This window comes from Poeciliopsis prolifica, unplaced genomic scaffold (genome assembly GCF_027474105.1).
Source record: "Poeciliopsis prolifica strain line A6 unplaced genomic scaffold, Auburn_PproV2 SCAFFOLD002, whole genome shotgun sequence".
Classification (NCBI taxonomy): domain Eukaryota; kingdom Metazoa; phylum Chordata; class Actinopteri; order Cyprinodontiformes; family Poeciliidae; genus Poeciliopsis; species Poeciliopsis prolifica.
Genome location: NW_026562377.1, coordinates 12,063,516 through 12,207,694, shown reverse-complemented (window position 1 = coordinate 12,207,694; position 144,179 = coordinate 12,063,516). Strand labels below are relative to the sequence as shown.

Genomic DNA, 144,179 nt, shown 5'->3' with positions numbered 1-144,179 from the left:
CATAATACAAGGAACCCATTGAGAGGGATTTAACACTCTGTCGGTCCATCACTTATCCTGAGGAATATACACCAATACGTACTTAAATCAATCAACACAACATCTGCCATCTAATCTGTAAAGCCCCTCAGTTCTGAGGAAAGCCTACATTAGCACACTTTTGACAGAGTGCTGATGCACATATGTTTATTCTCATGTACACGTTAAAGCTTGCACAGGAGTTGCTTTTATCAGCACTTAACTAATTTAATTACTGAAAGCTGTTGGTCAAAGCTTACATCAGAATATGAAACATAAGAATGTCTTCATTGGGTAGAAGGATTAAGAAAACCCAAAATGGAACAACATATTTCTCCTGTGTTATATCAGAAAATGGGTGGGCTCTCTGTGCCCAGTGCAAGAAATATTTACATTGAAGCCAAAACAACATTCATCCATGACAGTTTTCAAACAAATCACTTTAAAAACTGAGCTGCATCTTAGGAAATTCATGACTCTCCAACACAATTTGCATAAATTAAGCATTACATTATGACGACCAAAAGGTGATGTGAATAGCACTTGATTATTGCTTTTATTATGTGTATGGCCATTCCTGGAAGAGATACATAAGGAAGCAAATGCTCAAAGAAGATGTGAAGCAAGAAAAAAACTAAGCATTTAATTTACTGTGACTCATATTGCCAAAAACGGTTAATAAGTGTGAGAATATACAGAACATTACAAATGCTTTCTATTGCTTCATTTATTGATGCCATTCTACATATTTCTTAATCTGAATATAGAAATTAATCAGACTGCAATCAATGAATTGTATTATTTATTTCTTTTTTTTTTTGCAGTTATTCAGAACGGCATTTGTTGGGAATTGCCACTATGTGCATACATTGAATTGAATTAAATAAAAAACAACCCAAGTCCTCATAATGTTACGGTTAATCAGTGTGAAACCATATCAGTCAAAAATTCAAAAGGCACGAATTTAAAGGCACTGAACAGTAAGGTGATTTGTTGCTATCTGACCTTGCAGATATTCATCAAGCATCATGAACTGCTTTCCTTGTCCTGAATAGAAAATTCTTGTACAGAAAGGTCACCTTTTGATTTTCATGCTTAAGTGTTTCTATAACTTCTAGGAATAACCAAACATTTTTTCATTCTGTAGAAGTTACGGATCTTCCAAGAACCACTAGCCTGTTAGTGGTTCTTGGAAGAACCTTGTTCTACCACTCAGGTAGAACAAGGTTATTTTCTGGAAACAAAATCGACCTGAAACTTATGTAAGAGAAAGAAGTCGGTACTTGTGTTGTTATTTAATTCTCACCCTCATGATCTCTTTCAGGATGTTGCTCTGAGTCATTGCAACCTTAAATGTAATCTGAGCAGATGAGGGCAACACTAATTGTTTTATCCATAACAGACACGTTAAAACTTTAAATATAGGAAGAAAATTCTTACCTGAAAAAAAGAAAAAACATGGAGGATAAATGCATCTGTGTGACCAGGGGTCTTCTGTGTATATTATGCATGTGGTGCAGAAATATGTCTGCAGAGTTAAGTGCCAGATTTAGCAGATTCCTGTTATTGTTTGTGTCTATCGGGAGATTAAAAGTGATTGAATGAGGTGTGTTAAAAAGCCGGCCCTCTGTGACGCTCCAGCAGAGTCCTTTGTAAGTCTGAGAGGAGCTGCAGGAGGAAGTGGGTTTCATCTCTATTGTTTAAAGACATTGGGGAAGGGGTGGTGGGTTACCACTACTCAGTAATTCATTGGACCCAGCATAATTTAGTAAGATTTCCTAAGGGCACCTGATTAACACAGGGCAGCTACCATTTCTATTTATTGTCTCTGCAGCCTGTTGTTAGCAATCTAATGAGTCTGAATGAACACAGGACTAAATTAAATAGCTCTCACAGTAATAAACAGAGGGGAAATAAAGTTTAGACAAAAAAACAAACAGTTGGCAGGGAAGGGTAACCTCCAGCTTGGCGTGATGAATCTGCTCCATTCAGTGGTGATGGTGCTTATCCTAACCATTTGTTTAAAGGAGAATAAAAGCAGCACTGAAAAGGGTTGAGGTCAGGATTTTTCCAGAAGGTCAATGTTGCTTTGCTTTATCCACATTAACCCCAGTTTTAATGTGTGTTTTAGGGAAAATTCAATGATAGTTTCTACCATCTAGCAGTTGATCTAGCAGTTGAAGGATTTGGAGGAAGTTCTCCATGTTTAATATTCCATCTATTTTTAATTTTTTTTTAATAGTGCATTGGTACCACTTGGTCCAAAAGGGACCATCAGCATGTTGCTGCCACCACCGTGCTGGACAGTCGGGTCCCAGTACTTTTAGGCCTGAAGCCTTCAAATGTTATAACTCATCAATGTACCTTTATATTTTAATCTTCGTCTTGTCCGACCATGACATTTTTCTCCAAAGGTCCTTTGGTTGGTTGACGCTGCAGATTTTAGCTGATTTAAAAGGTTTGTGTTTTGGACCAAACCCAACACAAGCATCCACAGTCAGGTGGTTTGGTCAAACATGCCATCTCTGTTGTTTTGTGATCTTATTTAAAGTTCAGACAACCTTAAGATTAATACCTGCTGTGAGATCGTCTGCACAGGCAACTGTAGGGTTTACTGGGATTAAAATAATTTACTGTTATTTACACTGAAAAACTTGAACAAAAAGAAAATCATCTCCAGGAGACCTGGATAGAAAAAGGCTTTTTGATTGTTGAGAATTGTAATATATGTCCAATTAAAGTTTCTCATTGTTTTATATTAAGTTAATTAAATCTGACTTCCTTTTGCTAAACCATAATAAAATCAGAGATGCCATGGGATTTCTTTTTAAAACCTTTGTTTGAATAAAAAGGTTTACAAGAATTTCAGAAATCTTATTCACAAATAATACTATAGAAAAATGTATTAAATAATGTTCCCCTTACCCTGTATGTTATAGTACTTTAGCAAATTTATGCAAACTGGGATATTTATACCTCCTCTCTCTACAAGTTAGTAACTAGGGCCTTTCCTGTTTTAAACTCTCACAAGTATCTGTTGTTAACCTACATAAATCATGATTGGAAAACACTTTTAGGTGAATGGGGTTAAAAAAAAGTTCAGTGATTCAAAGGACTTCAGAATCAGTCGAGCTTATTATCCCAGCTGGTGGTGCTGGATGTGCAGCTGAACAGATAATGAAGTGCAACAATAAAAATATATCAGAAGCTCCTCTTCTGCAGCCATCAGAACATTTATTGTGCTTGCTGGTGTTCATTTTCTCCAACAATGCAAACAGTGTTCTAACAGTAGCAGCTGTAACTGCATTGTAAGTCTGCTGTGGATACATGGCTCACATGTAAAGAAAGGTCTGGAAAGTTGGACAGTGTGAAATTTTGAGTGAGTGTGCCATGTGGTCATTGATGTTGACTGCAGTGGGGCCCAGATGACGTCACATTTTTGTTCGGGAAGCTTTTATCAGTGAGGTCAGAGCAGAATATCATGTGTTGTTCTCCGTTGCAGCTCACGGTTTTGACTCACACTCGTTTGAGAAAGAAAACAATCTGTTACACTGGATTTTTTCTAAGTCAGGCAGAGAGAAACAGGCTGTAAAGAACATGTTACAGTTGATTTTGTGTTTGTTACACATTTTCAAATCCATGCATAATTTTCCTTCCAATTTATAACTTTTGTGCTACTTCTTCCTGGTCAACCATGTAAAAGTAATTGAATATTATGGTTTTCCCCGAGATGTTAAAAAAAAGTTCAAGGGATATAAAGTCTTTTCAAAGGCTTCATTAAAGTCTCTCAGCTCTGATCAGTCCTACAATGGGAAACTAATTTGTTCCATAAACTTTAAGGAGCCACTGTAAAGCTGCAAAACTAGAAAAAAAAAAGCTGATGTAAGAGAACTAAGTGGTGGTTTTGAAGTTTTCACAAACTTTTCACACTTCACTCTAAACTTCTAGAAGAAGAAACCTTCTCACTAGGCACTCTACTTTACTGAGCTTCTCATCCTCACAGAGTTTATCTGCATCTCACAGCAAAGGACATTGGATCCGATTGGAGGCTCTGGCCTGAACCTGAACTACTAGTGTGTGAAATAATTAGTTCTTAGTGTGATCCAGCAGGGTTCTTCCTGCCCCAGCCAAACCAATCCTCTGTATCACAGTTCCTCAAGCAGTCCACTCAACTTTCTTCCAGCTTAATGAGTCTCATCTTTTTGATGGTTGGTCTGGCACACACAGATATAACATCTTAAGGTAAAAATGTGAATATATATATATATATATATATATATATATATATATATATATATATATATATATATATATATATATATATATATATATATATATATATATATATTCACATTCACATCAGATCAAAGAATTCAATGTCTCAGTGTAATTTTTAGCAGTCATTACCATCTGAACAGAACAACTTATAAAAGTTTGGAGACTTTAGAATATGTATTTATCTTTGTATCTTATAGGAGAAAAAAAGTGGGCATTTAAAGATGTCACTTCAGAGCACTGCCAGGCCAATCATAACTTAAAACAAACAAATCGTCTGATTGATTTTGCTGAAAATAATCATGAGTTACATGTATGTTATTGTACGTAATTAAATGCTGTTTAACATTTTTTTAATCTAAATTTGAAAAGTATGACATACATTTGTATTTATCTAGACTTTCCTTTTGTTAGTTCTTCCATCTCCCCATTGATTCAGATGTTGGGAATAAGACATGCTGCCAGGATTACCTTTAAAGCTGCTCATGATGTCTTCAGGATGTTGTGAATTGATAGCCTAATTTTTGGCCCTGTTTCACTAGAGCCCCTTCTTTCACATGATAACTTTGTCTTCAGGATGGCTTTGAACTGCAAGCAGGACTTCTCATGTGTTTAATTTTCAATTTTCTCCTTTAAATAGTTTTCCTCTAAATATTTATGCTCTACTTTGTTTTAGTTTGTCACACAAACCCTCCAGAAATTAATTTAAGTTTGTGATTTTGATTCAAAAAATGTGGAAAGGTTAAAGGCGTATGAATACTTTTAGAAAGAACTGTAGCATAACGATTCATGTATGTTTACAGAGCAAAGCAGATGTCACCAGGGTTTCTGCCTGTATAATCTACTTGCAGAGGTTTGTCTTCATTAACTCCTGAAATGTCCTGCCACGTGAAAATACCATCAGTGACACAAAAAGCAGGCGCTCGCTGCAACGTGCAGCCGCTGAGAGTCTGCTAATACGGCTTCCTGCTGCTGTGGATCATCAGGCGTAAAGATTTGATCCTCCACTTTATTAGAGAAATGGACTGAGGTGGAGTGTTAATATCTCTCAGAGACATGACATAACCCGTGACAAAAAACCTGAGATGGGAACATTAATAGAGGTGCATCAATTGAATGCGACCAGTTTGGGTCTCCTGATTATAGCCAACCTCTCCATGGTTATGGAGAAGAGCTAACGAATTGCTAATGTTTGAAATTAACTGTTCACAATTTGCTGACTGCTTCTAAATTTTACTCTCTACAACAAAACATGTCCTCTATGAGTATGAACTACATGTCCTCTGTTGCCCTAAGATCTTAGTCAAAATCTGTCAAATCAAAACACTGAAAAGATAAATGAAAAATGAAAAAAAAAACAAAAAAAAAAACTTTTTTCCAGCTTATTTGTAAAGACTGTCTTTTTAATTATTTCATGGGCAAGGTGACCTTGTCCACCCATGCCGTCCTGCAGTAGCTGATCACTGTCTTTCCTATTTAGATCTGAGTGTTCGGTCAATATGAGCCTTTGGAAACAGGATTTTGACCCAAGTTAACGTTGTTTTTCCAAACACATTTCTCCCTTTGAGATTTAATTTAGAAAAAGGCCAATGGCATCTTGTGCTGGTGCTTTTAAACCAAACTGATGTCTTTTCAACTAAATGCAATCTCTGCACTGAACAGCGAAAGGCTAAATTTATTCACTTTTTAAATTTTTATCATAATACACTTTATTTATAGAGACATTCCTGACCCGTCAGCAACACTATTAAAATACAATTTGAAATGTTCATAAGGATGATAATTTAAAACAAGAAATTTAACAATTATGCTTTAATTATTTACCAGAGCTTCAACTTTTTAAAGAATGTGTTTGAATATCTGGTTTCAAGTGTATACTGTTGTCTTTGCACAGTGGTGCAGTTGGTAGCACTGTTGCCTTGCAGCAAGAAGGTCCTGGGTTTGATTCCCGGCCCCGGGGTCTTTCTGCACAGAGTTTGCATGTTCTCGTGCGTGGGTTCTCTCTGGGTACTCCGGCTTCCTCCCACAGTCCTAAAGGTTAATTGGTCTCTCTAAATTCTCCCCAGGCGTTAGTGTGTTTGTGCATGGTTGTTTGTCCTGTCTGTCTCTGTGTTGCCCTGCGACAGACTGGCGACCTGTCCAGGGTGACCTCGCCTCTCACTCGGAACGCTAGCTGGAGATTGGAACCAGCAACTCCGGACCCCATCAGGGACAAGGGTGTTAGAAAATGGATGGATGTTATTGAGTAAGAGCAACCAAAGTAATCAATCCACCCGTCAAACAATACAATCTTGCTTCCTCTATCAGATAAATGTTTTATTTGATAAATGTTTTATTCTGCTGCTCTCTGCTTTTCATGCTCTGCTAATTCCTGCAGACCCTACACCACTGCAGCAACCCACTTGTGCTTTGAGGTCAGAGACCCACTCTTTATGAAAAATGTGTGGAGAAGGTAGAAATGGTCTCATAATCAGCAGCATTACGAGACCTTTTAAAAACTCAGCCTTGAGACACAATTAAATTTCATCCACTTCATGTGGATAAATTCTTCATTATAATAAAGTTAAAGTTATACCTCCATTCATCCAGAGCATGTGATTCTACCCAGATCTGCTCAAAAGGATTAAAGTCTTTTGGGGGTAAGGAGGTTCAGAATGGTGAAGTTTTATTTGCTTCAGCATAAAACTAAAATTTGTATAGGAATTTTTTTCATGGGATTTTCTGCTGCAGTTTTATTTGAAGGTCCAGCATATTTTAACGTGACTCTTATTTTTTAAAAAGGAGAAGTTAGGAGGACTGAACTTAATTTCACAGCCTGTCGGCTCGAAATGAGGCTGAACTCATGTGTTATTGTCATCCTCTGAATAGGAAAGAAATGTGGGTCACAGAAGGCAGAGAGCGTGGGAACAGTTGTGAATGAATGGGATGTGTTGCTCCATGAATACCTCTGTTCAAATCCAGTATATAAAACATTAGAAACAAGCAAAAATGAGGAAAATAAATGTTTTTTCTTTAATTATGAGTTTGTTTGTTTTTTGACAGTTCAGGTCAGCTGTGTCATGCAGTATAATTATTTGTGCCAGCATTCATCCACCATGACTACAGTTTACCCACAAGAACACGCAACATGTTGCATGAACCACTCACCAGCAACATCATAAATCAGCATTTGCAATTTATTATTTTTTCCCCAATATTTTATCTTAATAAGACTTAATTATAAAAGTAAAACTTAAAGATTTTTTCAAGATACTGCATTTATTTTGCACTCAGAATTCCTTATTTTCATCACATTTTAAATAAACCTTTGCATTAAATATTACTTGAATGAGCCTTAAGCGACCATTATGTCTGACGCTGTGGCATAATCATGTCATAATCATAATTTCCAGCCCAGCCAATCTCACAAATTTTTTTTTTCAAACTCTTTCATGGTAGGAGTACTGTAACTTTGAAATGCAACATTTTGCTGAATATGCGCCACTGCTATGGGATTTATGCAAGTTCTACTAAAATAGTTTGCAGCCACAACCCAGAATTTACATTACTGTTATGTTTTTACTTATATATAATTTTAAGTTCACCAGCAGAGGATAATGTAAATGTAGCAGGAGTTATTCTAGAGGGATCATCTTGACTTATTTTATTGTCATTTTATTGTCATTACCTTTAGACTCTGTAGGAAAACAGATTTTTCCAACATCTTACTCTGTAAGACAAGCAGCAGATTATTATTATTATTACTTTTTATTGTTGTTGCAGTTATTGTTTGCAGAATATGGTATGTACTTTACTCTTGAGTCAGTTTTGTCTATTTAGTGTGTGCTTTTTTAACTGTATTTATTTATTAATTTATTTATTTGCTTGCTCCTTCCACTAGGTCTGAATTATTCCTTTTTATTTTTTACACAAAACAAAATACATTTTTTTATTTTGTTTTGTGTAAAATAATAATAAAAAATGTTGTTGGGGGTGGGAAAAGGTGTAGTATAAGCATGTACAGTTCTGCTATGTTTGCTTATGTAAGCGAGGTGTGCTACTGTTGCCGATTTCTAAAAGCGACATTTTTATTGTTGTTTTGAAACACAGGAGGGTTTCCTAAGTGTCTGGTTCTAGGAAAGCATTATTTAAGCTCTGTAGCATGGGATTTCTTTGGATTGGGCTTTTTGTTCCATGCAGGCAAAATTAGATCAGATTGGTGTTCAGTGACCTTGGAGGAAGGAAGAACACATCAGATGCTCCTTTGTGTTATTTGCTGAAGCAATGTCTGTTAGGCCCCATACATGTATAAGTGTTTTGATCATGTAATTATTCAATCACTAGTTAATAAATATGTTTAGTCATTATAGTTACATATAACTATGAGTAGTTTTGCAATATATTTCATCTCAATAATGTCCGAGGAATGACAGATTTCAGGTTATGTCAGTGGAACATTGAACTGTAAGTGGATGAACATTTTTTAACTCCAGTAACTACAGTTGTTGATCAGAGCAACTGAACTTCAAAACTGGTGAATTATTAAATTATTAATCTAAAAAAATATATGGTTCTTGTTTTATACACACATATTGCATTACAGTATTACCCATCCAGTTTTAAATGAGATTTTATATTCCAGTTCGTTCTATCAAAGCAAAGATGCTTGATGTTTTCAGCTCTTGATGATTCTTTTGGTGCTTTGTGTGCCATAAATTTAATAACATTTAACCTCAGACGCGCTGTTTATCCCCTCGGCACATTGAGCCCAAACTAATGTTAGTAAATGGTCGGTGCTCCTGAAGTGGGTCAGCCTGATATTAGCTGAGCAGACGGAGTGACTGACCCAAGAGTGACCGATTTGGTGACGTCTGTCTGGTTTCGCTCAGGCTGGAGATCTGTGTCCATGTTGAAGATGAAGACAAACCTTGTTACATTTGCTATAGAAATAAAATCTACTTGAATAATTTTAGGCTGGCTAGCACTGGTTTTTGGCTTTAATCTACTGTGGTCAACATAAAAAATGAAAATAATCACTGCTTTCATTTTTAAACCTGAATGTCATCAAATTTAAAATCCTGTTAAATGTTTGATTTCTTTTCCCCTCTAAATGTATCCTCAAAATGAAACATCGGTGTGCAAAAAGTTGCTGTTTTGTCAGACTTTATTTCTATCAATAAATGTTTAAAGAGCCTACATTATGATTAGATTTTCTGACAAGGACGGAAAACAAAAGCACAAGTCGTTCTCCATGTGCAGAAATTCAGCTTTGTTCAGCTGACCCCCTCTGCAGATGTTTCCTCTCTCTGTTGTTGTTGTTCTCCCTCAGCACTCAGACGTCCCCACACTGCAGCAGCTCTGGCCAAGCTACCATCTTTTTGAGGGAACACAGGTGATTATGACAAATAAACATATAGTGGTTCCCTGATGCCTTATTAAATAATCTGCTTCTGCAGGACAGGAAGTTACAACCTCCAAGCTACTCAGTTTTTCATAAAATCTATAAAACTTTTCCTGCTCCAGGAAGTTGGATTTTGCCCTTGGTGACAATAACTCTGGTTAAGTCTGTGATAACTAATAGTGAGTTTTTTCAATGTTTCACCTCACCCTTAAGAAAATTTAGTCCACACTTCATTGCAAAGTTATTTTAAATTCATTCAGTTCAAATTACATTTAGTTCAGTTATTATTATTTAATGCCAATTCATATGCCATCTGATGACAAAACAAGTCATTTAAATTCAGTCATGCATTTATTCTAATTGATCTTGGTTATCAAGCAGTGCATTAAGTTTAGTTCATTACTCAAATTAGCCACATTGAGAGTTTGAGCATATAAATCAGATTTCAGTCAAGATTTTGATAAGGACACTGCAGGATTTTGTTTTTGGGAGTTTATTTAACCTTCCACAGGTGGACAGGCAAATATACTTCAGGTATTTGTCCTGGTGCATTAATAACTTTGTACATTTTCAAATTCAGTTCCAGATAGCTTTTAAAGTTAAAGTTTTAATACCTGATTGTGATCCCGTGTTCTTTACTTCATCTTGCATCTGTAAGGATTTATCTCCAGGAATGGTTTTGTGATGTTAAAAGTCCACACATGTGGGTGCACATGTCCTGCTCAGTCTACAAATGTGAGTGTTTTTTTATGTTTTAAATTTCAGTAAAGAGGACATGTTGCCCTTTTCCTCCCTCACTTTTCTCAATTTCGCCAAATCACTTGGATGGAGCATCTAGTGGGAGGGTGATCTTAAGGCAAACTAGGCTACAGCAACACCCAGAGTCAGTTTTTATTCTAAGAATCCACATCTGCCTCTGTGGAGGTAAATATAAACCTTCTTTAAGTATTTATAGAAGCCATGAAGGCTTTTCTTCTGCATCAGTCGGGGTGCATCAGGACTAAGTGCTTCTATAGATAGGCTTCACCAGCTGTGTGTTACAAGGTGCCCTGATTTTCTCCCACATTAGAAATGGGGACACTCTAGGTGAGGCCACACTGTAAAAAAAAAAAAGACTCTAATTTTTGGTAAAATACTGGCATCTGTGGTTGCCAGAACTTTACCGTCTTTATATGGTAAAATAGTGGCAACCAAAAATGCCAGTGTTTTACTGTATTTGCTAAAATACGGTAAATATCTGGCAACCGGAGCTGCCGGTATTTTAAGCTCATTAAAATCATAATACAGTTGAAACCACAAGTTTACATACACTGAATTAAAAGACATGCAACTTTTTTTTCTCAATGTCTGAAATTAAACCAGCTCAAGCTTCACTTCTTTTAGGTCAGGAAGAATTATGGCACTATTATGAGAGAGAGAATGTGTCAAAGATATATTTAGCAATCAATTCTGTACAAAAAAGAGTAAAGTTGAAGTGCAACTGGATCAAAGCTCAGGTGATGATCTGAGATGCTGTGGTGAAAGTGAGCAGTGAGGTAAACCGTCCTCAGACTGATGTCAGAAACTGGTAGATGGCTGCAAGAAGCATCTCACTGAAGTTATTTTATAACTGAAGACAAGCAAGTTCTACCTTTTTCATTTGCTAGAAAATGCATTTTATTTTGTATCATATGTGTCACGAATAACAGAAGTGTAATTTTTATTTCTTGTCCTCTTTCTTTTCTGTGTTTCATGTTTGGCTTCCATGCGGTGGATGTGTACATTTGTGCGAATGAATTTGTATATCAGTTGCACACTTATGACGTCTGAGTTTCCAAGGTTCTGTGTAAGTGCAGATTATGTAACTGTGGTATTTAGCAGAACATGGCCTGAGGTCTCTTTGGTAAATCTACAGCGTAGACCAACCAGCTCAGTGTGCGACTCTTTGTGTTCTCTCAGTGGACGCCTGTGACAGTTGGCATTAGACAGAGTCATGCTCATAGAGCTGGACTTCCTCTGTCCTGAATATAACCTGCAACCGGCAGAGAGGCGGAAGCAGCTGTAAGTTTAGAGAGATGAATTATTACCACAGGAACTACTGTTAAAAGTATCCCACTGCTACAACGTGTGCAAAGTTTACCCAATAAATTATTCTTATTATGCAATAATAATGTATCCTTTCGGTAAGGATGTTCAGACGTCGTGTTCTTTTCTTACCTTTGCCCAGACAACAAATGTCAGGAAGCTTGAAGCATTTTACCTCATAGCAGCTGGTTACAGGCTTAGTTTAATGTCAAATGGATATTAATTATTCAAAACAAATGTAGTGAATGGAAGAATAACTCCTGAATAGTTGCCTCTGGAGATTCAAGAAATCCTCAGACGTGCATGAAAACAATCTATGCAACTCCATTATAGCATAATGTTAAGCTTGGAAAAGTCAATTTTACTTTATACTAGCCCTTCAATTTGTAACAATTAATTCCTTAAAGATTCTTTTACAATTATGTAGCTGTGATATCATGGTTACTCGTAGCTGATAACTTTGAATTTTGGGGTCTATTCTCTACATGTCCCACTAATAACTGAGTTAAGCCAACAATCCAGCCCACAGCAGCTATAATAGTTATTCATTTTTCCATTTAGGAAAATTAATTTGTGGTATACTGTGATTGATCACTTTAACAAATCTACCTGAAGATAAAAAAAAGTATTTAAAAGATATCCTCTGCAAAATTGCACCTTTGTGACAGAAACTGAAGAAAAAAAAGCAACTTTTGAACAAATAGTGATTTTTCTATTATTATTATTATTTTGCTAAATATACAACTTCAAGTCAAACATCCACTCCATGCTTTAAATAGGAGTTTCTGAGATTTTAAAGTGTTAAACTTTGTACAGGTGTTTTCTACTTGTCAATTCGTCACATGAACAAAAAAGAACATTTGTTCATCTTGACTCTCATCATGCTAATTTTTTGTGTGGTGGATGGGTTGAAAAAAAGATTAGCATTTCCTCTTCCAGAAATCATAATAGTGGACACCATTTCACTCTGAGGTCTGTCAGGATATCACAGAAAGTCTTGTTTCTCAGTGTGTTTCCATGTTTTTTCTATGGCTCTGGATGCAGATCTGTGTTTGGAGGTCAACTCAGACCAGTGAAGTGGCCACATTTATCACAAAAGGACACAAAGACATATTTGTTGCTCATTTTACCTCTTTATCAGCGACTATTTTTCTTTTTCTGTGTCCGCTTTAGCTTAAAACCTGATTTAACGCCAATACGGCTATTTAGAGAAACCAGTTAGCCAAACTTGCTTGTTTTAGAAAGCAGACTCATGCATCTGAAGATAAAGCAAATTATTGTTACTCAAACCGCAGGCCCTCCTCCTGTGAAGAAACAAGAGGAACATCCACCCCACTGGGCTTATAATCATTTCGGCTCTCATAGCTGCTCAACTGCAGTGCAGTCTGAGTATTACTGAAGTGACTGTGTGTATCAGGAAGTTATGAGTATTACATATAAATATCTTACTTGCTTTTATTCAACAGAGCCATTTTGGTTTTGCAATGTATCGTTTCTTGAGTATGCTGCTCTGAGACGGATAAGCTGTGACTTTTTCGAAGTTCTGCATTCAGAGTCTCCCAGCAGAACAGAACTATCCAAATAATTTTGTTTTGCTGAAAAAATTAAACATGTAAGAGAAAATCTTCTTTGAAAATGTGAATACTCCTGCCTTTTTTCTTACATCTCGACCTGCTGCACAACCCTGGGTGAGGGTGGCTTATTTCAGCAGATTACATCAGATCCTGACAGAATGAGTGGGTGTAGATTTGTGTGTGCAGCATCCTATAAGGAACGCAGGTAAATCCCCACCGGGGTTTTAGGTCTGGTGGAGAAGCTACAGTTTGATGGAAGAGAAATCCTTGACCTTTCTCACATTTTGTCCTCACATTTTTTATAATTAAAAATATGAAAAATGTGGCTTTCAGTAGCATTTAGCTCTCTTACACTCCTAGATGATTTATTTATTAAAATTCAATGCAACCAGCTGTAACACAGCCTTTTTGAAAGAATGACAAATAGAAAGCTATTGTTTAATGAGCGATAAGAAGTCCAGTTTCCACTACATTTCCACTACATTTTCAAGAGCTACAATGTAATGGCTACGATCAAAGAATAATCGTGTTTTATTATTCAAAGTCAAGAGCTGGTATCGATTAAGAATCTGTGACAATAAAGGTAAACTATTCAGTGAGTATGTGAAAAGCAGATGGAGACACACCCATTAAGACTGGTTGCTGTTTTCATATCAAAATTTTGCTCAACAAATCAGTGAGTCAAATGAGGTGAGCAAAATGCATGACACAGGGTGTAGATGTTTGGAAATCACTGATGAGTCCAGAATTTATGCTAACAATACATTCATGTATGGGTCTATTTTTACTGAATGAATATCTAAAGATACTTTAGCCTTAAGGGTACGAATGTGCTATAGTAGTTTTCTGCAGTTTGAACAAAAATAGAACATCTAGCCCTTTCTTTCCTGCTTTCTTATTACCTGCCAAGATCATTCTCACACTTGCTGCCACAGCTTTGTATTTTTGATGAGATTTGAGCATCTGTTAGATACTCAAGTTTATTTCTGCCTGAGGAGTTTTCACCAGTGCAAAGCTGGTCACATCACACATACGTATGAGTCATCATAATAAATGGTGAACTCCCCAATAGTTTTTACAACTGCAAAAACAATCTAAAATGCATGATGGCAGCCATATAAACAAAAAGAGATACTCTTATGAATGGTATATGAAGAAGTTAAATCTTTGAACCAGCCTAAAGATTTTCCTCTTGATTGAATTAACTTTTATTTTGCAAAAGGCATTAACACAAATTAGATTTTAAAAGTTGAGTCTGAGCTTCTGGTTTTTTAAACAGATGTTCAATATGAACTCTTGTGGCGACTGTGATGTGTGTTGTGTGTTTCTTGTGCCATTGCCAAAGATAAATTTCCATTTTATGTAAGTTTAATGGACAATAAAGGAGTCTAAAGTCTAAAGTCTAAAAGTTGTTTTGCTGTTATGCTCAAAATGATTGTTATGGTGGCCTCTTGTTGCAGCCTTCCTCTATGGCTGACCTTGCTATTTTGAGATTTGGGTGTGATTTATAGAAAACAAGATGTATTATTCAAAACTAAATCAAAAACTAACTTTGAACCAGACAGTGATGGCAGCAGCTGAAAATGAAGTTGAGAAAATATTGTCTAAGAGTTTTTCTTTCTCCATCATTTGCACAAAAAAATAAAAAGAATAAAATAAAATACTTGGACTGTGATCCTCATCTCTCTGCCTCTGTTTGTTTTCTTGATTAAAGCTGGATGAGATGTGGAGATTTCAGGCTGCTAAACAGAGTGTTCCTGTCCACATCCTTCTTGGTAGCCAATCCAAATTGTCTTTGTTTTTCTCTTCAGTGAGCCTGGCTTTGCAACATGCTCAGACTCTAGCTCTAACTTCCTCTTTTGTCTGCTCGGCCATGAAATTCTTTGCAATTTTTGTCTGGCAAGATGTTCCCACACGTCCATGCTGACAGCTGCAAACATCAGGCAAAAAACACTGCAGAAAAGTTTACAGAAGCTGGACTGAGTGAAAACATGGTCACTTCCTGTTTGTGTCTTAGCTGTCCAGTTGCCGCTCTGGTATTGTCCACTGATCATAAAGAAACAGGAAACGGATGCAGCCTTCAAGACTGTTTTTTTTTTTTATTGTGACTATTGGGGTGATCACAGTCTGCAGGTAAGAAGGTGAGAGGAGAAACTATCCATAAGAAAACCTTAGAAGTGTCTTTGTAAACCTTTCCAGACTGACAGATGTTAACCTAATCTGTTTGTGAATTTCTTTCGTTCAGGGCATATGTTGCTCTTTGGCTTCCTCTATTTTCTAAGATGTTCTAATTCAGTAAAATCTTCATTGTGTAGGCTTAGTATAATAGTATCTGTGTGAGACCACTGTCACTGAACAGAATGTATAAAAATTTTCTTCATTACCTCACAAAGAGCAGGTGGGTTTGCAAACTGTTTTCTCTTATTGAATGACAGCTATTTCTGTTATTACAGGTTATCTTCAGTTCAATTCGATATCCAGTGATTGAAATAGTATTTAACTGAACTCTGTTTTTTTTATCAAAACATCTTGAAAATAATCACTTTTCTTTTGTTCATGTTCAAGACAAGATTTTTTTTAATGAAGGAGTACAGGATGATAAACCCTTATTGAGACAGAATATAGTTTAAAATAAATGAAGATATTGCTGCTGCAAAAATATCCCTGTCTTCAAAAATCAACATATGCACTAAGACATCAGAGGAAATGAAGGCTTTATCATGAATGGAGTTGCCTTTTATTATTATGAATCAGCTCTGTGATTATTTATTGTAAAGTAAAAGAGCTGGAAACAGGAGGAAATTTACCAGTAAAGATGTTGAAACATCCTACTGGATTACTGGAAAGTTAAAAACAGGACACTCCAGTCACAAAGATTACATATCACTTTCAACAGAAAATTGTCGACTCTGACAGAAAACAAGGTGGAATCTGGGAAAAACAACCCTTATATTTGTGACAAAAAGTGGATTCAGAACTGTCCAATTGCTAAATATATGAGCTGATTACTGTAAAGTTATTTTCTAGATTTACTTCCAGTAGCCACTTCAGCCACTTGTGAGAAAAGAAAGCGTTGCCTGTCACTCTGCTTTCGCCAGTAGGTGTTACAGCTCAGCAGACTTGCAGCAACATGTGAGTCAGCTGGCGCCGAATCAAGGCGGCAACAGTGATTACAGAAGTTTTCTTACAGTCAGCAGATTGTTCAGGCAGCCTGGGGCAGTTAAACACTAAAAACTCTCATACAGGTTGATGAGGGAAATCTGTTCATTGGAAGGAAAAACCACAATCTGGCATTGAAGCTATTCTCCAGAAGTAGCACAAAATCTAAGAAGGGTCAGACATAAGGGTTTTGTTTCTTTGACATTTTAATCTTTTTCAAAATTTTTTTTTTTCTTTCTTTCAGAAGGAATAGTGCCTATAAACAATACTCATCCTCTTGGATGTTTTACCATTTAATTGATTTTACAAATCAATCATGATCAACAATAAATTGCTTTTTTGAGATTTTTTTTTTTAAACAATACCTTTAATGTCACCAAACCTATTTTACAAAACGTGATAAAATTCAAGGGTGTGAAAACTTCTTTGAGCACTATGATCTTTGAGCACTATAACTAAACTGCAGCTAGTTGAAGGAAAATGAGGAATTTTTTTCTTTTTGTTTTGTCTTTTCATCGGTTTTCCCTTGTTGAGTCACGGTCCTTCCCAGAAATAGCTGCAAAAAAAGAAAACAACTTGAGCGAGAACTGGACAATAGAGCAATGAAAGAAGGAAGCCCGAAGTGGAAGTTTGGTTTTACAGCTTCTCAAATCCAAAATCAAATCAAGTTCAGGTCAGATGAACCGCAATATGTCAAATTTAATAGACATTATCTTTTGCAATCACCTTTTCTCCACTTCCCAGTTGTCCCTTCAGTATATTCTGTGGAGTATATTACTTTGCATTTTGACAGAATGAGATCTTGAACCTTATTATGTATCTCTGTAAATGATATAAATGATAACAACTGTTGTTTGTGAGTAAAAAATATTTAGACTGAAAATCAGATTGATAAACTAATCTGACTCTTCACTCAGTCTGTCAATGACATTCAACTACAAACAAAAACAAATTCAGAAGGTATTTTTAAAGCCATTCTCAGCTATGTGTTGTAACTGAATACATTGAAGAGTTTTACACACCCAGTCAATTCATCTGGGACTTTTTATTGATCAGCTGGTCTTTATTTATAGGACATTTTTCATACAGTGAAGACAACACAAAGTGAGCTGAAACAGGAAACCAAAAGATCAATGACAAACAAAAGAAACAATGAGATAAACGAGGACAAACATTTTTAAAAGAGTAGCTAAAATTCACTTAGCTACTCATTATAATGATAATTAATTAATATTATAAAAATAATGAAAAATGCAGTGAAGAGACATAAAAGGTAGGCAAAATTTTATAATCCTATTAAGACAATTTATAATTTACTGTTAAAGTGTTTAGAAAGTGTGATGGTCAAACTATAATAAATTAATTTTTGGCAGAAATTGTTGATTCTGGCTCTGGATGGCTGCTGCCTTCATTTATTTTAGATGTGTCCCTCCTGCAACCCGGTTTCCGTCAACTGAATAACACGCTCAGCATGGCTGCAAGTTATTGCAGGAACTTGCTAATAAACTATTCAATAAACTTGGATGTGTTCAAGCAGGAAAGAATCCATGTCATGCAAAATACCAATCGTTAAGGACTGGGATTTTCCATCTGTGATCTATTATTAATAACAATTATCATACCACAGTAAGTGCATCATATTTGTCATACATAAGCAATAGATTCTTCAAACCATGAGCAATGTTCCTAAGAAGTGAAAGGGAGGTAATTCTGACCTTTTGCCAAGATTTCCCAAGGATCTCTCACCACCACCTGCTCTACTGCTTTCTGTGAAACTGATACACATCTACTAGTTTGTGAAAATACCCGAGACAGAGTGAAAATAATCTGTTACTCACAGGATGCAGTCAATTTTCCAAATAGAAAATTGGAAAATTGTAAAACTGACAAAACTGTAAAACTGATCAACTTTTCCTAAATGTTTCTTCATTGGATTAAGATTTATAGCAGGAGAAGTCAGGCCTCTTGTGCTTATCCCTGACTCTTGGTCTTCTTCTTAACCCGAGCTGCTGCTAAGAATCCTATATTTAGACTACGCAAGCTTTACCTAGGACACACCCTCAGAACTGTGACACACAAACACACACATTTCCTTGGATTAATAAGACCTTCTTGTGAAATGGTTGGTTACTGAAAGCAAAGCCACAAACAGCAGAAATGGAAAAATATTTAAATACCACAAACGGGATGCAGTATCCTGGATTAAGATGATGACAGAGCCAAGTTCTTCAAAGTAAATATGGGTTTTTACTTTAAAACACAAATCACTGAGGAAGACACCTGCAGAAACAAACTACTAGAAACTGGAAAACTGAGACAAGTAATTATATTATTTACATTTAAAAACTGACTACTTTTAAAAAATATTTGATTGCTGTTGTATATTTAATTTATAAAAAATTAGCAGAAATAGGTAATAATCAGATAGATTTTACAAAAATAAAATCATCTTGAAATGTTCAGTTTTGGATTTTAGGGCTCTTTTAATAAGACTGTGAAAATATACTTAATTCATTTTGAAGTTGTTCAGTCAGCAGTACGAGTTATACTTAAATTCTTGAATAAAAGCGTTTCACACGTCTGTCCAAATGCAACATGCTGTGCAGCATTTTAGCCTACATTTGTCAGAATGATTCAACTTACTTTGAAAGTTATTACTATTGTGTACTGTTGTATTACTAAGCATTAAAAGAAGGAAATTAATGTAATTATCCAATCAGTTTAGGCTCAAGGGGTTAGTAATATTTCCTCAACATCAAAACTGCAGTTCAACAAAAAAAAGCTCTGAATCAGCTAAACTGAAAAACATCACCTTGCAAAAACATCCTGCAACATGAATGGACCTTTGTGTAAAATTTGATCAAAAAGAGCAATCCATTACTGTCCCCTTTCAAACAAGTTTCTGGAGTTCACCACCAGGTTGTTGACTTCAACTTTAAACACCAGCGGGGTCTTTTCCGGAGTCAGTGAGGACACGAGTCAAAGCCTGTAGGCAGAATAAGAGTTAGAATCTACTGCGCTCTCTTTTCTGATTCTCTGGGCTGCAGCCCCACGCCGCGCAGGCGGGAGGCTGGAAATAGCCCAGACACACAGGCCAAGTTGGTACTCAGCGCCTGTGCAGCCATCTCCTGCAAGACTTCCTCAGCTGTGCTGCTAATCAGCAGAGACAAAGGAGGATGCAGAAGCCAGACACAGATCAAGCTCCACAGGGCGGGGCAGGCAACAGGCGTGTGTGGGTGTGTGTGTGCAAGTATGTAGCTTTAGTTATCTCCATGTCTCTGCTCGTCTTCTTCATGTTTGTGCTCATGAAAAACAGAAACAGGTGTGGCGTTGTTCAGCTTTCATCTTGTCGTTCTCAACATGCCTTATTAAACAGATGGAAAATAATTCACTCTGACTAACCTGCATAACTATTCATTTTCTCTTGATATTGTCAAAAAATGAAATATTCCATTTTACTCTCGAAGACACTTTTAGTCATATTGTCAGAGTAAAAGTGATCTGCACACGCAACTACACCTACAGTTTTGCTGAAAAGTCAATTTTCTACAAATTGTGTCACCAGCAGGTCCTGAAAGAGTGTTGATAAGATATATGAAGCTTCCAGCTGGGATTAATGAACGAAATTAGCTTTGATGTTGAGGTGCAAACGGATTACTGCATCTTATGGCACTAAATGAAGGTATCTAAAATGTGGGACACTGCGTAGGACACAGGAATGTGTAGATAATGTACAGAAAAAATCCTCCATTTGTGCAAGGCAACACAGGAGTGGTGGTACTTTGGTTAGAACCAGCACAAGAAACAACTAAAAAGTAAATTTCTCCTGCCTACCCTAAACAAACAAAGTAAAAAAAAAAAAAAGTGTGAACTTGGGAAAGCTCTTTTTTTTGTGACTTCCCCTCACTTCTAGTGGTATCTAGGTCACTAGTTCAAATGGAAAGACGGTTCTCAGTTATATAAGTTAACCTGCTGAGACCAGAAACATCTGGTGAGTCCGTCATGCTGGGTCAGAAGCAGGTCACGAGGCTTTTTCTTTCCATTCCCCCAAAGGTCATTACGCCTTCCTCGAAACAGACAAGAACTACCAGCATGAGCCAGCAATTTGTGTTGTGTTTGCACATAAACAGGTAGCTTTATAAAAAACACAAAATTGCTTTTTTGGGCACCTTGTTACATGCCACTTGTTCCATAACACACATCTTAGATCTTACCAACTTTCTCAAGTTGGTACGGCCTGTAAAACCTGAGAAGTTACAGAAATAAAGAACTGGGTGAAAAAAGGGAGATGTGCTCTCTGAGCATCCTTGTTATGTGATCAGATGTTTGAATTTGTTTCAAACTGGTTCCTCTGAAGAGAGAGGAACAGTGGAGAAACTCTACAAACATTTAAATGTTAGAGGCTTCAGACACGCTTCATAAGGTGATTTTTAGTATAATTGTGAAATCTGGAAAACCAGGAAAATCTTGTCCTGAGTATAAGACACAGTGGTGTTGAATTGATGGTGCCAGAATTTGAATAGCAATATGTGAACAAAAAACCTTGCAGGTGTTAAAAGACATCTTGAGATCATTGGCATAGTTATTGGCATACATATTCTTATAGTCTCTGTTTCAAATTATTTATCTATTTGTTTGTGCAACAAATATGTATTCATATCTAATTTTCCCCACAAAATGCAGAGAAATAAAATGCAACATGCTAGGTGTGATTTCTGATTGGGTCATAACTCCTTTCTGAAATTTCCTGATTGCCTGTGGACAACTCGGCTGACAGCTGTCTGCTGCTGAGGCTGCTGCCAGTCAGAGTTTCACTGGGCTGTCACACCGAATGTGGGAATGAAATATTAGCTGCTCATAAAAACCAAGCTACAACATGAAACCGCCACTTAAGTCACTGACAGTTTCCTGTTGCAAAGTTTAAATCAGGTGTGATGTTTTATAGTGTTAAATGTCAAATTTATTTTGTGATTATTTGAGACAGTAACAAAAACCTCTGGAGAAAAACTGTTTACAGGGAATATTTTTTGCATTTTCCAGTATTTACATATAAATGTTTAGTCATCTATTAACAGTTTGTATACACTGTGCACTTCTTGTTTATCGGAATATATGATGCCTGCGTTTCTGTTTTCTTATTTTTCATCTTCAATACCTGGTAATAAGGTTCTGTTTGCAGCTGTGTTGTTTTTGTCTAGGTAACGATATGTGTTTGCATCTTTTAGCCTCTTTTGTTTTTCATTTTTCTTCTGAACTCGAAAGGGGATGTTCAAGCTCAGCTTAAAGCCTCGCAGGCATGAATGACACTTTCACACATCGGTGAATTATCTGCTGGGAACAGCTGAGGCTGTGTGTGTTCACTCCTCTTGTTTTTAAAGCATCTGTTCAGTTTGAATTTAGCAAAACATAATATCTATTTGTATTAATATATTTTGATTTTAATATTCAAGTGTTACATGGGTTATCTGGGTTACTTTCTTTTTGTTTGTTTGCTCTTTCTTTTTTACTTCTTTTCCTTCCTTCCTTCAGATTTTTCCTTCATAAAATCAAACTTATTTTACTGATTTTGTCATAAGAAAAGGTTTCCAGGTGCTATTTTAGTGAGCCAAAAAAGACATAAATATGCCTTTCTTTCCCTGATATTTCATGTGAATGACATAAACTAAATTAGTCAGTCCCAGGCCATATGTGTTCCTAAATCTGATTGATTCATCACAGTTTTAGCCCAACTGTTAACACTTGAATCTCATGATTAAAATCATAAAAAGGTTAGTTTTAGGAAGTGTTATAAAGTATATTTGATTGAATTATTTGTTTTTCCATTTTATCCACCGTATTCTTGATCATTGTATTTATTTATTTTTTTGTTCCTCAGTGCTCGATCTCTAAAATAGTTCTTTTTACCTGTGCATGCAGCACATAGTACACTTGTATGAAAATAGATTTATTGATTGATGCTGTGTCTCCTTGTGCATTTGAAAAAGCGGCAGCGTTAACAAACAAGAACGAGGACAAAGACTGAGCAATGCGGACACAAACCCATTAACACTTGAACACATGCTAAAAGACGCGCGATTTGGCTGACAAGGACAGGAAGCGTGATGAATAAGCAGGCGTCGTGGCGGATGGCAGTGGGGCCACAGCAGACCGCTGCACAGAGATGTTTCCCTTTATTTGGTGACCTGTGTTCTTCAAACTGTGGCGTGATGACTGACCTTCCACTAAATATAGAGAGAGGACATTTTTCTTTCTTCTGTTTTCAAAACTCATCTGAAAAAGGGCAAGAAGGAAACACTGACCCTCTGTCTAATTTCCTGAGCTGCTGCTGTAAAGTCAACATTCTTCATAAAACTGAACCATGTGGAGTAACGAACAGATTTCTCTGTGAGAACAATGGAACTTGGAGATAATAATGAAAACAATAAAATATCCAAAGACAGCAAGAACATGCACGCCAATGTTTCAAGAAATGGATAAATGTGAAGCGTGTTGTTCGTATTTGCTGGCAGAGCGGAACCAGAGAAAGGAAAAACCAACATGAATGACTAGCTTGAGTGCTACCACTGCTCTATTGTTAAAGTTGAAGTCCTCCCTTCAAGCATCTTGCAGACAGAAATAGCAAACGGGACACCGTAAACAGGAAACAGGACAGAGGTTTTCAGTATGCCATGTGTTTTAAGTGAATGTGTTTGTGTGTTACTTCAGCTTCCTGCCATCTTTCATTCACCGATCCTCTCACATTACCGTTTTCACTTTTTTATAACTGCATTTCCGAATCTTCATGTAGCTGTGATGCAGTCAAAGGAAGTCAGGAGAGCTCTTATTTACCACGGTGAAAAGTTGTTTGCCCGCAAACTTTATTGACAGATGACATTTTTAATATAATGTAGCAAAGATGACCCAACATAATGCAACAAGCAGTCTGCAATTTATTATTTGAATTTCAAAGCAAAAATATTAATAGAAATAATGATCTGAAAAAGGAAACAGGACCTGAAAAACCATTGCATTACATTTCAATTTACACAAATTTAATAAAAAAATAAAACAGATGAGAAAAAATTTAATTGAAAAAAACAAAAACACTTAATAAAAATGGAGCTGAAGCAGAACTAAAACCAAAACCAATATCGAGCCAACAGACACATACCTACTGAAATATCTCAAAAACTTTTACAAAATACTCTTTAGATTGGCAAGTCAAAACTAAGATGTTTTGGAAGGTGTTCCCTCATTTTTTGTACTGTAAAATTAACAGAGGAAGATGGTAGAAGCAGCTGTCACACCTGGATGTGAGGGAAAATTTCCAATTTTTGGCCTTAAGCTGAGATGTGCCTGTAAGTTTTGGAGCGGCCTACTTAACGTCAAGATTTAAGTCAGATTGAAAAAACACACCACTGTGTTTTGATAAAACAATTTATCAAAGAAGATGGGGTCAAAATCCTCCAAAGTGATGCCAAAGATTTATAATCAGCTACTGATTGATTCTAGTTGTTGCTGCCAAGGGAAGGCACAACCAGTTAATAGTTTTTAGGAATTTCAATTTTTAACAATTTTGATTTGAAAGCCTCTTTTTGTATTTACTCACAACATCCTTAAGGTCTCAAACACTTAAGTGTGTCTAAAAATATAATTAAAAAAAGCACAAAGCAAACAGTCAGACTCTGGGAAGATGATTAACGTATATCTCAGAAATATTTGCCCAAATGCTAAAAAGTTAATCATCTTGGAGAACAACAGGGAGGGAAGTGCAAAGGAGATCTTCAAACGTTTTATCTCTGTTTTCTTGGACTAGCATTTAGTTGGCAGTGTTATTTATCAGAGTGCAGCAGTGGAATAAACACCTCTGTGATTATGCGTCTGAGAAGCAAACAAACAAATCAATAAATGATGAAATGCATCCTCCAAAGATTAAAGTAATCCAGGTTACGTGCAGGGACTGCTCTGTTCGATGCTGCTGTCCCAGGGTGAATTCCTAGGCCTGGGCCATTCACTGCATGTCCCTGTCCTTCTTCCTCTACAGATAATAATTACTAAGGACACTAATGTCCCACTAGCTGCCAGTACAGTGTAATATGATCTCAAATTTACATGCAACAAAGGAGCAAAAACTGTAAAAATCTTCAAGGGACCAAATACTTTTTCCCAACCCACTATTTATTTCTTACTTTTCATTTATTGTTCCATTTTTCATCCCCTAAAATTATTTAATTTGGTTTTAAATGTGCTGTCAAAGCCTGCATTACATCACTTTGGATAAGCTCATCCCAATTAAATTTATGTGCAGAAGCACACAAAATGACACAAAAGACACACTCTGTTGTGGGCAAATCATCTCTTTATCAAGTCTTCACACCCTATTGCACTTATTAAGGGAGTGATGCATAACAGCAGACTGGTGACAGCAGCTAAAGTATTAATGTAAAGGGTGGGACTTCCTCATGAGCTGAGCAGCAGACTCCTGTCTTCTGGTTTTTGTCTTCTGCACTTTGAATTTGTGTCTGCATGTTCAACACATGGAAAAAAGGTTTCTGACCTACTTTCACCCTGTTTGTAATCTTGTTCATCTGCGACTTCCTTTTATTTTTATTTTTATTTTTTTATTAAACGGAAGAAGGAAGCAGGGGAGGAAAGTGGGTGGTTTGCTAAATATGCTAAACCATAAATGAAACTTAAAAGGCCTACTCAAAGCTCAAATGGGACTTGCCCCGACAACCGGTGAACAAATGTGTCGAGCGACTTCTTCAAATTTATGCGAAAGAGAGATTAAAGTTATTTCCATAATATAATTACACCAAATAAAATGTCATGCCTGATACTGTTTGATATGCCCTTTTTAATTGAAGTGTCATGCATATTTTGTAGAGATCCAGTTGATTCAGGTTTTGTGAAAGTGGACCGATATCTGACCAGTGTTTCTGGTATTATAATTTGCCAGAAACAACTACTTGATTTATTGAGATGGCTAATTGCTTCTAATTAGAGACTCTCTGAGGTAAAAGAAGATTTCATTGCTACTTTACAAGCAGTGGGTGCTTCCATCAGTTTTTACCAAAGCAGCAGACCAGTGAGGAGCAGGAGATGTTTACAACCCAAGTCCAAATAGAAAATCAATTGTTCATGTGCAAAGATGCCGCCAAGCTGACTGTGCTGTTTTTCTTCATATAAAATAAACAACTGCATGAAAATACGACATTGGGTTTTATCTTTTAAATCATGTCTGGGCTTTTTAGTTGCAAATGTTTTAGTATTTCTTTCTGTTATGTGGTTGTGTGTCATGTTTCTGTGTAGTGTTTTTTTGGTGAAAAATCCCAGGTCAGAATGCAGGTGCACAAATACCTTGCTCACCTTGCTTTGCTACATATTTCCATTTTTACTGAGTTCTTGACCCTCTCATGAAATCGTCTTTTTTACGTCAACTATTGCAATTTTACAAATTATGCAAGTGGCAGGACGTCCACTAGCTACTTTTTCTGCTGAGCCACATACAACAGTGAGTGACTAAGAGGTTAATTATCTGAGCACAAGTTGCCTAAATTTAAAAGTTCAAAGTTCAAATTGAATCACTAACTCTATTGTCAAAGCTGCTGTATCAGCTAAACTTCAGCTGCAACTTTAAAACATTCAGTTATATAACCACATTCTGCTGATTTTGGACAGATGTGGATATTAAAAACAGGTAGATTGTTGGTTCTCAATCAACATCTATTTTTGGGAGTTTTTTATAAAATGAAAATATGAATGTTTGGGTTATGCAAGACGTCCCAGTTCCGTTTAATGTTTTTACATTGCACAGTTTAACATTCCCTGAAACTATTTAGAAAATAAAGCCAGAGCCGATTAGTTTCAAATGTACGTTCTGAACCATTTCCAGTTCTCTACATTTAGTAGAGTCACCAGTTAAGAAGAAATTCACTTTCCACTCTATAAGCTCTTCTTTTTCTGGTCTGCTCCTATTTTTCTTTTTTTTTCATCTCTCTTCTTTTCAAGTTATAGAGGAATGTAAAAGTCCTCTGAAAAGCTGCAGGCAGCTTTGCATTCCAGCCTGTATGTCTGTGTCAGTAGGTTAGACAGGCTGGTGGAGGCTCGTGACTTCTCCAGCGACAGATGGGAACTGGACCCAGAGCAATGACCCTTTGCTTTGTCTCCACAACCTCTAAACCTCTGATCAGCTCAGTCCAACATGAGAAACACTTGCAAAGAAAAATGTATTCCATTTTTCAGTCTTGGCTTGAAAAAGATCTTGCTGTGAACGTTTACATATAAAACTATTAATGATAAAATTGAGGAAAAAGTAGGTAATAAATGAAATTAGGTTTGTAATTACATCTCTGTTGATGTTTTTTTTTTATCTAATTGCTGCCTGAATGTGACTTTTTTTGGCACAGTAAGAGCAGCAATCAACAACCACCCCAGATTTGAAGGTAAATCATTTTCAGTTGTACATCTGGAAACTTTTAAGATTCTTATTTTGAAGAAGATAAAAGGGCTATTTGTCCTTGGGATTTATGTGGTCTTTTTAAACGTGTTTTATTGTCTTTTGAGAGATGCTCTTCTCATTTTCTTTCAGAAACAAACTCTTTGGATGATGGAAATTGTATATAATTATTAATCAAGCAGGGATCTGAATGATTAAAGACTTGATATTTTTTGACAGTCTCAGTTATTAGGAAGAGAAGAAGATGTGGCTCTTGAGGTCTCCTGTTTTGATGGCGGCATCAGCTTTTCGGGTTTGCCTGGTAACATCGAAGTAGAGAACAACTGGAGAACCTCCATCAGTCTTAAACTGCTTATGAGGTAATATTTTGGTTATTCAGTAGAAAACTGCAGACAGTATGAGTGATCTGTATGAATGTTTTCACTGGCGTCATGAAAAATCCTGAATGCACACCCCCACAAGATAGTTACAATAGCTTTTAAAGCAATATCAGGCTAACAGCTGATATTTTTTTGGTTATTTTAACATTTATTGTTTTTTTGTAAAATAGAAAAATCAGACTGAAAAAATGTATTGAGGGAGTTTTAAAAAGATCTGGTGGTATGTAGAATGAGATAGAATCAGCAGTGGTTCAGCATGTGGTTTCCCCTGACGTTACATCTCCCACTTTTAACTAGCTTGTTTTTTCTCATTTACTACACCTCAGAGCACCGTAGACTTTTTAAAGATTCTGAAACCCACTAAAATTAAAGCTCAGACATACAGAGCAAAAAGATGTTTATTGTGCTTGACAATAAAGTAGAGCTTTGACCACGATTTCCTATTTCAATTTGATGACAGCTATGCAAGGCATTCACAAAATGTGGGAATCTTAAGAGCAGATACAACAAAAGAAAACAAACAGGAGTTGCTTTGACCTGTACATTAGTCACGCTGAGATTAAGTTTTTTTTAATCTGTTGAGGGGTGTGTGTTTCTTCAAAACACATTTCAAACATGTTCAAGCGCATAAGGCAACTTCAGTATGTCGACACATTCTGCAAATCCAGGCAGCAGGAGCTGAACTCTTGATTAAGCAGGAGAGAAGTGGCTCAGTGATTTCTAGATTCAATCTGAAACAAAATCGCACAGACTGACACACAGAGCAACAGTCTCCTTCAATAACAGGAATCCTGACTGGGAGCATTCCTGTCACCCAGTGTTAGTACCATTTGCTTAATAGAGCAAACAATAGTTTCTGTCAATTTCATTTTCGTAAGCTGAATGATTATAGAGCTTATCCTCTGCATTAAGTCCAACATGCTGCTTTCCCACATCCAGCAGGCATGAGTGATTCATTAGACTTTATCAAAGGAGCTGCCTGATTCTTTTAAACTCTGCTTCAGATGCTTTATGGACTTTTAACACAAACTCTTTAGTACTGCAGTGACAAATGAATTAATGTAATGCAAACACAGTGGAGTTTGCGTGTTATTGCCTCTGTTCACACGACGAACCACCCTTGCAGGTTTTGTTGCAGCATTACAGCTGATGAACCTCAGTTCAGACCTGCTCTGATTACTCGCTGCACCAGAAAATCTTCTCTGCTGTGTCATTTTTACATGATTGCTGATTCTTTGTTATGAACTCAGTGACTCCAGCTAAACAAAGACAATGCACATGGTGCCTAATATAAGGGCTGAACAAGTCAATATTTTTCATTTTAATTATCTCAAATGAAGTCACTGATATGAGATTCACAACAACCTAACAAGTCTACACATACAAAAATTTAAATAAAAGGAAATTAAATTTTATTAGAGGAAAATAACATTTAAAATGTGGAAGTGAAATTTAGAAAGTTTTCCTAATACTGCTTTCGAATCAATGTATTGTTTAATACTATCTGAAAGCCCATAAAAAGGTTTCTCTTTACGAAAGCATGTTATACAGTGGACCTTCATAAAATCTCCCGCCATTGCAAAACTTGGTATGGCAACGGTGGTAGCTGCAATGTTCAGGTAAGTGCCAGTGGAGCCATAATAATCCTGAACTGAAGAGAATATAATTTCACCGTAAAGCAGCTGCAAACAGGTGCTCCTCTCAAGAGTTTTGATGGAGAAGTTAAAAAAAAATAATCAAAAGTTATTTTTCCCAGAGCCAAGAAGCACTTGCAGCTTCAGCAAGACCTTGAAAGTCAGATATAGTTTCTGCCACGAAGATATCGAGCAATACACTCAACCACAATGGCCTTGTTCTCAACAAGATTTTGTTGAAACTTTTCGAAATCGATCCCAGGAACATAATATACACCAATATCACAACATAGCCAAAAACATGACCCTAAAAGTACATTTTTATCTTGCTCCCAAAGATTTTTTAAAAAAACAACTTAAGCTTAAGTCTGAAAAATAAATCATTAAATTATAACATCAGTATCTTTCTTAACATTTGAGTCAAGACTGGTGCTGCATTGTTGTAACACTGTTGTTTTGTTTTGATTTTTTGGTAAAAGGTGTTCTGCAGCTGAAACTGCATTGTGTTAGATTGTTTTCGTCTGTGTCTGTGTTCAGAAGTATTTTCCTATGTCAGACGGGGACTATGCAAGGTTGTTTGTGTGTCGTCTGATGTTGTGTGTCTGTGTTTGTGTGCTTGCAGGAGGAGGAAAGAGGGGGCAGTTTGCAGCAGGAGGTCGTCGAATGAAATGAAGGAAACGGGAAGGAAATGACAAATGTTTGCTCCATGAAACTGCAAACTGCCGTTCTCTCTTCACCGTCCTGTGTGGAAACTTAAGCTCACAAATACATAGTTCCACACTCTATTGTCAACGTAAAAATATATATATATATATCAACACAGTCTGTGGCAATGATTGAATGATATTAAAATGTTGATCTTGGGGGGAAAAAGACAGTAGCGATATGCTAAGAGGAAGTGGAAATAAAAGAGACTGAAGAAATGTCAGCAGATAAAGACGGAAGAAAGATGACATAGAAAATGATAAATGTGGTTTGTTTTTTGTCACCAATGGTATGCTACATTATAAGTCTTGAATAAAGTTTGTCTTTCATTCAGCAATCATTTAGTTACTGACAATCACATAAACATCCATCAAAGCTGCTTTGAACTTTTGTTCCTGAAGACAAATCTCAACCCAACCGGTTTGGTGAAACAATCAGAGCATATTTAGCTGCTTAACTGAGGCCAAATAAACAACTTCTCCTCAAACCTCAGAGCAAGTCAGTGTAGGAAGTGACTTATTGGACTCTGATAACCCAGAGATCAGCAAAAACATACTGACAGCAAAAAACACTGGCGCTCTGGATCAGATAAAACCTTGGCATGTCTACTATTGTTTGCCTTAACCAGCCAGTAACACCCGATCAGCTGTGCCGGCGATTTAAATCACAAAAAGACCGGCCTGATTCAACAGGACTTCTCTTTGACAAAGCATAATTCATCCCAAAAAAATGCAGCCGAAAACAAGAAAGGAATGTCAAGGGAAGGTGAAAGGTCACTGGAAGAATGTCATCAGTACTGTTGTTATTGCAAATGGATGTGCATAGCTATGTGTGTGTGTGAGCATGCAATGTTTTCCTCATTCCTACATAAAGGAAAATAAGCAGATGATCCATCAGTTTGATTCGGGTGCAATGCTTCTCATGTGCCTCATTCAGGTAACGTTTTTATTTTGGGTGTCTGAAAACAAGTTGCACATTTCCTGCAACAATCACAGTATGATTTGCGACAGGATATTGGCTTCAAATTAAGCTTATTATTGGCAAACTTAAACACTCAAGGTTTTTGTAAAATTATTTGACACCAATGAAGATTTATTTACTTTCAAACACAGGTTTGTAAATGGATTAATTACTGAACTTTGACTAGACCACTTTAACTCATGAATATGCTTTAACATAAGCCATTTGATAAGTTAAAGGTTAGTTCACCATTTTTATGAACTGCATTTGATCCACTGGAGTTCAAAACCTTCAATATTTGAACCTGAACTAGTTGATCTTCTACACTAAGTAGAGATTCTTGATTCGCAGCTTGAGATTTACAAAGCCATTATCCTGTTATTGAAAACACCAAAAAATATCATCTTAAGTGTTTAAGACTCCTACAGCATGGAAACCACAATGCATATGCAATAAGCCTGGCCTGTATTTATCTACACTGATTCTTTAAGGTTGTTTTGTACACCTTACAGTAAAGGTGGGTACAGTACAGTCCAGGACTGTACTGGGTTTACAGTACAGTCCAGTACTATACTGGGTTTACAGTCCAGTAGAACTCGAATCAGTAAACCCTGGTCCGAGTTTGCTTTAATAATACCAGCAGTGGTACTAAACTTTCATCTGACCACATTTCTTTACTCACATTTAATTCACACTTCCTTCACATATGATCATTTCCCTTGTCAGTCTTACTTCATGTGTATTTGCATTGTGTTGTAGTCCACTTCCTGTATTAGAATCTGTGTAACAAGACCAAGTCCTACCTTTTAGGCAAACCAGATTTTACTTATTTCAACCAAACAGACCAGATTTTCCCAGAAAATGAAGCAGAGAGTGAGTCAATAGGGCTAAATCAAAGCATAGTCTTTGACTTTCTATGTAAAAATAAAAGTGGAGGCGTAGCAGGAGCTTTGCAGGGGCATTATTCATTTAAGAATCACAATTGTCTCCATACATCATGTTTTGTCTGTAGACCAAACATCTTAGTTTGACCAAAGAAAATTAACTTTTTTACGTTTGCCCTATTTGGCACCAAAATGTTGTTGAATATTTTTATGTGCTTAATGAACTTGCAGATGTAGTTTTTCCCAATTCCAAAGTTACCTGACAAAGGTATATTTATTTCCTTGTTTCTTTTTTATTTTGTTTTTCCATTTTTAAAAAAAATGTTCACCAAAAATGCCTTTTGGCAAACCATATAAGCAATAAAAATTTTGCAAGATATTAAATTTTACATAATTTAAGTTTAAAGATTAGATCAAGTGGAATGAAAACTGAAAAAAAAAATTCATTTGTAAAATGTACATTAAGCAAATCAGAGACAATCTGATGCATTGGCATAGCATTTTCGTTGGTAAATCTTGTCTCATACATCCAACTGGTTTATATGACAAATAGAAACTTTGCAACCTCAGTTAATAAGTAAGCAAAGTCCGCCTAAATTATTAAAACTTGCTGCTCTAAGCACATTATGTAAGATAGTTGTTTGCAGAAAAAAAAGTCCTGGTAAAGAGAAAGTGAGCAGATTTTATGCTTTTAGGATCTGCAGCATGGAACAAAATTAATGTCTTTGTAGATGGAAAAACAAATAGAAAAAATAAAAACCCTGGAGGAAAAGCAAATGTCTCTGAGAATGTAGGAAAACTGCTGCATAAATCAGCTGCAATAAAGCCTGTGTTCAGCACCATTAAACACTCATTAAATCATGCACTGCCACTTTAAGGCTTACCTCCAGGTAAGGTAGCAGATAATGTGGGATAGTAGCCAAGAACAATGTGTACTTAGTTAACTGTGAGTGTCTCCTGAGACCAGATGATGTGTTAACTCCTTGGAGGTAACGTTGCATGTGGGGTTGGGCGGTCACGGTGAGATTACAGTCTGGACATGGAAGTCCAGCAAGGTTGCTCTCTTGTCTGCTGCGGCTCATGGTCTGTGTCTTAAGAGGCTTTAACAGGCTTGGAAGGGATGAGCTGCCATCTGGCTAAATCCTGAACAGCCAGTCACATATGGTTGGTGGAAATATGTTGACATCGCTTATGTGATGCCTCCTGAAGCTCTTTCATCTTCTGTCTATATGAAGATGACTTTTCTTTTTTATAGTATCTATACCTGTCAAAAAGCTGTACCCAATCTGCCACTCATTCAATGAGTCAATCATCCGTTTTCTTTTTCCACCCTCGAAGAAGATCAGTGTTTCATCTGATTTGAGCTTAAAATCAACACTGCAAGGAGGCATACTAAGCTTTGTTCCTTATATCTGCAGCAAAGTTTCACACTGGTTTTATTTTCATTGTGCCATTATTTTTGACAAAGGAACAGAACAGAAATATCTCTATAGTTTTGCAGGTAGATGGATGTTTTAAACTGACTTCCAGCAAACAATGCTAAAGGCGGAAGATACTGGAAACATGGTGTTTGGATCAGAGAAAGCCATTGCCTGACAAGAACACGACTGCATGACAGTGCAATCTCTTTTGACATCACAGGAAGAAGCTTTGGGAACTCTTAGGATTTGTAAAACCCACCATATTTGTGAGTGTTCTAAGTTTAAAAGTGTAAAAATTGTTGCAAAAGATTCTAATTTGGAGGCAGAAACCAGGAAATGAGCTTGAACAGGGAAAGTGGTTTCCTGATGGGAAGACAACAAAGAACTAAACACAAGAACTTCTAGAAATGTAGGTAGAGACAAGAAATGCCTCTAATTATCAGTCAATCTAAACTATCTGTCATCTCCCTCAGGGAACTGCTCCTCTCTAAGCACCTCCTCCTGATGAACCTTAACAACTCCAGCTGCATTTGCTTGTCACACCCTGTAATGAGAAGAAGAAACACACAAATACCAATCTGCATACAACCCTTTAGACATAACCATATTGCCTTGTATAAAATCTATTATTCTTCTCAGCATGTTGCTGCTCTGCTTCAGAATACATTTAATGTTTTCAGAGTGACATGCAGTGTTAGTTATCCGATTGCTTGTAAAGTTCGTGAATGCATCATGAAATTCCTTTTCATATCCAACATTATAGATATTTAGATTAAGCAAAATATGTTCAGATGTTGTTGTGAAGATCCACCAAAGGGTCTTGCTCAGGTCTCTGCAAATGTTAGTTGGATCCCGGTGACACACAGTCATGCACAGAATTGATCAATACATAAAGGTTGGGCTGTAACTCTTTTGTCCTGTTACAGGTCACAAATCCAATGGAAAATTCAAGCTGGATTTGCATAATCAATGACCAGTAGCTCCCTAAATCTGCCTTGCAAAATATGTCAAGCTGTAGTAAAATCAAAGGGGATGCACGAGCTAATGGTTTTCCAGTGTAATCTCATAGATTGATCTTTGGGGTATGATAATAAAATGTTTACTGAGATAACAAGCCATTTTCAACTAGAATATATTTACAGCAGTTTAAATGAAAACATTCAACATGCCTGGAAAACGAGATGAAGTCTTCATCTGTCAAAAATAGAAAATTTGCACATGTGCCCTTATTTCTTCACATTAGTGAAAGTTTGAAAAAGTTCAGCCTCTCTTCAATTAAAGGCCTTTGCAAGTTGAGTTCAGGCCTCTGCTTAGACTGTCAGGACTGGGGGCTCGCGTCATGATTTTCTCTCGCTCTTCTGTTATTATTCTGTTTCCTCTGTGTGAACGGAAAGACCAAAATAACCCTGCTGAAATCTACAGCTCTCCAGGGGCAAAGCTTTTGTGTCAGAGCAAGTAAAAAAAAAAACAAGAGCAGAGCCAACTGAATGGGACACTACGAGTGCAACAGTTTCAAGGCCTCATGCGGCTCGGTCCATAGATACAGACACGGCTCATTAAATGGTCAGGCTGTGTGGAGTCCCACTGGGAAGTGTCAGATGAGACAATGAGCTGTTATTTTACAGATGAAACTGGGAGTTGCAGTCTGGCCTGAAGTTTAGTGACGAAATGGTTCTGCAAAGAGTGTGTGGGATGTGAGGATGGAGAGATTAACTGGAAAATTAATGGATGCTCTAAAACATTTTTGTAGCTTTGCCAGCTAACAGTTCATGCTAAAAGATTGACTGAAATGCATTAATAGGAGATAAGAAGGTCAATTTATAATCTGGTTTAACAAAGAATCCAGTTCCCAGTGTAGGATTTATTATCATTTATTAGGAGCAGTATGTTTTAGGAAGAATAACTGTAAATAAACCCTCATTTTTTTATTCATAATGCACATTTCAAAGTCTAGTGCTCTGACCGCAGAGCAAATCAGCAGTCCTACTGTTGAACTTGGTTCATTTTTGTGAATTAATAGTTTTTATTTTGTAGCAAGTGCATTGCTTGATTTATGGTAATGTTTTCAACATTTTATTACCTATTTGCATACAGGCATCTGCTGACACAGTTAATGAGATACAATTATTCTGTTTTCCACTAGGAGGAAAACATTCCTTCATGTCCAGATTAGCACCTGTTCAAACCATTAAGTTGTTGAGTTATCTTAAATAAAAGTTTTGTTGACTCCCGTGTGTTATTTCTACATTTTAATATTAGGATGCCATGAGTAATCAACCAAAAATTGGAATAGGGTGATTTTTCCCTGATTGGCTTAGATGTCATCAGGTTACATTCTCAACAATCAGTTTACTAAATGCATCAAAACAAATAACTTTTTAGTTTATAAAGAAACTGATCAACAACATGTACTTTAATTCAGTTTTAATAACAAATTAATGTTTGGAAGAAATAGTTTGATGCATCAATGAAAATACTTGGATAATGGTACATCTATGAAATAATCTATCAAAGAAGACCTGAATGGGGCTGACAGGCCTCATAATTTTAAATTTAGCTTACCCTGTGACACTTATTACTGTTTCATAACCAGGCGTTAAAAATTATCTCCTTTCTGCTTCAAATTCACACCTGTCTGTCTGAACCAAGAGGCTATTTTTTGTTTTTCAATACTGTCCTTAGTTATGGAGTAAATCATAAAGCAAACAGATCTCACATATAATTGAACTTAATTGAACTCTGTTTCCATTCATCTAACTTATTGTGATTGTAGTGCTGATCAGTTAAATCTTAGAAAATATGACAGATTATGACCTCTGATTGACCCATGTTAACTCCAACCAACCTCCTGCTGGAATATTTTACTTTTTGTACCATTTCCTCTGAAAAGGAAGTGGTATATATTGTCACTTATTGTCCATAGGTAGTCAATAAAAAATTACATTCACTTGATTTTTGTTTGAAGCTGATCATGAGACGTTTTCCTGATGAGTACGAATTGATGCACACTTGTTATAAGATGTCCTGCTTTAGATGGCTCCCTGTCATATTCTTTATCATAGCCCTGATGTTTTTTGAGTCAAATTCAAATTATAGTGGTTTTTTTTTTTTTATTAATCTGGACAATTCTTTAAGTTTTATGAACTGTCATATTTACACATGCCCAACATACTGGGGACAGCTGTCACATTCAACCTTACTCAGAATTTCTCTTCCTGCTTGTCGTTTTTACTCCCTTGCAGTCATTCTGGCAGTGTCACGAAATGACTAACACAGCCACACTGTGGCATGTTTTTCTCACGGCAGAGCACATCTTCCACATGAAGTTCATTCCCGATTTGGCCACCTAATGGTATGATTACACTAAAAATCACCTTCAGCAGCGGTTTCCATCATGGAGGATAGTGCTGATTACAAACTTTTGAACCACAAATTGTAGAGTTGTGCATCCAAATCCTCTTCATCTGCATTTATTTCTGAGGTAAATTCTATATACAGAATCTAATTATGAATCTACAAACCAAGGGCATGCTGGGACATGTTGCTCTGTGCAAGGCTTACATGAGATGCATCTATCTCTTTCCATCACCAAGGAAAGGTCACCACACCTCCATGCTGTGACTCAACCCCTCTGACGTCTCTCGCGCTTCGGGTGAAATCGGAGCTGGGAACACTCACAGACAGCCCTTGTGCCTTCCCAGGTCCTCTCATGTATTATGGACAACAAGATTTAACGGTTTAAAATTAAACAGTGTGGCTGCCTGGCAGTAGCGCTGATCTAGAACAGTGAACGCCTGTGGCTTTGTTCAGTGAGCGGTTAATTAGAAAGCTCAACTCTTGTGCCTCTGTCAGGTCAGAGTCTGACTGTCAGGCCTATTTGCCGTTTGTCTGTGGGAAAACTGAGTGTACTTAAACTGTAGTCAGAGCCACTTCCTCTGAAAATCATAGTGTTGTTACCTTTGATAAACGGTTTCCATGTGTTGACACAGGTGTTAGCAGGAACACAGATATAACTGTAGATATGACCCTTCACGTGTGATCATTTATCTTTATGCACATGCCCTTTCTTCTCTCTTTTTTATGAGCATGGTAGTGTGATTTAATGTTGATTTCTATGAGACGTCTATAACACACAGCAGGTCTATTTTTTAAAGAATATTTCCACATTCAAGATTCAACATGCCCACATATGTTTAAAACTAATTAATGGGTTATTGACAGACTTGTCAATAAAATGAGATTTTGCTGCTCGTCAATCATTATTTCCTCCTTCTCCAAACTTGTGAACTTTTAATATTAGTTCCTCTGTGCCCTGAACACCATGTTTTATATTCTGCTGTAAAGCACACACACCAAAACACATGTGTACAACTGTGACAGGAGTTGCCTCAGTGGATCACGTAGACGGTGAGAGTTTGATTTTGGTCTGACCATGCCGGGCTCTTGACAGCTTCCTGTCCTTCCCCACACTTCTCCTTCATCGTAACAAGAGTCAGATTTTCTTTTTCCAGATTAGATGCTGTAAACCTTTAAGAATTTGTTTCACTTAAGATTCTGTCCTGAATGTACATATAGTAATGTCCAGTGCATGTAGTGTGAATCAATCTTGTTGTCTGTAACAGGAGCTCGTTTTATTTGTTTCTACTTTCCATCAACTAAACCCATCCTCGTTTTGAGGATTAGATGTAAAAATAGTTCAATATGTTGGTTAATCCTTTGTTGGTAAAAATAGTTTCATTTGTCTTGATGCTTTCCAGAACATACAAACCAAAATCATTTAAAGTGATTGACTCATTTCTTTTTTTCTGAATGACAGATGACAAACTATTAAATTGTAATGCTCCAGTTCACCCTGGAGCATTACAAAGATTAAATATTATAGTTTTGCAATCATGTTGTTTGGGAACAAAATAATAACATGTACTCAAAAATAATAAAAAAAATAATGAGAACTAGAGCATAACAAAAGAAAACATAAATATTTGACCCTTCATGTTGCTTTAGTTTACATTAATATAGAGTTTTTAAAATATTGATACCCCTAATTACTACCAATATTGCTTTTATACATTTTTTAAAGGTACAATGACAAATTTTATTGAGATTTTATATGGAAGACACAAAGTAGTGCATATTTGTGAGAAAAATTATACATGCTGTTCAAATGTATATGCAAAAAGGAAACAGACCTGATGGAGGCACAATCAGGCTGTGGTGAAGTTTTTCTTCAGCAGACAGAGAAAAACATGTCAGAGTTGATATAAAGATGGATGGACAGGACTGGACTGTGTGATCCTGGGAGAAAAGCTAAAAAGGGTTTACAAACCACTTGAGGATGCTACAGAGGTTCACCTTCCATCAGTGCAACAACCTTAAGAAACAGCCAGAGTTGGAATGGTTTAGATCAAAGCATACTCATGTGTTAAAGTGACCCAGCTAAAGTCTCAGCCTAAGTCCAGTTCAGAGTCTGTGGTAAAAGTAGAAAATGACTGAATGAGTTATTTACTTTTTAAAAAATCAACCATAATAAACTATTCACTGAGTTGTGTTGGTCTATCATATAAAATTCCAAGAAAATGCATTGTTATAACATTACAAAAGGTGACAAAGTTCAAAGCATGGCATTATTTTTGCAGGACAATGTAGTTTAACTTTTGAACAAATTATTTCTTTGAGACGTAGGATCTCTTTACCTAAGGCTCACCCATTCAGTAGGCTGAAAACACACCTGAGTGTTTGTTTAGTCTCAAACTGGATGTGAAAAGTTAAAGTCAAAAACTCTATTTAGTCAATCCCTTCAGATCAGCAGGGAAACTGTGATTCACCTTGACAGCCTGAAACGTGTTGTGCAAACACTTTGAGACATTTAGTTGTGCGAATGGGCCGGCTGCATGAGTGGCTGATAGCCAGTTAACTTCTGACGCTGCAGAGACGGGACCCAACAAATCCTTTGTAAGAATGTAGGTCAGGAGAAAAACGGACCTATAAAAGCAGCGAGCGGCTGTAAGAGGCATGAATAGCACACACACACGGGGCCACTGGCTCCGGCTTTCTTTTCTCTCTCTGCTAATCACATTAAAATGGGCTTGTGCTGATGATGTCATACAGTTACTGTGGTTTGAGGTTTTGGGAACTTCAAGAAGCTGCAGCTGGTGTAGACAAGAAAATCCACCGCAGGAGGAAGAGAAAATAAGCGTGGGTGTCTGTGTTCAACATGCTGAAACAAACCCACGCTTGTTTCAGAGTGTTGGTGACTTCAATGGCATCCAGTGGAACCGTTTTAGCCAATCAATACACATGATCATAGCTGTCTACCTTGACAAACAGGCCATGAAGGGAATTTGTCAGAATAGCAGCCAAGAGGGCCATGATAACTCTGGAGGAACTGCAGAGACCCACAGTTTGAGTTAGCTATTACTCACACAGTCCACAAATCAGGACTTTATGGAGACTGACATAAAGAAAAATGATGGTAGCAATATCATTAGTGGGAACAACTTTTTTTCCACAAGAACAGGGAAGTGGTTCAGAGTTTTTGGGAAGCGGGATGGAGCTAAATATGGGGCATTGGAAGAAGAACACGTGTTAGAAGCAGCAAAATGCTTGAGACTGGGATGGAGGTTCACCCTCCAGTAGGTCAATGACTCTAAACAGAAAGCCAGTGCTACAATGGAATGGTTTCGATCATCTCTGCCATCATGCTAGTTTGTATGTTTTGAGGCAGTAGTATGAACTGGTGGCTCCCAGTTCCAGTAGCAGCCTTTTCCAGGGATGATCAGGCAGGTACATATGAATGCCTACATTTAATTATGAATCTGTGGTAAGATTTGAAAACTCTTGCCAGTTTGCATATGCCAGAAGGAATTAAAAGAAATATTCCCCAAAAGAATGTGGGTGGTATTTTCAGTGAAAGGAGGTTCCACAAAGTATTGACTCAGGGAGACTGAATACAAATGAAACAGATGTGTCACAATTGTATTTATCACAATTCTGTGAATCACTTAGTTATGAAATAGTTTGTGTTGATCTATCTCATAAAACCCATAATAAAATGAATGGAAGTGGCTTATTCTACTGTGACAAATGATGAAAAGGCACAAGAGGTGTGAATACAGAAATGTTGCCACTTAATTTGGTCAGAAGAGCTGTCATGTCATTCACAGAGTTGCAACACTGATGTGAACAGAGCGTCAGCAGATAAAGATTCAGTTTGAAGAACTCCGGAACAGCTGTTTCCATTTGGTGTTCACTGTTAAAAGGGAAGTGGCGGCTCGTCCACATTTAGAGCCGCAGCAGAAGTCTCAGAGTCATGCCCTCCTCTGACCAAAGGTCTGATGAGGTGGCGTGAGATGCAACTCTGTGGTTACATCACACATCAACGTAGTGTTGTCACATCCCATAAAGGGAACTGAGCTCATATTTTATGGTCGGCATTTTCAGTGGTGATTTCTCATGTAGTCTTAGCAACAGACAACACATCGACAACCACAGACTTACGAATGAAAGGTGAATTATTCAATGCAATCCGCCTTTTAGACGTGGGTTTAATCTGCTAAAGACAACCTGGGATTTCACACCTGGTTTGATATTAGCAGATCCTTGTGATGCTCTGGCAATCTGAGCTCATGCTGATGTCCTTGTGTGTGGCCTGCTTGCTCTGAGGCTGGTTGAATGACCGGATGGTTATTAAGCCAGAAGCTTAGCTAAATGTTATCCAGTCTCCTCCCTGGATGGCAATTGCCTAGAAATGATAAAAATGCACTGAAGCCTTTTAACTGAACTGCACATTTGCAATCCTGACAAATACCAGGGAGAAATGGCATTTTGCTCTTTATATAATTATTCCTCAGGGGAAACCTGATCTCTTGCAGGTCCTCATTCTTTTTTATACAAATATGACAAAAAGAACGGATCCAGAAGGTTTATGTTTTCTTTTTTATTGAGAATTCCATGAGGTTCACATATCAAACCACATTTCATATATTTTTTTTAAAAAATACATTTTTTTTAATAGCTAAAACATAATTTACAACTTAGTACATAAATGTTTCTTTCCTCTTTTGCACAGCAAAGATATGACATTTATGCCAGAGACAACATACCGGCACACATTATGTACATGTACAACAGTGCAAAAATAAAGCAGGATGTCACAGAAGAGCCCTGACAGGAAAACGAGGGGGGACTTATTCAGACTCACAGTAGCACTGAAAATGGAAAAAATGGAATGCAGAATTTTTGGATCACAATGTTTCAAGTGAGAAATAAATCTTAAGTGAACCAAAGCCCCCTGCAACAAGAAATCCTCTTAAACAAGACGATGATTTAGTGCAGACATCCTCAGACACACTCGGGTCATCTCTCAGGTGTGCATGCATTTTTCCACTGTTTCTGTGTTTATAACATCTTAAAGTGTCACTCAGTAGTTTGATTTGGAGTTTGTGTGTGGCAGTAGTTCCAAAACCTACAGTGAGCTTCTCTCCTTTGGTTGTAGAGGCACATATCAGACAAAAGCTCCCCAACAAAGAGCACAAATGTTTAGAGATGCACCAATCCACCTTTGATTGGAATCATAAATTATATGCAGGCAAACACCAGCTTAAAACCATAAACTACCACTCCCTATGAAGGCATCAAGCAACATCATACTTTAATTAACATGAGTGAGAGAGTAACATAAAAATGCAAATGATTCTTTAATTTCCATTATTATCTGTTAGAACCTGCAGCACTTTTTTCTCAAAAAAAAAATTGAACTGGTCAAAACTGGAATCTGGTAGAGGCCTGATTGGTGCATCTCTACAAATGTTGCTCAAGGAGAAAATGTGGCTCAGAAATACAAAGCCACAGGGAGGCACAGACATTAGTCATTCAGGCTACTTCCAGCACCTTGACCTCCGCCAGCCCATTGCTGAGCCCGGTCAGCTCCTGGTTGCTTTCTATAGAGGACTCGCTCCCTGTGCTCTCCCCAGAGAGAAGTCTGGTGACCCTGAGGTCAGCCTTTAGAGTCTGCACGTCGTTCCCTATGCTCATCTCCCCCAAGTCATTAATGATCTGAGTTAACTCGTGTTTTTCGTTGACACAGTCCGAGTCTAAAATGTCTTCACACTCGAAGTGCATCGCTTTCTCTTCCTCTTCCTCTCCCACCAGATCCTCGGTAATGGAGCCCAGCTTGGGCGCACTCCGGCTGCGCTCCACCGGGGGCTTGTAGTAACACTGTCCGTTGAGCAGCTTCCTGAGCGGGACCAGCGGGATGGTCTGGTCCCCGATGAGCTGCTGCTGCTGGTGTCGGGCGTCATCCCTTCGCTTCAGTCTCTTGAACTCCGCTAGAGCCGTGGCAGAGGTCTGGTACAGCAGCAGCGCCATGGCCTTGGCTTTCTCCGGCTTGGACACCAGCACGGCGTGGCAGCGCAGCATCACCGCTTTGTGCTTCATCTCGTGCCTGTAAATCCACGCGAAGATTTTGGGGAGCCGCGGGTCCGCCACGCAGTAGGTGATGCGGTGCAGCAGGTACAAGTGTCCCGGCCTCTTGGCCTTATCGTCCACATGCACCATCCGGATCCCCTGCGAGCTGACGGTCAGACGCATCTTGGTGCCGTTCTTGCCCATCTCGCTCTTGCCCCAGATCTTGCTCACCGCCATGTCCGTGCAGCCGTCCCCCTTCGACTGGATGGTGGTGGCGTTGCCCAGATACAGCACCGTGTACGTGGGGTCCTCGCTGGTGATCTTCACCTTTTTCCGCTTGGACTTGAACATACTGCCCACCCGGTTGAGAGCGCTCTCGGGGCAGGACTTGGCGAAGGAGGTGAGCGCGGAGTAGTTGAGGCTCACCGCATAGCCCTTCTGCTTGGACTGCTTGTCTTCCTCGATCAGATCGAACTTGTTCTTCTTCCACGGCAGCATTTTACCGCTGTTCCCGTTCAACAGCAACACTGAGGGAGAAAGAAAAAAAAACTTGAAGTTACTGCTAAGATCCTAGAAGCGATTGGGGAGCCTGTCAGGGCATGTATGAGCAACTTTGGGAGTGCTGAGCGCAAAGACAACGTACTTTATCTGACCATCACCCGAAGAGCTCCTGTCCATTATCTGCGTAAAGATGCAAATGCGCACAGCAGAGGATGTATGCTGAGCAGAGAGCAGGTTCTCCTGTTATATACAGGGACAGACCATTACAGCATGAGGATGGGGGGGGGACTGGACCATTTTAATGATGCGCATTCCCAGAGCGTCTGTATAATGTGTATGAAAACTGAGAATTTAAAAAGTCTCGACAAGAATATGTAGGCCATAGTTCAACAAATATTTATATTGAGGTAGGAAGAAAACAAGATTTCTTCCTTTTCTTCTTAAAACACTTAGGATTAATTTAGTGTTGATAATTGTGAAAACAGAAAACACAGCTTCTATAAAAACAATTAAAATTCCATTAAATTATTTTAAGTAGTTTTGATGATCTTCTCATTTACTGTGTTCAGAAATGTGAATACAGTAAAGAACCCAAATCTGGTTCGGTAAAATATTAATAATTCTATTTTCATACTGATTGTGCAGTATTCAGAGATTTAACAAAAGGCATAGTGATAAAACTTAATGTAGTTTTATGAAGAAAATGTTTACGTTAGAGGTTGAAGATAAGCATTGACTTCCCTCATTTTATACTACAAAGTAAATGTTCTGTCAATACATAATATACAGCATATCTGCAGAGCCAGACTCTTGTTTTCCTAAATAAAAATAGACTTTGAAGACTTAAATATATATTTATGGGACGTGCCTGAGGGACTAAGTAGGAAACAAATATGAACAATAAATTAAAGAAAGCCAATTACCATTTTTAAGTACAAGCTTATCAGGTACATTCTGAAAACAATTCTCGACAAAGAGGCCTACTGTGCTGGTTTATGCTTCCATCTAGTGGTTCTACCTGGAACTACGAGATGGTTCAAGGTTCATACACCAGATCAGTGTTTGCTGATCTTGTGTATGAGTGTTTTTACGGAAAATAATTTACGACACTTTTTAAGATAAAGTAATTATTCAAAGGCTAATATGCCAAAAATGATTGTATATCTATATGATCAACATTAGATCCTTTTTATATTGCTTTTCCCCCGCTTTTTTTGCCTGATGTACAGTTGGAACTATAATCATTTTGGTTCCCGTTTCTTCAGAGCACATTTAAGAGCTGGACACGTCATCGGAAAGAACCACTTTATTAAGTATTCCAATGTAAAAATTATTTATTAAATCGTATTAAAATATTTTAAAATGTGTATAATTTCTAATAAAATTATTTGTTTAAACAAAATTTACTGGGATATATTTTCCGTTGCTTGGAAATAAATACCGGAAGTGTAACTCAGTTGGTTTGTTCCACTTCCACAGCTCAGGACAACAAGGCAGTCCACATGTGTCGCAGCAATTACTGACGGAGACAGCTTATTTCCCCCCGACTTAGGTTTTGTATTTCTACGGTGTTTTGCGGTGTGGACGTTTCCAGACATTGTTATGGGGAAGAAGAAAGCGGGAGGAGGAGCTGCACTCGGCCGAGCTCTGATGAAGGAGAGACTCCAAGCGAGCAGGGGAAACAAGAGGGGCGACTCATGGGTAAGACATGAGCGCAGTTAGCAGCATATACTGGTGGAAATAGATGTAAGGCAGTTTGCCATGGCTTAAAGAAAAAGTATACGACAGTAAATTAGTGAGATTAACTGGGGTTGGACAGTATGTAAGCTGTGTCAGGTTTGGAATTAAAGTTTTGTCCCACATTTCCAGCTACACACCAGTGAACTGAATGATGGCTACGACTGGGGTCGTTTGAACCTGCAGTCAGTGACAGAGCAGAGCTCTATGGATGACTTCCTCGCCACAGCTGAACTGGCAGGAACAGAGTTTGTTGCAGGTATAACACGACTCAGTTCACACACACAGTTCCTGTCAGAGAACTGTATGTCTGACTCTTACTTATGCCTTCAGTGCAACGAATAACATTCTATTGAGAAACAAGAATTTGCTGCAAACAAGATGGAAAAAGATAAGCTTCTCTCTTTTAATTTCTCTGTTTCTGCTTTCTCAGAAAAACTCAACATTAAGTTTGTTCCAGCTGAGGCCAGAGCAGGCCTGCTGACAGCTGAGGAGAAAAGCAGGTTAAAGATTCTGCATGAAGAAAACAAACATTTCCTCAGGATTCCTCGGCGGTAAGCTGAACATACCTGGTCCAATCTGAATATTTGACCACATTTTGCTTTCAACAGTGTTTTGCTCTGTGTGTCTCCAGCCCTCACTGGGATGAAAGCACCACCCCAGATTTACTCCAGCAGGCAGAGAAAGACAGCTTCTTGCAGTGGAGACGAGAACTTGCTCAGTATGCAGTAATTTGTCTCTAAGGGAATTGTCTTGACACTAAACTCTTTCAGTAAAGCAATATGTTAAACAACTGAAAATTACAGAACTCAAAGGTTTTGTTATGCTTATGTCAGACTTCCCTGGTTGTAATCTAACCCTGTGATATTTTCCAAAGACTGGAGGAAGAACAGAAGTTAATTCTTACCCCGTTTGAGAGGAACCTTGAATTCTGGCGACAGCTGTGGAGAGTCATTGAGAGAAGGTAAAATTAAGTTCATATGTGTTCAACAAGTAGCATTTGGTCCCTGGGTGAAATTAATCCTATGTGAATTGGGCTTATGCTGATCTAACCCAGTTCACTGCAGCTATAGCTGTATGTTGTCCTGCAGGAAGGGAAATTTCTGATCCAGGATTGGCCCCTGTTGAAGTCGAAGTTTCATTCAACTTCCCATTACACTGTTCTGCTTAACTGTTGCTGCTGGACAAAACAGCTTCACAGACATGTAGAGAATGGTGTCTTCTGGGTAGAGTGCATAGGAAGCTTTGTGCTTCACAGTGTTTTGCATGTAACCAAAATAGCAAACTTTGGTCTTATCTGACCTTCTGACACATGTTGGCCCTGTTGGATTCACTGGATTCTAGATAGAGATATCATATGTACACCAGACCTTTTAGATTTTTATGTAATGTCACAGTTTCTTTTTAACTTTTCAATCAAGCAGTAATTTGTGGCAATCTGTTCGCACTAAAATCCCCCAAAAATACATTATAGTTTGTGGTTGTAGCTGATTCATATTAAGAGGTATGGATACTTTTAAAAGCATTTTTGCCCTTTATGAAGTTGCGTTCATGGTTATGTTTTTCTTCAGTGACATCGTCGTTCAGATTGTTGATGCCAGGAATCCTCTGCTGTTCAGATGTCCTGACCTGGTGAGGCCCCACTTAATCCCAAGAGATTCAGTTAGAAAGGAAATTAAAACAACAAAAAAATAATAATAATTTGTTGAGTGTAAAAATTGCGTGTAAGATCAACTCTGACATCAATATTAGATATGATGTTTGGGATTAAATACTCATCTTCTTCCCCAACAGGAAGTATATGTGAAAGAAGTGTCACAAAATAAGGTGAACATGCTTCTGGTGAACAAGGCAGACCTTTTAACCCGGGAGCAGAGGAAAGTCTGGGCCAAGTATTTTGAGAAGGAAGGTGTTAGGGCTGTTTTTTGGTCTGCTCTGGCTGAGAGTAACAGGCTGGATGCAGAAGAAAAGGTGAAGAACAATAATTGAATACATTTAGTATGTTGAAACACAAATATATCAGATAAACTGGTGGATTCATATTCCTGCTTCCTGTAAACGCTGCAGCCTTGTGTGTCTTTCTCTCAGGGAATGGAAGTTGATGATCCAGAAAGTGTAGAAAGTGACCCAGAAGCAGATGGATCGTCACACAGTTTGGACTTATGCAAAAGAGCGTCGAAGGAAGAGGAAAAAGCGCTGGAAGGAGACACTAGTGGTGTTGAAGAAGAGCAGCAAGACAATGTAAACGTCGATGAAGAGGACTGGCAGACCTGCTCGGAGGAGGAGGAAGAGGACGAAGCTGAAGGAGAGAATGCCAGTTTTTCGGGTGAATCCTTCCATAACTCCAGCCGACTGCTGCACAAAGATGAGCTGTTAGGGATGTTTAAAGCGTCACATAATGGACCCAGGTGTAAAGAAGATCAACTGACTATAGGACTGGTTAGTGAAACGCTGAATTTCTATCTAGACATATTCTTCATTTTATCTCATTAAGGAACTCTGCAGCTTATACTATAACGAGTTTTTGAAATAGATTAATATTTTTGATTCAACAGGTCGGGTATCCTAATGTGGGAAAGAGCTCCACCATCAACACTATTTTACGAAACAAGAAGGTGTCTGTTTCAGCAACACCAGGACACACTAAGCACTTTCAGGTATAAATCCAATCATGGCATTACATTTAGTTCATGTGCTGTAAAGAGCTTAAAGTGGGTCTACTTGTACCTCTCAGACTCTGTATGTGGAGCCAGGTCTGTGTCTCTGTGACTGTCCCGGTCTGGTGATGCCCTCGTTTGTTTCTACCAAAGCGGAGATGATCTGCTCTGGTATTTTACCCATCGACCAGATGAGGGATCATGTACCTGCAGCCTCCCTCATATCCTTTCCAGAACGTTATAGAAAATGTTCTAGCATTGCCATATGTGTCTTTAGTCCTTAATGGATTTGTCACATATGTCAGACAATCCCTCGACATGTCTTAGAAGGAACGTACGGCATCAACATCATCAGACCGCGGGAAGATGAAGACCCTGACAGGCCCCCCACTTCAGAGGAGCTGCTATCGGCGTATGGATGTGAGACCACAACACATTCTTTCTGTTCTTTTCCCTGTTCTGACCTTTTTTAAAGGAATTTTACAAAGTTGTATCTTTCTCGGCGCTACAGATATGAGAGGTTTTATGACGTCGCATGGCCAGCCAGATCAGCCCAGATCAGCTCGGTACATCCTCAAGGATTATGTCAATGTAAGTTTTACTAACTGGTGGATTTTAGGGACTTTTATTAAAAGCAGTAAAAGTAAACGAATACATTCACACATTTACCCGTGCAAGTTGCAATATTGAGAAGTTTTTCTGCTACTTGTGAAATTAAAGAAATGTGGTTTAATTTTCTAAACTTGTCAATGTAAGTTACTAAAACTTACATTGACATTGTGAAAGAGTTTAGGCAGCAATTCTCTGTGTAAAAGTATTTTCTTAACTTTTAGACTCTAAAGTTGATCAAACCTCCCCTTACTGACTTTGTTTACTCCTCAGGGTAAGCTCCTGTTCTGCCATCCTCCGCCGCACATTAATCCTGAAGACTTTCAGTCTCAACACAGCAAATTCCAGAAGAGGGAGTTGGACAGCTTGGACGTCTCTGCCGTAACAAACAGACCACAGAAAATCAAAAGGATTGAAAATGTTGTTGACAAAAACTTCTTCCATCAGGTAAAATGAGTGTAACAACTATTTGTACTCTTCATTGGTTCTCTGAAAAACAACATGAGATAAAGCTCTTTGCTTTTGGTGAACTTTTCCTTTTAGGATAATGTCCGAGCACTCACCAAAGGAGTTAAGTCCATCATGGGCTACAAACCAGGCAGCGGACCAGTCGGCCCAGGGAGCTCAGAGTCGGAGGGAACGGAGGGCAAGCCCTGGAAAAAACATGGAAACAGAAACAAGAAGGAGAAACTGCGACGGGTCACAAAGCATCTGGATGGTTGATGATGATTGTCTAAACTCTTTTAAACCCACATGATTTCAGATTGAATGAAATGTCTTGAAGAGCAGCTCGTATGTCATCCTAAAGGACAGACAGACAGACAGACAGACAGATAGATGGATGCATCTGTTGCTGTGGAGAGGGTTTTGATCTAAGCAGTTAAGTGCTCTGAACTGAAGATTGTAAAAGCTGAATTTACAATCTGAATAATGATGACTAAAGGAGCTGAAGCACCAATTATTCAGAAAAAAATGATTTGCGAACCATATACGTCTTTGTGAACCAGTTGAATTGCTCTGGATAGGAGCCGTTTTTACTTAGAGTGGTAGTTATTATTCCCAGATTGAACCCCACAAATTGGTATTCAATAACTTAACGTTTTTCTATGAAGAGAAGCTCTCATTAAAATATTGTGAAAAGATGTTTGTCCTTTCTGAAAGACTTAAATCTAAACGTTGATTTGAAATAAATAAGTTGCATCAACCTTGGCCAGAACTCTTCATTTGATTTCTTTCTTCTTATTTTAATGTATATTGCTTGTTGAATTAGAAAGCTAGACACATTTGGAAGACTTTAATTAAGCTGGGTATGTGAAATAACATACAACTGTGTTTGTAAAACAAACTTAATTTACAACTTTCTTTGCAAAACCAAGCAGCAATGTGTCCAAAATGCTGATAAAGTGCAATATCATTTGCATACGTCAATATAAGTCGGGATAAATTCATCTACCGTCAATTGCTTTATGGTAATTGGCTGAAAACCTGAACGTGCAGCTGCGTCCCAGGTGACCAAGCCCCTCCTCAGACTAGTGCTGGTCCTTCCTGTTCGCTGTGTGGAGCGTCTCAATTGCGTGGATTAGTTAGTTCGTGGAATGAGCAGAAGTTTGCCGGTAAAATGGACGGAGGTATCTCGACCGCTGAGGATGAGCTCAGAGGAAGCTCTGATCATTTCCTCACCAGCCTCGGTGCCTTCTGGCTTCACTCGGTCGCCAGCTGCGGGTCCCCAGACGCGGCCCATCTGTGCGTCCCCGCTGGTCTCACGTTGCTTTCTGCTGTCCTGTTGATGCTTTCCTCCCTCTTGTAAGTACAGCGAGATCCCTGCCTGTCCCATCCGGAGATTTAAAGAAGCAGAAATGGCAATAAAAATGTTACTGTTTCAGGATCGTGTGTCGGAAGTTTAAATCAAGAGGAGAATATTCAAAAGAAACCATGATAGTTTTCTACAGTTTTCTGGGGAACCTGTGCAGCAGTGTGGGAGCAGTTCTGGCCAGGCAGTTTCACCTGCAGGTAACATAGTTTTATTTAAAAATGTATTTTAAAATCTATAATTTTAAAATATATTTGATGTAAATTATATCTGTCTGTAGATTTCTATGGCTGCTTTTGCTGCTTTAATGGATGGTGTGCACTGTATCTTGTGTTGCCTTCCGGTGTTCCTGTGTTGGAACTCCAAAGCTCGTAAGTTAAAACAAAGCTCCATCTTTTCCAAACAATATGACCTGCTCACAGTATGCAAAAAAAAAAAAAAAAAAAAAGATAAAGAAAAGTGCAGCATAGTGGCTCAGATGTGTAAAATGTTCGCCTCCCGCAGGTCAAACCATGTAGGCAAACCTAAAAGGGAACTTATCAGTTCACCTCCTGATAAACGCACAAATGAATAAATGGAGAATTTGTTTCCAGTTTCTCTTTACTGAAAGAACAATTGTCTTGTGTTCTTCTGCAGAGCGGAGGCTGAGGGTGGTGAAGAGGCGCAGGAGGCAGCATTTTCTGGCTGTGGGTGTGTTGATGGTGGTTGCAGGAGGGTTCCTGAAGTCCAGAGTTGATGAACCTATAACAATTAGGTCCATCAGCGGAAGGAAGCTGCTGCACAGCTCAGTTCAAATCTCCAGCTGGAGCCTGATGATGGTGAGGTTGGTGTACAGGTTGAATACAAAAGCATGACTAATTCTACGTAATTTCATTTGTTGAACATGTTGGAAAACCACTCATTGTTTTTCTTCTATTATGGGCTTTTATTTATGTTGGTCTGCTCCATAAAATTCTAACTAAACACATAAAAGTTTGTGGTTGAGAAATGTCAATGAAAAACTCCAGTAACAAACTGACAGATTGGAGAGAAGTGTAATCCTTTCTTTATTTTTTCCAAGAAAACTTCTTAGGGAAACACAGTCTTGGTGCACAAATGGTGTTTTTATTGAATTATGTTTGGTAAAGCAATGGGGGAACAAATTATGTATTTATTTTTTGCAAGTCAAAATCTAAATTAATAAATTCAAAACACTGTTTTATCCTTGGAGTTGAGGAGCCTTTTACGTGAAGCTCAAATGCTCATAATTCTTTTCATAATTCCAAAGGACAGCAAAGAAATCCTCGGTTACATCCTGGGCCTGTTGGCCTCTGTCATTGCCTGGACCTCCAGGTTCCCTGCACTCTGCAGAGCAGTAAGAGACAGCATCAGAACGTCACAGAACCATCGTCCTAAAGCTCAGCTGCTTTTATAAACTGTTTTTGTTTCTGTCAGAGGAGAGGACAGAACCTGACCCAGACGTTTATTGTCTCTGGATTGTTGTGCTCTGTATCTGGTGCCCTCTACACTGCAGCCATCCTCTTACATGACGTCCGGTTCGGATTTCTTATCAGAGTTATGCCTTGGCTGCTGTCATCGAGTGGCTGTGTCATCCTGGACCTGCTTGTATCCTTTTGCGCAAGCACCTAGATTCAGTTTGTAATTTGTAATTCTGTAATTTTCCATTTACAGAAATTACAATTATAATTGCTCCTTGTGTTAGAATTTGCATGTTTGTTTTAAATGTTGACTTTTAACTCAGATATGACAGATTTCAGTGATCCACTGGTGCAAGATAGGAACTACGCAGAAGACAATGAAACTATCATCAGATATGGAGGGCCTTTTAGGCATGAACACTGAACATACTGCTGTCATGAAGGAGCAGAAAAAGCAGCAAAAACCTCAATCAGCACAAACAAAAGTAAGTTAATTATTTTACATTAATTAGTCTTTTTTCTTGCTGTCAGAGTTTCTAATTGATTTTGGTGTAAAGGTTATTTACGTGAGAATAAATGAACCTCATGATGAATGCAGTCTTAAAGAGTTACCATATTTAACTGAAAAATATACATATTTTGTCTAAAAAGTAGGTTTACTTTTAACGATTTAGATCTTTGTAATGACTCATGAGATTAAGGACTAAACTGTCATCTTCAGTATTTTGTTGTCACTCATTTACTAATTTCTTGACCAACATGGCAGTGCTTTTTCTTTCAGATGTTTTGTTGTTAGAATAATGAATGTTTTGTCATGTGTCACTAATTAGTTTTTTTTTTTTACACATTTTGTGTTAAATATTAAAGTTTTCAGGCTTTTCCTCAAAGACAAAGAATGTACAGAAGATGATTGAGATGGGCCAATATATGGACGTCAGTGGTCAACAGACATCGAAAGTATGTAAATAATGTATTGATCAAAACCACAGCAACACAGATTTAGTTAATCTGATTTAGTGTTGATTTAGCTTAAAAACTAAATCAACACTCCTTCTTTACTGCGGGATTTTTATTTTATTTTCTCAGCTACTGTCCCTTAAAGAAGTGGCACTGTCTAAAGATGGATTAGACGTCGGATCTCCTCACAGGATGGTGCGAGTTGTGACATTTGATGGTCTTTGTTCCTCTGAAACATCCTGTAGCTCTTCATCAGACAGCACTGATCTGGAGGTGGGTGGAAATTTGGATCAAAGATAACTTGCCTGAACTAACCAATCAAACCAGCCAATTATGACATGGTTCAGGTCAGATATTTTCCTCTTATTTGCTCTCATTGTGCATTGTTGATTCAGTAACGTGCCCTGCCAAAATTAAACAGGCACCTTTAACTTTTCCATATTTCATGTTGCAACCACAAACTGTATTTTGTCTGAGTTTCCCCCAAATTCCATGAATGATCCTGTATTGAACTTCAGCAATCTCACCCACAAAAGTTTGACTGAACCCACAGCATAATGCTTTCACCACCATGTGTCCGCCATTCGGTAGTGTGTGTCGGGTGATATTTCGTTTTATTTCCAAACATAATATAATCTTTTGCATGAAATGTAGACCAAAAGCTTCAATTTTGGTCTCATCTGGCCAGAGCATCTTCTTCCAGGTGTTCCCCGCTAGCCTTGTAGCAAACAGGACTTCTACTGCAATGACTTTCTTCTTGACACTATTCCTCGACTATCTTTCAATTTTATGGAAAAATATAAATATAGCTTTTGAAAGCTGTGGACCTCTTTTCTGTCTGCTTCACAGTTTAACACTATCTTAAGTTTGTCTGTCACATTAAATAAAAAAATAAAAAAAAACATTGAACTTTTCTTTTATGTGGTAAATGTGAAATGTTTAAGGGACATAAATATCTGCAAGTCAGCATCTAAAAAAATAAAACAACCATTAACACATTTGGCAATATAATGCACTTTTTACAATTTGCCAGTAGGTGGCGACAGCTTGTGGATATTGTAAACGTCTGCTGAATTTGGATGAAAGTAATAGTTGTCAGAGTGCTCATGATCCTTTGTCACCTCATTGAAACTTTAGTATTGACTCAGTTCTGAGTAAAACTGTACAGTGAGTAATAGTTCAAACTTTAATTTTATTTATTTTTTGACTAATGACTCATGTTACCGTCAGTGCTGCTAGATTTCTTCTGCGTCATCTTTACAGTATTTTTGGTCACTTATTTTATGAGAAAGAGATTAGTTTAAGGATTTCATGAGACTATGAGATGGTGTGTATCAGTCATGCTTTGTTTCTTTGACATGTGACTTTAGGGGAAGTAAGTCAGATGGTGATTAAAGTTTCTTGTAAGCAGACATTGGTCAGCATGTTTAAACATGGAACTCCATGGATGTGGTGAAAAGAGCAGTGCAGGGTTTGGATTTTAACTGTGCTCTGCAGAGTACCATAATGCCAAAGGGTCAACTATTGGCAACATGGAAGAAACCAGAATTGTGTCAGATAGCTGACTTTTATAGAATTTACCATGTCTCTCTTTAAATTGCATAGAGTCTGCAAAGGAAGTGAAATTTAAAGTTGTTCATATCAGCTAGATCCCCACAAACAGTGACTCCTTTTTTTTTTTTTTGTTCTGCTGCAGGAATATGTAGGAGGCAGTTTATTCGGAAACAAAGGCAAACTGGGCAAGCACAAACAATTGAGGGTTGATGCTTTTTTCCAAACAGGAAAAACCCAAATAACTTGAATGTTTTTGACTTATGTCTTACTTTCAGAAATGGAGGGAGACTTAACAGTGTCCATTATATATTTTTAAGTGGCCTTAATGCATTTCTATATGCACATAGATTATTTTTCCAATGAAGAATACTAGTGGCTACTGCTGTAGAATCCAAGTAAATATACTTGTTTTTAAGACAAGACACGTAGAAGAGAATACACAATTGCGTCTTGAAAAGAATCTTGACTGATCAGTGCTTAAAATATGTGTGTGTGGGTGTGTGTATTTATATATAATCTCTTAGCTTTCTGAATTAAAAGTACTGGAAGTGCAGTCAGAGAGTACGGCCCTGTTCTTTAAAACTTCCAGCTCCTGTTTAAACTTAACAGAGGCGGTTTACTTGGTGACATAATGTAGAAGAGGTTTCCATTCAGTTTGACTTAGTGTCTAATGTTTAATCCTCATGCAAATAAAGTAGAGAGGGAGCTTGTTTAATTTCAATACAATGCTTTAACATTAAGACCTATTCAAAAAAGAAAAGTGGCGACAACATTTTTTATCGCTTTATAAACTGGTCTTTCGCTGCTGCCAGCAGCTCGGTATTTCTATTGTCTTGAATGTTTCGTACACATTTCTGCTGAGTGCTGCGTCTTGGCGGGAGTGAGGCTGGGGGCTTCAATGATGGGTGGAATTGTTTGAGATCTACCATGTGGTCCAATTGTTCTGCTGTAATGAATCTTTGATTAAAGACCACCACTGGGCTGGGTCTGTCTGCTTAGGAAGTGGTGCAGAATGGTTGGCTTGTCTATAGGGGGCCAGTTCTACCCCCTGCTATTTTGGGAGATGTTTATGGTCTCTTGTCTGATGCCTACTGGCTGGGAATTTAGCGGTGGGAACAATACTTGACCTCTCATGTTGTAGGTGTTCACCTGATACTTTTTTTTTTATGAAATATGATAAAGACCCTATTTAAAGCTTGACAGAAGCAGTTGAGGTTTCATCTCATTTTCAGAGATTAACTGAAATATATTTAACCTGGAATTATGTGACCACTTTTACACAATGAGATTACATGTTATTTCCCAAATCTTCAAACATAAAAGGAGCAGGATATTGTAAAAATAGTCGTCCAACAAGCGTTCTCATTAAACCATCGAGCCTAGTTGGATACAAGTCTTTAACTGCTTCTTTTTTGTGGAAAGCAAAGACAGACCTGATATTTTTTAGAGTTTAGAAAACAACCAAGCCATGTTAGATATCAGGCAGCTGGTTAATCCTAAATGAAAGTTTATGAAGAAATTTCTGATAGCGTGTTGGACAAAAAACATCTCCCTTTGGGTAAATGTAAAGTGCTTTCTCAAGACCTTTGTAACCTTATTTCTGCAAAACATACTGACAGCAGTAGCTACAGATGTACTTCTGTATTCTAATGTTTTAGTGAGCTCGCTAAGAGCCATCGAGCAGCTTTGTTCCAGTCTTACCTCAGCGATTGTAAAGCATTGGATTCCAAGAGTAATGAGTCATGCCTTATTCTTTGGCAACCAAATGAATAAGTCTGGCTGTTGACTGTACTCAGGAGACCATCACTTGTTGGACCGTATTGTGTTGAGTGCAAATTTAGGTGAATAGGGGATTATGGTGGTCTGTTTTGCAGAAGGTTGACTCAGCCTGAGTTCAGGTGAAAAAAATGTTTAATGCTTCTACATCCTAAAACATTTTTCATCCTCCCAGCTTTGTGGGAAAAGTTTTGGCTTGGTTGATTCAATTCTAGAATGACTGCATGCCTGTGCACAAAGCAATGTCTGCTTTGACTTCAATGAGCAATTTTTCCCTGACCCAAACCTCATAAACTTCTTTAGGGTGAATTGGAGCAGAGACTGCATTCTAAGCCTCCTCGTTGCATGGCGGTACCTGACCTCATATGTGCAAATCTGAAAATAAGGGTTAAAAATTGTCATAAACACATTCCTAAACCTTTTAGAAAACCTATTCAGAAAAAGGTTGACCCTATTCATATTAAACTCTGTTTGAAAAATGGAATGTTCCTTAATTTTATATTCCTATGAAAGCAAACCAGTGAATACTTTTGGCAATGTAGGGTGATGACTTTATTGTTTATTTTCCTTAATATACATAATACTTTTATTGTCTCTTAGAAATAACCATTATGACCAACAACATGGATATGTGATGTCTTTTTGAGAATTATATTTTTTTAAATGTATTTATTTCTGATATGGCTAACGAAAACATCTACTAAAATACTAAAAAAAATTCAGGCTATGGTTTTTATAAGGTTATAATTCATTTTCAAAAAGGGAAATATTGGAATAAAAATGGATATCTTAAAAGCTCTGCATGTAGACACAACTCAGGGTTGCCTATTTGGGTTGAGTCATATTATTCCTGAATGAAATTCAAACATATTACTCTGAAAATAGGTAGATATTAGACTGGAAAAAGCAGTAAAAAATGCACAGACTTTCAGTGAGCTTGAATAAGTATTTCACAAGACCAGTATAAAAGATTACAAGAATGCCTGAAAGTCTGAAAAAAGCCCTGACAAAGGGAAACGACATGGTTCAAAATTATTCTGTTACTTATTATGCATAAGAAGATATTCTACACTCTGTAATGGCGTGTCACGATTGCCAAAAGGTTCAACCAAAGAACTGCAGTTACTTATTACGCTGCATTTTAACTTGGAGGAACATTACATAATGCAATCCTTCTCCTGTAATTCTTTGTTTTCCAGTGGGACTTTGAAGCTGCAATTGCACAGTGGAGTAAACCAGCAGCAGAACCACAGGAGGGGGACAAGTTCCCGCTCCAAGACTGGCCAACAAACCCCAAACCCTTCAGTGTCTGCATTTGCTCGATGGCTGGACTCCCACAGAAGAGTCAGTGTTCTGCAAATAAGAGCAGCTCTGCAGTGAGCTGAACTTCAGTGCAAGCACATCTGACATTACTGTTTTAGAATTATTAAAAACAAAAGCAACCGTTGACAGTTCTATGATTCGGTACAAATTGGAAAGCAACTTCACATGACCTGTTCTGACATGTGACACAAATAAGTTCTATCACTTCATAAACCTTACTGTGTTTGTTCTTGAGCCCATTCACAAACACGCAGGTTCATTTTAATACATGAAAATATTCTGGAAAGGAGAACTTCAGCATTTTGATTGAAGTATCAAAATTAGAAGTGTTACAAATGGAGGGATGTATTTCAACGTTCTATTTCCCTTATTTTTAATTGTGGTTTAGCGACACATTTGTCGTGGTAAATACAGTCACCCTTGAGCTCCTGAGAACTTTAATCTTCTTTGAAAGATTACAGAGAACACCGCCCCAATAAACAATATACCCCCCCACCACCACCACCACAGTGTAAGGTTATTGGGTCACATCCTGTATTTTGCTACACATCCAGGTTATCAGGGCTGGGCTGGAGAAAAGAGCAGATAAGGACAAGACTGGAAGGCCAGAGCTTGTTCGTCCTCTCCATTATTCATCAGCCCTTTCTGTCTGTCTGCTGGCACAGGGGCTTTCTAAAAGAGGAGAGAACAACATACTTTGTCATTTATAACTGAGGGGACTTTATTAAGAGCTGATAACTACACAATACAGAGAACAGAGAAAAGGTCGAAACCACACAGATCCCCTCCCTGTTGCATTTCCGACAGCAACTTATCTGTATTAGACGTAACAGTAATTCCTGATATCAGCAGTAGATACTATTGTAACCTAAAACCTCGTTCTTCTCAGAAACATGACCCAGAAGGTGAACTGGGTGAAAAATCCATATTGAGGATTCTTGGATGTCCATAAATAATTGAAACACTGCTTTAAGAGGTACTTAAGATTTTAATAGTTTTTTTTTCTGGATGATTCTAACTAGATCAAAACATAGATTGGACCTCAAAGGAGTAAGATCCCACATCAAAATCAGCAGACTTTGCTCACTCCCCGTGCCTCATCTCAGAGACGGGGCTAAAGCAAACCAAAAAAAGGTGGAATTCTGTTTGGGAAAAAATGGAGAAGGATCTGGATTAACACATTCAAAAGAGCAGTGGGGAGCAGGCCTCTCTGTTTTTCTTGGCCTGTGCGTCACTGTTCATCTGACTGAGGAGGACGTGGAAGATGCAGAGGTCTTTTGAGCCTGCCGGACATTTTGTTCACCTTGCATGTTGGCTGGGAGAGGAGGAGGGTGTTGGGAAGATGTTCATAATTTGCACCACTCCTGCAAAAAAAAATCCACCCGGAGCAAATCAGAAACAAAGCACTCATGAATCAATACTTAGCTGTTGTTGAATAACTCAGAATACAGAGTTATATAATGGTGAGTTGCTTTCAGACTTTGGTCAAAAACGCTGTAGATGAAAATGTGATGCAAAGTTAAATAGTGACTCTGGAAGATTTTAATTTAAAATGTCTCTGGCCTTGATCTCTCATGTAAGAATTTGTACTATATGGTCAGCAATACCAAAAAACATGTACCAGTAAAAATCTGAAAAAGTGGGTGCATTTGTATTTAGCTCCCTTTAGTCTCATGTGTGTTGAAAGAATTCAGTGCATTCAATCAACTTCAGAAATCATCTTCTAATTAAAGAATGCCCACTTGTGTGTATTTTAGTCTGAAAAGTCATGTGAAAGGCTTAGAGGTTTGTCAGAAAATGATGGACATTTTCTGACAAAGCTAGTAAACTTAGCCCAAGGGTAGTACTAGAAAAAACCCAAATACACGCCACACTTTTCAGATCTTTATTTGTAAAACGTTTGAAAACCACAAATCGTTCATACACTTTGCAGTTCTTCATTGATTTGAGCTGATCTACACATAAAACGAGAAGCGTTACAAAAATAAAAAGACGACAATCTGAATTTTATTGCTATTTCTTGCGCATACTTGCATTAGATTCGCAAATAACGCTTCGTTAGTTTATTTCAACAGCTGTTGAAATGTCACGCCTAATTTCCGACGGTCCTTTTTATCCAGTATTGTAACGCATGTCACAGTGAGTGAATGATTCCCCCCTTTTTTTGACTGCACTAATATTTACTTTCGGCCGCTGATTGCGTGGTTACGCGTGATGTCAGGATATGTCACTTCCTGCAGACACGCAGCCAGTTCAGTCCAGTTCGCCGCTGCTGTAGTAAAGAGCTTGGGTCTGTGTGAGAGCTGTCAACACACGGCGCGGCTATCTTCCTCCACTCCGGCTGGCTCTCTGCTGCTGCTGTGGAAACACTCTTCTATTCAACTCGGACCGCGTCACGTTTCAGCAACGGTTTCCTCCAGATAACAGAGACTCTCCTCTCACTATGACACGAAGGTGATCTTCAGAGTTTCCAGGTGGTTCTGGGTGAGTGTGTTCTGAAATGTGTTCGCGGGTTTCCTTCTGCATTACCACCATGTGTTATTTTCTCCCGAGCGCAGCTAAGGCTAAAGCGGTAATGTTAGCTCAGCGATGAGTGTTCAGGTGTCCGTCTCACCCCCTTGGTTTGGCCGATGAACGGCATGTGTTGTTGAAACGGCGTCTCGTTTATGAGAGAATGAGACTGAGAAGTGGGAGAAGCATGGAAGACACATGGACCAAGTAGAGGGCTAACATCTTAGCTCGGCTAGCATTAGCCAGCTAGCACGGTGTCTTCCAGACCAGCGAGTCTCAAAGTTGGTCTCAGGATCACAATGTTGGCCATAAAACGCCAAGTTGGGCTCTTGAAATCTCCACAAATTTAATTTGACTGATGAAACGCTAACGTGCGAGTTTATTTTTTTGTTCTAAATGTAATGAGGTATTTTAGTAAACAACTTAAAAGAAGTTTAAAGCTTCTGAATGTTAATAATAACATGTAAATTGGTTAAAAGGAAGACAATTACAGCCACTTTGAAACTCGGGATTTTCTTCTTCTTTTTAAAATTGTTCTACAAATTTGTGACACAAAGTAAGATATTAGGCTAGTTTACTGCCGCTTTTCTTCTAGAGATAAATACACAGCAGCTTTTAAGAGTTTTAAATATTAAAACGCTTTTTGAAGGATGCAGGATATCAGTGAGTGGGATCAATATGAATCAGTTCAATTTTAATACTTGGAAAGGAAAAATATAACAGCAGTAATAGGTGGCTTTTGACATGGACACCAGCTTGTTCTTGTGTCAGAAATATACTTGCTGACACATTTAATTTATTTATTTTTTGCTGAGTTTGATTTTGACCACATTAAAAAAGCGATTGCTAGGTTGTTTTAAAAAGTTATTCTCTTGTCAACCCTCTATCAGCAGTAAGGCTTTTTTTCTTCATTTTTAATTTTTTTTTCATTGAAGAAATATGGAGTTCAAAAATAATTAATCCTGTGATTAAAATGTGGATGGCAGCTTTAATTGAATATTTGTTGTAAGATATTGAAGCGTTGTAGAGCTTAAGGTCCTTTATATTTTTAGATTTGTTAGAAATATTAGCAAACATTTTTTTAAAAATTGTTGAAAGAAAATGGCTTTTAAATGACATCGGAATCATGTATGAATGTTGCATTTTAAAGTCAGATTTTTGGATTCCTCAATGATGTTTTTTATATTAAAACATAAAACATATTGTATATTGAGTTTTTATTTTCAGTTAAAACCAGAGGTACAGTTATCGCATAATGCTTAAGTGGTGAAGATAAATGTTAATCTGTGAATTTTTTTTTTTTTTTAACAGTTTATGTTAAAAAACCAAATCTCACATAGGAATCCCTCTGAAAGGCACAAAATGAAGATGTCAGTTTTCCTTGGAGCTACAAAGCATGTGTGATTAGAAGATCCTGCTCCACAGGAATTTAAGATAAAATGTTTTTGAATGGAGAAAAAAAATCTAGCTGACATCAGCCTACCATAAGAGCTGCCAGGTTGTGAAATAACAAGTCCACCGATTGAAGCCAAGATAGCAGCAACTTATCATATTTGTTATTATGGCAGATTTAACTGGTGTCCATAAATGAACAAAACCAGTATTGCAGTTCAATTGGATCTCTGGCTTAACAGTACTGGTTTAGCTGAAGTTTCAGTCTTAGAGTCCTGAATCTCTACCGTTCTTACTTTCTGGGTCAGATGTTTAAAGGTTTTGGAACCACTGTTCAAATTCACATGCACCTTCCTGGTGTCATGCTACATATTTCTTAAAGAGATTAAATGGAGGCTATTTCTCTCTTCTTGGTTTCTTAAAACCAATTTGTTTCTTAAAACCATTCAGCACTTTGATTCAGATTTCACAGGTGTCATTCATCTGTTTGGATTTGTTATTGAACTGGTGATTGTTTCTAGGCTTGTAATTTCACAGTAGTTGTTCTGTTATAGAGGTCACCATTTGTTTCATCTTTCCATTGCTGTGACGCCGATTCCGCCTCTATATTTGCTCTTAATGTATCAACCAAATCTCCATCGAAGAAATATAATTATCTCACAAATCAGGCAGTTGAGCAAAAATGCTGAGCTGTAAACTCTGAAAAGAAGTAGATTAATTATCAGTTTTAAAGGCTCACCATACTTGACCTTCATCGATGACACCTTAAGTACAAAGAAACATCCAGAATAGTAGTTTAAACTATTAATATATTCAGGGTAGAAAAGGATTTTAAAAAATGCAATTAAACAATTAAGAAGAAGCACAGCATAGACATGTTGCTTCAGGCATATGTTTTCCTGATATGCCTGTTTCAAATAAATCAACAGAAAGGTGACAGTCCAAGTCATATTTGTACATTTGCCAACTTATGCTGCTGTGTTAGTTATTGGTTTGAGGCAGTTTATTTTCAAGTTCCTTGTTCATGTAACCATGTTATTATTTTGACATTTTAGATTTGGTTGAAGTCCACTTCGGCTGCTCGATTATGAAAAACATTGTGAACACCATTATTTTGGTTAGTAATCACAATTATTTGAGACGCTTAATAATTGGTGAAGTGATTATTGAAAATAAGAAACATCTAAACTTCTAATAAAAAGGACCAAGTTATTCTGACAGATTTGCTATTGTTTTTGTGCAGCTGATATATTCTGTACATTGACTGATCCTCACTCTGCTACAAATATCTTAAAGATTCTTGCAAACATTCCCTCTCACATTTCTTTCTGTTGCTTCTGTGGAGGTGCTATAACCTATTGACTCTTCTAGTCTGATAAAAGGCTGGTTTAATATTTATACGTAAATACTGAGAGTGTCACAATATATTGAATCCGAAATGGAAAACTGCACTTAATCCTGTTGCAACAAGGTGTTTTTTTTTCCTTTTATTTCTGTCATTTGTTGTCAAAATGTCTTCCAATTCCAGGGTTAAGAGATCTTTATAAAATGAAAGCTTATTGGTCTTTGAAAGGGAAATGTGGATCATTATGCCATTATCAATATATTACTTGAAAATGGTCTCAAAATGACAGTCCTCTATTGCCATAATAAAATATTAAGGGACAATTGTGAAAAGGATTCTTTCACTGACAGTTTATGGACCATCACAGTTACAAAGGACTGCTTGGATGTAATATCAAAAATATTACAAATGTATTGTTACATCAACATCACTGTAGAGATATGCATATTTCAGGGTACTGCCTGAATTGAAATAAGCATTAACTGATTGTTTGCTGCTGTGATGCACTCAGCCTCTATATTTGTAATATATGTTTTCTTTATTGCAGCATAAACAGATTTAGAAGATTAAGTGGTAGTAAGGTGATTTTAGTAATTAAAGTTATTTCAGTTCCAGAAATAGGTATGGGTCATAAACAGCTTGAAATTGATATAATAGTGTTTTTTTTCTCAGTAGCTGGAGTCTTATGTTTGCAATGAACCCATAACAGATTAGCATTTGCTTGTTTATCACAAATCAGTGTTATTGCAACATTTAACAACATTATTGCTTATTGCTTGTTTTCTAATATCCTGCAGCTCAACTGTAATACATTTGGCTACTTATTTGATTATTTGACATGTCACAAAAGGCAAGCAACACTGAAAAATAACTATACAATTTTAATTAACTGTTTATTGAAGACTGCTACAAACATGTTTATTTATATGCAAGTAAAATAAATAAAAAAAGGGGACAAGATTTTGTTTAAAAATTTGGATTTCCCTCATTTTTTCTTTGCTGTCTCTGATTACATAAATATAACTTATTTCTAGTTGTGCCTGCACAGCAGTAGGTAAGATGTCTCCCTAAGGATATTTAAACCTCTCATATTTCACATAGTTATCCTGTGGTCTTTCTGAGAACTTTCTGCTACAGTATAGTTTTTATTTGAAATAGAGACAGAGTCAGATTGAAAGGCTGAAATTGCCTTGTTTTATTGTTTTTTGCTTTTTTACACTTGATCTAGTTTCTTGTGAGAGCTGTCATTTTTTCACAAGAGGAATTTGGAAACAGTTTTCTCAGTTTTACAAATGTTGCATCAATATGCCTCTGGCCTTTTGGCCAACGCTTTAAGACTTTTCTCAGTTGAGCTCAAACACATCGGCCTGTGATGGAAGATCTGCCAGGTGGATTCTGAGTAGAGCTGAGAAATATCCTGACATGACAGAAGCCCTCTTGACAAGCCAGTGTTTTTTGATGTGGGAGCCCCAGAGCAGGGTGATAGAACAACACATCTTTCTGGAGCTGGTATCACAGTTTGCCTCCAAAGGATAACCCAGAGGGCCTCATCAGTGAAAGTGAAAACACAGTCAATAAAAACTCAAACAACTGCAAAAAGTAACGGCTCTGTATAAAGTAGAGATAATTCCAGGGTTGTAAAAGAGTTTTATGGCTTTGTGTAGCCTGACGTTTGGAAGTTGCAGACTTTTTACTCTGAAAGTTTGCTACCAGATTGAGATTCAAAGTTGATACCATTCTCACTTACCAATTGTTTTTATAAAGCTAATTTTTGCTTGTTGGTGGTAAATGTCCCTTTTGTATTTTTTTGGTATGTTGTACATCTTTTGGATCTGCTTCTTATTGGTTTCTCTACTAAAGGAGCGATGTTTATATCGCTGTAGGGATGGGCCAGCCACTGGTATCAAGTAATACAAAGCTATTTAAAAGTTGGTCTCCCTAAAAAGTACCAAAGAAATCCCTTATACTGCTCCATAGGGTTAAAAGGTAGTGCAGTGTTGCCCAACCCTGCATACTGCTTGTCAGCTGGCTGAAAGAAGACAAGTTTGACTGTATAAACTACATCAGCAACTGCAGCCTGTGGTTCCAGAGCTGCAAGCGGCTCTTTGGACCTTCCTTAATGGCTCTTCAGAACTTTGATTAATAAATGCTGCGACACATATGTTTAATAGTGTTTTTGAATATAAATGTGACAATAAATGCATGCTGTAGAAGGTTTTCTGGTTTTGTTTTCAATTAATACTTGAATTAATTTTCACAACATTATGGCACTAAAATTACTAGTAATATTTTTTAGATTTATGTTTCTTGTATTATCTTACTCAAGAGGAATAGCCTCCTCTTTGTCTGCACCCACCCATCAGTTGTAGAGGCAAAAGATGGGATAATAATCAGGTTCTTAGCAGTGAAGTTACAGCTTTGGTAGGATATGGTAAAAAAAATTTGTATAATTATTCAAACAAATTTGCCATCCTGCAAAACATCCCTAAACACACAAATCTATTTGCACCTCATAGCAGAAGAACAAGGCCAGATATCTGACAAACTTCATTTTCTGACCTTTCAGTCTCTTATTTATAATAATAATTATTTTTTTGGTTGTAGAATGCTAAAACCTCCAAACATTTTAGTAAACTTTGGTAATAGACTTGGCATCTCTCACTCAAGATTAGCTTTCATCAGGAAAACGCTTAAAAAAAATCTAAACATGTTAAATCTCTTGCACAGTGGGAAAAGCAGGTTTTTATAGATCATCCAGCACTTTCCCTGTTAATCCAAAAGCATGTGGTCAGACTTAAAGGTTTTGATCAATGGGATTAAAATTTTTTCCCAAGCCATTCCCTTCAGTTTTTTTCTCAAGGTGTCAAATTTTGAAGATGTTAACATTCTCCCTTTTTTCAACTATTGATACACTTTGAGATGCAAACCCTGAAAGCCATTACTTCAAATCCAGATTTTGGAATAAAAAATGTGTGCTGCTTCAGTAAGGGACATGTGTGTATTTTTTTTTTTCTAGATTGTTACTGCCTGAGCTTCAAAGTAGAGTCTATGATGTGTTTGGAAACGCAGGTTTTGTTGCATTTCATAAACAAATGCACTGTTTTTAGTATTAACTCTGAGATGTTATAATTTTTATTTTTTCTTTTGGTTATTTGTAGAAAAAAATACTATTGTTTCTATTTAAGCCGTCAGAGTTTCTCAGTTGCCAGTGGTGAAAAAGCAGATGATCAGAAATCTTTAAGGAAGTCCAGAGGCAACAGAGATGAAAATCAAAACCTCACTGGTTCATGGAGGTAAACAAAGCTTGGCTGTAATAGTCTATGAGCGGGACGGGAAGTGATAAAGAAAGCACATTGAGTGCAGAGTATGATGGCAACAAAACACTTTCCTCCAAATGCTTCCATGAATTATAGACCTCTGTCATTAGGTCACCACTCATTGTTTACTTTTTCCCTTTTTGTCTTTGAGTTAAAGAGGAAAGGAGAATATATCTGGTCTTATGAACATAATGCTGACAATATGGTGGTGGGCATTTGTTGATTTAAAGATCAGGGTGATTACATCACTGTCGTTGCTAATTAATTGTTTTTATTGATTTAATCTAATCTTATAAATGTTTAAAAAAACTACAAAATCAAAAAGTTCTGTATTCAACAAATGGCTTCACTGATTGCATTTAGTGGGTGTTTTTCCCTTTTCAGGAAAAGTGATAAGAATCTTGTTTGACAAATTATAAACAGCTGTCTATTTCTAAATTTCCATCTGGCCAGCATTGCTTATTAATACAGCAGCAGACTAATCAAACAAGAGACAACAATGTAGCCTAAGGCTGGCCTGCAGGACTCAATAAATAACCGAAAGGTCAGACTGACTCCTATAGACCTCAAACAGGCGCCTCCAGTTCCAGTAAAAGTCATGATTTTTTTCTGCTGGCCTGGGAGAACATAAAGCTTATTTAAGGATGACTTTCTTTGCAAGACAACACAATTGCAGTAATATGTCAGTGGCGACTGTAAGGCTTATTTGGACTAAATCACCTGACTGTTTCCTTTGTCACGTTATTATTGCCCCATGATTAAGGTCTTAGGGCAGCGTTCATCGTCTTGGCAACTACATTGCAGGTTATTTCATTTTACCATTTAAGGAAATACGACCTCTGTTTAATATTAAGTAAGGATTGGACGAAAACAAACAAAAGTTACCAAGTCTAAGTGTACGAGGATTTTAAAGAGGATTTTAGCGCACTTCACTCATCTTGTTTTGGGAAGGAAAAAACAAAAAACAGCAATGAAATTTTTTCCATATTTCTTTAATGTCATTGTAAAACCAGCGTTGTTATAGTTCTTGCTACTTTCACAACACGAGTTAATTTTTTTGCTAATTTCATGCATTCCAATGCAACGATTGGAATGCACTCTACTGCTTGTTCTTGGTGTATTTCCAAATTTCCAACAGGGAAGCCAAATTACCCCCTAGGAAGAAAATTAACCATTATAAGTAATGTTGCGTTTGTGTTATTGTTGTGTTTTAAATCACATCTTGTCACAATCAATCTGTTGTCCTGATTGGTGAGTGCTGGGTTCAGAGTGTGAAGCTAAACTTCTACCATAGTTTATTTAATACAACAGTATGTTGGGATTTATTCCACTGTGGAACAAAATAATCTGTGCAGTTTCATCAATGGAATTATTATAAATTATCAAGCACCAAATTAAAAATATTACTCATCATCCAGGTGTTCTTTGAACAAGTTTTCTATTGCTTTATGGCATGGGTTTTCTGTGACTGTTGCAGCATATAATGGTGCACAGCAACTTCTTCTCAACTTTTTGCTGCCAACTGATTGTGCCCCACTTTTCTTCCAGTTACAAGAAAGAAAATTAAAACACAAATACAGTCCTCTGAAAACTAGCTCTTATTAAAGCAACACTGTTTCAAACTACATTTGGCAATCTGCTAACCAGCTGTCTGCTAAGCAGATGACTACAGACAGATTGCCTGACAAATTATCTGCTTATGACAGCTGTTTGTTCTCCTAGTTATTTTATAAGAATTACCCAAGAAATAACATTGTGCACCATATGAAATCAAAATGTTTTTTTTAAGTTACTTATTTTTATTTTGCCACATGTTGCAATATTTATAAATGGTTGTCGCTTATTTATTTTTATATAAATGGAAATGTTATGTTATCCAATTTATTTGTTTTTGCATTAATCCCATTAGATTTTCATACACTAGAAATCCTGCAATAGGGCCTGGAATAAATGTGTTTTGCCTCTATTTTAAAAAGTGTGTGGATATGAAAATTTTTACTTTAGATCAGAGTCAGACTTGGTGTCGGTTCTGACATCTCGAATACAGTAAAGTTTGATAAACACTAACTTTTGATAGAGAGTTGTTCAAACTGTCACCCATTTTTGTTAATGTTTATAAATGTTCAATATATTTATAAAACATTAACAGAGAAAACCCAGGACATTCTCTGGGTTTTCAAAACCTGTTCATTTCAAGCAGTCAAAATAAAAATAAAGTTAATTGAACTTCAGTTGAATTTCGGATCGTACAAAACACTTGTTCAGATGTATTCATGACACTGTGGTATCTGTTTTGACATTGCCTTGTTAGTTGTGACTGCTCAATAAATCACTGTTTGGTCTGTTACTGTTTAAGGAAAATATCACGTCAAACTCAAGCTTATGGAAAACATAATTCTACTACTGAAATGTTTAGAAACCTTAATAAAATAATTTTATTCTCTTGTGTGGCTCCCCTCTCAGGGTTCCAGGTTGGTGTTGTGAGAGCGCAAGCTACCTGTGGGGAGGTGGACTGCCTGGGGCATTTTGTCCCTTGTTCTCAAGGTAGGAGCGAGTCTTAGACCGAGAATCGAGTTGGTCCAATAATCAAGCCAGTCATTTATCATTTTAACATCAGTAGGCTCTAATGGTTTGCTTTGTAAAACTAACTAGTTTATAAGTCTAGAATAACTGAACTGAAAAAAAAGTCCAATGTGGCCAAAACAGAATGTGTGTAGTATAAATACATCTTCTCTGTGGTGCTGACATCTAGGCTTTTTTCAGTTTATAGAAGCAAATTAGGAACTTGAGTGAAAAAAATATTGCAATACTGATAAAGCAAAGGGCTGCCCTGCACTCAGCTTAATCAGTATCAGTCATGGAAAAGAACATGCTGATCAATCTTTAACAAAAGCAAACAATCCAATGAGAAACTTTAACTTATTATGGAATAATTTGATTCTCTTGATTTTGTGATGTAAAAATGGAGCTCATGTATTGGCAAACGCCGTCCAATAGCATGTACTCAATCAATCAATGAAATTTATGTGTATAGCATATTTCAGCAGCAAGGTGGTTCAAGGTCCTTCTCATGATAAAAACTCAATAGTAGCTGAACTACTTCAGCTATCCTAAATGCACTTTTTTAGATTTCATATTTTAGACATTTATATTTTGGCAAATAATTTGTAGCTGCATTCTACAGTACAATCTGAATAGATGAGCAGTGATGAATTAACTGGGCATAAAATACATTACTCCCTAATATGTTACTTTGAACTTGTAAAGTAATTTTTGTGCACTGTGACTCTATTCAAAATTTGTCTTTGTTGGAATAAAACACAATTGTGTGAAATACCAAAGTGATTATGGATCTCAATGTGTCTGAAAAGGGCTTTAAGGGTTTTTTTACACTCTGCATTTCCCATATTTTTTACTGTTTGCTTTATTAGAGCAAATTAACAAATGTGACTAATTCTTACTAGTTTTATGCTATATCTATGTCTGTGCTCAGGGTTTCTAAGCACTGTTCCATTAATAATGTGAAGAAACCTGTGAACTTTAGCTTGAGCTGATATGTAACTTACTATTAATGAAGGTATTTTCAGGGACGGTGTGTCCCAGAAGTGAGCCATCAGGCACGCAGCTTCCATCCCTCTGTGATCCAAGCCGCCATAGTTTATAGACGGCTAGGATGGGATGATGCTAGGGAATCAAAACAGATGAGGTATTTACAGATTAATACTTTCTTTAATTACTACCTGTATCTGAGACTACAGTAACAGTAGTGAGATATATTTTTGTATTTTCTCTTTTTTATTTGTGCTTCCAACTCAAACTTTTAGTATTTTTTCCTGTCAACTTTGTCAAGTGTGAGGATTTGCTTCAGTTAGACTCCATTTAACAATCTGAATATTATATAGCATGTAAAGGGTGAGTTCATGATCTTCATTTCTGTTTATACCACCTTCCAGCCCATGATTCTTTGACACTTTGAAATTCCGTTTAGAAGTTTTTTCTGAGCCACGATTCCTGGGTAGAAACTTTGCAAATGACTTAATCAGTGATGCACTGTTGTTGGTATTTCCACTCATTGCAGTAGTTTGGGAAGGAATGTTGAGCTTGTGTTGCACCCACCGCATAGCACCGGCCTGGGGGAGGGCTGCCATTGGAAAATACAAGGAAGGGCTTGGTCCTAAGTAAAATATCCCAAAGTATGCCACTGAAAAGGTTCTCCTGGGTGTAGCTGCCTGATAAGATCTGAGTTCTAGTGAAATCACAGGATTTTTGAGTGTTTTAAAGGGGGAGTGGAGGACAGTGAGTGGTCACGCTGTAGCAAACATGTCCAGATATGATATGGAGAGCCTTTGCTGCCTTAACGTGGGTGACGGTGCCAGAACTTTCTGTGTTTTCCTTTCATTACGTTTAACTTTTATTATCTCGTAACTTCACTCTTATTTGTTATCAGATTATTTTAAATTTTTATTTCATTTTGCTTTGACATAATATCAATTACATCAATGCAGGAAGTTTTTTATTATTCCAATCTTGAGCCACAGAAAAGTTTGTGTGAACAAAGAAGCAAGAAGCTGATTTGAATCTTATTTGTTATTTCCTGCTTTTCTGCTGTGGCATGCGTGGAGGTTATGGATAAACTTCCTCCAGTGTTAAGTTGCTGGGAGTTGCTCTTAAGTTGCTCTTTAATTCTAGGTTTCATATAACACAGTGCAGGTTTAGAACAACAGAGAGATACAGGAAACATCTCCCAGTTATTTGTCATCTTACTAGTATTTTCAACACTCAGTGTTTTTTCAATTGTTGATATTTAATTAGTTTTTTAAAAATAGCCGATACCACTCTTTGTATATAATCCTTTGAATCATTTCAAAGGATTCTGAAAACAAGCAGATGAAAGTGAAATAAAATTTTTCTATATCATAATTTGTAATTTGTTGTTTGGTTCTCTGTTTCCTCCAATGGTTTCGTGGTATTTATTATTTATAAACTGGCCGATTAATGTTTAAGGTTTAAATGCTTAAATTTTGATGAACATCCATTATGTGTTTTTTATTTAAATCAGAACATCAGTGCCTGAGGGACTTTCTAAAGAGCCATTTGTGCATCCTCTTTTCAGTCATCATTCGTTCTACAGTAGCAAACAAGTGGAGCTGAAATGTTGCTTTATACTGATGTCTCGGATCTTTCTGGCTGCTTCTAGTGACTAAGGAAGGGGCTCGACAAACTGTTCTGCAACATGGAGAAGGGTGAGATGAAGATCCTCAACAAAGGGGAAGAGGAGGAGATGGTACGTCCTGATTTAACATCACTAGCTATATATCCATCCAGTTGTCATGCAAATTTTCTGTGAACTTTTGACATGTTGCAAATTAAAAAGAAGAAAATGTGAATCAGGTGTGTTTCCATCTTCTTGTTGGGAACATCAGGCTATGTAGAGTCTAATTTTATCAGATGTTGGTGCAACTGACAAACACATGGCTGTAATGAACAGTAAATAAAGATTTCAAAGTGGACAAATCGCACGTCTGAGAAAAAAGGACAGTCCTGTCACGGTACACTCCTACCAGTGGATGAGAACGTTTTTACAGAACTTATTTTGCAAATGTATTTTCATCTTTCCTTTAGCTCATTAATTATTTTTCAGAAAAGCCAGCATGAAAAGCAGCATGAAACCTTTTTTTATCATTTCAAATTTTGCTGTTTCCATCAAGCATTTCTAATGTGATACTTCAAAATGCATAAATCTTGATGGAAACATGATTACTGTCTATTCTAGAATTTTCTCTCTTCACATTACAAACTTTCCCCTGTCTTTACATAGGAGCTGCAAGGCTACCGTCTCTGCCGTTGGCGACTGGCCCTTGTAGGCTTCGGTGTACTCTGTACCGGAGGCTTCCTTCTCCTGCTGCTCTACTGGATGCCAGAATGGTGCGTCAAGTCCACCTGCACCCGTACCACCGTTCGTGATGCCGAAGTGGTGTTGCTGCGCTCCACGGTAGGAAGCAAGTTCGTGCTGATCAATCTGCCCGTTTGTACATTTCATCTTTCATTTATCTATCCAGTGACTGATACTGTTTGCAACATTTTCATCCTGAATCAAATCAGTTTTATTCAGTTTATTTATAAAGTGCCAATTCACCACAAAGTAATTTCAGATTAATCCAATTCATTGCAATGTATCCAGTCTAATTCAGTCCTAACTTGTAATACAGTACAGACGATCTTACTGGGAGGTTTTTTTTATTTTGTTATTTTTTTTAAAGTAAAATGTCACCTCTTCGTTTAAGGATAGCCTAATGCATCTAGTTGATGTTCCTCTTACTGAGAAAGCATGTTGTGACAGTGGAGCAGAACAGCTGTTTAACAGGAAGTAACCTGAATCAGTACCAGTCTCAGGATGAAGGATGTTCTTCTGCAACCAGCAGGGGATTAAGAAGACAGGAAGGGTTTACTGGAAAAATGAAAACAGATGCACTGAGCCAGGAGTACTTTTTTCAAGAAACAATCTTTTATTAAAACTAAAGTAGTAATGATAGCTCTAATATAAATTGACTCAATCAACAGAAGATAAAATTGGAGATAATTACTGAGTCATGTTACATAAGGCCTGTTATCTCATATGTGTGGGTGGCCTTTTGATGATATCGACACAGCCACTGCTCAAAGGTTGCAACCTAAAACATCACAGCAGATTAATGATAATATTGCGACTGTTTGATTATTGTGATACTTTGGAAAATCAGGTATTTAAATTGCTAATTTGTCCTCCACCTACTTAAGTTGCACCTAATTCATCAATTCCTGAGGCTCATAGGCTTACAACCTGATAAAAAGATAACTGAAATCAGATGAGTGGATTCATTGAGACCAACTGATAATTACACAATCACAGATGCATGAATGCAAAGGAAATTGTGTGTTTTAAGTCCTATTTCTGTTCGATCAGTTTTATTTTCCGGTGCGTGTGTGAGATGTTGTGTTGGTGTATTTACTGACTTCTGGTTCTCCTTGCTGCTGTTGACTAGGATGAGTTCCGGCGCTGGTTCCTGGCCAGGGTACGAGTGATGCTTGCTCCGGGGAGCAACCCCTTCCACAGCCTGGAGACCCAGACCACCTCCCCTCCCTCCTCCCCTTCCTGCCCCTTCTCTAACCCCTCCCCTTCACCTCTGGCCAACGGACACACACCTCACCCCTCCGATGGCAGCCCTGCTCAGGAGCTCATTAGAAGATTTTCTTACTACCAGCCCACACAGGTAGCTAAATCTCTCATCGCAACAGGATATCAGGAGCAACTGAACTTGAAGCTGATGTTGAACATAGAGCAAATGAGCCCCGCACTGCTCCCACAGCTTTTTCACCCTGAGGATTTGCTGTGGTATCTGGCACCAAGACGTTAGCAACAGACCCAATAGACGGGGCGCGGCCGACCATGCGTGGAATTTTGAGGCCAAGTCAATAGCTCAAACCTTGTTGCTGTAATCATTCCTGAAACTTTCCTGCTTTTTTCCTCCTTTCCTTTATGACAGGGTGCATAATCTTGCTGAAAGAGGCCACAGCCATGAAAAGATGTGTGGTCTGCAATAATGCTTAGACGGGTTCTATATGAGGGTGAGAAGGTGCTATATCAAAGCATCCCAATGTTTGCAATATGCATATTGTAGAGGAATTTACACTAAATGTCAACTTGTTATTTAGGTGCCATGTATCCAGTCGTTCTCCATCTGTAATAGATTTTAAGTTTGCCTGTTATTTAATGGGGTGCTACTATGTATCTTCCAGGCACACAATACCATTTTATAGCACAATCAAGTTACTGTAACCCTCAGTTGTTATAAAATTTTGTTTATGGTAAACATAGCTTAAAAGAAATTTGACTTTCCAATTTAATGCCTTGAAATTCTCCCTCTTTAAGAAGGTCCTACTCTTTCTGACACTCCACCTTCAGGAAGTCTACACAACAACATTCCTCCATTATGTCATTTACAACTAAATCTGAATTGAGAAGTAGTTATTTAAGCTGATTAGATGTGTACTTCCATCAGTGGGGAAAATGTGGAGCAGGAGCTCGACAGGAGGCTGCAGCTCCGAGGAGGAGCTCTGTGGAAGTAGGCGGGTGATCAGACACTGAATTTTTGGCATTAAAAACCAGTATTGCATCCATAAATATTAGATTAGATTAGGTTGGTGGTGCAAGATACAAGATCCTGGATTCAAGCGCATTAATGTTACACAAACAATAGCAATACTCCAGTCAGATAACTTTTAATTAAATTTTTTAAAGGGTGGAGTGATTGTCTCCTGTTCGACTTTGCTCCTCCACTTTAAACCACAATCAGGCGCCAGTGATGTTGACTGCACATTTGTGTTTTGTTTCCAGTGTCTATCAGGGATGTTTTATGGTATTTTAATCATGTGGATATTTGTTTTATGATACAGATTTCATATCACAACTGTTAAACATTAACTTGAAGTTCATTTTTAACCCTGAATTATTCATCATCCACTCAGTTATTTTTCTATTCACTACATGACATATTATTATGAACTCGTAATAAAGAAGTAATTCATTGGCAAGTTTTCTCCGCATTTTCGGTATGTGGCTACTAGTAACTCATCTTTATTTTGTTTTTCTTTGTTCCCTTTTCTCTCTTAGATTCGCTATTTCACCTTCCATAGCACAAAGTATTACTGGAATGACGAAATGCAGAACTTTAAAGTTTTAACGTAAGACATTTTTTTACAATCTACCTCTTTAGTATTAAATAAGCTGGAATCCAATTTGTGAGAATCATAACTGAAAGTTGATCAAATGCTTTGCTTGCAGCCTATGTGTAATGTGTTAACTTTGTCTCCGTTTTTTGTTTGTTTGCTTTGGGGCACACATTATTTAGCGGCCTGGAGGATCTTGAAGTCAGTTGCTCTACTGTCCACTCAGAGCACAGTGCAGGCCTGACCAGGAACCAGCAGGAGTACAGGTACAACAGATCAAATCATAGGAGGATTCCTTGCCTCCTTTTTTCCTCCTTCCTGTATGTCTTTCCTTTATTCCATTTTGTGCCCTTCTTTCTTTGCATCTTTAATTTCTTCCTTGTGTTCATGTCTTTTTTACCTTCTTTCTCTTGTGTTTTTTGTCATTCCTTGCATACTGTCTCCCTCTCTGCTTTCTCCCTTTCTTGCCATTCTTTCCTTCCTGAAATCATTCACTTTTTTCTTCCTCGTATCCTACCTCCATTCCTTCCAGCTTCAGTTTTATTCGTATGCTATTTTTAAACCATTTCCACAACATCTCCAGTAGTTCCATAATGCACTTTATTATTTTTTTTTTATATTTTGAATTTAAATTGAAGGACTTGAACTTCAATTGCAGTATTTAACCTGGAGAAGTATTTTGTTAATGGGAGACAGAATATTTTTGGAGAATTAGTTAATTTGGGGGTTTTGAGCTCACAAAGGTAATTGTTGATATTTGTAGATTTCCAAACTAGCGAAAATATTTTGATATATTTTACTTTATGTAGCAAACTCCAATAAAAACTGCTCTTTGGTATGTAGTTTGCATCACTCTGATGCATTTTGTGTATGTTGCTTTAAGCTTGTGGGTGTGGCTGAATGCATTGTTTCTCTCTCCTTTTGTTAGGAGACTGTTCTTCGGAGTGAATGAAATTGCAGTGAAAGTGCCTTCTGTTTTCAAGCTGCTTATCAAAGAGGTAAAAACCAGTTTCAGTCAAAATAATCTGCATGTTTTTTAAGTTGGTCTGAATTCCTATTTACTCTCACTGTGTGTAAAACTTGACTGGCAGAGTCGACACATTTTTACCAGTGTTATGAGTTTAGTACATTTGGACTTTAAATCCTGAATATGTGATCCTCTTCAGAGACTGGACCCTTTATCTTTGTTTATTACTTTAAGACTACCTCATGAAACAAGTTATATCTCCCTTTTGTCTATATCTTCTATTCTTCTCAGTTTATTTTGATAAACATGTAATCAATTGATTGCATAAGGATCAAATGGTGGATTACTCTCGAGTAATTTGCATGTCAGGAGATTGTAGAAACCCCAGTTGTTTTCTTATTCCATTAAACATAATTTTTTTTTGTCTGAAAACAAAACCAGGATGTTTTTGTTTTCAGGTTGATATGCAACTCTTCTTCTCTATCTCCTTCTGCAGGTCCTCAACCCTTTTTACATCTTCCAGCTCTTCAGCGTAATCCTGTGGAGTACCGATGAGTATTACTACTATGCTGTGGCCATTCTTCTCATGTCAGTTATATCCATAGCTACCTCTCTGTACACCATCAAAAAGGTAAGACTTACTAATTAACATGTATAAATACAGTTTAGACGTGTTCTACAAATTGGTGTGTAAATATGCAACTATGAAATTACACACAAGATACTATTGCTTAAAGTTTAAAACATTTAATAACTTAATGATGTATGATTCAGAGTAATTTTGAATTTTGCCCTGTTTATTTTTATATTCTGTAGCACTGATTATTACTAAAGTTTTTTAGTAATAATCAATAATCTCTAAGAGAGAAAAGGGAACAAAGAAAAAAGGTTTTCTTCTTTGAATCTACATAACATGAACACATAATGACAGGTTTAGCGGATTTAGTAGTTTTATATCCACCTAAATTTCTTGTATCTCTGCCAAATGTTTATCTTTCTATGTTAGACTTCTAGTTTCTATAAAATTAGTCAAATTTTTGATTTTTCTTATTTTAGTGTTTAGTCTATTGATTAAGTTTTCACTTGAACTGATTTAAATGTTATATATTTTTTTTAATTTTTTAATACATTTTAAAAGCCCAAATTAGACATTTATACCATGCCTTAAATAAATCAAAGACCCATTAAGTTAATAAGTTTCCTATGGGTTCAAGAAGCAACTCCAACATGAATAAATTAACAATATCAAGTCATTTTACTCTTTGTTTATAAACAAAGAAGCAGCAAATTAATTGTTTTCATTACTGTTAATCTCTCCTTTCTCCAGCAATACGTCATGCTTCACGATATGGTGGCAGCTCACAGTATTGTCCGTGTGTCTGTTTGCCGAGCCAATAATGGTATGCCAACATCTAAGTTATATTGTCTTGTTATGGGTTTTGTAGACTTTTATCTATATATTGCCATCCTAAATAGATTTATACAAACCCCATATGTTGAAATTAAAATGCCTTTGTTTAATTTAATTTTAGTTTTAATGTAAATAAAGTATTTCTGTGGATGTTCAGCAAATTTGCATATAAACCACTTCCGTGCATCCTCATGCTCACTCTTTGTTTATGCTTCAAACTTTATTTGTGTTGCATTGAAATGCAGTTTTTTTTCTAACTCCTGCTTCTCCTGGCAGATGTTGAAGAGATATTGTCTACTGATCTGGTACCTGGTGATGTGGTGGTCATTCCAAGCAACGGGACCATCATGCCATGTGACGCAGTGCTGATCAGCGGCACCTGCATCGTCAATGAAAGCATGCTCACAGGTAAACCCGTGTCTAGTAGCAAGGTGCATTGTTCCGTACAGCACAATAATAGGATTCCCTTCATTAGGTGAGAGTGTTCCTGTGACAAAAACCAACCTCCCCAACCCACTACCAGGAGAGCGGGAGGAAGCAGACAGTGCCTACAACACCGAGGAGCATAAGAGACACACACTGTTTTGCGGCACCAACATCATCCAAACCCGCTTCTACACAGGAGAACTGGTCAAAGCCGTGGTTGTCCGCACAGGTCAGCAGGGGGGCTTGGATGCAGGAACTTAATTGTTTGCATCTTGATTGTTTCAAGATGCAGGAACTTGATTGATCCAGAAAACATCCATTTTCTGGATGTTTTTGCTGTTTTTGTGATGCAGAGTAAATAATATAAATTATTTTAATAAATAACTTAATAATGATATCCTATTCATTCAGAAGTAACTCTTCTGAGTTATCTTTTTTCCCAAAAAATTTAAATGTTAGCTTGCAAGTGGTGCACAATACTGCTCAACATGAAATAAAACATTTTAAATTCTGGTTTCTAAAATATTATCAGATTCTTTTAAATCTATGAGTCACAATAGACTTTTTAAATTATGGTGTCATCAGTTCATTTTCTCTTAAGCAAATGTAGAGTAAATCTGATTTAAAAAAAAAATCTAGAATAATAACAAATATATTGTTTTCCTTGCAGGTTTCAGCACAGCAAAAGGCCAACTGGTGCGCTCCATTCTTTATCCAAAACCCACCGACTTCAAGCTGTATCGTGACGCCTACCTCTTTCTGCTGTGTCTGGTGGCCGTGGCTGGAATCGGCTTCATTTACTCAATCGTCCTCAGTGTCATGAACGGGGTAATGCACAGGGAAACCAGCAGAGCAAGCTATTTTCTTGTTTCTCAAACAATTCCTTATGAGCAGTTTTTTTGGTTTTTTTTTTTTTTACTTGCAGGTCTACAAGTGAAAGCATTTCAGTCTGATTGTTGACGAGTTCTGTGTCTGAGCTTTAAATTGAACTAAATAGCAAAACCAATGTAACAAAAACAGCTAAATTTCATTCTTTTTTCCTAATCATAAAACATGTTGCTTGTTACTAAAACATAAAATTTAAATTTGATTAGCATGATATTCAGTATCTGCTTATTTCATCCTAATTTTTAGGATGCTTTTTTTTTTTACACTTCAGCTTATTGTTTTACTCTTGAAAAGTGCCGTTTATCAAAAACTGTTTGCTTAATTGAAGAATTTTAGGCTTATTCACAGCATCACAGAACTTTTTCTGTAGCTCTTGGTGAACAAAATATACAGAGTTTTGTATTGAAAAAGATAAACAGCAGATGTGATGAGGCATTCACTGCTTTTGTAGCTCATTTTGGGAAATGTTGCCAGGACTAGTAAAAATGATCCTTGAAATGCTAATAAGGATTTGAGCACATAAGAAATTATTCCAACAAGAAAAATTGAAATCTTTTGCATTTTATTCTATTGCAGGATAAAGCAAAAACCATCATCATCGAGTCTCTGGACATCATAACCATCACGGTGCCACCAGCGCTGCCAGCAGCCATGACAGCGGGGATTGTGTACGCCCAGCGGCGTCTTAAAAAGATTGGCATTTTCTGTATTAGCCCACAGAGGATCAACATCTGTGGACAGATTAATCTGGTTTGCTTTGATAAAGTAAGTCTTCTTAGACAATACTGAAAAACAAAAATACAACAGCATGAACGGTTGCTAGAATGGAAATTATATTTTCTTTACATTTTTATTCTTTAAGACCGGAACTTTAACAGAAGATGGATTGGACATGTGGGGAGTTCAGAGAGTTGAAAGAGGCCGGTATGTTGGTTTGATTTATGAAATATGGAAACATCAGAGACCTCAGTCCAAATTGCATTTACTCTGTGATTAGTTTTAAAACAGTTGTCAAAGTCCAGACACATTCTGATATTTGCTCAGGAGAGGATATTTCTGGGCCATAAATCAGAAGTGAAAGTCACAATCAGGTTTAATAGGAGTGTTGTTGCTTTTTCTCTCCCATAACCACATTTTCTTCCTTGATCAGTTTTCACTTAACAGAGGAAAGTGCCCACAAGGAGAATCTTGTTAAGTCCCAGTTTGTGGCCTGCATGGCCACCTGCCACTCGCTTACCAAAATAGAAGGCCAGCTGTCTGGAGATCCACTGGACCTCAAAATGTTTGAGGCTACAGGCTGGGTGAGTTGCTCTGAATATATCCAGTAACATTGTGTTGATCCAGAATCCTCCTCCATTTGAAAGCTTGCAGTGTGAGATTCAGTGAGAACTACAACTTCAGTTTAACTTGATTAGATGAGGTTATGTTTATGTGTATGTTTATGCTTTGTTTGGCACAACCCAGGTATAATGATTATTGGAACCTTAATGCTCAGGTTCATATGAAAACAACTTTATTGCTAAAAATTAATTAACCTTATGTTTGGAATGTGAAAATGAACACTAAATTTATGTACAAATATTTATTTTTCTTTAACTTCATCTTCTCCAGATTTTGGAGGAAGCCACCGAAGAGGAAACTGCTCTCCATAACCGCATCATGCCCACCGTTGTCCGACCACCAAAGCAGCTGCTGCCCTCCCAGCCTGATGAATCGACCGAGCAGGACATGGTACGTACAGAAACTAAACACTTGGAACAGCTGAGCCGCGTCAGTTATGCATCAATAACTTACTTAATAGAGAAGATCTCAGAAAATATGTCCAAATTTGTAAAGTTATCCATAAAAAAATGACAACAGTCAAACTTCATGACTTTGAAATTTATTTTGTCTTGTTTTTTTTGTTTTTATAGGAACTCGCTGAGTTTTCAGTAAGTATTTTTGAAGTTTTTGATCATTATATAAAATCATTTTCCTTTTGAAATTAAAGTGAAGCTTCAGGATTATTTAAATAATTGAAATTTGAGGCTTTTCTCTTGTTCAGATTTTGTAGTTTTTTTGTTTTGTTTTCTTTAAACACCCGGCTTAAAAACAATAATTGACTATTAGTACATTAAAGTCCCATACTTAAAACTGTGTAAATGTACTCTACTCATAATTACTAAATAAATCAGATACTTTTCTGGATCTGCTTGTCTACAGTCATTATACGAGATTGGTATCGTGCGGCAGTTTCCTTTTTCCTCGGCGCTTCAGAGGATGAGTGTTGTGTCTCGTACTCTGGGGGAGAAGTGTATGGATGCCTACATGAAGGGAGCACCAGAGGTGGTGGCCAGTCTTTGCAAGAGAGAAACAGGTGAGGTGACCAACATGAGTTTCTGCTAAGGAGTTGAATCAAATCATAAGGCTGTGGAAATAACACAATTCCCACAAAAAGACACTCTTGAAATGATTTTCATCACTTTTTGTACATTTGTTTTCATATAACCTCTGTAAATTTTGTAATGTTTGCAATGTTGCAATAAAATAGTGCTGTAGATTGGATTTCCTTTCATTTCACTCTCTATCCAAATATTTTTCCCAGTTCCGGAAAACTTTGCCGAGGTTTTGGAGGGTTTCACTAAGCAGGGATTCAGAGTGATCGCTCTGGCTCATCGGCGACTTGGATCAAAACTCAACTGGCACAAAATCCAAAACGTCAACAGGTAGTTAAAAACATTCTCCAATTTGTGAAGGATTTTTAAGATAAGATGCTCTATAAATGCATCAAAAAGTTAAAGTTTTTAATGGCACAAACTTCATTTTGTATTTATTTAGATATTTTGTTGTTGTTTTGCTACCAGGGATTACATAGAGGCAAACATGGAGTTTCTGGGACTCATCATCATGCAGAACAAGCTGAAGGCTGAAACTCCAGGAGTGCTGCAAGACCTCCATCGAGCAAACATTCGAACCATCATGGTTACTGGTGAGAGCAGAAAAAAAAATCTTAAAATATTACAAAAAACACAATCAATCAAAAGCTCACTCAACTCTTTGGTTTTACCTTAATATCTGCTTGATAATATGAAAAATATGTGGATGATTTTTTTTTTCCACTTTCCAGGCGACAACATGTTGACGGCAGTCTCTGTGGCCCGTGACTGTGGAATGATCCCTCCCGAGGACACGGTCATCATTGCTGATGCCCTTCCTCCTCATGATGGACAAGCTGCCAAAATCACATGGAGATACGCTGACAGGCCCAGCAGAACCACACGACTCGAGGTAAAGAGAAAAAAAGATTCCCAACTGTCTGAGATCAAGACTAAAGTTCCATCTTCTCGAATTAAAACTCTGTAAAAATGATCTTTTTGTTGTGTGCAGGTGTTAATGAAATTAATTGAGGGGAAATTAATTACCATGTTGGATTTTTAATTACAGCCACTTTTAATGCACAGGGAAACATTATGGTGCTTATTTCCCAAAACTTTGTCATTAGCAGAAAATTTTAGTATTTGTATCTGTTGTGACTAACCCACAATTGTGACTTTCAACAGGAAATTAACATCAGCCTGGAGGATGAAGGTCATGCTGAGCAGCCCCAAACACAACCACTCTACCACTTTGCAATGAACGGAAAATCATTCGCTATAATCGCTGAGCATTTCCCAGACATGCTTCAGAAGGTACGACAAATCTTCTACTAAACTGGAAATCCTGTGTGTATTTATTGAAACAGACGCTGGAATGTTGAAACCGATCCCAACGTTTCATGAACGTTGAGCCTTGTGTTATTGTTTGCAGCTTGTGCTGCACGGGACAGTGTTTGCCAGAATGGCGCCGGACCAGAAAACCCAGCTTGTTGAGACACTACAGGGAGTGGAGTGAGTCTTAATGTTTTACACTGAATTATGACAACACAGGCACAAGAACCTGGATTAAATGAACAAATTTCTTTTGATAAAATCATGGTGTTGGATCTTTTTACATCAGCTTTTTGATACTAACCAGTGACTATCATTTGCTGCCAGCTACTATGTGGGAATGTGTGGAGATGGTGCAAATGACTGTGGGGTATGTAAGCTGTCAGTAGACTGACAGTCCTATTTGTAACAGCAACTTGGTATAGCTCTACCCGTAATTCAACAAGTTTAAGCAGTTTTTCTCTTCAACAAAAGGCGCTGAAGAGGGCACATAGTGGGATCTCTCTGTCGGAGCTGGAGGCCTCAGTGGCTTCCCCCTTCACCTCCAGGACCCCCAACATCTCCTGCGTCCCGAGCCTGATCAGGTTTCTGTTTGTTCCCTTTTACAGTGCCTCATGGAAGTCATTTCTCAGCATGCACATTCTAACTACAATCTTTAATATATTTTATTGCAAAAGTGCCCTAGTACTGCATAACTGAAAGAAGAGGATGAATGATTTTGCTGATTAAAAGAAAAAGTAGGGTGTACTTTTTACTCTTGATACCTCTGAATGAAGCCCATTGGAACCAGCTGCGTTCAGAAAGCATATAAATATTAAATGGAGCCCACTTATGTTGCTGCAGAGATCTACTTTTAAACATTAGGTCCTGCACACTGCTAATTTAGTTTTCATGAGAGATTGGAAAGAGGAAGGTCATTGTGTAAAGCACAGGGCTGCAACCTGCAGTTGCAGATTCACAGGTCAATTAGAAGCTTCTACAATGACCTTTCATATCTTTATTTCATATTATTTTTAAAAAACAACTAATGTTTTTCAGAATAGATATAATGGCATGCAGGTTTAACATTTTCTAAATGAGAGCAAAGCTCGTAAAATGTAATATGAGGCAAAAAAAACCACATCATCCTGAACCCACTTTCTAAACTGTGAAACATGTGATAGTAGCATCATGCTTTGGGCTGCTTTTATTCTCCCCAAAACTGAACAAAACCAAAAATACTGCTTCATGTTTATGTAATTTAGCAACATGTTTATAGTAATTACATGAAAGCCCACAATACAATCTGCTGATGTTTCTTTATTCCTCTATTGGAGATTTTTTTTTTCTTAATTCAGTGATATTAAATGCTACTCTGTCAGAAGTGAAGCATTTTTCTCTTTCTCATTATGTATTGGATAGATGGACATTGTTTGTTTGTCTTTACAGGGAGGGACGCGCTGCTCTTATCACCTCCTTCTGTGTGTTCAAGTTTATGGCTCTCTACAGCATCATCCAGTACATCAGCGTCACTCTCCTCTACTCCGTAAGCAGTGTGGCTGCCTCAGTTATAAGATGAGTAAAAACCAGAAGAAATTCAAAATATTTACCAATCCATGTTCATTCTGTGTCTTAGGTATTAAGTAACCTTGGAGATTTCCAGTTCCTCTTTATTGACATTGCTATCATCCTCCTAATTGTTTTCACCAGTAAGTTTTGGAAAATTATTGCAGAAAAAGCTTGACTTTTCCTTAAAAACAAAATACTTAATGTACTTAATATTTCTCCTGTCTCTTCAGTGAGTTTGAACCCGGCTTGGAAAGAACTGGTGTCACGTCGCCCCCCATCAGGACTAATCTCAGGCCCTCTGCTGTTCTCTGTGCTGACCCAAATCCTCATCTGCTTGGGCTTCCAGACCATTACATTTCTTTGGGTCCAAAAGCAGCCATGGTTCGAGCGCTGGACGCCTGCTACAAAGTAAGTGTCCTGCGTAGAGCGGCTCATCGGAAATAATGCTACATCGCTCCTGTCTGTAGTTTCTAATGACACTGTTTGATATATTTCTGTCCATTCCCAGCGTCTGCAATCAGTCGGATCACCTGAACGTGTCTGGATTCAACAAAACAGAAGTGGATGATCACAACATCCAAAACTTTGAGAACACCAGTCTCTTCTACGTCTCCTCCTTCCAGTATCTCATTGTCGCCATTGTTTTCTCCAAAGGCAAACCCTTCAGGCAGCCGAGCTACAAGAACTGTGAGGCCTCTTCTTCTCAATCCTGCTTTGCTGTAATATTTAGCATTTATATATTTAATGGATGACTGACTGTCTTTTCAACAGGGCCTTTTGTTCTATCTGCTGTGAGTTTGTATTTCTTCCTGCTGTTCATCATGTTTCATCCTGTTGAAGGCATTGATTACGTTCTGGAAGTAAGTAAAGATGAATATTAGGTACTCGGTTCTGGTACAGACGGCTTTAATAAGCCAAGTTTTATTTTCTCTTCATACACACTGCATTTATCCCCTCATTAAATAAATGTAATCCAATTAAAGGTGCTTTTTTCAGTGTGAGAATTTTCTACTTCAATAAAATATTTGTTTAAAAGTCTTTTTAAAACCCTCTTCAAGGGGTGCTGTCATATTTGTGTGTAGTCGCATGTGTAATTTGAACTGTTAACTTTCCTGCTCATAAATATTTTCAACAGTGTATTATTTTTGTTCCGTACAGATTGTTTGTGTCCCTTTTGAATGGAGGCTAACGCTTCTCCTGATAATCGTAGTCAATGCTGCTGTGTCTGTTTTGGTGGAGGTAAGGTACACACATGCACACGCACACACATAGTGACCCTTGCCGCTAGATGTTTTTGCCATGTTCATTTTTCACTTTTTCATGCAATGTGCTCATCTTTGTCTTATGCAACCTTACAGTGGGATCAGTCTTTTGTTGTGATGAGAAAATGTTTTTATAAATGGAAAATTGTCCCTTTGACCATTTTTGATGAATGTGATTATTTTTTGACTATCAATTTTTTTCCTCGGGATTATAGAGCAAATATTGTTTCAATCATTGGCAGAGGCTTTTTAGAAATAGAAGTGTTTAATCAGTGATCAGTAGTTCATGCTAACCTGCCCTGAGCAGCATCACAGTTTCTCACCTTCCCTTTAGATGGCTGCCCTCAAAACACACACTGCTTAGCAAACATCTCATATTTTTCTGTCTCAGAGCTACCAGTGCAAACTCTGCTGATCTTTGAAGCGAATTAACTAATAAAGCTTAACTGATTTCACATAATCAGATGTTTTCAGTTTCTCTAACACTGAAGAATCCCTATATATTCTTCCTTCTCAAATAATTTTTTTTAATTCCGAACATAATTACAGTCTCACAGCCTTTGGAGAAATCATCTTTGCAAATACATAATCTCTTAAAGCTCTGTTGCAAGATCAGCTTGAAGACCTTTGTGCCAAAATAAAAGCAGGAGCAATGGGAAGCCAAATTTGCCTCTCTTTAATTATTTCCCTGCCCAATGCACTGTTATTCCTTAGACCTTCATCCTTGACATCATCTTATGGAAGCTTGTGCTCAGCAGAGACAAACAGGCCAACTATGGCGTCACCCCTGCCGCCCCGACACCACAGGTTGGGAAAATCTGACACCTTTTTCTCTAGCCCTTTCTTGTTGCTCATGTGTGGTGTTTCCTCTTTCTGTCCTATCTTCTTCTTTCTCTAATGTCATGAAGCGCATCTTTCTGATATAACTGCTATCTGAGACATGCATGAGAGCAACCCCAATGTTATTACCCCCCTGTGGATGGTCTGTCTAGGAAATATACAAGTTCAGTCAAAAAGTGCAAATATTGCTCTATTTCTCCTAGCTTCCATACATTACAACTTTGTTTTCTAAAATAAATAGTAACAGTCTTATGTAGAATAAAATGATAGGATTGCAATGATTTGCAATAGATAACAGTTTAATTGACAGACAAAATAGTGACAAAATAACAAACTTTATTGGTCATTTTAAAAGTTTTTAGCCAAACATGGATTCAAATTCTGTTCAAATACTTGAGTTCTTTTTTTATTTTTTTGTTTAACTTCCAAACTTTTTGTGAGAAAGGCTGTGTTATATTTAAATAGTATCTTAATTTGTTGCCAGACTGGAGTATCTTATCATGCTTGCTACTGTCCTTCCCTTCTGCTGTGCTGCCAGCAGTTAAAGCTTGTTTGCTGCACCAATCCTAGTTTTTCTTAGAGTCCAGCCAAGCATGTCAGTCACCACTCAGTGTATGACCTCAGGAATGTCATGATTTACAAACAAACAAAAAAGCCTGACCCTTATTTGTCATTATAGAGCTAGTGAAAAGACTTTTTGTTTGTATCTTTGAAGTGTGTCTTTGTGGCCATCTTTAAAGATCTTTGTTCAGTCTCCATGAGCTTGTTTTAAGGAGTTTGCACAGTCTTTTCAACTGTTGACAACCAGTTCCTTAAAGTTAATATTTGAAAAACATGCATGTATGGATTTTACCTGTTTATCACAGAACTGGATCCCTGAGTTTGATGTTTTGCATGCAATAAATATAGCAAGCTACAAACACCTGATCCAGAGTTTTAGATCAACTAAACATATATTAATGCCGTTATCTTTTTCTTCTTCTTTTCCTTTTAATGCATCTGTTTTTTTTTTTGTATTTTTTTACAACCTGGGGATTTCTAGGGGGTGATTGACATGCAGGCATTCAAGTGTCTGTTCAGGTTGTGTCCACGCAAGACGACGCCCAAGGCTCGATACATGCATCTTGCCCAGGAACTGAGTTTGGACCCAGACTGGCCCCCAAAGCCGACCACCACCACAGAGGCCAAGCCCCACCCTGAAAACGGCTCTGTCTATGATATCATAATCCACTCCTAGCATTGCCACATTCCCAAACTCTATGGAGTCCCCAGCTCTCTCACAGGAAACTTGCATATGAGGAATACTAAGGGAAGTGCCTATTCTCATTCTCTCAATCATCTTTACTCTTCATGCAAAAACTCCATAATTTATCACAAATACCAAAACAAGTACCTTCGCAACTTTCAGACTACTCCTGCTTTCTCCATCTCACTCCATATTGATGCTCTCAGGTCTCATTATTATTTGACATTTCTGTAAAAGCATTATTGCTCTTTTACTCATATGCCATTCCTTATGTCTGTTTATAAAAGCAGAGGAGCATCCAACAAACACTTGCAATCAAAGTGAAAGTTGTGTGGTGACACCTTGTGGTATAAGTTGAACATCCTGTCAGTTTGAGGAAAACCATGTGAAAGGTCACTTCAAAAATGTGTATTCACTCGCAAATATAAAACATGTTTTATAAGATTGTTATAAACGTCAGGTTCTATTTTACACCTTAATAATCGATACGTGATTGACAGAAACTGTGAAAACCTTTAAAAGTACAAATAAACTGAGTGAAGCTGTTCAGTGTAGGATTGACAACATTTTGCCCTAGGAGCGAAGCTTTCAGATTTATCCTTTTCTGAATAAAAATATTGATTTTATAAAAAAAAAAAAAGGTTGGAGGTGAAATGTTTGGAGGATAGAAGAAAAGAAATGCACTTTAAAAGATTAAGGTAATGGATGAAAATATTGATTGACTTGATATAAAATGGTTCATCTCTTTTTAGAAAATGTACTAAAGTAATTTGATTATTATGGGCTCTGATTACTGCTGTGTAACAGTCATCAACAACTACTATATTAAAAATGAGGAATTATTTTATTTGGCTGAATATTTCCTTTTGTGCAAGTGTACATCTTGGCAGTATGTCTTTATACTGTAGAAATGCCTGCTTGTTTCTCATTACGTACTAACACATTTAAATATATTATAAGCAATTTGTAGGGAGCACTGCAGAATTATGCTCAGAAAACACTTGTGAAATGGAAATGGGGATTGTGGCTTTATTTGCTTCTTATAGGGCCTTCAGTGGTGAGGGATTACATTGTTAAATCGAAAATGAATTATTCAAATATGTCACCATTCACAGGCAAATAGAATTTCTAGCACTAGACGATTAATTGTTCAGAACTGGTATTACCACAAAGAAATAATCAACCAAATACAAATTTCCTTAATTTTTTGCTTGTTCTTTTTACTACTAGAACTTCCATTCTGCAGTGCTTGAGCACCACTTGTTGGTTCTTAAGTATAGCGTATATACCAATTGAAAAAAGCTCCAATTGAGACAGCCAATGTAGCCTAATATTGGCTGACTATGATCACCTGCAAACTTCTCAATGTAGCCCGAAGATACATGTATATTCAAAAATACATACTAACTAATTTATGCATTAGCTTAGGGGCATGTTTAGTTGTTATTGGAATGAGGTAAAGAAAAAGTACTATCACATTACAGCAAGTGATTTGTTTATGCATAATGATCTCCTTCTAGACCAGCATAAAGCCTGTACTCTTTAGCTATTTGCAAAAATAGTTTTTTTTTTCTGTCTTTAAAAAGCAGAGTGTTTAGATTTAGAAAGGTTTTAAAATGGCACAACTTGTTTGAGGAAAGAAAATAGTTTGAGCTGACGAAGCTGAATTATGAACTGTATACTTGGTCTCAAAGGCCTACTAATTTTGTGTGAGCACAAAGTAAATTTAAATCACTTGAAGAATGAAAAAAATGCTTTTTGTTTTAAGAAAATGACCTACTCTCTAAACTGAACGACATTATCTTGAACTATTGCAGATAAATAACAGGATTGCCTTTGTGTGGCATGTTTCTCAGATGTCTCTAAAAACGGTTTCAAACTGCTTGAGTGTTTCGGCTCATTCTTGTGGCATGGTGTCTGCTGTAATTGTTCATGTTTATTTGTAGGAGTTTAACTCTGAGCAATGAAAACATGGGAGTTAAAGAGTTTTTATTTATTATATGTCCATATTGGCCACCTTCTGTCCACGAAATTCAATAATTGAACAAGAAATTATTGAATTTCTTGTTCACAAACTGCTATAGCTTCTCAGCATTTTCTGTAGATTTTGGAAGCATCTTTAAACCAATAGCTGAATCCTTGTAAACTCTGACAGCCGTAACATTAATGCTTGTCATTTCTTATACTTTTAATGCAAAAATGTTGACTTTGTGTGCTTCTGACACACAACAGATTACCCTTTAACTAAACCTTTATGAAAAGCATGCCAGTTTCAACATTTCCTCCATCAGTTTAGTATGCAGTGATCTCTTTGCAGACTGGAATGGTGCTTGCTTGTTTGTGAAAATGCTCTTCAGCATTCAGAGACCTGCATGAAGCCAGCTGCCTGACAGTTGTGATGCTATGCATTTAACTTCTAGCATGTGGCATAACTATAGGAATTAAGAAACATTAATACCTTACATTGAATATTAGAGACGTAAATAATAATACAGAAGTCCCAGAAACAGCATGCATCTGGTTGGCTGTTGTAAACTGTTAACCAAAAGCATGAGACTAGTTGACTTAAAGCTTCCTGCATCTTTGGATACGTTCCTGAAATCAGAAGTACGGCTTTTTGAAGCAACATTTCTTCCTGTGGAAGATTGATTACAGTTGAAATTAGTGAATAGGGTAAAGAATTGTGTGTCTCTTCTGTGTGCTGCTCCTGTTTTTTTTCTTCTCCCCTAAAAAATTATTTATGAATGATGATGCCTGATTAAATGGTTCCCTCCATGTCCATCACATATCCTCCATGCATAGAGTTAAGGGCTATATGTTGGGTTCAGTGCTCTTTATTAAACATGTAAAATAAAATAAAAAACAGCAGTAGGAGCTTAGATGTGAGCATTTTGTGATTGAAATACATATTTATATTTTATTTTGAACATTTTGAAATAGTTTGAAATAAAAATGGATCTACTGCCACAATGACATGCTCAAATCAGAAGATTACTCATACCCAATGCTTTTTTGAATCTATATAGAGTATTTATTGTGACCAGGTATTGGCCACTGACATTTCTAAGAGTCCATGATTTAGAAAATTCATTATTTTTCTAAGACTGAATGTAGTTGAGAACAAAATGTAATGCAATGCAAAACCACAATTACTGATTTTTATTTCCAAAGATATTTCTTCATGTTTACTGTTGCTTAAATTTGAAAAAGAGTGAATGAAAGAGATGAAAAGTTTGATTTTTAACCAGTGGTCAGGTGTTTCAAATGAGATGTGATGGAGCACATCAAGTAAATATTAAGTGGTTAAAATAATACAAGGTTTTGTTTGTGTATATATTGATGTACATTTCTCTCATCTGTGGAAGAGTTTAAATATTTAATTATAAAGATATATAGATTTTGAATTATAAAAGGGCTGGTGTGTTTTATTTTTTGCTTTATTTTCTACTTTTTGGTACTGTCACAATCAGTTGTCAATCTTTGATTTTTTAAATTTTTTTTTCTAGACTGTTTTGTGTTTTAACTTGTGTAATGTAACCATACTATCTGTGTTCTCTAATTGGGCATCAAACCTGGGCATTTCCTTCAGTCTGGTGAGAATACTTGGATAAACAAATTGCAGCCAGTGTCTGTTTTTGAGGTCTAGATTAAATAAATCAAACCTGAATAATTCGCTCATGCAGGTTCCAAATATCTGAAGAGATTTTTGTCTAGTTTCCCCTTTTCTTTATCTTGAAGTTTTCTAACTATTAAAAAGAAAAAAAGCTAACCAGAAGGGAATTCAACCCGCTTCATATTTCCAGTTTAATCATCCAAGGTGTGTCTTAACATTTTCTCTGAACTGTTTTAAGAAAACACATTATTTTGCTTCCATGTGAAATGTAGCTGGCAAATAAAATGTCCATTGCTGTTTATCATCTTGTTGCATCACACTGCTGCTAGGAGCAAAATAATTCACTCATCTGTGTCATATCTGCACCATTTATTTAGAAAATAAATAAATGTGTAAATACTACTTTTGCTTTTTTCTACTGTGTAGTTTTTGTTTTTAATTCAACTAACCTGCAACAGAGACATCTGAACACCTTCACTTTATGGTTCATATTTAAATAATGTTAAAACATATTTTCTCCTGGCATTCACATAGAGTCTAGGAGTGGATGAATAACTTGTATGTTAGAAATGAATAAATTGGACTTAATGCTTCACCCTGAAAAATGCTGTTAATTATATCTTTAACCAGTCTGTCTACAACTTAGTTCATACTTTCTTTTCTGTTCTCATTGTTTTCAGCTTCCTCACCTCGGATATATGTATTTTTTTATTGGCAGAGATGTGTAATATTTTGACAATTTTCTATTTTATAATTTATTTGTATTTATTTAGATTTTTTTTCCTCTGAAGATTGTGCTATAGCTTTATGTTGATTTGTTTTTCTTTACAATAAATGTTCTTTAAGCAACTTTTTTCCCATCAGTTTTTAATGTAATGTATTTATGAGATAGTTGTGCAGAAACATATATTTTTTGTATATGGAAATGTATATATAAATTTCTAGTTCACAAGTGTCCGCTTGACCTGTTTTAAATACAATTGGCCTCAAGAAACTGACAGTTGGGAGAAAAAAAAACTTGCTCCACGACTCATTCAGTACTGTTTTATGTCAGGGAGGGGAAAAAAAAGATTAGACAACGTTATTGGCAGATAAAGTGTTGTTGATAACAGGTAAGCAAAGTTGCAACGAGCCGGTAGTACTTCGTTGGAAAAAAGATAAATAAATGAAGGAAGGCATCAATAGCTGCATCGGTGGCATCATCTGTCTATTGGGGGAATATCTCAGTGTTTTCATTCTGTAAGCAGAAATCACAACATAAATAAAAGCTTGAAATAGTAGTCTGTTTAATAGTCTAAAGTGTTTCCCTCGAGTTACTGAAAGTTTTCAATAATATTCTAATTTGAGACACATCTGTACGTCCTTCAGAAACAATTTCATAAAAGCATAACTGGTTCAGGGCCCTTCACCATTCTTTCTGTATCCTAATCAAAACGCGAAAGTTTAGACTTTTTGAAAACAGACTCAGAAAAGCCACAGATTTATTGAATGAGTATAGAAGAAATATCAGCCATATAATTTATGAAACTTGGGTCAGTGGCAGCCAAGAGTCAAATCAAACACCCCTAACTTGGTCTTAACATTAGAAGCACCCCACATTTTTTTCACCGATTAATATTTTTCTCGGATACAAGTTTGCTATTGATAAGCAAGACTTTCATCACCAAATATACTGTTGGATAATTTGGTGTCTGTAACAGGTCTTGGGAAACAGTTTAGACTTCCCCTGTTACTTAATGCAATAAGTGTCAACTTCTTCCTATAGAAAGTTGATGAAACTAACTTGCAACTACCAACACATTTACATGACAAGTTTGTGCTTCTGTTGGTTCTTAGCCTTCCATGCAATGTAGGTTGTCCTTAACAATCTGAAGTGCACCTGTTTATTCAAATTACCACTATCGGTTGTGTTATCAGTTTTTTACATTTAAATGTATAGTTTCAGAAAATGTTTTGCTCTTGCAAGTTTAACCAAAACCTCTTTGGTTAGCACAGCAGTTGTCCTTGCATCAGAAGTTTTGACATTAAAACCCATATAGTTTTAACAAACTTTAAATAATAACCAATTGACTTCATAGTTCAACAGATGGGAGTGCACACTAAAAATGTACTAATAGGTTTTTTGTGGGATGTTTGTGCCAATGAAAACATCCAGTTAATATCAAAAGTAATTTAATTCAAAAAGTGAAACCTGAATAAAATCATCACACACTACGATGTAGGTATTTTAATAAAGGTAGATATCTTGGAGAAATTGGCTTCAATAACAAAGATGAGACTTGTGTAGGAGGAGGACTTTTTTTGGAGGTGTAGATTGAATTTAAGTGATTTTTTTTCCTCCCTCAAGAAGTCAAGATTAAAGTCAGATTTTTTTTTTTTTTTTTTTTTTCAGAGGCCCTTCTGTTCTTCAATTTGTTATAGCTTTTATAAGATAAACACCTTAATACACCGGAACTATAGGACAACGGTGTCTGTCAGTGCACATTTGGAGGTAGTACCACTTACCGGAAGTGGAACTATCACACTGCTTGTGTCCTTGTTCGCTAACGGGATTGTGAGTTGCCATTAGAGGCAGGCAAATATGTCCTGATTGGAAAGATGTACTGAGCTGTGACGGGAGATAAAATCTGACAAAGCTACATTCACCTGTTCTTAGCAGCGCCATGTTGCGTGTCGGGAGCTCAGCTGCCTGGTGAGTCCAGTATTACTGAAGATAACGGCAGCACAAGCTAGCTTGGGTGAAATGAAGGAGGGGGTCCTCTGACAGCTGATGGTATTATAGTTAGCTCTGTTTTGAGACTGGTAACTAAAATCCTGGTTTAAATAGATGTAAGCCTGAAATCCCACGGATTTACCGGCTGTGTATTATGCTAAATGTGCTTTAAACCGAATTTCCATCTGGTTCTGTTGGTGCTGAGTTTATTTAACTGCTAGCCGACTGTAAGCAGCTAACACGAGTGGTTGGTGAGTGTATTTTTGTTTAATCTGACTTTAATAATCTACTGTTCCTTCATACCAAACTGACCTGTTCATGCACCTATTCAGTATACACTAGTATGACTTGTATACATTGTTTCTTTCCTTACTGTAGCTTAGTGTTACAGTTGTTTACTCTAACAATAGTGAGTAGCTAAGTGTAATTGTATGTTTCTGGCGTTGTACGGTTTATGATAATGTATAGTGTATATTAGGCATCAGAACCTTTTACCAAATGCTTTTCCGATTAATCGTTTATTCTTGTAATTCTCGCCGATCTATTCTTATAATAATTCTCTTTTTTCATAATCGGTATGCTCAGTTGTAAGGATTTTATGTTGGAACAAATTATTTCACCTGAAACAACTGAGAGTTTGAGATGTACTGTACGAAAACAGCATCAACAAATCAACTATGAAGCTACCCATAACTACACTTTAACTATAATAATAAAATGTAGAAAATTTCTTACTGAGAGAATCTGCAAAATTTAACTAAAAATAAGAACCAACTATTAATGTCTAAATGATTTTATGCAATGCACAGAAATCAACAAAAAAGCAAAACCAACAGCATTATTGGGGTTGAATAAGGTAGCCGGTAAGGAATAAATCAGCCAACACCAAACTCCTCTGACTGTAAAACAGTGCAACAGCAGTAATGAACATATTGACAGAGCTGGATCCTATTCTATTTTACACTTCCTCATCTTCCTCACTCCAGTTTCAGAATATGATGACATGGATTGACTTGACAATCATGGGCCTATTTGTTGCTGCGTCTTGCATTATTTTTTATCGTTGTAACAATTTTCAACTTAGTTGTTAGATTTTCTTTGCACTGCAGACTAATACACAAATGGTACAACTTGTAATTCCTTTTATGTTGTTTAGTAAGAAGATAAATCAAAAGTTGTCTTTACAGTTGGTGCAGATGGTCAGAACAAAAGCTCCAAAATTATAGAATCATAAAATGGAAACAAATGCTGCTTGTTTCTTTTTTAGTTTTTATTGCCATATTCCTCTGTTATTTCAGCGTGGCTTGTAGGAGCCTCGTCTCAAACAATATGGGGGTGAAATTCCGGATCCCACTGCAGAAGCTTCATCCCCTGTCTCGTGCCATTCACCATCGTTACTCTGGAAACAATAACCCTCACCGGACTCCTCATCGCACAGCAGCGCGATATTTTACCTCCATGTCCCGGTTGCCCATGCGGTCTATGAAGCCCCCTCCAGGGTCTGGTGGTCACAGGCACCAACAGCAGCGCAACTTCTGGGTGGCTCGCCTTGCAGCCCGGCTGCTGAGGCTCCGATACATCCTGTTGGGAACAGCAGTTGGAGGAGGTTACACAGCTAAGAAGGTCAGTGATATTTATTATCACTTACCGGTATGTTGTGTCAGAGTCCATTCTGTGGATAATGGATTAAAAATCCCTCTTTTCTGATTTTAATTCGGTGCATATTTGTAAACAGACTGCAGGTAATTTAAATAATTTTTTTTTTTTTTACTTCTTAGACCTATGAAGAGTGGAAAGACTTGCTGCCTGATTTCAGTGAGTATAACTGGGTCGTCCCTGACTTTGTGTGGGAATTGAGTGAACATATTGATCTCGGTAAGTTTAATTTTTTATTAGTAATCTTTGTGATTAAAATAGTAAATATCAATTCATTTGACGCGTCACATGTCGGATTTTCATACCTCACCAACATTTTTGCATTTAAGATAAACTGGCAAAAGCGTTACCAGAGATGGAAGAAATCGCTAAACTTCTGCCTGACTTTGAGAAGATTGGAGAGAACTTCACTTTCCTTAAAGGCCTTCTTTCCTCTAGTGAGTAAACTGAACATTTGGTGGATGCTGTAAAATAAGAAAATAAATTCAAGGTCACATATGGGATGAATCAGAATTTCTAGAGGAAGGTTACTTTCTATATTTTGGTTGATATTTTAATTTGATGTTTGATTTATCACCTAGCTTTGGGTACCTTCAAAGGAATATCTTGATCTACATTCGGTATTACAAACATGTTATTCAGCCTGTTTCCTGAATAACTTCCTCCCTGCTGTTTTTCTTACTAGAGTCTGTGTTTATGTACTGCTGCTGTGTTTGACAGACTGACATGAAATCATATAGTTCACTATTCATCCTCTCACTATGTTGAATTTTCTTTTGCGTTATTGCATGTTTGTAGTGTTGCAAAATTTTCTTTATCATTAAACTCCAGATTTTAGGTTTCAAATGCTTTTGCTCAAATTTACTGAGTCTCTGAAAAACATTGGGGAGTAGTTTTGATGTTTTTACAAAGACGTTAGTTTTGATGCATTTTTCAGAATGGGGAAATAAAAATATATTCTTGACCACCTAATTAGTGAGCTGAGCCTTTTTATGAGGGATATTATCTAACTGATTAGTGCTTCTTTAAGCTGATTAATCTTTCAACAGACTAATCAGTTCAGAAATACGTTGAATAATATACTTTATTAGTCGTAAACAAAAGTCAATCAAAGTTCAGATCCAGTTCAGAATTTAACTCTAACCAGTTTCTTAAGTGACTTTTTCCAACTAAAGCTTCTCCTCATTCACAGCTTTTCATTACTCATCATTATTGTGGTGTATTCCTGGTTTGACAACCATTCCTCTGCGTGTCTGCTTCATGATTTACATCTTGTGTTCTTCATTTCTCCTCTTCTCCTGTCCTCCACATTCTTCACAGGTGTGAGTTTGGGTAGTGAAGTCAAAGGAGTCTCTGGCCTGCTTCTTTTAGGTGTGTAAACCCCGTTTGCTAGTAGAACTGTCCGTACCCCTTTTGCTTTCTGTCACTTTTCAATGACATCACACTGGACTGTGATTATATTAATGTTTAGATTCAGCAGTGAGGAAAGTGGGTAACCATATTCCAAATGTGCAGAAGGAATTTGTTTCTTTCTTTAGTTCTCACAAAAGACTGTCTTATTCGTCTGGAGTTCTCCTCTTTTCTTACTCTTTTATTTGCCTCTCTGGCTGATTATTGTCCAACCTTTTTTTAGGTGTTTGCCTCCTTTGACTTCAAGCCCTCCTCTCACCTGGCCTATGTGGGTTTCTTTTAACTACATGCTCATTACTAACCCTTTCAGCAGTCTTCCTCTGTCTCTGGTTTCTGACTCAAATTATTTGAAAAGAATTGTTTTATTTTGAATTGTATATGACTCATTTATGAAGCCAGGGCAAGTTCCCTTGCGATTATTATCTCTTAATTGCTGTCATAGCTGTCAATGGCTTCATAAATGCATCGTATGTAATTTGCACAAATTTTACATTGTTAAATTTCAGTGTGAGTTTTTTAAAATTATTTTAAGCAAGTGTGATTTGAATAGTGTTGCACCACAAAACTAATATTAATCTAAAGTCAAATGATATTCATCTAAAAATGAACCCTAAATATAATTTTCAAGATTTCAGTTTTATTTCAGAGGAAACTTATTTAGGTATACAGATATTTTGTCTCTTTAATAAACTATTTAATCAGCAATAAACATATCATTTTTATCTTTAGGATATCTAGACTAACTAATGCATATTTTACCTTAGAAAATGTGTTTTTCTTGCCTACAAACTCAAGGATTTCAGCAAAATTTTTCAAACATTTAAACTTAATCACAAATTTGTGGGCTTTTTTAATCAAGCACCCCTTGAAGCCTTTTTGCATTATCATGTCTTCTGTTTTTTGTCACTACCTTTTTATGCGTGTTTTAGAAAATGCAGGTGATCCTGCTCTAAAAGCTACAGATTCTTCAACTGGAGCTGCACCTGACACCAGTGACAAGCAGTACAAAAAGGCAAGTGTTTAAAATCTGTTTCACACTTCACAGCTTTTATGCTCTCCCAATGCCAGCACAACTCTGTCATTTAAAGGGCCTATGTCATCATTCATATCATTATATTTGTCTTCAAGTTTATATCACATCCAATTTATTCATTTTTATGACTGAAGCGGGTCTGAGATCTAACGAACAAACATCGTTGTTGCCAATTAGTAGCTTCATATTATACATATCCCACTTCCAGGCAACAAGTAATCATGTGAGCACCTTCCTATTTTAGCAGCTGTGGGTAAGAAGACTATTATATCAGAAAAGGAAGTTTTAAATTTACTTACCCTTTTAGAAACCAATAGTGTGATTTTTATTTTTTTTTTATTTTTTATCTTTTCAAAATTTGTGGCCTTCGTGGCTCTGAAATATGATGATATAGTCCCTTTAACTTCTGTTTGCAGTCTGTCACCATTTCAACCATAGTTCAATCAAATGGCCATCAATGACACATAAATATACATTATTGAAAAAGTAATATATAATAATACTTTCAGACATTGTGCTCAGAATATTGCACATTGAATTCAAAATGGGCCTCAAAAAGTAACATTTCTGCTTTCGGTTCATCCAGTTGATTTGATGCGATATCCTTTTTTATTTGGCACTTTCTAAAATATGACATTGTTTTCAGATTTTCCAGAAATTATACAACACTTATTCAGTGTAAACATGTACATAAATACACATGGCCAGAAACACTTGATGGAGACCATTATTCAACCAGAAGTCTGGGCCATAATTGATCTTCTGGCCCAGATTTAGATTTGGTATCAATCTCACTGAGAGCTGGAAAACACTCATAGGTTTCTTTACTATTGCCTATTCATCCCTACTTAGCTCTGATTGTGAATTAAAAAAAAAACAAAACTTCTTGGTAACTTAGTTGATTTTGATTACTCTTTTGAATTGTTTATTTGTCTCTGCAAAAAAATCAATATTTTTGTATGAATTCATTCCTCCTGTCTTCCTTCCAACCTTCTCACGTTTTGTTTTAGTGTCACTTTTTTCTATCCTTTTGTGTTTTTTCATAACTGTGCAAAGTTAAAACGACCTAAACATCTTTGAATTAGGAAAATGTGCGTTTTAACCCTCCCGTGGTCTTAGCGCGACGCTCAGGAGGAGCGCTGCAGATGACGGTCGGACAGCAGGAAAGCAGAGTGAGAGGGAGATTTTGCGTCAGACTCTCGTAAAGGCTTACACGGAGTTGGTGCGACCACATACAGAGTAAAAAACTGTTGAGGGTCACATGATCTCATCTCTTAAGACCGCAGGAGGGTTAATAAACCTTTCTGCTGGTTTCCCTCTTTGTACCTACCATCGGAGACTCCAACATGAACACAACTTTTATATGATATGCCTTACTCCGAATGCAAAAACTAGAGCTCTAAATGAGACCAACTCTGTGTTTCATGATGGGATCTTTGAAACTAGACAGATTCCACCTGTTTTTTTGTTTCATCTCAATAGATTTTAATGCTTGCTTTGTTGATTTAGTTTTCATTTTAAGCATTCACAGACCAGGTGAGTTAAAACAACTTTAACGTTTTGTTTTAAAACATAAAACATTTCAAAAGAATAGTCAGTTATGATGCTGTCCTTAATCTGCTATGGTGCATAAGGAGCACTAGTCACTGTTGCTGCCGCTTGCTGGAAGGCACTGATTGTGGTATTAGTTGCCTTTTCTGCCCTCAGTCTGGCAAAGTTTGTTTTGAACCGAGATAGACTTTGCTTTATTCACTGATGATGGTGGCAAGATTCTGAAAATGAAAGATTCTTATTGATTCTTTCAAACAAATCCTGACTGAATTCTGATTCTTCCACCTGAACAACACCAGTGCCAGCTGCCCCGGCTGGGTTTCCCGCAGTGGGATCCAAGCATTGGTCCACATGGCATGGATCAACCCAGTGGCCGGTTGTTGTTCTTGGGTTTTTATTATTTTCCTCCTCCTTCCTCTCTCTCACGTCTCTCTGGCGCACCCAGCAGGGTCTGCTCGGAGAGCTGATTTTTATTCAGCAGCAGATCCAGCGGCACGAGGAGGAGGTCCAGCGGGCCGCTGCAGCCAATAGTGCACGTACGTCACCCCAAGAGCGTGCTGCGAGCCACAACCCCTCAACACAGACACGCAAGGTGAAGGTCCCCCCCTCACTTTGATCCCAATCCCACCAACAACTCCCAAAAATGTCCAGCTAAAGGACAGAGGAGGGGCGATTTGATTCAAGTGAAGTGAAGTGAGAATAATTTGAGCTGGAGTCAAGTTTTGCATAAATTGGTTGCTTAAATGTAGAAACTTTCAACAGTGTTCATTTAAAGAAATAATAATAATTTCCATTGCTTTTATCATGCAAAACAAATTTAACTGGAAGGTTTTAATCCTAGCAGATTAGGTATTTATTTCATATCTCATAAAAAAAAAAAGATACTTTATCCTTTGTTAAATTTGTAGAAGTGATGACACAAACCTGGAGTGCCTTGCAAACATATTCATATCTTTAAACCTTTTCACATCACAACCATAATTTTCAAGTGCATTTTATTGGGATTATTTAAAAATGTGGCATTTATATGGTTTTAGTCTCTTTAACTAAAAGACTAAAAGAATGTAACTAATCTAGTTGTTGATTTTTGAACCCAAGAAATCAATTATTAGAGTCCTAACTTGATGTCGGTATAAACCCAGTGGTCCATTAAAGTCTGAATAAGTTTATCAGAGACCAAAGAACACAGCAGACAGGTCAGGGATCAAGATGTGGAGGTTTTTTAAAGCAAGATCTCAAACTAAGAACACAGAGCTCTGGAGCTGCTTTAGAGTTCACAGGTTCAGGTGGAAGAATCTGTGGACATGACATCAATTTGTTGTACGCTCCACAAATCTGACCTCTTTGGAAGAAGGTTGTTACCGATACATTGCAGCATTCTTTGTATGGTAGAAAACTAGAACTGCAAGCAAAAAAGGATTGAGCAAAATAGAAGACCATAAAGGTGAAAAACAAAAGCTGTAACAGTAAAGATAAGGCCAGAGCTACAATAGAATGTGTTTGCTGTTAAAGTTCAGAACTAAATCAATAACCTGCTGCAAATTTCTGTTTTATATTTTCAATCTGACTCAGCTTGAGCTGTTTTGCAAAGATGAATTACTTGAAAGGTTTGTCTGCAGAAACCTGCAGCAGTGATTGCAAAGTGAAGCTGGTACTCGACTCAAGTTGGAGCAATACAAATACATACCACACCTTTCAGACTTTTAATTGTGAAGAAATTTGAAATGTGTGTTTTATTTGTCTTTAATTTTCAGTTTTTGCAATCCTTTTTGTTTTACATAAGATCCAAGTAAATATGTTGAAGTCCACTGCTGTAATGTGGCAGGCTTGAACAGTAAAATGAGTATGAATAGTTGTGCAAGGTGCTGTATCTCGACATTTTACCCTTCTCTGAAAAACTTGACAACAGTCTCCACGTCTGACTAAATACATATCACTGGGCCTAGATTTTCCAGTAATTCTTGCGTGACATGCATGAATCTTTTACAGCCTCGTTCTAGAACAATTACAACGGATTTAGTTTCTTATGACCGTAAATGTAGCTGGATGATCATCAACTGTTTAATATTTGGGGACACAGCATGAACCTGTGTGGCAACCAGCTGCATGGTGTGAGCTAACCTCTTTGAAAATCTCTGGGATGAACTGAAGTTTAAGTCAAGATTGAAGCCGTTCGTTCAAAAGGAACTGGTTTGTTGCTGTGAACTTTTCTGCATATTGCTGGAACATATCTCCAAACAGTTTTTTAGTGAAGAAGTAGTTCTGCTCATTTAGTTTGCTGTGTCTGTGTGTCTCTTAAGTTAATTTTACCTTCTCCCAGTTCCATTTCTTCTTGTTTCCTGTCTTTTGTTTCTCTCCTGCCTCTCATGCAGAGATAACACTCGGTCATACAATTACTATAATCTAATGGGGTTTAACAAAATCAAGTTTTTTGTAACAAAATGATTTTGTAAATAAACCTGGCTTGATTTTTACAGGATTCACTCTTTAATTTCTGCCTGTTTGTGGAGCCATGAAATTAAAGCTGGGTTTTACCAGTCATGTGGACTGTCTGCCTGAAATGTTTAGCTCTTTATGCATTAATGTGACTTTCCTTTTTGATTCTTCATGTAATACAGTTTGCATGTATTGAACCTTTGCTGTCATGGTGGGAGTTTTCTCTTCTGAAATAGTACTCTGAGCATAATGGAAAGCTACAAGCCAAAGGCTGAAAAGAACCACACATTTTACCCATTTCTCTTGTATTTTTTTCTGCTGTGACTTTCAGTCATCAGACAAAGAAAAGATTGACCAGCTCCAAGAGGAGCTTCTTCGAACTCAGGTAGTGCATCTCCAAAATGAAACAAAAATAACAAAAAGACCTTGTACTATGCCTGCTGATATGATTATTTATTTCCTAGTTAAAGTATCAGCGCATGCTGGAAAGACTGGAAAAGGAAAATAAAGAGTTAAGGAAAGTGGTGCTGCAAAAAGACGATAAGGGGATTCATCAAAGGAAGGTGAAGGTGAGTCATTTATTGTCACAAACCTTAAACACTTCAATACTAACAATATTTTAAGGTTTCCATCTCTGCCTGTGGTGTGGGTGTTGTTAAGGTTGTTTAGTTGTGAACGTGTTAAATTTGTCACTATTAATGCCATGTATTATCTTCTTTTTGTTTATTTGTTTTGCAGAAATCTCTTATTGACCTTTATTCTGAAGTCCTTGACATCTTGTCTGATTATGATTCCAACTACAACACCCAGGACCACTTACCCAGGGTGAGGTGTACAATTTGTAATCCTCAGACAGATTTCAGATTATTTGTTAAGCAACATTTTGGTTCTTTTTTGTTAAATTAGTTGAATAATGTTAGCATTCTATACTGCTGAAAGTTATGAACTAGCTATTTGTTTGTAATTTATATCACTAAAACACTAAATATGTTTTGTAATTAACAAAAATGTTTCTCTATTCAGTCTTTTTTTTTTCTTGTAATTATTTTATTTAGAAAGACAGATTTCCATCACATACGATACTCAGAATCTCCAGCAGGCGTCCCCATTTCTTTGGTATCGTCTCTGAATGAGCGTAACAAAAAATTGTGCAATGTTTTTCCAGCTAAACTCCCACCATGTGTTTGATCTGGTCGAGATCCACTGCAGTTGACATATTTCCCCAGTTTTTAGTTTTTGCTCCCCAGATATCTTTGTAACCCTTTTTATGTCTGGCCTTTGTCTAATCAGCTGACCCATTGGCTCAATAAACAAAGCGAAGAGGAGCGGCGACACACAACAGCCCTCTCTCTATTCAGTCTTATTGCACTTAGCTGATGTCATTTGTATCATCTAATTCCTCATGGTGTAACTAATGACTTAATATGTAGTTTATCCAACATCTCTCCTGCTCTCTGTCCTTCAGGTGGTTGTGGTTGGTGATCAAAGTGCTGGGAAGACCAGCGTGCTTGAGATGATTGCCCAAGCCAGGATCTTTCCCAGGGGATCAGGAGAGATGATGACACGCTCTCCTGTAAAGGTGGGTGAAGGACAGAGTGGTTTTATGTCTGGATTCAATTCCTTCTTTTTTTTTTTTAGAATAACATCTATATTGTCCTTATAGGTGACATTAAGCGAAGGTCCTCACCATGTGGCCATGTTCAAAGACAGTGGTAGGGAGTTCGACCTCACTAAGGAGGAGGATGTAGGTCACACATGCATCTGACTTATTTAAGGATTAACTGTAATCTAGTTGCTTTTTCACACAACATGTGTGTTTCTCTTCTTGGTTTGTGTGCAGCTCGCTGCTCTGAGGCATGAGATTGAGCTGAGGATGAGGAAGAGTGTGAAGGAGGGACACACAGTCAGCTCTGAGGTTGGTCAAAGTTGCATCTGAATTGTTAACAAAAACATTCTCTTATTTATATTTAGAACATTTGATAAAATACTTTGTTTCACAACAGACAATCTCTTTGAGTGTCAAAGGACCGGGTATTCAGAGGATGGTTCTTGTTGACTTACCTGGTGTCATCAGTGTGAGTAATAAAACTTTCTCAGATAAACACTGATTTATTATTTAATTTTAACGAACTTGAACTTTTACAAACTGTGCTTTAAAGCATTTTACTAATCAGTTGATTTTTAAAGTATAACTGGTTTCATTTGATCAAAAATTTAAAATAACCTATTTCCTTTTTCCCCAGTGCTGAATTGAAAACCAATGTCATTATTATCTTTCATGAATTATTGAACCATCAAACAAAAGATCCCATCTTTTATACATAAACATATGTGTTTAGTAGTGCTTTTTAATAAAACAAAGATTTTATGTAATTAATGTAATCAAGCTACTTTCTAGACGGTGACGACGGGCATGGCATCAGACACTAAGGAAACCATCTTCAGCATGAGCAAGGCCTACATGCAAAACCCTAATGCTATCATTCTTTGCATTCAAGGTGAGACATAAGTGTTGTAATTTTCTTTTCCATTGCCTGATGTAGAGGGAACCTTATACAATAACTAGGAAAAGTATTTGTGGAAGGATCTTGAGATTTCCACAAGGAACCAAAAGCTGGACTCCAAGTTTGTTAGATTAATTTTTGATCTATTTGTTCTTCTTCAACCCAGACGGCAGTGTGGATGCAGAGCGCAGCCTCGTAACAGACCTGGTCAGCCAGATGGACCCTCAGGGCAGAAGGACCATCTTTGTTCTAACTAAAGTGGACTTGGCTGAAAAGAACCTGGCCAGTCCAAACAGAGTAAGAGAGCTAAGCTGTTCCTTCACAAGTGCTGCTTTATATTTAAAATTATGCACTAAGTGTAAATATTTTCCATTCCTCATGAAGACACCCATCCAACCCTGCAGACACGCTCTTATTGCTCTGCTTCAATTACTGAATTAAAGATAGTGATGCTGATGCTGCATTTTCACTTATTAAGCCAGTAAAAAGCCAGTAAAATGTTAGTCACCAATATTGTTCTATAACCAGGGGATCCACTAGAGGGAGCTCAATCTCTTTTAATGGTCCGTACACTAATCAGGCATAACTTTATGACCACCTTTCTGATAGTGTACTGGTTTATTTTTTGCTACCACTGGTTCACAGTTGCTCCATCTCTGAGCCACTTGGATGTTTTGACCCAGGCATCACACCATCAAAATGTAGTCATTGCAGATTTGATTAAATCTTCACACTTGCCCATTTTTTTCTTCTTCTAACTCACCAGGTCTGGGTATAAAAGGTTCACATTTTGCCTCATATATACTATATATAATGTATGAGATAATCAGTGGTATTCACCAGACATGATCATATACACTGTTTATGTACAGTGAACTTGTGATCTAAGTTGTAGTTTCTTACAGCTTGATCTGTGCCTTTTAAAACACTTTGTGAAAAAATATTTTTTCTCTTTTAGATTCAGCAAATTGTTGAAGGAAAGTTGTTTCCCATGAAAGCTCTTGGTTATTTTGCTGTGGTAACAGGAAAAGGTAAAAATTCATCCAGCGTTTTGCCGCTTGCTGTGTTAATTTTCTTATTTTTTTCACTGATTTTTACTGACTGTTTATGTCCCCATTCAAAGGAGGCACCGGGGAGAGCATAGACGCAATTAAAGATTACGAAGAGGAGTTTTTCCAGAACTCCAGATTGCTGAGGTAAGTTAAACTACAACAAATAAACTTTCATGTCTGTTAAAGTGAATAATTGTGAAATTGAAAGTAACGTTTTTGTGCCAAAAGGGATGGTATGCTGAAAGCTCATCAGGTCACCACAAAAAACTTGAGTCTGGCTGTTTCTGATTGCTTCTGGAAGATGGTTAGGGAATCTGTGGAGCAGCAAGCTGATGTTTTTAAAGGTATGCTCGCCTGACATTTACTAAATGTTGATCTCGACCAAAGGTTCTGAAGCAGAAATTGTAAATGAACCGGATAATGCTTCCTCTTCACCCAAAGAGTCTTCTGTCTCCAGGTCTTTCTCAGCCCACCCTGCCACACTTCCCTGGTCCCTCTCTTCTGCCTGCTTCAATTAGTCTATACAATCACAAGCCATTGCTAACAGCAGAGGAGATTTATAGCTGTGAGACTAAAGTTCCCATAGACCCATTGTGTTGCATATCGATCTATATCCTATCAAATTACATACAGCCGGCTTTCATCTTCCATTCTTGGCACCACAAAGCTGCAATTAGACTAATCTGCAGTGTGGATAGGGAGCTAAGGGAAAAGGCACCAGGCTTGCTTCACCTGGTTGTGAACGCGCGTGTGTGTCTTTGTGCATACGTTAGAGCTAAAACTCTGACTTTTGATGAAGTGTAGGCTACAGGCCCCATTGCTTCACCTCCTAAGGGACCAGTTAGGAGAGAGTGTTTAAAGTGTCCTCAAACTCTCTTATTAAAGGATGGACACCATTAGCAAAATGAAAGTGTCTTTTACATCGCACTACGAAGAAATAAAATGAGCTCCGTGTGCTGATGGTTATTGCTTATTGATATCTACTGTTGGATAATCGGAGCAGCTAAAATTAGAACGCCGTTAAATGGCTGTCAATCTTTTTATGATTGGAGGAAGTTCTTTACGAGGGTGTGTAAGTCAACCCATCTTGAAATCATCATTTAGTGATAAATATCAGATAATCGTTATAACAGTCTCATCTTTCCACAGCGTCACGATTCAATTTGGAGACTGAATGGAAGAACAACTATCCTCGTCTGAGAGAACTTGACAGGGTAGGGCTAACATGGTCCATGTTTCTCTATGGTTCTTTCATACAAAAGCTTCTTGGTAAACTTATCCAAAAGCTCATTTGACTGGTTAATATCCTCGGAAAAGCGGTCTCAGATTTCTCTCTGCGATGTCTTCCAGTCTGCCGTGATTACTTATGGTGTTTTGTCTTTCTGCAGAATGAACTCTTTGAAAAAGCAAAAAATGAAATTTTGGATGAAGTCATTAGTTTGAGTCAAGTGACGCCCCAACTCTGGTAAGTTGTTGATAAAGTTATATTGTCGTTCATTTATAGTAACATGTCAATGGAAATATTCCTCAAACAAAAAGTGATATCAGAAATTCAATCAGAAATGTGAAACGTCTTGTATATTGTGACTCACAACTAATAAAACACCAGGATACAATTTCCAAGAAAATCCATATAATTCTATAATAATTTTAGGCCAACAAATATTTTTAATACATACCTGTTATGTCGTGAAGCCTGCTGACATGCAGTTATTTAGCAGACACCTTCTACAAGGAGAATCAGCCACAAAAGGTTATTGTTAATTAAGCTGGTTGCTCATCTACATGCATCCTGTTATTATATAGAATGTTGAGTGGAAGGAAAAAGTGAGGTTAAAAAAAGGTGCACCTGTAACAGGGATAACTACAGTTTTGAGAGGATGGTGAAACAAACCCCATATTAGAGTTTGGACATGGAGTAGACAACAACTGGACTCACTGCTTCAAAAGCCACACAGTCATAGCAGGTGCATGGGTTAAAACAGCTTTCCCTAGTTAAACCACTCATGAACCATATACAAGGTCAGAACCGTCTGACCTGGTATAAAAAGACTGGGCTATTGCTCAATGGTCCAGAGTTCTCTTTTCAGTTTAAAGTACATTTTCTGGGGAAATCAAGGTCTCAGGGTCTGCAGATATGAAAGCGAACGGGGAAGAGATACAGAATCCAAGGTCTTTAAGTTTCTGAAGGTCCACATTCAGAGATGATTTTGCATCCATGTTATCTACTGATGTTTGTCCACTATGTTTCATCAAGTCCAATGTCAGTGCAGACACCTACTAGGAAATCTTCAAGCTTCTGCTGACAAACGTTTTTGAGGTGCTGATTTCATTTACTAGTAGTTCTTGGCACTCTCCCTCATTGCTGAAGATACCAGTAGTTGGTTCAGTGATCATTGTATCAGTCTGCCTAATTGCCCAGAAAGCTCCGCTCATCCTAATCCCACAGAGAATCAATGGATTACTGTGAAGACAAATACGACAGACACCAGAGCCAGCAGTCTATTGTAGCGGGTCGGCCACAGCCTGTTCTCTACAGCACCTGATGTCACTTTTCAGTCTGACTGTATTAAATTTGATGTATTTCTACAATAAATAAATTAATACTCTCATGTAACTTTCTGTTATTGTGAAGACTTGTACTTTGAGACTTTCTCTTTGTTGGCCGAATAATTAAACTATCTTTATTTTTTAAACATATTTTAGATTTATTTATATTCTGGTTATTATCTCTTGCGTCGCTCCTGGAATTTATTGCTCCCTTCATAGACTCTCATTTATTTAAAATTCTCCTGAATAGCAAAGTTGAAAGTTATTTATCCCACATAAGCAGATCTCATGTTTTTTAAATTTCTTTTAAAATAGACTACTGGTCATTTATCTTTGTTTATACATTCTGTATGACGATACAGCTCATCTCATCTAGTATGAAGATAAAGCTTGCTTTAATGAGATGTATGCATTGTGCTATGGCCATCCCCTGTGTGCGTGCCTCCAGTTTACTTTAATCAATAATCTGATGAATGGCCCGTGGACAGGAGCAGGGGTGGCCCTGTTGGCCAGCCAGCACAATTGAAGATAGCATTTATTGACAGAGAGCAGAGCCAGCTGGAACAAAGGGGACACGGCATGAAATATGAGGAAATGTTCATGATTAATGAGAAAAGGAGCAAAACTGCCGTGGTTACAGGGAGACTCAGTTTTGTTCCTGAGTCTCCATGCCATAAAAGAAAGTTGCGATACTTTATGCTGCTAACAGAGTCATTGTAGTTCTGGCTACAAAAGTAAAAGCATCCCAGCTGTGGGTTATCTCTGTACTGTTGTTGTCTTTCTATCCCAGTGGGTTACTTTACTGAGCTATACAGAATACATAAAGGTTTTTGATTGGCTCATGTATTTTGGATCAATGCCACTAAATACAATTAAAAAGGACAGTTCAGATCTTGAAATTGTTAACATGGTTTAAGCAGAAAACTGAGACTGGAACAGCCATAAGGACTGTGTTACAAATCAACAAACAGCTGTTATTTACTAATGCGTTCCATGTTTTTGCTCCACACAGGGAGTCTATTCTGCAGAAAAAGCTTTGGGAACGTGTTTCCACTCATGTCATCGAGAACATCTATCTGCCTGCTGCCCAAACAATGGACTCTGGGACCTTTAACACAACTGTAGACATCAAGTTGAAGCAGTGGACTGACAAGCAGCTTCCACATAAGGCACTTGAGGTAAAATCTTAAAATAAAACTTACATAAATGAAAAAAGGCTTCTTTGATTCTTGATAGCTGTTCATCTGATAATTGCAATTAGGGTTCCAAGCCTGCTTTAATACTTAAGTTTGTAAAAATGTAAGTTATTTCATTTTAATTTTTTTGTGATTCTGTTGTCCAATATCCTTTGTGGTGTGACTGGTAACATTTGATTTGAACCTTTTTCTAGTTTTTAAGACACAGATGAGAAGCAGAGGAAAAAAGAAAATGAGCATATTTTACAAATCATATAATCATCGCAATATTTACCAATATTATCCCATCATGAGATGTTCTAATATAGCCCTACTGTTGGTTGATGCATTTACTTTTGATTGTCATCAGTCAATTGCTGATCAGAGGAAAAATTAAGTATCTTCAATTGTTAGCGATTGATCATTTAATTTCCTATGTCTTAATTCCAAATCTTCCCTCCTGTTTCTTTAATTACTACTGCTTAGCTAATGCTTTTGGCACTTTGTAGGAAACATTAAATATATTGGTTGAAGACAGACCCAGTCTTTTCTTCCATCTTCTTTGCCAAATCTCCCCCCTTCAGGTTGCCTGGGAGACTTTGCAGGAGGAGTTTGCTCGCTTTATGGCTGAATACAAAGGCAAAGACCAGGACGACATATTTGACAAGCTGAAGGAGGCAGTGAAGGACGAGAGCATCAAGAGGCACAAGTGGAATGAGAGAGCCATGGACAGTCTGGTAAACACAGAAAGTCAACTCATCCAGGGTGCAGCAATGCAGAGACTCCCACGCTTCTCGATTTAACTTCTCAAATCAAACTCTTTACTGATAATCGGCATCTGTTAAAAGAAAGCTGGTCTTTATAGCTTTGATCTATTCTGACTAAGGCCACATATTGCACTAAATGTATATTTAAACTGTAATACTTTCATCCCATTTTTTTTCAGAACTTACACTTTTATTATTTTTACAGAGCAATTACACAGCCATACATCAAGTGTAAAAATTACAAGTGTTGACATTATGACGTTTTCCATAAAATAAACATCTTAGCATAATGTTTTACTACCTCAACATCACATTTGTAGCTTTTGTCCCATTTTTTAATGTATTTATATTTCTTTTTTGTTGTGTGTCAGAGGGTGATCCAGCACAATGCCTTAGAAGACCGATCCATCACCGACAAACCTCAGTGGGATGCTGCCATTCAGTTCATGGAGGAAACGCTGGAATCACGCCTCAAAGACAGTATGTTAGCTGCAACGTCCTTCTGTCAGAACCACTGTTTTAGAGATCTGTACAGATTGTGGAAGGTCACACATAATTCAGTTTAGAACCGTCAGTGCTTCCTGAACCTCGTACTGCAAGAAACTGAAACTACAGAACAACTTATAATTTCCACATACTTTTAAGTCACAGAACTGTTCTGTATAATTTATTCATGTTTTAAATGATTATTGCCTTTACATAGGATTAGTTTACTTACTGTACTGTACTAGAATATATCTGTCTCCTCCTGCATCACTGGAGATCTATAGAGTTCACTCCTCCTGATTATTGAACAGCAGTATCTATGCTGCAGCGCACCTCCTTCATACATCGAAACATACAAATCATTAATATTTGGAGACGTTTAATATTTTTCAACAATGTCCAATTAAAATAATGTTGTTTTTCTAACTTGTATAAGAAAAAAATATTGGATTCACTGATGGTGAATAATAAACAGCTATTCCATATATTTATTGTAGAAGCATTTTTATAGATGATCGGTTATTTATATTAGATGATGAAGCATCTTCACAGTCTAAACTAGTACAACACTAGTTGTTGTTCACCTAGAACAACAACTAGGTCAGCAAGCCCAGTCAGTGTGTTTGCTGACTGGGAAGAAGATATAATTTTGAAGATTTTAAAGAGTTTTTGTAACAAGCATTAATTTTTTTTTTCATGTCTCTTCATATTTTGTTTGCTATTCCTCTTTAAGATGAATCTGTGATCAGAGACATGGTGGGTCCTGACTGGAAAGAGAGGTGGCTAAATTGGTTGAACCGGACACCAGAACAGGTAAGAACAATGAGTTGTTATAAACAGATGTGATGCTGGAAAGATGAAAAGTTGCAATAGACCCTATAATGTCCAGATCCAGAGTTTCACAATTCCTTTGTCTGTTTCTAAATGAGTTTCAGCGTCATGATGAAATGATCTCTGGTCTTGCAGCACATTCGTAATGAAACAAAAAATGAGTTGGATCGCGTGCTGAAGCTGCATGATGACCACACTGCTTACCTGGCCAGTGATGAGGTCACCACAGTGAGGAAGAACCTGGAGGCACGGGGCGTAGAAGTGGACCCAGTGCTGGTGCGATCAAAGACAAATGATCTAAATAGCATATTTCAATATGCTATGTAAATAGCATATTTTTATAACTTCTGGAATACTTCCTACCTGTTCAGATCAAAGACACGTGGCATCAGCTTTATCGCAGACACTTCTTGCAGAAAGCACTGACTCACTGCAACCTCTGCAAGAGAGGTTTCTACTACTACCAGAGACACTTTGTTGACTCTGAGGTCAGTAGGGATAGTGAATTATATCATAACTGCCTTTGTTTTGCATGCTCACACCTTTAATACATCCATGTGTTTTTATACGTTTTCATCTCAGCTGGAGTGCAATGATGTGGTGTTGTTTTGGAGGATCCAGAGGATGTTGGTCATCACCGCTAACACACTCCGGCAGCAGCTTACCAATACTGAGGGTGAGGATGTTTTATAAGCAACATCAGAAAAGGTTTAAAGCGGAACAAACCTGATGTGCAGCAATTTATCTATTTGTGTTGGATATTTTCTAGAAACACGGTGTCTTGTTTTTTACTATTTGGAAGTTGTAGTTTATTTCTATTGAAGTGCTTTATATTCATCGGAACAAATTTACATTGTACATACATACATTATAAAAAGGAAAAGTATGCAGTCAGATCAGGCCTGCAGCTTGAAACTCTTTCCTTTTAGTAATAATATTGATTTTGGACTCAAAATGTTCAAATAAACACATCCTGTCCCCTTTTTTTGTAATTAATAAAATGTCCTTAAAAAGGAACACCCCTAAAAAGTCTAAATTAGAATTGGTTTTATGTGAGGTCTGTTGGTTGTTTGCAGTGCGGCGGTTGGAGAAAAATGTCAAAGAGGTCTTGGATGACTTTGGAGAAGACTTGGAGAAAAAGACTCAACTCATCACTGGCCGCAGAGTCCAGCTGGCTGAGGATCTCAGTAAGATAAAAACCACACAGTAAACACTTCAGTTAAAATGGAATATTCCTGCTTTCCTTTTTATAATTTTGTTTTCTTTTTTACATTTGAGTTTACCGCTTCTGTAGCATTTAAAGCACTGATAACAATTTTTAGATGCATCCTTGTTCCAACACACCTAAATCAAATAAAAGACTGAGTGTCAAACCTCTGCAGATCTTTAACATGCTGAGGATGTAAAAGGAGCAAGATTTACTCTTGAGGCCCGATTTTTATTTTAAAAAATGAAGTTCTTTCAGTGGTCAGAAGGGGGCAGTAGGGTTTCAGATAACTCCTGGCTTAGTAACAGCTGACAGTGCAGTCAGGTTCAAATATACAGTTGCTTTTTAAAGAGGGTTTGCTTCAATGTGCTTTCAGGTTCTTGGTTGAACTCTGATATGCTACTATATTCTCAAATTAGGCACATTTTTTAAATATCAAACTAGTGGGTAGAATTAAAACTAAAAATACCTTCACATGTCTGTGATGAACATGCTTATTACATGTGAAGGTGAGTTTCTGCTTTATAGTTGGAGGCTTTAATTGCTGCATATTATATGAAGTAGTTATTTGTATCTTAACAGTATCACTGATGGTACTTACTGCTTTAAATGTGGTTAACTGTTTTCAGAAAACGGGTGAAATGTTGCCATTTTAATAGTTGTGTGATGAATGAGATCCTCGTTGTGTTTCAACTCAAAGTAAATATTGTTTCATGTTGGCTACATCAAAATAGTTACATAAAAATGTATGTCATTATTGAAGTTAATATTTTAAAGCCTAAATAAAAATAGAAATCTTAAAATTGTTACTTCTTATACACGAGAAATTAGGAGTGATGGGTTAAGAAAGCTATTATGTTTTGGCAATGTAATCCTAAAACGGTCATGTCTTCATTTAGTTTTAAAGATCTATCAAATGACAAATGCTGTATTTACACACATTTCATGTCTTTCTCTGGCTGCCATGTTTTCAGGTGGAACTGTTGTAGTTCCAAAGTAACACGGTTAGCCTTTTTATAACTCAACTCATATGTTTATAAATCAGCTCATAACATATTTCAGAAAATATGACACAACCAAAATAACACAAGTTGTTCTCCAGCTTCATAAAGTTGTGTGCAAATAATATAGACAGACTCTAGTATTTATATCATCATTGTTTTTCCTGTGGAGGGAGTTGAGTAGAAAGAGAGAACAAGCACACACAGTCATGTGTCTGTGCCACACTGTGTGTAAAACCCCCTAAACCTGCCTGGCCTTGTAAACCCTAAAAGACAAGCCGATCCCAAACTTTTCCAAACAGGCGTGGCTTTCCCACTTCCCTCCACCAAAGCCTCCCGTGTCTGATAGATGTGGGAATTTGGTTTGATTCTGTCACGGAACCTTATGAGATGAAAACACACCTTAGCACAAACTCTGTACTTGCTCACAGTCCCTCACAACAGCTCTGACATGTGACAATCAAAATCAAGGATTTGAAAATCGTTAACAAATTAAGAGCTACTAATTCCTTTCACAAGTGGCCTAATTACTAAAGGAGTCTGTTAGTGTGTCATTTATTCTCGATGTAAGTCCAGGTTTAATTTGAGAACAAGATTTGAGAGAAAATTAAAGCAGTAAGAAATCTGAAACCTACCAAGTCATGACTATCCACCTAAAGCATCAGCTGGGTTGGAAGAGTCCATTGGAAAGACAGCTATTAGTTGTGCACTCCGCAAATCTGATGAATATTAGATTGTGTTTTAAGAAATGCAATGGCATACTTTTCTTCTGATAGAACCGGGTATCATATCAAAATTGACAAATGATGCTATTGACAGGTCTGTCCTTATATAAACCTGATTGGTACTTCGAAAGACTTCAGATTGTGTTTACCGACCGGGAGGAAGATCTGAAACATTCATCAAATCTACAACAGAATCATTAAGAGTGACTCTCCATTCAATTTGACTGACCTTTAGCTGTTTCAGGAAGAACAATTGTAGATGTTACAGCTGGTAGGGATGAAACCCAAAAGACATGTCCACACAAATGCACTCCATCACAAAATGTGGTATGAGTACTTTATGGGTAGCATATAAATTTTATTTTTGACAACTGCTTTTTTTTTATTACTCTTTAAGATTTAAAATGAAAAGGAATATAAAAAAAAAGTTCATAATTTTACCAAACTACATCTGGTTTAAATTTGCATCACATGGCTTGTCTACTCTCTAATGTCAGTGTTTTATTGTCAGCTGCTCGCAGACATTGGATCTGCTACCAGATTAACCACAGCAGTGGTTTTTTTGGTGTTTATTCAGATCTGGGGTTAAGAGCCCTTGACGGGACTTAAAACCACACCTGAGATGAGCTCAGCTCTTCGGGAAAGGAGACTTTCTCTGTTTGGGAAGCAACTGTTTTTCTGACATTATGAAATCATCTTTCCTCAGAAATGTTGCTTATCTCTTTGTTTAAAGACAGCAGGTCACTTTGCCTGGAGCTCAAACTGTGGCTTCACCCCCACAGGTCAGCAGGTTAACACAAAGGGTTACTTAATCCAGGTGTCCTTTTTTCTTTTTCTTTTTTTTTTTAAACTCACGCTATCTTCCCACATTCTCCTTCATTATTTCAGCAACTCTTATTCTTTTTCGTCTCTTGACAGAATTAGGCAGAAAGAATAGGATATCAGAGAAGATGCCATCACCTGACTTCTCTTTCTGTAAGAAAAAAGGAGGGAGCAAAGACGGAGAAAGAAGGAGAGATATGAGACAGAGGGGAAAGGATAAACACACTTAACAAAGGCAGAAATATTCTCCCGGGGGCAGGCTCCTGTTAAGCTCTGTTTGCCTGCTCACAGACAGCCTCGACACCGCTCAGGTTACAAATAGAGGTCAGGTGCGTGCGTCACTGAGGGAGTGTGAAGGTGCCCTTTAATGAATGAAGAACAGTGTACGCTGCAGAGAGGTGTGTGTGTGTGTGTGTGAGACGGTCAGCGTGTGCCAGACGGACTGCATGGCACAGCGGCGCCTCTGGAGCAAAGCCCAGGTGTGATGTACAAAACCAGAGCAGAAATTACTGCTGCAGCTTCCTTTGCCCAAATTTGGAAACTGTCCTTTGTGTGTTTGTGTGGTTTCACTGACTTTTACTGTGCCTGATGTGACAGAGCGCAAAGTATTACTGGTAGATAACATGACTTGCAGGTATTGTCATTTCCACTATATTAAGTCTTCATTTTGACCTTTTGCCTCCATTCACTTTGCTTATGAACTTCCTAACATGTTACTTACCAATCACCTAAATTTGACTGTATGTGAGCAAAAACAACCCATTTTCTTCTCAATTTCTTTATTTTTATTGTTTTCTCTCATGTGTCTTAAATATTGAGCTTGTGATTCTTGTGACACAATCACTAGAGTAACTAGAGGAGATGATTTAAGACTAAACAATAATAGCATCAACAGAAAAATCAGAAGAGATATACTGCATAACCTGGTGCAATAGCTTTCAATAATATATCTCAGAGCTATCTCTGACATTTATTACTGGATGAAAGCTGATCAACCAGATATTATTTCATCCTGTGATCTTTTAAATTCAGGATTTCTATGCAGTCTGGAAAATTTTGTTTTTGATTTTTGCAGCTCTGGAAATGCATAAAAGAAGAACATGGGAAAGCATTTGTATTTTCAGATGAAATACAAATGCTCTCGGTGCAAATTTTTCGGGCATATGAACAATATGCTGTTGATGCTGCTGTACCTCCTAAGTCAGTTTGAAGCTGGGTATAAATATCTCAATTAGCATTAAGGTTGATTCAAGTAGGACAGAGTGACTAATCAATTTTTTTAACTATTTTCACATTTTAATATATTTGCATCTGAATCACTATAAAGTACAATCACTTTAGCAGTTTAAATTAAGGCTTTTATGCTGCTTGCATTTTCACAGCTCAAAAATTAGTATCACAGTTGGGTTTTTGGCACAACTCACAAGAGTTGATTCAGAAGAACACCTGGCCACTGCACAACCTCTCACCATAATCCCTACAATCTTCACTGGAGGCTTGTGGGAACTGATGAATGCAACAATTTGTGGAGAATCATGGATTTGAGCTTATGTGAAGCGGGGTTATCTGAGGGTTAGGGAACAAGAGGTGTCAACAGAGGTTCCTTCAAAAAAAAAATGGAAATAATGTGTGAAGTGCTTGGCTTGTCTGTGCATGCAGCAACTTTCTCCATTTGCTGGTGTGGAAGCAGGACACAATAAAGTTGTGGTTGTCTGGGCTTGCTCAGCGGAATGCCCTCTCAGCCTCACGCTCACTTTGTCTCCTTTCATCTCCTCCCCCTGCGCTGCCTCCTTTGAGCAGCTTCCTTCACAGTGATTAGTGAGGGCTCAAGGAGAAGTGCTCCTCTGTTCTGCCCCGGCTTTAGGGGTGACGTATGATCTTAACGTATGATGTGGTTAACATCTTCCTGAGAGCAGGATAGATGGAAGCAGAGAGTGTTAACGTTTACTCTGACCTTTTGTCACGTGGACCAAAACCGCCAAATTGAAACTTAGCGGGTGCCACAAAAGTGTTTACAACTAAAAATTGCAAAATATTGTTTGCAATTTTTGCAGGCAAGCACTCCAGGCTCATTTATTGAGTCTTTATTAGTTTATTATTAAACCGTTGCTTTTACACATTACTGTGTTCTACTCAACCTGGATCACTCTGAGGTATATCTGACCTAATACAGTTTTTGTTTCTTTATAACAGAAGTAAACATTTTTTAAAATTGATCAGTTACATTGTCTTTCACTTTTTAACATGCTTCTATAGCAAATATGCTGAATTTAAAGAGCACTTTTCTTCTCGTCCTGACCACTCAAAGCACTTTACACCCATTCACACTCACTACTGCGCACATGTTTATACACAGATCAAGAGGCAGCTTGGGATTAAGTGTCTTTCCCAGGGGCACTTCAACATGTGTCAATGAAAAGCTGGAATCAAACCCACAACCTTCCAATTGCACGGTGACTACCTACTGGGCAGAGTATGTCCCAAAAAAAGCATGAAAGAGCTTTTAGTTATATTTGTGTTTGTTAACCACATTCTCCTCATGTTACTTTTGTGATAGAAAAAAACAATTTTGAACTTCTTTACCAAGTTAAGATTTTCCTTCTATTTATCACTCCATCATCAGAGTGCTGACTGGCCACCTGCTGGAATTTACCAAAGCTTCTCTTTCCATCGTTTCCATCATCTCTCTTCTCCTTTATTCCCCAGACAGACCCTTGTTTCTTTTTTCTCTCTTCACTTGTATTTTATATGACAAGCCATTAAAAGGTGACGACTAAGTTGGTGAAATTGGAATAAAACCATCTAAGAAATATTGAAGCATTCTCCGCTCCTGCAGAGGGAAACAGGAAGGTCAAGTGTAGGAAAGACAAACGATGAGGAGCAATCAGAAGGCAAACTCATCCAGATTTCTGGATGAGTTTCCCAGCATATGTTCCTGGTTGCATGTCGATGTTTTGCACAAGATCATCAATTAATTTTTTTTTACATTCTTGTACAAAGAAAAGAGGAGTTCCTCTGAGTAATAAAAGTGGATTATTACCAGGATCATCTGGGACTCAAGAGGGACAACTTCAGAGCCCAGACCTTCTGTAGCGTCGACTTTGAGACACAAGTTGACCTCTGCACCTTCAATCACCTTCCAAAAACAGAAAACCAGTCTGTCTGGGTGTCTCCTACACATGTTTGATTTAAGACAATTCCTTAAAACTGGACAGAGTTCAGCTACATCCAGATGACCCTCTGACCACCACCATCCTCAATCCAAACTAAAGTTTTGCCATCTAACACTTCGGAGCTATAAACAATGTTGGTCAGTACAACCAGTTAAATCATCTGGTTCTTCTTGAAAAAAAACTTTTTTTTTTCACCATAAATGTTGCTGTTTTCCTTTGGTCCGACCTTTGACTGACCCCAGGCGCTGACCCATACAGACCTATGCGTCCCTCTCCCTGGGTCGGACCCGTCACTCCCAGGCATCTGTTTTCTAGATAAGACCCCTGAGTGCTGGGGCTGATTCATTGCTCTGCCACTGACATGGCATTCAGGCTGCTGACAGACTCACTTTCCCTGCATCCACCTCTCCTGTGGCTTACATTTTATGGCACGATGATCCAGATTTAGTAAAGAATCAAGCAGCACGCTGGGGGAAAAGCTTTTCTGTTTGTTACATTAAAAGATCCAGTTTCAGTGGTGGTTTAGTTTGACCTTGGCAGTGATGGGATATAAAAAGTTTCTTTGCGAATCATGACAGGTTTGGACAAGAAATTGCTCCTTGTCCTGCGAATTACTGCTTTCTTCTCAACAACTTCTTTGTCTTCAATTCTTTGCACATCTTGTGAGGAAGATTGTCCATCTTTAGTTAAAAAGGATTAGTTTGCAGACCTCCCTCTCTCTCTTTTTTTCTTTTCTCACATTTTTTTCCTTATTCTGTGTTGGTCACTTGTCCAGCAGGACTGCGTTGTCTAATTACTGGTCAATTAAATGCTCTTTGGCTCAGCGCTCCGTCTGCCAGCGCTCTGGCCGCTGCAGACTTATGGGGCAGTGAATGAGATATCATTTCATGTGGAGATCAGCAGAGGAAAGGCCTTTAAAGAAAGGATTTGGGGAAAGGCTTCCCACTTTTTTTTCCTCTACCCTTTGCAACTCTCTCTCACACACACCCAACCATCTGAAAGAAAGGGCCTCTGGGATTGAGGGTTGAGGATTATGGGAATATTCATGACCAGATAAAGGGGTGAGCGGCTGAATGACTGTTTTGGGGCTCATCTCTTAAGTAAACAGGAGCCTAAATGGAGTCTTAAACCGCTACTCCCTTTTTGCACAGTGAGAAACAGGCAGCGGTGATTCTGACCACTGATTTTTTTGTTGTTGTTTTGTTTCACTTCCACAGGATGATGAAAAGAAAGGTCTTTTATGGCCTCTTTTTTTTTATCATGCTTCAGTCTTTTAGTTGCAAACAGATGGTGTTAGGGGGAAAGAAGTATCATTCTTTTGGTTTTTATTCTTGCAGAAATAACTTCATATTTGGCTGCAACCTCCAGGCTCCTGAGAGCTGCTGGGGGCAACAACCTGTACGAAACTGTTAACAGTATTTTTATTTAATTAATAAATGCATACATTCATAAACAATAAATATAAGAAGAAAGGCATGACGATTCATAAATAAGATATGAATTGTGATTACAGTCTAGAGTACATGTAGTCTAAGATAAATTGAGATAATTTTTGTAACAAGTGTTGTTCTGCAAGGTGTTGTGACACAAAGGTAAAACCTGTATACCACGACTCATCATGGTGGTCAGTTGGACTCCAAATGTGGATCCCCAAATAGAGTGAGCCAACTCCTGGTGGATTTAGGGTTGAAATAGGCAAAAGTAATACTTTGTTCTGTTTCTGCTTTTCTCAGTTGCATCTAATGTAACTATAGCGCACAAAACAATGAACAGAAGTCAGAATTTTGTGGCCGTTTTCCTTAAGCTCCCGCCCAGCCACTCATTTTTCAGGGCCAAGCAAGCTAACAATCAGCTGATTGTGATTACCTCTGTACATGTTAGGATGACTCAATAGAAAACATTTTGGTTTTTCTGAAACTTTAGGGGAAAAACTAATGTGGTAGAACGTTATGTGATAGAACATTAAGAAAATTGTTGTGTATGACAAGATTGGATTGGTGATGCACCTCGAATTTCCTGAAAGATCCTCCTTTGTAACTCTACAGCCTGTCCAAGTTGTGTTTTTCTCACTTTTTAACTCTAAACTCAGTGTATGCCCTCCATTCGAAGGATCATGAATGGCCGACCAGTTTTGAGCGTTCTATATTTGAAATCCAAGCCGAGTCACTTCATCAACATCCACATCTAAAGTCAATAACAAACTTTGAAGCCTGAGCCAGGGGATTTCCCATGTTTTCATGATTTGACAGTCGGTACCCTCCTTCCCTCTCACCATCCACCCTGATACCCCCAATGCCTCGCAGCTCTTCCCTCCAGGTCAGGCAGATGTCTGTAATCCTGTTCTTATTGGTCCTGGATTGAGTCATGTTGCCCTGTGGTCTGCGCTCGTCGCCTAATCTGTTTGCTGTGTTGAGTCGGGCCCTGCGGTGGGCTGCTTGTCGCAGTGCTGTACCACAGGTTTATGTTTCATTCAGCTGCACACCTGCTGGTGCGACTTGTCGGCGTTCCCCCTCCACAGGCCCCTTTAATGCCTCCATAAGGTGTAGTAATCCCTTCCTTACACCCTGCCATTTTGTCTGAGTGCGTTATAAGAGTATCAAAGGCTGGGAAATTTTTTTTCTGCCACCTGCCAGTCGGGAACATGTTGGAGGGTGAGAGGAGGTGGAAGTGGCATGACTGTGCAGCTCTCCCAGGTTTGTAGGACAACAGCCAGCGTTTCTGACTCGGTTTGGACCGGTTCTTGTGTTCTCTCCACCACGTCTCTTGTTCTTATGCCAGTTTTGTAGGAGGCAGGTGGCGGGGTGGCTTTCTCTCTTCAAACATCCATCCATCAAGAAAAAGATACCTTGGTGCGCCTATCAAAGGAGGGCTTCACAGAAGCCGAGTATGATATTCAGTTTCCCTGTAAGGAACATCGGATTATCACCTCCACGCTGACATTATAGATGGTTTGGGCTCTCAGTTAAACCATTTTGATTTATGTTCCTGAAAGCTACTCTTAGCTGTGTAACTTTCAGAACTGACAATAGTTCTGCTGTGTATCTATTGCTGCTGATTGATCAAGATGGAGCGGTGCTGGTTTGTTCTTCAAAGCCAGTGTTTGAGTTTGTGCTTGGAGGAGATACAGACAGATTAGCGAGGGTGACGGGGAAGCTGGAGAGTCAGCCAGGCCCTGGAGGTGCAGCTGGCATTGCGAACTACGGTTTCGCTTTTTTTTTTTTTCCCTCCTTCCATTGGCCCACAGACTTCCTTCAGCCACTGTTTAATCAGTGATTAAGACTGCTTTAGACGACTCGCACATCTCGCGTGACGCTACATGTTTGGTGAAAGGATTGCTCGTATTATGCTCTATGGACAATAGTAGTTATATTAAAAAAGTGAAGGATTTTTTTTTCTCCCTGGTTTCACTCCTTCCATTCTCCTCTGAAATGATGTTAAGGTGTCGCCTTCCGTCCATTAGCAATATGCCCAGGAGGTACTTGCCATAAAAAGGAGAGTGTGAGAGCTTTGATGTGGGTTCATAAGTCTTCATCATCAAATGTGTAAAGTAGGTCTGCCTTGAGGTTTGGCTGTCACTGTCAAAGAAAGCTGTTTGGTTTTTTTTGTGTGAAAATATGGGGGATTTTTTTTTTTTTAATCTGGAAATAAACGTCAAAGGAAAAATTCTGGATTTAGATATTATATATTAGAAATATCTACACATCCTGGAGTTATTTATGTTTAATTACTTTTGTGTCTCTTTCATCACCCAAGACTTAACACCCAGAAATAAATATTGCTAATCATCTTGGAAAAGAGGATAAATTGATATGCATCAAGTCTAATCTTAGTGTTACTAAAAAGAAAATATTTCAGTATCAAAGATTGTACATCAAGTAATCATTAATAAATATAATATTTTGCGCAATTTAATGTTTATTATAATGTACAAAAAATACAGAATGTATTGGCTAAAAAAAGAAAGTGAAATACACACATTGATTTATAGGTAATATGTATTTGTATATAAATCCATAATATTTATATTAATGATGATTTCTGAATTAATTTGTTATTATAGCAAAACTTAATTCTTAACTCGACTATAAATTAAAAACTCAAGGAATACATTAAAATCTTTTCAAATCTTTCCTGATGTCTTATTTGTTCAGCAAAATTGTTTTTTGTTTGTTTTTCAGCAACATTGTGCACAGTCGTCTTTTCCTTTGATTATTTCTTTATTTTCATGCTGAACTATTTTAAGTTTGATTTTGAAATTGAAGCCATTTTTTTTTACCTTTGCAGAGAAAGTCCGAGAGATTCAGGAGAAACTTGAAACTTTCATAGAAGCTCTTCACAAGGAAAAGTAACGGATCCAGGTATTTCTCTCTAAGATGACATTTTCAATTAAATGCAAAGTGTCAGGAAAGGTGTTGATGTGTTTATTTTCATCCTGACAAGTCAGTTTACTGTTTTTTCTTCTATTCCTACAGATTATTGCACTGAACAAAGACAACACATCTGTAAATTACCGCCATCGCCCCTTTCTGCACTATCTCCACAGCTTCCTGGTTTTACCACTGGTGACTCTTACCCAGTGATGGAGCGATGGATATGAAATGAAGAACAGTTCCTTTTCTTTTCCCTTTATTTCTAATCTCTCTTGCTGCTTTGACACCAGAGGAGCACAGCAACCCAACCGTACTGAGACTGAAGGACAAATGCAAAGCTAAGCACTTGTGCCCCATACCTGAGGAGTGTTGACATATCCTGTGCTCTTCTTGATATTTTGGCATTTTTGTCTCATCCAAAAATTATATCCAGTTATCTTCTAAAATATTGAGTAGTTGCACTTAGGATTAACAGCACTTGATCTCATCTGAGTGTCCAGCCCTCCACTCACCAACACTCTCCACTCATAAGCGTCTGCATCTCATAAAGCTCGATCTATTTTTATTTTACTCATTAAGACGTCTGTCTCATCCATCCAAAAGTGCACAACAAACTTCTCAAGCATTTTTATTTTAACTTCATACATGTCCCAAATGTAACTCTCTTATTGAAACGCTAAATAGAGGAAACGAATTATAAAATGACTTTTAAAAAGTGAAATAGTTGTCATTGAGGTTTTAAAAATGCCCATTCAACACCTGTGCAGTTAAATTTGATTAGTTAGTTTTCAGTTAGTTTTCTGCCTCTGGAGCCAGTTAGAAAAGCTGATCCAATTCTCAATACTGTTTGATTTGGTGGGCTCATTTACAAATAGACTGGGTTTTCTTCCAGGGGTTATTTGAATTCGCACCAGGTTTCTCATCTTTTGTCAGGCATTTGCAGGGGGTCTAGATGTATGCAAAACAGAAGTTGTACTTAAAATTGCCTTTGTGTATGAATAATTTCTAAGATGGCAAAATGATAGAAAATCTTCCTTTCGTTCCAGTCACTGTTCAGGACTCACTGTTCCACTTGCTCCCCAGATTCTCATCTTTTTGCACCTTCTTCATTTGAACCTTTAAGAATCTTCACATCACCAACATCTTACTCTCTTCTTTCTGTATTTGCCTGAATGGAGGAGTGAGAATACTTTACCCATATTCCTTCACTCCTTCATTCACTCAGATGTGTATATGGGTACATGTACATAAATATCCAGACCGTGCTTCCTGCACAGACAGAGTGAGTGGGCAGTCGGGGAGCCTCTATCATGTACAGCATCAGGATCCAGAGTGAGACACCTGCGCAACAGAAAGCTAAGAAGCTGGACATGTTTTATGTTGTAGAAAGTAATGTGTGCATGGTGTACCCCCTTATAGATGTGCTTTATTTATTTAATTTGTGTTTCAATGAAAATAAAATTGACGTCAATAAATAAATTTCATTTTTTTATGTTGTCATTTTGACTCTGAACTCTTAACTTTTTCAACTTTAAAAAAAATTACTTCACTTGTATGTTTTGTGTATTTCTATTGCTTGCGTTTGTCTTTTACAGTTTTCTTGTGCACCAACTGTTTGAAATGTTTTGTACAAAAAAAAATTTAAGTTCTTTATTTATTTTTGCAGGAGAACATGTATTCATCATTTATGTAAGTATTCTGCTCATACACATACTGATCCAGCTGACTGAGGAACTTTTTCAGTGATGTAATAAATTATTGATGCAGTAGTAATGAAGTACTTGTTAGTAGAGCTTGTTGTGCAAGGTCAGCAAAATCCATTACAATTTTTGGTATGCGTCAAATATGCATCAACAAGCATATAAGCAAAGCAGTTTGCATTGATTTTATGACAGTAGCCTTAAAGGGCTTTATCTCATGCTGCACCATGCAGATGCTCTGTCTGAACTGTATATGTATATATATTACTGTATATGGAAACGCCGACGTCCTGACAAGTACAGCTAAGCCTTATTTAGCCACAGAGCTAAACAGATCACAGGCATCCCAAGATGATTAGGTTATTATATATACATGATACAAAACAGGTATAGATTACAAACTTTTTAGACACGATTCATTTTGTCACATTTCGACTGTCCCAAGAGATGGCAAGTTGTAGGATAGAGGTTGACGGCACATTTACTTTTTCAATGTTTTAAATCTTGATTTCACAGAAATAAATTACTGATTGGACAATGAGTGAAAAGGTATTTAAAAAATAGACACAGGGAATGATCTTTGGTGTGTTTGCTCTCAGCCCTGCAGTAGAGGATGCTGCAATCCTCCTGCTGCCGTTGCTGCTGCTGCAGGACTCAGTGAACTGTGTGCTGATGAGCTGAGGCCTCTACTCCAGGTCTGGGTAAAACCCTCCCAGTATGTAAGTCTTCAAGGTGTTATCTGGTCCCAGAGCAGACTGAAGGCACGCTGCAGCCTGAGGCACGCAGCTGAGGGTCTGGCTGATTAATAAGTTGGGAGTCCAGAGGTCCGACACTCCCGGGCATCATCTCTGCTTTCACAAGAGCCTGGCTGTTACCACAGCTCCACATTACTCAGAGGGGCTTCACAAGCCTCATCTTTATCACCTGGGGCCTTAACCATGAGCATAGCTGCTTCTTATGAAATTGTTTCATTGTGCGCTTCTATTGTATCCCCCTGATTCTTAGAAATGACTTTTTGTAGCCTAATGACTTTTGTAGCAGCGATGAAAAGCGCAGGGGGAGAAGTCAACCTCCAGCAAAGGGTCTTTGTGCCACCAGATAGCCACGCTCTGTGTGGAGGAGGCTGGACCTGGATGCACCATAAGCCATTAGCATCTGCAAAGGCCATCACGTTGACTAATAGCCAGCTCACAACAGCACAGTGGCTCAGTTTGTGTTTTCTGTCAATCGCCTTTATTCTGTCTGCACAAAAGCAGCCGAGCTAGACCTGTCAAATGTGCCACAACAGCGGATGCACACAAAGCACCATTTCTAGTCTTTCGGAAGGAAAAGAAAGGCCTTATTTTGTTTCATTTTATTTTATTCCCACCACCTAATCATACGGACCGAGAATCTTTTGGCATGGGGGAGTGGCGGGTCAGTAGAAAACAAAAACTTTGAATAAGTCTTGGAAAAGAGGCAATAAGTCGCAGGAATGGGCATTTTATGGCAAAAGAGGTGGTGTTAGCATTTGTTTGCCTCCTTGTCTGTGTCACCAGCTTTGTTGTTCTCCTCTGTTAACATCCTGATGGTTGACATCACAGCAGAGGCAGAAACTGAGCCGGCCAGATAAATGAATGTGGTGTTCACCATCAGAGCAGGTCTTATGAAGCTCCAAAAACATCCTCCAGTGTCCACCAAGTGGACAAAGATTGGTCAGGACATTTACATTATTTATCATTAATAACAGAAGGGATTTTCCCAAGAAACGTAAGATATCAAGCAAATACAAAAAGGAGAGAAGAGCTGGCTTTGATACATGTTGGAAACATTACCCACATCATTTCAGTAGACATCATTGAAAATAAAATTTTGGCGCTTGGTTTTTAGGTCCAAAAAGCTAACTTATATCGTTTGATGGACTTTGGATTTCTCTTTTAATTGCTCTGATATATATCAATCAATCAATATATACAATTCTGAAAAAAATTAAGTGACCACTGCACTGAACCCCATTGAAAATCTCTTGGTTATTTAACCAAATATTGATTTCTGAACTCTTCCTGAGTTGAAATATTAGTATTATTGTTCTAAATGAACATTAACTTGCTTTCCTTGCATTATTTGATGTCTGAAAGCACACTCCATTTTTTTTTTTTATTTTGACCATTTCTCATTTTCTGCAAATAAATACAAACTTTTTTCTTAGAATGCCGGAGACATGTCAGTAGTTCATAGAATAAAGTAACAATGTTCATTTTATTCAGACATATATACATATAAAAAAGTAAATTGGAGAAAGGGATCATTTTAAGTTGCCTCTTAATTTTTTTTCCAAATACTTGCAAATGTATCTAAGTATAAGTATAAAGGTCCATGTTACTTGTGTGATTTGGGATGCCTTTTTTAAAAAAAAATAAGGGATATTTTCTATTTTAATTAAAAAATGTTGCTGTGTGTGCATAAGTTATGTAATTCCCTTTCAGATCTCTATAAAAAGACAAAAGAAAAATCTGGCAGCATGTAACAGTTATTACAGATAGTAACTGAAGCGGGTGCAAAATAAACTGTAAAAGACTAATTTGGCCCTTCAGAGTCACTTATCAGCACTTTTGTCTCCAAGTGCAGATAAATACAGTGGATGTAAATCTAACACTTTGTGTCCCAGGAGGCAAAGTGCTGCTGTTGAGTCACTTCTGCTGAATGTTATCAGAGACTTGTTAAGGCAACAGGCTTCCTTCTCCGTTTCAGCCGACAAAACGTTGCACTGTCCCCGGGGCCCGTTGCTTTCTGCCCCGCAGAGAATAGCTTCACAATTGGCCTTTGTGCTCATTATGTTGGAGCCATCTTCCCATTGCACTGTGGGGTCCATTCCAATGCTGAACTGGGCCCGTGGGGATTTTAGCCGAGTCACTGAGGTCAGTGACCTTCCCTGTCCCGCACACACACATTCATGCGCAGCCCTGCTCTTACTCCATGAGAGCTATAAATTATCGCAGCGGCTAAAGTTTAGGATCTGAAGGAGGGCATAGCGTGTGAATCCTGCGGTGGTCCTGTATCTCCATGAGTGTGTTGTGTGTGGCTCGTTCTCACCATTCACGGCTGACATCCATCCATAAAGTGACCTCATCGTCCCGCATCGCTGTATCTCAGGACGTCGACTGTGAATCACGCCATTGTGGAGCCAAACAGACCGCCGAGGGTAAATCCCTGAAGGATGAGCTGTTTTTCTACCTTGCTCCCACTCCGCATCGCATCTGGACTAGCAACAGGAGAGAAAAACTATATATTAAAACAGTGGTTAAAATATATTTTTAACCACTGTTCAATTATCATCAATTTGATTGTATTTTTTTTTTAATTCAGCAGTATGTCGTAAAGTTTTGATTTAGTGAATACTTGAGTCTTTGGACATACTGCTTCAACTCTTCTAATAAAAACACTATATATATATATATATATATATATATATATATATATATATATATATATATATATATTATTATATTTATTGTTTTTTTTTTTTTTTTTTTTTTGGGGGTCACAAAGCAACAGAAGGTTTATGATTCATATTCTACAAAGTATTCCTGTTTCATAAAGCTTGACGCCACTGCAAACCTTCTAAGACATGGACGCTCTTCTGGACTGACCGATTGTGCAAGAGAAGCATGAATCAGAGAAGTTGGCAATAAGTGCATGGCTACTTTGGGGGAGCTGTAGAAATCTGTAGCTTATGTGTTTGAACCTGGGGGAATTTATAAATCTGGCCTTTATGGAGTTGAAAGAAAGATATGATATACTTTGTAAGCTGAGCTACTGTGACGTGATTCGTCTTCAAACTATTGAAAACTTGAAAAGCAATAAAAACACAAAAAATAAAAGCTGAGTTTAGATTTGATGATAAACCTCTTAGATTTGTTAATATATTTACTTTTTTGCCTGTTGGGAAAAACAACTGTAGGATGTTTACTGGTGTGATCTTACATTTATAAGTTAAAATTGTTGCCTAAACAGACAAGAAGTCTGAAATTGGGGAGTTACAGACATTAAATAAAATTTCTGTCTGTCTTTCAAACAAACGTTTTCTAAATATATGCAAAACCAGCATGAGGGGAAAAAAAGGAGCACAGTCATCTCACAACAAACTGAATCAAGTGGAGGGAGAGATGTGGAGCTTTTTGCACCAGAAGCGGCTCTGATCCTGCGTGGACTCAGAGAGATTATATGGTCTCTCGTGGCAACCAGTGAGGCCAGCAGGTGAGGCCTGGGCTCAGTTGACTTCAGCCTTTGGGTAAACAGAGAGGAGGGTTGCCAGATCCTGGCTGTGTTGCCGGGCTGAAATTGTATCTGTCCACGGCGCTCACGTCAGTCAGGCTGAGCCGCCTCCTCTCATGGCGAAGCGTGGAGAGGGGGCTGCACTTGTTGCCGGATTGGTGGGACTCTGAGGACCCAGCTTTCATCGCCTAAGTGCCACACTGAGGCCAGACGAAAAACAGTCGGGCGACATTACTTGACTGGCCATCAATAGTATCTTAGCAGGCACTAAACCTAAAGTAAACACGCAGCAAAGCCGAGTGTGATTGTTCCAGGCGAGGCTCTGTTATCGGTGAAAAGAAGAGCAGAAATGACAACACATTTGGGAAAGTGATAAAGCTTTTGTCTCTTTTCAGGAAGTCCTGATCTTATTTTCTCTCAGCTTATGTTTTTAATTAGATCTGCATATGCAAGCATGCCTGTTTTACATGTGTTGCAGAGTAAAACAGGCTTATGCTACATGAATGGCTTGGTGTGTTTTCCCAGAGCATTTGGAATTCAACCTGCCTGGCGTCAAACCAGATTAAGACAAGAGAATTGCCATGTTACATGGCCACTGCTTTCAGGAATTCTCACACTTCTGTTTGACACACACAAAATGCTCTTAAGGCTGTTTTTCACATGACCTTTGAAAGAATGAGCTGGAAATCAGATTCGAGAAGAGTTAAGAAGATGTTGAACTCAATGTTTGACAGCACACAGAGAAAAAGACGTTTCATCAAGCATCTAGTCCAGATTTTCATGAAACACTTTTTATTATTTTTTGGGGATTTCAGTGTGTTCAGAGTCCTGCAAAAGTATTTCAAACTTCATCTCTCTGCCAAGACAAACTTCTTCTTTTTTTCATCCAAAAAAATAAGCCACTCTGTCAAATGAACATTTGAACATGACATCCAACTTTTTGCACATCAGCAGTTTTTGTGCAGACAAATTTTCAGTTAATTTCCAGTTATAGAAATTATTGACAGTGGTGGCTAAATAAATATGTAGATCACATTTGTCAACTTCTATTTGAAAATAAGGAACATGTTTTTTCCTTCCACTTAAAAACCTATTAAAATATGCTGCAGTTTGTAGCTGTCGAGCAACAAAATGTGAAAAAGTGAAAGGGGTATGAATACTTTTGTAAAGTACTGTATACTCCTGATGTGACACGGTGAGTCTAAAATTGAACTTTCCTGATGAGCGCCCCCTGAAGGTCATGTGGCTGCAGCGCTGCTGCAGCCTCAGTGTTTGTTCACCTGCTGGTCAGTCGCGTCTGAGCCGAAAGGCCACAGTTTCTACCCACTGACCTTCTGACCTCCTGCAGCCTCCACACGCCTACTCTCTGGACCGACAAATATTGAACCAGTCAGTCATGTCTTCTTTGCTGCCCACTGAGTGTTTGGCTGTTGCCGGAGAGCAGCTCTACTGCCACTGTGCATCAGCAGGCTGGGGCAGGTCCCTCAAGACGTTCATGTCAGGGAGTTAAAGCTCGTACTGCATCAATTTGAATTAAAATTCATTTTAAAGCTTGCCTTCAGTGTTTTGTAGCAGCTATTTCAAGTATCCATTCAGTTATTGTGGTTAATATTTTGTAAAACACAAATCCTGTAAAAAGCATATATATCAACATAGCTGACACAAACTAACCCCCCACCCCCATGTTACTACAGATCCACTGGCTGATTTTGCGTTTATTCTTTTTCCAAAAAAAAGCTGCTAACTTTATTTTATCATCAAGGTATGTCATGGTCAGTTTTTGTGTGTAGAACTGAGTATTTCTACAGTTTTTATGCTTCTATTTTCTCCAGACATGAATGAATCAAATGTTTTAAAGGACACTGACATACATTCGCCGTGTATGTACGGTGCCCTGATGATGTTTAAGCCTTGTGAAGAAAACTAAGAGAATTATTTTGTTTCCTGAGTTTTCATTGTGTGTGTTGAGTTGTGTGTACGTATTTTCCCTCTCCTGGAATGCTTGTTTGCGCGTGTGGAAGTGTGTGATCAGGAATGTTTGCTCTGCCAACATTCACTGACTGTAGTCGTCTCTTCGGCTTTGAGAGGAGCAGAAACTCGTCCGCCTTTCATCAGCTAGACACGGCCTGTCCTTTCAGGAGAAGGAGGGTAAATAAAGGACTTTAATAGGTGGATAATGTGCTTGCAAGGCACAAGACTGACTGTCCCTGGGCAAACATGGAGGAATGGCACAAATTAAAGGGCCAGTTGCTCTCAGAGAACAGAAGCTGTAGAGAGTGAAGAACAATTATGCATATTTAGTCTTTTATTAAGCTGAAGTGAAATCTGCAACTTTAAGCGTTCAGTATATCAAACACAGACATTAAGATCAGCATGCTAACCTAAGACTGTAATGTCAAAATCTTAATCATCTGTTTGTGTGATCAGTTTTATTTATTAAGTTTATCTTCCCAGCTTTTCCTCACCATAATATTACCAAGACTGCATTTCTACAGTATGGATGGTGTGTTGACTAGGATGTGGACTTTCAGCTTTTTCCAGTTTGCATGAAAGTCAAGGATGTTTAGTTTGTCCAAATCAGGTTGTTTCACATATTTAATGTGTCCAATTTGTGGATTGTAGGAAAACTTCAAATGGGTCTTTTTTTTTTGTTACTTTCTTTTGAGTGTTGCTTTCTTCTTGTACCTCTTCAGAAGAGGCCAGTTTTGTGACGTGCACAACTAACAGTTGTTGATTATCCCATCTGCTGATGGATCTCGAACTACTTTTCTGATTCATGCCCTCCTGTCAGTTACAGGCACACTAAACTTTAGAGTTTTGTATGATGGATTAAACTTCGTACTCATATAAACAGAACTATATGTGATATATAAAGCTTTGAATATAAACTAAAACCTACTTTTTGTTAATTTAATATCTTCATGTGTGGTAATTTAAACTATATGAAACCAGAAGCCTTCTTTATGCACTTGTTTCTCATCTTTTGGTGGATTAAACATTTAAAAACCAATATACAAAATGATATCAGCAACAAATAAATATTTTTATTGCACTGATATGTATCAAAGAAATTATTACATTTGTCAAGTGCCTCACATTGACATCTGTTGTACTTTGCCACTGATTCTCCCAAGCACTAATCATCATCATCCTCTTTTCTAATCTGACATCCACAGAGATGCAGCAGCTTTATCTGCATCCACATGTCCACACACTCTCTGAAGTCTCCAAAGGCCAATTAAGATTGTCTATCTACCTTCAGGCATGTAGGCCACACCTCTCGCCCTTCCCCAGCCTCAACTCACCACTGACCATCAGATGCCCCACCCCCACAGACCCCTTGACCCCTGACACACAACCTCTGGGTAAATGAGTACACACAGAGGGCCGTCAGAGCGAGACCTTCTGCTATTATTGCTCTGCAGCGACACACATATACACACTCACAAAAAAAAAAAAACATACACACATTCCCCTCTGGTTGTGTGAAGTAAATTGAACAGTAAAAATGCACCACTGGTCACAGACAAGGCATTTCCATGCACACACACACACACACACACACACACCCACACACACACACACACACACACACACACACACACACACACCACACACACACACACAAACCCACACACACGCACACACACACACACACACACACACACATAAAAGCTTTCACACTGCAGCTGGAAGGTGAGGGGTTAGTAATGGGTCGCAGGTTAATACAGTTCAAATGGACAAAACAGCTGCAAAGATTCAGAGGGCTTGGTTTGGGCCTCTGGGTGAAGCATGTGCCATTGGGTCGGTCAATTGAAAACAAATTTTAAAAACTCTTAAGACTCACGTTTTACTCCTAACCTCTCCCACATAAATATGCTGACATGCCAAGTGTAAAATATAAAAAAAATACCAATCTTAGCTGGGGAGATCAAAGCAATGTTTATTTGTGTGCAATGAATATAGGAAAATATATATTACTTATTTATGCATTTTTTTTGTTGAACACCAACAGCACAATATCTCTTAGGCTGAAGGTATGACCACATCTGAGCTAAATCTTAACATGGTTTTTAAACTGCGGGTCAAAGAGGTCGTAATGAATTTTATCCTGCTCACAATCCCTCCAGTGCATGTTAATGTGCAGCATTAACATGAGGTCTGCATCAATGGGACATATTCCCCTCCATGCACGACACTTCTCCTGAACTAAGAGCTTCAGATGTAAAGATGTAAAGAACCAGCAGCAGACTGTCATGATTTATCTTTTTACAACATGAAGAGAAAAATACAACAGAGCACACCAATAAACACGACTTTTACTTACAAATCTTACGCTCAGTAAGCGTTGGCGCAAGAGGGCAAAAGTTTGCAGTGGAGAATAAAAGTATATGGTTTTAGTATTTCACAGTATTTCGATTTTCTTGAGTATCCTTTTATTTTTAATTCTATGGAAAATCATTTTTCACATTATCTTCTCCTCTGTTGCATTGCGTTTGACCTTTTGACCAGTTCTTACACTTTCCCACTGATTTAAAAAAAATATATACATATAAAAATGTGTAATGTTGCAATCTGGTGGTCAGCGTATAAGGACATCAAAGAGGTCGGTTCAGTGGCAGCAGCACCAGGAGGAGGATGAAAACAGACCCAGCCAACAAAACTAAACTGGAGCTGAAAGGCAGGCGGGACCAGTAATACCGGATCATCCCTGGTGTAATTCCTCCCTCCTGGCCCCCAACAAAGAGACCAGAGCTGCACATCTGGGGAGTAGATGGAAGTGGGGATCGAGGGAAAGTCCGGTGGTCCGACAGCCACTGACCAGTCGCCATGCCAACCACGCACATACACACTAACTAACAACTGCTTGCAACAGTCCGCAGCCCTCTTGCCCTCTTTCATCGCCGCGTATTCTAATGAGCCTGTCCGGGCCGCGCCTTTGTGCATGGACGTGTCCAAACATGGCGGGAGATCAGAGGTCAAACTAGCTGCTGACCTTGATGCCAAGCACCTCCTCCCTCTCTTTGCTGGATGTGGGTGGTGTTGGAGCGCTGCTCCGGGCCGCTGCGGCGGGTCCAGTTCCTAATCGGCTCAGAGGCCAGCCGGAGGCCGGTCGGCATTGTCCGGCTGCCTCTGAAAGGGCTGCTGGGTCTGAAAGGCCAGGGCAGCACAGGGTCAGACTGGCTGCAGCGCTCCGTCGCCTTTCAAACCCCATCAATACCCTCCTGCGCTGTGGTCAGCTCTGCATGGCGAACATCTAGATATGGATAAGTGCACACGAGTCCAGTCTAAAGCTCAGATTACAGCTGAAACTATGAAACATATAAATGCCAGATGTGGTATTTAGCCTTCAAAATGCTATTCTTGTTCTGCTGATTTTAACGGCACTTCTAAAGTCATGTAATCTGATTTAATGTCTTCTATAAGATAAATAATGATTTCAGTCGTAGTTTATTTTTTCAGTTGAAAAAGGAATGTTGCGGTGACAAAATGATTGGCAGATAGTTCTACTAAAAATCTGAAAAGTGTGTAGCATTAGTGTTAGACACCCCTGCATCATAGCTTCATAGAAAAACATTTTGTTGGAAATACAGCTAACAAGCTCTACTTGCTCTGAACATTGACAGATGGACGTTTTTCCTCGTCCTTTGAAAAATTTCTCAGACTTACTCATTAAATAGACGGAATCTTTGAATGTCAATATGAGTCTTGGAGCAGATTTTTAATGGAATTCAGTTGCGGACTTTGACTGGGACATTTTAAAACATGAATATGCTTTATGGAAAACAATTTCAAAGCAAGTTTGGCTTTGTATTCGCTTTGAGTTCACCTCTTGCCTGCTTGGCAAAATCATGCAACATGGACTTGTTCTTTGACATCACACCCAGACAGGACATTTCTAATTTTGACAATATTCCAGAGAAGAAAGAAGAAAACCCTAAAAACCTGCTTCACGTGAAAGCATAATATCAGCAGCTAAAACTTCCTTTTGCATGTTGTATATGGTGGAAAAATAACTGCACAAGTGAGACTGCTTCTAATAAAGTCTGAATAGCAGCCCTCTCATCAACCAACCTCTTCCTACAGCACCAACTCAGGGTAGGAGGTCAACTCTTGAGCTGAGACAGTGACATGAAGAGAGTCTGTGGAAGGTCCAGTTACCCTAAATGAGCGCATTTTAATGAAGTACTCCAGGACTGATAAGCTCTCTTCAAGCAAACCCTCTCAGGAAACGCGACATCCCACACTCCTGTAGTCTGGTCCCCTCAAAGGCTAATGGGACCTGCCAATGAAAATTGTCTCTTTTCCCTACACATAGAGGAGAAGAGAGCAATTAAATCCAATCGAAGGCTGTGGTAATGCTGGCACCTTGGCCCCAGGGGGCTCTGGCAGTCCGGATGTTAAATCATCGGCCGACCTGGTTGCTGGTTCTGATAAATGGGACTGGAGAGGGAAAGTGTTGGCTGGTCATTAATCTACAGTCAGATGGGGACAAGCGTTCATGGTCGCCACCAAGTTAATTGGCCACTTATTTTAGCATGAGCTGGGGACTAAGGCGCGATAAAGATGAATGTTCCTCCATTGATCCATAATTCGGTCCTACAGGGTGCTTATAGAAGCACAATAAACAGAAAAGGAGGAGGAGGTGAAGAGCACGAAAGGAACATGGATATCTGCGAGGAGAACTCCGTGGGTCAAGAAAGTACCGTTCAGAGCATCTGGAAGCAGGCTGAAATCATTTAAACTGGCTGAATTTATGTCTCAGGAGTTGTTTTAAACTGTCATTTATTTGAAAATTTCAGCATATCTTGTCCAAAATTGGAAAAACAGTGCAAGTCCCTAACTTTTGCTCTAAAATTAAGAAAGTAAGCCAAGAAAGAAGAATGCACTCTGGCTTATTGTCTAACTTATCTCTTCCCCTCTGACTGTCTGTCCAATCAGCTCGGGGTGAGGGTCCGCAGTCGTCCAGGTGGCCGGCCGCCTGATGGATGAAGGGGAACAGAGATGAGTCGGAGGGTAGCGGAGGTTCTCCCTGGTCATGATAAAAACTCTATCTTGACAGGGGCTTCCTCTCCCAGCCCGAGCCCAGTCACAAAGTGTCGACAGAGAGAGATGGATGTGTGGGTGGGTGGATGGATGGATGGATGAGGGTTAGACAGACGTGAAGGTGTCTTCAGGAACAAGACACAGCCTGTCCTTGAGTGTTATCAGTTGACCTCATGACCCCTGCACTCTTTTTCATCCCTCCTGAGATGCAGAGCTTGACTAGGTGGAGCCATTTATGTGAGTCTGAGTATTTTTAGGCTCACTGACAAAACAACTGCAAAGCCCGAGGTCAATCCGCCAACCACAATCCAGACTGAAATGTCTCTAAAGGAAATCACTCTGAAATAGTACAAACATAATAATTCCGAGGTTCAGAAGTATTTATGTTCCTTCACATTTTTCAGATTTTCCCTCAATACAATGAACTCAAACTTGATTGATGACAGATCAACCCAAAGTACTGCATGATTGTAAAATAGAAGGAAGAAGGATTGTGTTTTTTTTAAATCCCCAATATCTGATACCCTTAAATACAATCTAATGCACTTTGGACAACTTTTAACACAAAGTTAGGTTATTTAACAATTCTAATCTTTAAATATCTGATAAATATCTTCCGTCTAAACTGACTGATCAGGAAGGTGACCATTAATCCGCATTAATCAGGCCAAGAAGCATGTAGTAACTCTGGAGGAGCTGCAGAGATCTAGAACTCAGGCGGATGATGGGGTAAATAGCAATAATTCACATCACATATCTGCCCTTTATAAAAATTGATGAGCCTAAAAAAGTCCTGTTTGGTGTTACTTAAAGTTGTTTGAAGTTCCTTTTGAAATCAAATAAACTTGATTGATAGATTTATTGTGACAAGTTATAAATGCTCTGTCAGATAAGCTCAGCCTTAAATTTCTTTAGGCATAAATCCTTTTTAATATCTGTGGTAGTTTTTTTTATAGTAATGTTAACAGCTGGTCTTTGTCAAGTCAGTATGAACTTAAAGTGTTTTTTGTTGATCTATCAATTAAACTCCCAATAAAATGCATTGAAGTTTATGATTGTGATGTCAAAAATGTATGAAAAACATTTGAAATAGATTCTGTGTGGTGTAGAGAATTTCTCTTTGTCAAGTTACAACAATTTACATTTTTAAAGCTTTTATACATATTGTAGTTGGAGGCTCCATAATGTAGCTTCCCTGTGCCAGTAAGTTGTAAATCTTTTGGAATGGGACTGTTCTCAATTTGAATGTCTGATCCATATTTGAGTTGGTCGATCATTGCCCCATGTAACTTAATTCCAGCTAATTGGGACTTTTCACATGTCTCTGGTGCAGAATACCTTCCCTAAAGAGCATGGTTCCATTCACTCTCTGTTCTGTGGCCACCAGCAGGAGTCTTGTTGGTTTGACCTGCTCGGTCCCAGGTGGTCAGCTCAGAACGGGACACTGCGTCTTGATCAGCTACGCTGAATAGTTGCTCATCCCCTGGTCTCTGCAGGCGACCTCAGCTCTCTGAGCGCCCAGCCTGACCTGCAAGGGATGTGGCGAGCCAGGGTCAGGTACCAGAGTCAACAACCCTGGGGTGACCTCCACACCAGTGCTGTGCCCTCTGGCACCCAGCCTCTACTGGTCTGACCCTGCTCAGGGCTGGTTGGACTCCCTGCGGTGAGTCAGGAGGTCAGTCTCCTGGCGGCTCATTGTAGCAGCCAGTAGCCAATGACAAAGGGTTTGTGGTCAAGCCACAGGGGCCAAAGGAGCGCTAAAGCTAGGGTTTAGCCGCATCCCTGCCGATGCAGCCTAATTTGCAGGATGGTGGTATGTAAGCCACAGATGCCACATTAACAATAATGTTTTTCTAAGGTCTCTTTCTTGGGGTTCACACTACTTTTCACAAAGCCCATCTGTCATTAATAGGATGCTCTGAAAGGTTATTCAGCACATTTATTTCTTCTTTATGAATCTGCAGTATGCTGCTATTATTTTGAGTTAAATGCATCAGTTGTCCAGATTTAAAATCTTATACTGATACGACTGAGGAAAGAAAATATTTCTCAAAATCTGGTTGAGCTTTTTTTTTGTGGTTGTGTACCTTAAGTGGCCTTTGGTAAACTAAAAATATTGTTTCATAATCTAATCCTGCTTTCTTTCTCCACAACTTTATCCCTCACCAGTCTGCTGTGTTTCTTGGATTTTGTGCGTCTGTTTGCTCAATACTGTTCTCCAGCAAACCTCAGTATTCATGGAAAGGCTTTATTGAGGTCAAATCACACATAGATGCATGCTGTGAACTAATTTTATTTCTTTTGTTGGCAATTCAAATAGGTTTTTACTGGAGCATTTGAGTAAAGGGGGCTGGATACATATTTTAAATGTCTAACACTGAGTGCGCACACATACTGAAGCCACTCTTATGTCTTTTAGGATTTGCAGATATTGACGCAAAATCAGGTGGCATGATTGAAAAACTCAATGTTTTGTTTTCCCATTTGTTAGTTGGAGTGTCTATGACAAGGTGTACACACTCTGTCTGAATTCAGCCCTTTGAATTTTAATACAGTTGTTTTTATTGTGTTCTAGCTCTTATCATGGTTTTCCCTGAAAAACTGAATTATCCCAGCATCTTCAACATCAAACCTACATCTCAGCTTTGGCTTGTAACCAGTGATCCGTCGCCAGGCTGCGTCCTGCTCCAGAGCTAACATCAAAGGATGCCAACTAAAACAGTTCACAAATTTTCTTCAGTAGGTTGAGAACGTCCCCGAAGAACAAATCTCCCCTTTCATGCGTGATCCAGGCCGATGTGACTCATGCCTTTAAACGGAGGAGTGTGGGAGGAAGTTTGGAACGAGATGGGGAGTGAGTATTTTGTTCCCAGTGCCGGGGCCGGGCTGAGCTGGGCCGGGGGTGAATAGTCAGATGGCTAATGAAAGAGAGGGAGATGCTGAGAGAGCGTGAGAGTGGAGGAAGTGAAAACAGCAAGTGGCTGAAAGAAGCCAGGACCTTCTCTCCCGCTCTGTTTGTCTCTGCTCCTCTCTGCTGATCCGGTGCAGGAAGTAGGATTGTTTGTGATCAGCACGTGTGAGCCACAGCCCAGCATGCTCTGCTGTCGTCTGGGAGGTCAGGCAGGAAGTGGTCAGGCGTGGGCTGTGACCTCTGGGTAATGAGCGAGGAGCCTCAGGAGGGACTGCTGCCACGTTCTCCTCCGCTTACAGATACAGACACAGTAAAACATGCAGACAGTGGAACAAATGTGAGCAGGTAGTCCAGGCGGTCTCAGATAAACAGCTGCTGTGTGTTAGCAGGCCTATATAACTGTGCTAATATAGAGTAATACAATCATCCATTACTAATTCTGTCTCGGATGGATGGAATAAAAAACAGGTATGAGATGACTTCTGTTGTAAACTGGGACTTTATTGGGAACACCTGTTCAATTTCTTGTTAACACATGTAGCAAATCAGCCAATCACTTTGCAGCAACTAGGCAAAGATAAGTTGCTGAGTTGCTCCATCAGAATGAGGAGAAAAGGGATTTGTGTGTCTTTCAACATGGCACAGTTTCTGGGTGTCTATGATGAAACAGCTGAGGTTTACACACACTGAGTGACAGTTTGTGGAAGGAAAAACACCTTTTTGACTTTAGAGATCTGGAGATCTGGCAGACTTATTTGAGATAATAGGAAAGCAGCAGTCGCCTCGCCGCTTTTTAAAACCAACAGAATAACAACTCTGGACCCAGAACACGTCAGATTCCTGACTCAGAAAGAGTAAAAATAAATTGTCACCAAAACAACTGAGATGAGCAAGCTGATGGACAAGCTTGATAAATCTGAATCTCAAATTTCAAAAGAAGATTCTCTCAGAAGGTTTTCCTATAGAATGATCAGCTTGTTTAAGGTCATCTCACAGCATCTCGTTCAGATTTAAATCTGAACAAAAATGCTGTGACTCCTCCAGAGCTTTTACTTAGATTTTTAAAGTCACTCTTGTATTGATTTGTTGAAATCAAGCTGATGGTTGGACATTCTTCATGATTTTCTGGCAGAGAACACAATGCGTTGTGCCGTCAATTACAGCAAAGCATCTGAACAGTCCCAGACCGTGATACTACAATCAGTATGTTGGCCTGATGTTGCTTAAATAAAAAGCTATGTTTGTGTTATGGTGATTATAATAGTCTGAAGAATATTTTACAATAAGTCTTGAGGATCATGAAAATGTTTTTGAAGGTTAAAATTGATTTGACTCTTTCTTATATCTGATATCTTTTTGCCTATTCGCTTTCTTATTGTTGAATTGTGAGCGCTGACCATAGACATGCATGGCTTTTTAATCCTCTCAGCACAGATGAAAATTTATGACTTTGTTTCGTACATGTAGTTGCTTAACTGAGGGCATGATGTGTTGCTTTTTGAGATCTATAAGTCTGTTTCATGTTGTCAATCGGGTTATTTTAAGGAATATCTTTTTGTACCAAACTGCCATCAATTAGGCCTTCAAACAACAAGTGAAATTAAATTCAGCTTTCTACGTACAGCTACAATCTTCCATGAAACGTTTTATGCTCGCTTGTGTAGGATCCCAAATGGGAAATGATGGAAGCTGTTTCGATGTGGGATTAAATGGGTGAAAATGACCAGTATCCAAAGTGAAAATCATTTCTATATATTAGGCTGAATGTACTGCTGAAAGCTGAAGCTTCTGAGTCTAAATATCATGAATTATTCTTTAAGCTTAAAACTAAGACATTTGATATTTTCCACATCAAGTAAACCAGCAAAACAGGAGCTTTAGAAATCATTCTTCGGTCCCACAGAGGAAAACAAAGACAAGTTATGTTTGTGTCTGACTCTGTTTTATTTGGGACACTTAAACAGATTGTTCTCTTCCCTCTTGGACTGAATTTGGAAAACCGCTTATTAAAACTCTGGCATTCCCATTGCTGGGAGTTTACATGTTGGTTTGTCACTATGCATGTTAATGGTCCTGCTTTTTATGTGTTATTGTGCATATTTGAGGCATGTAGCTGTCTGCTTGTCAGGCAGAGGCCTTACGGAGGCTAATTCAGCCGTCCATCCTCATGGGGAGGGTGTCTGGGTTCGTGGGGCTGTCAGCGGGGCATCCAGCCAGGTTCCCAGAGCACCCCTCTGCAGACCACTTGAGATGAAGAGAAAAACAAGAGCGTAAAAAAAGAAGACCAGTGAGGAAAGAAGGGTACAAAACACAAAAACCTGAGGTTGGAAGTCAGCCGGAGAGCCACTCAGATCCCACGCAGGTAGCTGCGTCAGGGAGAAGCCAAATTGTCCTTTGTGACACAAGAGCCATTCAGTGGGAACAGGATGCTGTCTGCGGGATGTCCCAGACCCCTCGGCGCTGCATTGTAGGGTGTGCTTTCTGTGCATGTGTGAGCACGTCTGGCCCAGTGTTGACTTTTTGGGAAAGATTGACGAGGGGGAGACTTGGCTCTCCTCTCTGACAGTGAATGAATGCTTCATAGACACACTCAATTAGCCGGCACAGAGGTCTGAAGGAGGTGTCTCATGCATCTATAGAGCCTCTATTTGACACACGGCCACGGTGGATGCGTGGTAAACATATCTTTTTTTGGTCCTGAGACAGTTTGACTCTGTGAGAGGGAGAGATGGAAGGCAGGAAAGTGAAGTGACGGCAACAGCAGAGACAAATTATTTTAGTTCAATTAAAATCAGTCAAATCTAATAAAAAAATATGTTTCTTAATACAGCAGCGTTTAATTAATGTTAAATTCAATGTGGAAGACTATTTTTGTCATTTGAAGCCTAAGTAACTGCAATAAGTAAGAATCTTCAATTTATTTATTGAGTTATTACACAACAACCCTTAAACCTATTAAGAAACATTCATTTGGTTATTCTCCTCTATTATATTTGAGACAGAGTTTGGCTTACAAGCTGGTTAACTTTGTAATTAATAAAAACCCAGATTTCAAAACAAGCTTGAAATAGTTACATGTTACTTTTACATTAATTTGATCCAATGAATTAAATGCAACAGAACTAAAAGCAGAGATAAAACCCCGCAGCATGATACTACCACCACTATGGCTGAACTCTTAAAAAATAGTTTAAAAAGCCTCAGACTGACTCTTTCTGATATTCAAAATTTGTTGTGTTTTGCTAAAATACAAATGAACTGAATTGAATTTAGTATATTTCTGGTCATTGTGTCCAAATGACTTGAAAGTCATAATTTCTCTTCATTATGATGGGCTTGATAATCAGCGGTTCATAAAGACTACAAAATCCTGGAAAATAAATCATTCAAAAACATCTTCAAAAGCTGGATGGATGCATCTTGGAAATATTTTCCTTCTGAATTTCTCTTGTTACAAACCAACACTTATACAACATTTCCCATTTATGTCAAACGATCTTCTTGTAGATTTTAAGTTGTTTTTGCAAAATGGTTTCTACTTTGTGCCTTCCTGTTTTTTCCTTTATGTGTATTGCAAGAGATAAAATCGGATTATTTTGAATCCGAAAATTATTCAGTGTGAGCAAAATTCTTCAAACGCTGTAACGTCTCATGAAAACAACACTACCTTTTCCTCACATTCACGCTCGTTGAGTGATATTTGGTGAATTAATGCTGCACCACATGCTTACATGCACACTTCACAGATAATTCACACTCTGACTGCATGTGTGCTCGCAGACGGTGCTTTGAGGAGGTCAAGTTTAACCGTGTAATGCAGTCAGCTCTGTTTCTCATCTGGCCTCCGTGACTCCTTTGAAAGCCTGATAAATAGTATGGAGTCGGATCCGGTGGCACGGGCTGAGTTATACTCAAGCCTTTCTTCTCATTCTGAGGCCCCCGCAGCATCATAAAGCATATTTCATCGCCCGCCCCTCCCATCTGCCTTGTCTGACAAAACGTTTCCTGGTTCATATTTTAGGGTTCAGGTGCTGAAAGCAGCTACATGGTTGGAGATGAGAAGGCCTTCTTTACGCAGAGGAATGAATTTATGTGCGTTAAAATCAGTCCGGGGAGGAGCCGGTTGTTTGCTGTCAGTGTGTGTGTCCATCCCCATGACAACAGGGATGAAAACACGTGCTTCCTTGCACCGTGAGCCCATATAAGGGAGCTGCTGGGCCAAACCCCGCTCAACAATACCTTTAATGTCATAGCTCAGTGACTGCTCTTTGTGAACAGGGCCGTGCACTGCGACCCGCACAAAAACTCAAAGGCAAAATGGATTAGAATATGAGAGAAAAGATGACTGAATCAAACCCAGTGGATTGGAGGAGATTAGCTGAAGGGATTATAGAAGAAATGACACACTAATTACTTTCTCTTGGGGTGAGGTGGGATTTTGAGTGAAAAGGGTTTTCCTAAAGGGAGGTGGGAACATTTTGGGAAATGCTTTAGATACAATTTTTCACAATCATTTCATTTAATACAGTTAGGAGACCCAAAGCAGAGTCCAAGCTCCTTAACAAATTATTGTTTTACATTACAGAGGAGTTTCAAAGCTCCTCAAAAAGCTCCTCTATTTTTTTTTTTGAAAAAAAAATGTTTCTTCTAAAAAACATGTCAATGTGGGGTGTGACGGTGGTGCTAGGATAAAGCACAACCCATGTATGGACACCTTAGTCATTGACCCTTGAACTTTTCCACATTTTTTCACCTCAAACTTCATTATATTTTTATTGGTGTAAAACATAAAACGGCAACTGCTTTGGATTCAGCTCCAGCCATCAGCTGATGGAAGGCCTCCCCGCAGCATGACACTGCCACCACCGTTTTCTATGGAAGGGACAGACGCTTTTTGCCATAAAGACCAGATTTATGAAAGGCGGAGCTAATGGTTGATTTGTTACCAGATATCAAATTTACGAATATTTTTGGAACAAACAGTGGAGAAAATAGTAAAAATAACAATTATAATGCTTCCAGTTTTGATTTTAACATCAATAATTGAAATTTATCTTGACAATGATAAATCAAATGTCTTATAATAAGAAATTTTTTATGATAAACGATATGATAGATGACCCAGAGCACACTTCTCAGATGCATCCTTTTCCTTTTACTTCATAATTATAAACCTCAACATGCAAGTCTATCACATAAAAAATCTCAAATACTTTTAACAAGAAAAGGTTCAAACACAGCTTGTTTTAAAAGCAAACTTAGCATCTAATTTGTGCTAAATTTTTACTTTCAAACAGTATTCACTCCCTTTTGCTGCTGTGAAATAACACAGACAGGACAAACTGAATTTGAGAACCTTGCATGTCCTCCACTGTATTTATGAAATTAATGCTGCCTTAAATGCAACTCCTTATTGCAAAGCTCCTGACTGGAATGTGCTCGAGTGCTCCTGTTCACCCTGTTCCGCTTGTGAGGAATCCAAACTAAGGTGAAAGACTTTCAGAGGAACAACAGCGAGCCACTCAGACCTCCAATCTGACTTTCTGACTTCCACCTCTTTCCACAGAATGCCGCTCTCTGTCTGGTAATTATTTGGCCAAGATGCCGTTGAGGAGCTTAGAAGACGTCTCGTCTCGAGTTTGCTCTGCTCTCCAGCTCTCCAATTAGCCTAAAGAGAAGCTGGTAAGGGAAGGAGAGACAAAAGGAGAGAGAAAGAAGGCCAAAAGCAAAACAAAACACAACAATCAACAGGACCTCCTGGCATCCTTGTGGGGGAGGACACACGCACACACGCCCACGCACCCCCGCATGCACACACACACACACGCACACATCTCCTCCTCCTTCAATTCTCCACAAAACTCTGGTGTTTTCAGGGCTCGAGCCATCACTGTGGAAACCTGGAGCTTCTATCGTTTATTTCATGCCTTCATGCCCCCACTTCATCCCTCCTCACATGCACACAGACAAATGCTTACATCCCCCGAGCTCCCTCCTTTTCCTCCTCCTCCCGCCCCTCCATTCACGCCCACCCTTCTTTCTGGGCTAAAACAAAGCGCGGGGCTGAAAGAGCTCTGAGGTAGGTAAATGTATTCAGTGACACCGGCCGGATGATTCCATTCTGTGCCAGACCTGTAACATTTGTTTCAGGCCTTGTCTGAGGGCAGGGACGGCGTGTTGGGCCTTTTGTCCCACGTGCCCTCTGCACAGCCGTGCAGTTAATGGTGGCCTTGTCCCAGTCTGCTGGACCAGAAAAAAGAAGCCCCCACGGGACGGGCAGGCATGGGAGTACAGGAGGAAACGAGGCAGAGCTGAGCATGAGCAGATTTATAGGAAGAGGAGCTGCTCCTTTTCCTTTCCTTGTGATGTGAGTGGCAGGTTGTCCAGGTGTTTCTGAAAAGGGTGAACTTGATCACTGCAGGTGGGAGTTAGGAGGCAGACACCCTGCTACTGTCAGTCTGAAGAGGCCCCATAGGTTTCAGCAGTGAGGGTCTTCTCTCTGTCTTTCTCTCTCTCTCTTTCTTTCTCACACACACACACACACACACACACACACACACACACACACACACACACACACACACACACACACACACACACACACACACACACACACCTAAACACACACTGGGAGAAGAGAGGAGCTCAGAGGTGAAAACTGACCAACTTGGCTCATAATCAGTTAAATGCTGAAAGACATGAATTCATAACATGGGACCTTATATGAAACTGCTGTCCTACTAACAAACAAAATCAGATTCAATAAAGAGGGTTATTAGTAAAAGTTAATATATCCTTTTGTTGGAGTTTTAATTTCATCTGTGAAATTCCTACATCTGTATTTGTGTCTCTGCAGACATGTGGGTGTACAACCCCTCCACCCCCTTCTCCGTCTGTGTTCGGCAACAAAAATCAGCTCTTGTGTTGTGGACCACCACTACAAACGGGGCACAGGGAGGATTAGTGGCTCCTTGACTGCTCCTTCAAACTCACCCAGCATGGCCGCTT

At 38.0% G+C, this 144,179-nt stretch overlaps 5 protein-coding genes and 1 long non-coding RNA gene across 11 annotated transcripts; 5 read left to right on the top strand and 1 right to left on the bottom strand.

Moving 5' to 3' along the window:
- The first annotated feature begins 26,864 nt into the window (after positions 1 to 26,864).
- LOC129378555 (uncharacterized) lies at positions 26,865 to 29,596 on the top strand. The gene is made up of 3 exons (XR_008608059.1): positions 26,865 to 26,894; positions 27,128 to 27,267; positions 29,545 to 29,596. It is a non-coding gene; the product is annotated as an uncharacterized LOC129378555 (long non-coding RNA).
- Positions 29,597 to 40,813: 11,217 nt separating this feature from the next.
- fam43a (family with sequence similarity 43 member A) lies at positions 40,814 to 43,014 on the bottom strand. The gene is made up of 2 exons (XM_055019891.1): positions 42,941 to 43,014; positions 40,814 to 42,824 (listed from the first exon to the last, which is right to left on the bottom strand). Coding segments are annotated over exons 1-2 (1,062 nt in total). The 5' UTR covers positions 42,942 to 43,014; the 3' UTR covers positions 40,814 to 41,763.
- A 1,257-nt stretch (positions 43,015 to 44,271) lies between these two features.
- Positions 44,272 to 49,010, top strand: lsg1 (large 60S subunit nuclear export GTPase 1). The gene is made up of 14 exons (XM_055060944.1): positions 44,272 to 44,499; positions 44,668 to 44,794; positions 44,969 to 45,089; positions 45,170 to 45,256; positions 45,413 to 45,499; positions 46,107 to 46,167; positions 46,330 to 46,506; positions 46,624 to 46,974; positions 47,091 to 47,192; positions 47,270 to 47,417; positions 47,493 to 47,612; positions 47,704 to 47,783; positions 48,075 to 48,248; positions 48,345 to 49,010. The coding sequence occupies exons 1-14, from the start codon at positions 44,401 to 44,403 to the stop codon at positions 48,522 to 48,524; spliced, it is 1,914 nt and encodes a 637-aa protein (XP_054916919.1). The 5' UTR covers positions 44,272 to 44,400; the 3' UTR covers positions 48,525 to 49,010.
- Positions 49,011 to 49,419: 409 nt separating this feature from the next.
- tmem44 (transmembrane protein 44) lies at positions 49,420 to 56,747 on the top strand. Its single transcript, XM_055060936.1, has 10 exons — positions 49,420 to 49,604; positions 49,685 to 49,811; positions 49,892 to 49,982; positions 50,248 to 50,429; positions 50,879 to 50,965; positions 51,046 to 51,216; positions 51,362 to 51,514; positions 51,897 to 51,986; positions 52,116 to 52,259; positions 56,516 to 56,747. Exons 1-10 carry the CDS (start codon positions 49,420 to 49,422, stop codon positions 56,699 to 56,701), a joined length of 1,416 nt encoding a protein of 471 aa, XP_054916911.1. The 3' UTR covers positions 56,702 to 56,747.
- A 2,119-nt stretch (positions 56,748 to 58,866) lies between these two features.
- Positions 58,867 to 89,047, top strand: atp13a3 (ATPase 13A3). Of its 2 annotated transcripts, XM_055046064.1 has the most exons (34): positions 58,867 to 59,123; positions 67,668 to 67,748; positions 70,402 to 70,488; positions 71,023 to 71,196; positions 72,227 to 72,454; positions 73,855 to 73,925; positions 74,093 to 74,176; positions 74,839 to 74,908; positions 75,374 to 75,508; positions 76,205 to 76,277; positions 76,565 to 76,696; positions 76,764 to 76,943; positions 77,385 to 77,542; positions 78,179 to 78,367; positions 78,465 to 78,526; positions 78,753 to 78,903; positions 79,214 to 79,333; positions 79,516 to 79,533; positions 79,805 to 79,958; positions 80,187 to 80,307; positions 80,446 to 80,570; positions 80,709 to 80,869; positions 81,142 to 81,270; positions 81,389 to 81,468; positions 81,616 to 81,658; positions 81,763 to 81,872; positions 82,717 to 82,813; positions 82,904 to 82,976; positions 83,067 to 83,244; positions 83,345 to 83,523; positions 83,608 to 83,696; positions 83,995 to 84,075; positions 84,813 to 84,905; positions 85,981 to 89,047. In XM_055046064.1, exons 3-34 carry the CDS (start codon positions 70,438 to 70,440, stop codon positions 86,173 to 86,175), a joined length of 3,804 nt encoding a protein of 1,267 aa, XP_054902039.1. In that variant the 5' UTR covers positions 58,867 to 59,123; positions 67,668 to 67,748; positions 70,402 to 70,437; the 3' UTR covers positions 86,176 to 89,047. The 2 variants fall into 2 exon arrangements, with proteins under 2 accessions (XP_054902039.1, XP_054902046.1); XM_055046071.1 differs by lacking the exon at positions 84,813 to 84,905.
- A 3,228-nt stretch (positions 89,048 to 92,275) lies between these two features.
- On the top strand, positions 92,276 to 122,759 carry opa1 (OPA1 mitochondrial dynamin like GTPase). Of its 5 annotated transcripts, none has more exons than XM_055046021.1 (31): positions 92,276 to 92,489; positions 93,809 to 94,133; positions 94,289 to 94,385; positions 94,496 to 94,603; positions 95,487 to 95,537; positions 96,506 to 96,588; positions 98,609 to 98,752; positions 100,928 to 100,981; positions 101,061 to 101,165; positions 101,335 to 101,421; positions 102,062 to 102,175; positions 102,260 to 102,340; positions 102,437 to 102,511; positions 102,600 to 102,671; positions 102,995 to 103,094; positions 103,267 to 103,397; positions 104,059 to 104,131; positions 104,224 to 104,296; positions 104,381 to 104,496; positions 105,302 to 105,366; positions 105,541 to 105,617; positions 107,715 to 107,880; positions 108,462 to 108,614; positions 109,016 to 109,124; positions 109,864 to 109,943; positions 110,097 to 110,237; positions 110,333 to 110,449; positions 110,544 to 110,637; positions 111,038 to 111,148; positions 121,174 to 121,247; positions 121,362 to 122,759. In XM_055046021.1, the coding sequence occupies exons 1-30, from the start codon at positions 92,461 to 92,463 to the stop codon at positions 121,236 to 121,238; spliced, it is 3,096 nt and encodes a 1,031-aa protein (XP_054901996.1). In that variant the 5' UTR covers positions 92,276 to 92,460; the 3' UTR covers positions 121,239 to 121,247; positions 121,362 to 122,759. The 5 variants fall into 5 exon arrangements, with proteins under 5 accessions (XP_054901996.1, XP_054901986.1, XP_054902004.1 ...); XM_055046011.1 differs by having other exon boundaries at positions 98,606 to 98,752; XM_055046029.1 differs by lacking the exon at positions 95,487 to 95,537 and having other exon boundaries at positions 98,606 to 98,752.
- Positions 122,760 to 144,179: the final 21,420 nt, after the last annotated feature.

Bases quoted from the DNA above. Each gene is read 5' to 3' on its own strand.
- lsg1 (XM_055060944.1), top strand. From the start codon at position 44,401: ATGGGGAAGAAGAAAGCGGGAGGAGGAGCTGCACTCGGCCGAGCTCTG. The intron at 45,500-46,106 runs GTAAAATTAAGT...GTTTTTCTTCAG, and splicing joins TGGAGAGTCATTGAGAGAAG to TGACATCGTCGTTCAGATTG. The intron at 47,418-47,492 runs CCTTTCCAGAAC...TTTGTCACATAT, and splicing joins ACCTGCAGCCTCCCTCATAT to GTCAGACAATCCCTCGACAT.
- tmem44 (XM_055060936.1), top strand. From the start codon at position 49,420: ATGGACGGAGGTATCTCGACCGCTGAGGATGAGCTCAGAGGAAGCTCT. The intron at 51,217-51,361 runs GTATCCTTTTGC...CAGATATGACAG, and splicing joins GTGTCATCCTGGACCTGCTT to ATTTCAGTGATCCACTGGTG. The intron at 51,515-51,896 runs GTAAGTTAATTA...TAAATATTAAAG, and splicing joins CTCAATCAGCACAAACAAAA to TTTTCAGGCTTTTCCTCAAA.
- atp13a3 (XM_055046064.1), top strand. From the start codon at position 70,438: ATGGAGAAGGGTGAGATGAAGATCCTCAACAAAGGGGAAGAGGAGGAG. The intron at 73,926-74,092 runs GTAAGACATTTT...CACATTATTTAG, and splicing joins CAGAACTTTAAAGTTTTAAC to CGGCCTGGAGGATCTTGAAG. The intron at 76,697-76,763 runs GTAAACCCGTGT...TCCCTTCATTAG, and splicing joins CAATGAAAGCATGCTCACAG to GTGAGAGTGTTCCTGTGACA.
- opa1 (XM_055046011.1), top strand. From the start codon at position 92,461: ATGTTGCGTGTCGGGAGCTCAGCTGCCTG. The intron at 103,398-104,058 runs GTAAGAGAGCTA...TTTCTCTTTTAG, and splicing joins ACCTGGCCAGTCCAAACAGA to ATTCAGCAAATTGTTGAAGG. The intron at 108,615-109,015 runs GTAAACACAGAA...GTTGTGTGTCAG, and splicing joins AGAGAGCCATGGACAGTCTG to AGGGTGATCCAGCACAATGC.